Source organism: Anomaloglossus baeobatrachus, unplaced genomic scaffold (genome assembly GCF_048569485.1).
Source record: "Anomaloglossus baeobatrachus isolate aAnoBae1 unplaced genomic scaffold, aAnoBae1.hap1 Scaffold_452, whole genome shotgun sequence".
Lineage (NCBI taxonomy): Eukaryota > Metazoa > Chordata > Amphibia > Anura > Aromobatidae > Anomaloglossus > Anomaloglossus baeobatrachus.
This window is the reverse complement of record NW_027443859.1, coordinates 110,887-255,065: the sequence shown is the minus strand read 5'-3', so window position 1 is coordinate 255,065 and position 144,179 is coordinate 110,887. Positions and strand designations below refer to the sequence as shown.

Genomic DNA, 144,179 nt, shown 5'->3' with positions numbered 1-144,179 from the left:
CTCCTTTCTAAGGGGGCGGTCCGTGCGGCGTCACAGCGACGTCACGGAACGGCCGCCCAATAGCAGCGGAGGGGCGGAGATGAGCGGGACGTAACATCCCGCCCACCTCCTTCCTTCCGCATAGCGGCCGGGAGGCAGGTAAGGAGAGCTTCCTCGTTCCTGCGGCGTCACAAATAGCGATGTGTGCTGCCGCAGGAGCGACGAACTACATCGTTACTGCTGCAGTAACGATAATCGAGAATGGACCCCCATGTCACCGATGAGCGATTTTGCACGTTTTTGCAACGATGCAAAATCGCTCATCGGTGTCACACGCAGCAACATCGCTAATGCGGCCGGATGTGCGTCACAAATTCCGTGACCCCAACGACTCCGCATTAGCGATGTCGCAGCGTGTAAAGCCCGCTTAAGGGTGTTTTTGAGGTACAGTGCAATCTGAGATGGGAACTAGTGCCATACTGGATTTCAGAATTTGCTGAAATGGTTTGCGGGTGCCATGTCATATTAGCAGAGACCCTGAGGTGCAAGAACAGCAGAAATCCCCCTCAAGTGACCCCATTTTACTTACTGCACCCCTCAATGAATTCATCCAGGGGTGCAGTAAGCATATTATCACCACAGGTGTGTCATAAAATTTTACACTATTGGGCGGTGAAGAAAAAATAATTACATTTTTACCACTAAAATGTTGTTTGAGCTCCAGACTTCCAATTTTCACAAGGGAAGTATATTTAAAGAGGCACCATAATGTGTTACACAACTTCTTCTGAATGTGGCAATACCCCTTATGTGACTGTACAGTACTGTTTGGCCATACCGGAGGGCTCGGGAGGGAAGGAGCACCATTTGACTTTTGAGGAATAGATTTTCCTAGGATAGTTTGCGGAATCCATTTGCACAGTCCCGACCCTAATAATTAGAAAAGCAGCAACCCCCTAAAGTGACCACATTTTGGAAATAACACACCTTTGGGAAGTTATTCATGGGTCTAGTGACAATTTTGTATCTAGAAAACTCCCATTGAATCAAATGCAGTGAATGGTGCAGAATTAAAAATAGCAAATAAGCCCATGTAATGCACAGTACATTGTAGTGCCCGTACATTGTGCTCAGCTAGTGCTTCTGGAGACACACAACCCGTAAATTAAGCGGGCTCTCCTCACTACAACAATGCCAAACCTGTGTATGTCATCTTTAGGCACCCTGTGTTTTTCAGAAGGGGCATTTGAATTTGGGATCGCAGATTTTGCTGGATTTCTCTTTTGGGTGGTTGAGCCATAGCGGATTTCCAGAACCTTTGTGTTACCAGTAACTTTGAAGCCCCCTATATTTCCATTGTCAAATGACGCCCTTGAATGGGGACTTGTGTTTTTGTGAGGTTTTAATGGTATTGATTGCAATTTCAGTTATAACACATTTTTAATCAATTCTCATGTAGCCTGTGCTCTATGCTGAGCATTTGCATCAGGGTTCACATCTACACCTCCAAAATATGTGATTTAGGTGAAACCTCCAATGGATCAATTCACTAATGAGCCAGCAGAGTTACTTCGGACTCTGTCTGGCCTCTGTTCATCAGTGTCCATTTTTTTTCACAGGTACACAAAACTGTTGTTGACCGCACTTTTGTCCACACCTAAAAAGACACGTAAGGTTGGACACTGCCGGTTCATAGGCCAGACGGGAGTTCAAAGTGACTCCATCTGCCTCATTACAGTGAATTTTCCATTAGCAATTTTGTTTGAATCATGTTTTTCAAAGATTTACACGTAGTCCCTGGTGTAAGTGCTCAGCATAGAGCACAAGAGAAATGTGAGCTAAGCCTTAAGGCTGCTTTACACGCAGCAACATTGCTAGCGATGTCGCTTGTGAAAGCACCCGCCCCCGTCGTTTGCCTGTGGCACACAATATCGTTAGTCCCCGTCACACATACTTACCTGCCTAGCGACGTCGCTGCGGCTGTCGAACTGCCTCTTTTCTAAGGGGGCGGTTAATGCGGTGTCACAGCGACGGCAGGCGGCCAATAGAAGCAGAGGGGCGGAGAGCAGCCGAAGGAAAGACACGCCCACCTCGTTGCCGGAGGATGCAGGTACGGTGCGGTTCGTCATTCCTGGTGTGTCACATGTAGCGATGCGTGCTGCCTCAGGAACGACGAACAACCTGCGTCCTGCACCAGCAACAATATTTGGGATTTGAACGACGTGTCAACGATGAACGAATAGGTGAGTATTTTTGATCGTTAGCGGTCATTCGTATGTTTCACATGCAACGACGTCGCCAACGAGGCCAGATGTGCATCACGAATTCCGTGACCCCAACGGCATCTCGTTAGTGATGTTGTTGCGTGTAAAGCCCCCTTTACTGCGATGATTGGAAAGAAGAATGAACAACTCAACAGCAGTTGAAGAATTGGCATTGGCTTTATTTATTTATTTTTTATGCCTTTCAACTTGCGGAATAAGTGATAAGACAGCTTTATTCCTCATGTCAGTACGATTACAGTGATACCAGGTTTATGTAGTTTTTTTTTTTTTGTTTTGGCTGCTATCATACTAAAAAATACTTTTTTACAAAATAAAGGGGTTTTTTTTGCATCACTGAAAGCTGTATGTTTTTTTTCTGCCGAAAGAGTCATGTAAGGGCTTGTTTTTTGTGGGATGAGTTAGAGTTTTTATTGGTACAATTTTGGTTCACAGAATATTTTTTATCGCTTTCTATTCTGCTTTTTGTGAAGCAAAATTAATAAGAAACAGCAATTCAAGAATTGTTTTTTTTTGTACGCATTGCACAATGTCTTAACATTAATAAAATAGCGTTATTCTTTGGGTCAGTACGAATACAGTGATACCACATTTATATTTTTTATATTTTGCCACTTTTACACAATAAAAAATTTTATAGAAAAAAATGACATTTTCACCAATGGGTGAATGGGTTTTATTTACATATGATTTTTTTATTGCATTTTATTCCACTTTTTTGTCTTCTGTATGATGAAAAGACATAGTTTTCATTATGTTTTCAATTTATTTATTTATTTTTTACTCTGTTCTCTGAAGTGGTCAACCAGTGTTACACTTTTATGGATCAGGTTGTGCCGGACACGGTGATACCAAATATGTGATCTTTTTTGTTTATTTTTGGTTTTACAAAAATATATTTATTGGTATACTTTTATTTTTTACAGGTATTTTTTGTAGGTCTTTATTTTTACATTTTTTTTCACTTTTTTACTTAGTCTCTCTATGGGACATTATTAACCTGTGACCGCATGATTGCCATGACGTAATTTTGTGGGAACCCGTTCTCTACCATGATGTAAACCTATGTTAAATATTGTGAAGGGGTTAAAGAGGTTATCCAGTCTACACAAGTCTACAGTCCCTCTGTGTCACTGTATGTGACTGCAGACTTATGAATCCTCACAACATGCACACTCTGCACTGTGAGGTGTTGTGAATAAGTTTTCCAGTTTGGAATTCCCTTTTGTGGTCATTGCTGGCAGTGCAGTTGATGTGTGGAATGGAAACGACACACCTGCAGAGGACTGGCAATCAGGGTCAGATTGGGCTATTTAACTTAGGCCTGCGACACACATCCTTGCCGCCGACACGTGTTTGTCATTTTTGCACGTACTGGTGTAGGGGGTGGGCAGACCCCTTACAAAGGTAGCCCGGAATGTTGATGCTGTTTAATAAAAATGTTATTAATAAAAATGTTTTTATCATTGTTACTATAATGTGTTAGTGGGGCCCCCTAGTGGCCGGGTGGGACGGCTGTCGCCACAGTGGAGAGGAGGAGCCGGCAAAAACAAGGGGAGGGAGGAGAAAGTGTTGTGGAGGAAAGGCAGTTGGGTCCGGGACGTGAGAGGGTGAACAACAAGGGGCAGAGTGTGGGAGCTGAATCCATAGGGGACGCCGGAGAGAACAGGAGGAGACGGAAACCTCAGAGAGCGAAGCAGCCGGTGTGGGTCCGGTCTGTGGGTAGCCATAAGTGGGAGCCCGGCGAAGTAGAGTAACCGGTCACATCCCCACTGGAGGGTACGTCAGGGCAGGTTGTCCCCCAGCTCAAGAAAGGGTACCCAGCATCCAGAACTGCATTGTTTTGTGAAGAAGAAGTGTGAAAATAAAACATGTCGTTTATTTGCATTGAACCATGCCTGGAGCGTGTTTGTGCGCCGGACGACCATTGCACCACCGCACTCTGCCCCACCAAGTCATCTCCTGACATTAAAGTGATGGCGGAGCCAGGGGTAAGCCTGATAGCAAGTGCCACGACTACACGGCCGGAGGCACCCCTGGCACCCTGTTACATGTGGCGTAGTCGGCAGGATCCGGATCATATGCAAGGGGACCCTGACCGAGAAGATCAAGTGGTGCCTAGGACACAGGATCTGGACTTTCAGCGGAGATTTCCAGTCCCATGGTGGGAAGAAGAAGAAGTGCCTGAGGCGTTGGACCGGGCACAAGATGGCGGCAAGAGGGCCGTCGTCTGTGAAGATGCAGAAAGTGCGCGAAAAATTGGCGCCAAAAGAAGAGCCTGGGGCTGGCCGGTGCCGAAAAAGAAGTTCGGAGTACTCCGCCCAAAGAGGGGAGGTGTCGCTCCCAGGGCATCGAGGAAGACATGTAAAGTGGGCGGTTTTCTGAAGAAAAAGAAGTACCGCCGCGGAGGGGTCGTTCTGCGGTGTGAGACAGAGGGTGGAGTATACCCAAGAGCGGGAAAAGTAAGCCCGCCTCCACTTCCTCTAGCCTCTCCGCCGACCCTGACGCCCTTACTAGTGACTGGTGCTACAGGCAAAATGGAGAACCTCGAGGGACTACGTGATGCATTGGCTGCGCCTGGTCAGGAAGAGAGCTGCCAGAAGCAGATGGTGTCCGCGGAGGGATTTCCCGCTTACCTGCCAGCCGTACCCAGAGGACCGGGACGAGCCACAAAAGTGACTTGGGTCACCACGTGGGACGCGGTGACCGGGGCGACCAGCACAGAAGTCCGGGCGACCTACACCGCCCAACTACCGTCGGGGAGCCGGATGCTGGGAGCCCCATTCCCCCGCCCGGAGATACCCTCGCCAGCCGCGGTGGGAGCTGCGACCCCTGATCAAGCTCTGACTTCGGCGGAAATATACGCCCAGAAACTGGAGAGAGACGAGTGGGGCTTCTACTGGGACCCCGTACAGCCGTCTCCACTACCGACACGAAGGTCCCCGTCACCTGAGCCGGACCCAGTACAGGAGCGGCTGCTCGCTGAGACCGTCGCTCGGGAGATCATGGCGGGTTCCCACGGCGAAGAGTTTGAGTACCAGTACACCACCGGAGTGGTAGTCAAATTCAACCAGAGAGAGGGGTATGGCTTTATCCAGGACGGAGAAACCGGTGACGATTATTTCTATAATAGGGTCAACCTGGATACAGAAGGCCTCCTGCAGCGATTACACACCTTGTACCAAGGAGAGAAGGTACGGTTCCTGAGGGAAGTGGGTTGCCGGGGCCTGTTTGCGGTAGGGGTGCACCGAATGCCCACCGCACAAGAGGCTGACCAGTGGCAGCAAGAAGTGGAGTGGGAGGAGTACCAGAGCCGGAGACCAGCACAGCGGCGACCGGTATTAGGCGAAACCTCCCGTCCGCGAAATACCCTGGCTGTAGCTCCGGCAGTCATGCCTGGGCAGAGTACCGATCCGGAGAGGGGAACCCCGTCGGTGCTGACGATTAACCTGAACATCACTACCCATCCGGTTATCGTTATGGGCAGCCCGCCGCCGTCCCGCGCAGCGACCCCATCACTCCCGTCGGGGACTGTGGAGCCAAAGCCGGAGGCTGAAACAGCGGAGCAACCCAGCAGCTATGAGCCTTTCCGGAGGCTGCGCCGATTGCCCGGGCAGTCTCTGTCAGAATACGTCCAAGCTCAGAGGGCCGAATGGCAACGGGCCTACCACCCGGAATGAGTACCAAGACCGGAAGATGGCGGGCCTGTTTTGTTTGATGCCGGCGTGTTTTAAGCCGGAAGAAGTTGTACCGTTTGAGTTGCTGATTCCGGAGAGAGCCTGCTGCTGGACTGAGCCGGGGGCTCCTCCATGTGGTTAAGAAGAAAAGAAGCTGTTTGTTCTGCGTTCCTGCCGGTTAACATCCAAGACCGGGAGTGCTGCATTAGCCTCCGGGCACCTCTAAGACCGGGAGTGCTGCATTAGTCTCCGGGCACGACTAAGACCGGGAGCTTCCAGGAGGAACTCCGGGCACTGGACAGGTTCGCAGTTTTATTAACATGACTTGTGAAGTTTTAAAATGTGTTTTGGATTTGTGCCTTGCCGGGAGGCTCAGGCTTTAAGAGGGGAGGTATGTAGGGGGTGGGCAGACCCCTTACAAAGGTAGCCCGGAATGTTGATGCTGTTTAATAAAAATGTTATTAATAAAAATGTTTTTATCATTGTTACTATAATGTGTTAGTGGGGCCCCCTAGTGGCCGGGTGGGACGGCTGTCTCCACAGTGGAGAGGAGGAGCCGGCAAAAACAAGGGGAGGGAGGAGAAAGTGTTGTGGAGGAAAGGCAGTTGGGTCCGGGACGTGAGAGGGTGAACAACAAGGGGCAGAGTGTGGGAGCTGAATCCATAGGGGACGCCGGAGAGAACAGGAGGAGACGGAAACCTCAGAGAGCGAAGCAGCCGGTGTGGGTCCGGTCTGTGGGTAGCCATAAGTGGGAGCCCGGCGAAGTAGAGTAACCGGTCACATCCCCACTGGAGGGTACGTCAGGGCAGGTTGTCCCCCAGCTCAAGAAAGGGTACCCGGCATCCAGAACTGCATTGTTTTGTGAAGAAGAAGTGTGAAAATAAAACATGTCGTTTATTTGCATTGAACCATGCCTGGAGCGTGTTTGTGCGCCGGACGACCATTGCACCACCGCACTCTGCCCCACCAAGTCATCTCCCGACATTAAAGTGATGGCGGAGCCAGGGGTAAGCCTGATAGCAAGTGCCACGACTACACGGCCGGAGGCACCCCTGGCACCCCGTTACACTGGCGGCACGGAGACACGTTAAGCAATGTTACCCTATTGTAGCAGGCACACACACGTAAAACCACACGGAACGTGTGTCCGTGTGCGTTTGTACGTGTGTGTGTTTTTCTAAGCGCTGACATGTCAGTGTTTTCTCCGGCAGCACGGGTGTCACACGGCCCGTACCACACGGGGGTAGTGTGGTTGCGGTCCCGTGTGACACGCGCCGGAGAAAACACACGTGTCAGTTTAAAAAAAACAAAACATTTACTCACCTTCTCCAGCCCTCCTGTATCTGTCGCTGCTGCCTCTTACTGCAGACCGCCGCTCATTATTCTCATTTAATATTCACTTCACTGCCTGGCAGCAGCAGCAGCGGGGAGACAGCAGGGCTGGAGCCGAAGATCAGCACCACGGACAGCAGGAAGGACCAGGTGAGTATGTAAATTACCGGTTCTACGTGTGCTATCGCGGATAGCACACGTAGAACACACGTGGCCCGCACGTACCAGAGACACGTACTTACCTGCACGCAACAAGCAGGGGAAATACGTGTCTCTCGGCACGTGCGTGATTTTCACGTGAGTGTGGCAGAGGCCTTAGTAACTTTCTCTTGTTACTTGCCGGTGGTCAATTGCTCCTGTGTGTTAGTCCCCCTTCACACGCACGTGCCTCCGGTACGTGTTTGGCAGTTTTCTCACGTACCGGAGACACGTACACACGTAAACCTAGGTATTCCTATGGTGTCGGACACACGTAAGTATTTGCGAACGGAACGTGTGTCCGTTCCGTACTAACGTGTGTCCATGTGTTTCTCACGCCGACATGTCCGTTTTCTCTCCAGAATCACGGGTGTCACACGGAACGCAAATGTGTCACACGTAACACACACGGACCACACGGATGTGTTCCGTGTGACACGCACCGGAGAGAAGACATGTGCCTGTGAGAAAACAAAACATTACTCACCTTCTCCTGCCCTCCTGTCTCTGCCATTGCTGTCACTTGCTGCCGACCGCCGCTCATTATGCTAATTGAATATTCACTTCACTGTGGCCGGAAGCAGCAGCAGCGGGGAGTCAGCAGGGCTGGAGACCGAAGATCAGCACCGCGTACAGCAACGCCAGGGACATGTGAGTAGAAAGTTCCCGTTCTCTGTGTGTTATCACGGATAACACACAGAGAACACACGTAGCCCATAAACATGGGTCACGGAGAGGGCAAAATGCACCTCTGACATGTCTGTGAAAAATGTGCGTGGTTTTTCACGGACGTGTGAAGGGGCCTTAAGGACATTCTGCTACCAGCTCTGCTCACTTCCAGAACTTTCCTCAGATAAGTGGTCTTGTACCTCTGCTGTTTGTTTACCACAGGGGTCTCAAACTCGGCTGGGTGTATGGGCCGCACACAGGAAAAAAATTATTTGAGGGGTCGCATTCTTTTCAGGACAAAGTGACATTAGTAGTGGTACCATTTTTTCTTTCTATACACCCTTGGATCACTGTCTTTGAACATTTTTCATTTGTCTATTATAACAAATGTGTACTTTTTTCATATATATGTGTGTGTATATATATATGTATATATATATATATATATATATATATATATATATATACTTTTTTCTTTTTTTTCCCCTTTTTGTAAGTAATACAGTTTTACAATAAGCACCGCATAGTAATTTTGGCCAACATCTTGTAGTAATGTGCCCCATCCTGTTCCCCATTCTGTAAAAATGTGCGCATCGTTGTTCCCTTGTAGCAATGTGCCCCATGCAGGTCCTCTTCTTGTATTTAATGTTCCCCCTTGCAGCTCCCCTTCTTGTATTAATATGCCTCCATGCAGATCCCCTTCTGGTATTAATATGCCTCCATGCAGCTCCCCTTCTTGTAGTAATGTGCCCCATGCAGGACTCCTTCTTGTAGTAATGTGCCCATCCTGGTCCCACCTTGTAGCAATGTGCCCCATGCAGGACCCCTTCTTGTAGTAATGTGCCCTCATTCAGGTCCCCTTCTTATAATAATGTGCCCCATGCAGGTCCCCTTCTTGTGGTAATGTGCCCCATATGCAGGACCCCTTCTTGTGGTAATGTGCTTCATGCATGTCTTCTTCTTGTAGTAAACACACACACACACACACACACTCTATTGAGCCTCAGCTAGCAACACACACACTTTATTGAGCCTCAGCTAGCAACACACAAACTATTGAGCCTCAGCTAGCAACACACACACACACACACACCTTATGCAGCCTCAGCTAGCAAAACACACACACACACACACACACACACTTTTCAGCCTCAGCTAGCAACACACACACCCTGTGCAGCCTCAGCTAGCAACACACAAACACACACACACACACACTTACACACACCCTGTGCAACCTCAGCTAGCAACACACACACACACCCTGTGCAACCTCAGCTAACACACACACTCTGTTCAGCCTCAGCTAGCAACACACACACCCTGTACAGCCTCAGCTAACACACACACCCTGTTCAGCTTCTCATACACACACACCCTGTGCAGCCTCAGCTAGCAAGACACACACACACATCCTGTGCACTCTCAGCTAACACACACACACACACACACACACACACCCTGTGCATCCTCAGCTAACACACACACACACACACACACCCTGTGCAGCATCAGCCAGCAACAGAAACACACACACACACACACCACACACACACACAAAAGCATTCTGCTCACCTATCCTCCATCAGCGGCACGCAGGCACGTGGACCCGGTAATGATCACGGCTGCTGTCACCGCTGAACTTTCTGCCGGCCCGTACATAGCAGTTCTCACTGCACAACAGCCACTGGCCAATCACAGGCAAGCATCTGAGGTCATATGCGGAAGGTGCTTGCCTCTGATTGGCAGGCGGCTGTTATTGCGTTCTGCAGCGAGAACTTCACTGTGCGCGGCAGAGGCAAAACTGTAAGCTGAAATAAATAGCTGGTAGCTGCGGCCCCTGCACCGGTCGCCATCTTTACTGGGTCCACGGGCCTGCGGGCCGCAAGAAGCCGCGTGAAGGGCCGCATGTTTGAGAACCCTGGTTTACCACCTTTTGTTGTTGTTCTGCTTTGATACTATGCATGATTCCTAAATTGTCTGTGAGGAGTTCATGGTGGAATGGGATCATTCCCTACTGGGAGTGTCTCTATACTTAGCTCCATGATTCTGCAAGATTTGTGTTTTGTCATGCTTGGTGTTATTCAGTCCCTCATCTGTATTAGTGTTTTTTGGATACAAGTAACATCTGAGTGCTGGTACAGTGGGGGAGAGGTTTAGTAACCTCAGGATTTTTCCATATCAGTAGTGCTGGTATTTATTAGGGTTTTTATGGCTGCAGACAGTTGCTCTTTCCTATCCTTTCCTATAAAGATAGTTTGGGCCTCATCTTTGCTGAAATGTGTCCTTTCTGGCTTTGTATTGTGTTTTTCTATATCACCGTAGCCTTTACATGTGGGGGGCTATCTATCTATCTTTGGGGACTACTCTGAGGCAGACTAGCTTTCTTATATTTCTATCTGTAAAATTATTTAGTTCTCCGGCTTTGTCGAGGCGTCCAGGTCATCGTAGGCACGCCCCATGGCTACTGTTAAGGTCCAGTCACACTAAGCAACTTACCAGCGATCCCAACAACGATAGGGATCGCTGGTAAGTTGCTAGGAGGTTGCTGGTGAGATGTCACACTAGCGACGCTCCAGCGATCCCACCAGCAACCTGACCTGGCAGGGATCGCTGGAGCGTGGCTACACGAGTTGCTGGTGAGCTCACCAGCAACCAGTGACCAGCCCCCAGCGCCGCGTGGAAGATGCTGCGCTTGGTAACTAAGGTAAATATCGGGTAACCAACCCGATATTTACCTTGGTTACCAGCGCACGGAGCTACACGTGCAGAGAGCAGGGAGCAGCGCACACTGAGCGCTGGCTCCCTGCTCTCCTAGTTACAGCACACATCGGGTTAATTACCCGATGTGTGCTGCAGCTAAATGTGCACAGAGCAGGGAGCAGCGCACAATGCTTAGCGCTGGCTCCTTGCTCTCCTAGTTACAGCACACATCGGGTTAATTACCCGATGTGTGCTGCAGCTAAATGTGCACAGAGCAGGGAGCAGCGCACAATGCTTAGCACTGGCTCCTTGCTCTCCTAGTTACAGCACACATCGGGTTAATTACCCGATGTGTGCTGCAGCTAAATGTGCACAGAGCAGGGAGCAGCGCACAATGCTTAGCGCTGGCTCCTTGCTCTCCTAGCTACAGCACACATCGGGTTAATTAACCCGATGTGTCCTGCAGCTACATGTGCACAGAGCAGGAGCCGGCACTGACAGTGAGAGCGGCGGAGGCTGGTAACTAAGGTAAATATCGGGTAACCAAGGACAGGGCTTCTTGGTTACCCGATGTTTACTGTGGTTACCAGCCTCCGCAGAAGCCGGCTCCTGCTCCTGCACATTTAGTTGTTGCTGTCTCGCTGTCACACACAGCGATCTGTGCTTCACAGCGGGACAGCAACAACTAAAAAATGGCCCAGGACATTCAGCAACAACCAACGACCTCACAGCAGGGGCCAGGTTGTTGCTGGATGTCACACACAGCAACATCGCTAGCAACGTCACAAAAGTTGTTCGTTAGCAGCGATGTTGCTAGCGATGTTGCTTAGTGTGACGGGGCCTTTAGTTGTGTGTCAGGATTAGGTCTGCAGTCCCTTAAGTTTCCAGCCACTCTGCTACCTTTTTGGGATTTCGCATTATTTGATCCTCCCTGGTCCCTGAATCATAACAGTGAGGATTCGCTGGTGTCAGAGCCGGCAATGGCAGTCACTTGGCTATGAGTATGCGATATACATACTCCAGGCTATAATCCGACTATAGGGGTGCAACCTTGCTCAATACACCTACGTTGAGTGGGGTTGCTCTCATTTGGTCAGATTCTGGCCAGGAGTCTGTACATCGCATACTTGCGGCCACGTGACTGCTGTTCCCAGCTCTGACACCAGCGAATCCTCACAGTGCACAGTGTGTATGATTTGAGGATTCACAAGTCTGCAGTCACATTATTGCAATAATTTGATTGCAACAAAATTGCCAAAAGAATAGGAAGCTGCAGCTAGACATTACGTGGAGCTGATGTTTGCAGTTCCATGTGTTTCTATCTGGCCACTGCTAGAGTAATTGATAGCTGATCGCGGGGGTGCCACTGCTCGGACCCCCACTAATCTGATGTTGATGACCTATGTTACAGGAAGCTCATCAGTATTTTGTACCTGGACAAACATATTGGTATTACAGTTCTTAATACGGCCTGACAAAATGTTGTAGTTTCAGAACGTTGCATAATGCAGATCACTGCAGTCTTCTAATTCTTTTGCCAGAAAACCATTTTCTACAAAATAATAATATTTGTAAGTAGGCGTCAGGTACAGACAGACAAAGGTAACTGGTACTATTTAATAATTAACTAGTTGTTGCGCAAACACTCAAAGCAAACAAGACTAAAGGAATGATACTTATATTTAGGCTTATATTGTGAGAAAAGACAAAAACCTCTATCAGAGGAAGCATTCCTTCCAAGGATAACCTAATATAAGGGATAGCACTTAACAATTCACCTGACCATATTAGGCTGCTTTCACACCTCCGGTTTTTCCTGTGCGGCACAATCCGGCACTTTGCAGGAAAAACGCAACCGGTTTCTTTTGCTGCCGGTTGCGTTTTTCCTGCATAGACTTTAATTAGTGCTGCATTGTGCCGCATAGGCTTGCGTTCCGTCCAGTTTTTGCCGCATGCGGCAGATTTAGCCGATGCGGCGGCCGGATGGAACGTTGCCTGGCACGTTTTTTTGTGCGGCAAAAAAAATGCCGATGCGGCGCATTTTTCAATGCATGCCTATGGACACCAGATGCGGCAAAAAACGCATCCGGCCGCCGCATGCGATTTTTGCCACTGCGCATGCTCAGTAGCATGCCGCAAGCGGCAAAAACCGGACGGGCCGCATTTAAAAAACGTATGCAAAGGATGCGGCTTTTTCGCCGCATCCGTTGCATAGGTTTTAGAGCCGGACTGGCCGGCTCTGCACCTACCGGATGTGTGAAAGCAGCCATAGCAGATTTGTGCTTACTACATGCCTAAATCAGTCAGAAATCCTCTTTATTCGATTTTCAGGCATGATATGTGGCAAAATGTCTTTATCCAAATGGATAAAAGATACCATTCAGGAATATTACAACCTCAATTCTCCCCTTCACCTTAGAGCACATTCCACGTCGTCCACTGCTTCCCCATGGGCAGAAATAAGGCAAGCACCTTTCAAACAAATGTGAAGAGCTGCGATCTGGGACTTAAACTTGCCTGTTTAACCCCATCAACCCCTGGCGATTTTCCATCTTTCCAGGGTTTTTTATTTCCTTCCCTTTCTTCCGAGAGCTGTAACTTTTATTTTTCCGTCAATCTTGCCATATAAGAGCTTATTTTTTTGCGGGACAAGTTGTACTTTTGAATAAAATCATGAGTTTTACCATATAGTGTACTGGAAAATGGCAAAAAAAAATTCCAAGTGAGAAAAAAATAGCAAAAAAAGTGTGACTGCCTGATTGTTTTTGGGATATTTTATTCACCATGTTCACTAGATGGTAAAACTGATGTGTCTGTGTGATGCCTCAGGTCGGTACGAGTTCGTAGACACCAAAAATGTATAGGTTTACTTTTATAAAAGGGGTTAAAAAAAAATTCAGAAGTTTGTCCATAAAAATGGCACATTTTTTGTACCATTTTCTGTGATCCGTAGCATTCTCATTTTTTGGCTCAGTGACGGCTTATTTTTGCGTCTTGAGCTGACATTTTTAATGGTACCATTTTTGCTCTGATGCAACGTTTTGATCGTCTGTTATCGCATCTTGCACAAAATATACGACGACCAAAAAACGTAGTTTTGGCGTTTGGATTTTTTTTGCCGCTACACCGTTTACTGATCAGATTAGTTGATTTTATAATTTGATATATCGGGCATTTCTGAACGTGGCAATACCAAATATGTTTAATTTTCAATGGGGCAAATGAAGGTGATTTGAACTTTTTATTTTTTTAAATTTTTTAATTTTTACTTTTTTTTATGTTACTAGTCCCCCTAGCCTAGGGGACTATAATGATCTGCAGTCTGATCGCTCATTCTTTTCTTTATATCAGAGCAGCATTGCTCTGATTTGCAGAGAAGCTGCTCTTATCTCACACAGGGCCCTCTGTCGGCTCTGAGAGGAACTGACTCATCATAGCTACAGGAGTCATCACATGACCCTGTGCTACCATGACAACCATTGGAAATCAGGCACTAGTGGGTAGAGAATCCACTTGTGCCTGATAGCCGCACTTCAGCTGTTCAAATTAGCTGACATGCAGAGATAGCTGCCGGCTGCAAGTGGCAGCCGGTAGGGATTAACCTGACACGTTCTATGATGTACCCAGTACGTAATGTGTCGTGAAGAGGTTAAATCGGGTTTTTCTGTTAAATATATTTTTTAACATTTGGAGAAAAAAAATCCAATCATTACCATTTGAAAAAATAATAATTTTGCAGTTTTCACACTAACCACTAGATTTTTTTTTTTTTTACGCTCATGCTTCTTGTCTTTTCAGGAAGAGTTTTCAGCAGGCTCTTTATCATCACAGGCAGGATTACACTGACAGTTAACACCTTTATAATGCGCTGATAACACAGGATCCACCAATCACAATAAGTGATGTAACAGCAGAACCCTGGTCCCCCTCCCTTCAAAATGACCTTTGCACAGGCGTATTAGACCAACCAGTAAGTTAGGAATCTGACCATTGAGGCTATGTACATGTGTTGTTTCTCGCCAAAAAATAAAGTTAGTCTAAAAAAGCCGGTGTCCCAATACAGATTGTAAAAAGAAAAAAAAATGGCAAGAAAGTTACAAAAAAATATATTTAACACAAAAAACCTGATTTAAGTAAACACATCATTTTCTGACCATAGTTTCCTTTTATAGGAGTTGTCCAGGCTTGGGGCACAAGTCTGCAGTCACTCTGTGTCACATCTCACACACTACAGGAGTGTCCGGTTCCTGCGTCAGGAGTGTGTAATCACATGACCACAAGTATGTGATCTGCATACTTCCGGCCGGTGACCAGAAAAATGCCCACAGGAAAAATGCCCACAGGAAAATTGCCCACACAGAAAATTGCCAATTGCAGCATCACAAAGTTTCAGATTTATGATATTTGAGGTGCAAGGTGAGGATGTTCACATGATATGTGAAAAATGTCCACAGAAAATTGCCAACAGACATGAATGCCCACTAGGATTGGGGACCATGTAACCCAGGATGGGAACATATATACCAGCATTGGGACATATATACCAGTATGAGGACATATTCACCAGGATGATAGGCATATATACCAGGACGGGGGACATTACTACATAATGAAGGGGGAGGGGAGGCAGTTCATAAGTCTTGATAGAAGTTAGAATGCTACAAGGGCCCATACATGTGAAAAACATGTGTGAGTGGTGGGGGCAGGTCCAAATTTCACACTGGGGCACATTGGACTCTAGTTACACCACTGCAAAAACACAGGGCCGCCACTAGTAATTTCAGGGCCCCATACAGGCAAAATCTCTGGGCCCCCTTGAGACTCCGCATAGGCTGCACCCCAGCTCTGCCTCTACCCTTCAAACCTGCCCCACTCTCGACGCCATGCTTGGAAAAACGTGTGTGTGCATATATAAAGTATGTATATATATATATATATATATATATATATATATATATATATGTATATATATATACAGATATATATATTTATATCTCTAATACATAAAGCTGTATATATGTATGTGTGTATGTCTGCTAGGAATCCACACCGTCACATTTACAATCACGAAATTTTGCACAGATGCCTCATGGAACGTCAGACTATGTTTTGAGGAGGAAATTTAACCCCAAGCTTTAGTTTTTCACCAAAAATCCTGCCTCCATTAAAGTCAACAGAGCTGGGAGCTACAGGTCATTAATAGGAACTGTGATTGGATGTTATAGGAACAAAGGACATTCTTAGTATAAGAAGCTTATGTGTGAGATAATATGATATCGGTGGGGAGACGGAGAGAGAGACAGAGAGAGAAAGATAGAGACAGAGGGAGACAGAGAGAGACAGACAGTGAAAGAGACAAACAGAGAGAGGCAGACAGGGAGAGATACAGACAGGGAGAGATACAGACAGGGAGTGAGACAGACAGGGACAGGGAAAGAGGCAGACAGGGAAAGAGGCAGACGCACAGACAGAGACAGACAAAGAGACAGACAGAGACAGACAGACAGGGAAAGAGACAGACAGAGAGGGAGACAGAGTGAGGCTGGGAGAGAGTGACAGTGGGAGAGAGAGACAGCTACCATCCCAGGCAACTCTGGATATTACAGCTAGTGTGTGTGCATATATATATATATACACACACATATACATATATATATATATATACACACACAAACACACACGGCCAAAAGTGTTAGCACCCTTCAAGTTGTTCCAGAAAAAGAAGTATTTCTCTCAAACAATTACATTACAGACATCACTGGGGGGGGCGCACCAACATCACTAGGGGAGTGCACAGACATCACTAGGGGGGTACACAGACATCACTAGGGGGGCGCACAAACATCACTAGGGGGGTACACAGACATCTAGTGAAGGTACACAGACATCACTAGGTGGGGCACACAGACATCACCAGGGGGCACATAGACATCACTAGGGGGGTACACAGACATCACTAGGGGGCCACAGACATCCCTAGGGAGGCACATACATCCCTAGGTGGGCACAGAAATCTCTAGGTGGGAACGAACACCCCTAGGGGGGCACAGACATCACTAGGGGGGCACGGACATCACTGGGTGGCACGGTCAGCAATTGCAGAGTACAGACATCACTAGGGGGACAAACAGCACTGGGGGTGGTACACAGCATTGGAGGGAACACAACACTGGTGGTGATAAACAGCACTGGGGGGCGGCACAGAGCACTGGGGGGGTGGCACAGAGCACTGGAGGAGGCAGCACAGAACACTGGGGAGGCGGCACACAGCATGGGTGGGGCTGCACACAGCACTCGGGGACTGCACACAGCATTGGGGAGTTGCACACAGCACTAAGGGGCTGCACACAGCACTGGGGGGCTGCACACAGGACTGGAGGCTGCACACAGCATTGGGAGGCTGCACACAGCACTAAGGGGCTGCACAAGCATTGGGGTGGGTGACCTCACTGGAGAGCAGGCACACAACAGAGGGTGGACTCCAGGCATACAGCTAAACCCGCTCACACAGTAAGTCCCGACCACATTTGTATGTAAGCACCGCAGCACTGCGGCCCCCGGGAATCTGGCCAGGGGGCGCAGAAAAAGTCAGCTAAAGCAAGACAGGGGCGTTACCGCCCCCCGGCGGTGTTCAGCTCACAGAGCGCCTACCTTTCCCCGCCAGATGCCATGTCCTCGCCACCTACGCGTTGCCCGCAGCACTGTGATGAGGCGCAGAGTGATGACCTCATCATATTTGGCTGCGGGATGACACGCTGCCTCCCTGCTCTGCTCCACGTGCCTTGTTCCGGCCACATGGTTAATTTGCATGCGATGCCCTGGAAGGGCTTCGCCTGCAATTTAGCAGTGTGTGTGTGTGTGCAGTGACTGAAACGGCCGGGCCCCTTTGCTGCGGCAGTGACTGGGGCCCGGTGAAGAGGGGAGGCCTGGCCTGCCCGGGGCTTAACAAGGCTAAGTAATTACCCCAGGCGTATCTGGGCCCCCTCTCTTCACCGGGCCCCCTACACCAGTCACAGTAGTAATGCCCTGATGGCGGACCTGCAAAAACATATCATACATTCCCAGCACGAACGCAAGGTGGTACAAGCAACAGAGTCTCACCTTTCTGCTGTGCCTTTGGGGATTTCAGGACCAACTATCTCTGCCAGCAGCACCCTGCTTTTGGTGGGCTCCCACTGAGATGATAATGTATTAGATGTGACCTGCAGTCTCATGTAACTCAACAGATAATACAGTGATGCTTTTGTGAGTACAGATAGTAGTGATTGCTCCTCTGGATCACACTGCTGCTGGTTCTGCATGTGCTGCTGTTTTGGGCTGGTGGAAGGAGTACGGCAGAATCTGTGAGATTAGAGCAGACTGTATCTATCTATTGCTTATAATGACAGACTGCTAAAAACCACAGATCTTCAGCAGTTTTGCAGTTTTGCCCTAGGTCAACTGTAAATCACAAGTTGATCACCTATCTTGTGAACATCCTCAACTGTAAATCACAAGTTGATCACCTATCTTGTGAACATCCTCAACTTGCATCTCAAATATCATAGATCTGAAACTTTGTGATGCTGCAATTGGCAATTTTCTGTGTGGGCAATTTTTCCATGTGGGCAATTTTCCGTGTGGGCATTTTTCCTGTGGGCATTTTTCAGGGAACCCTTCCGGCGACATTCCAACTAGATGTGTCAGGTCTTGCTCAATGCATCTGTATTAAGTGAGGCCATGCACATCTAGTTGGCATGTGACTGCATGCAGAGTCAGTTTTAGACAAAGCGGGGCCCTAAATGCTCACACACCATCACACTCGAACATTTATTTTGCATTTACATTTGATAAGATTAGACTGGTAAATGATTGATAATATTCAAGTCCTTCTGTGCTTGTTGCCTGGCCTCATTGCACAGGCTTAGGAAGACTGGTGTGCACAGAAAAATCACTAATACATCAATCTGTCTGAATCCTATGGTGCCTTTTTCTGAGAATGAGGCTCCATAAGGTCCCTCCCACTCAGTGGCAGGCATGGAATTTCTTACTCTCGTGAGAAATTCCGTATCTGCCGTTGACCACGAGTGACCTATGGAGCCTCGTTCTCAAACTGTTCTCAGAATGAGGCTCCATAGGATTTAATGGCATTTGTGGGACATTACTCCATTGGATTACCTCAACATTTTGAGGATTTCTTCATATTTAATAATAAATTGGTGAATGAGGTAGTGTGGGGTCGTATTAATTCACCATTGGATTATGTCGGAACGTCTAGGATTTTTTTAAATTAATAAATTGGTGAACGAGGGTGTGTGGAGGAAACTTTATTTAAATAAACTATTTTTTCCATGTGTGTGTGTTTTTGTAACTCTATACCTGCCGGCATAGCAATTGCCAGTTCCCCAGAGTAATTGGGAAGAGCCAGGCAAAGTGCCAGAATTGGCACATCTAATGGATGTGACACTTCTGGGGCGGCTGCAGGCTGCTATTTTCAGTCTGGGAAGGGTCAAATAATTATGGGCCTTCCCAGCCTGATAATACCATCCAGCAGCTGTCTGCTTTACCTTGACTGGTTATCAAAAATAGGGGGGACTCAATGTATTTTTTTTATATTTTGTTCATAGCAGCTTACAGGTATCTTACTGTTAAAAATAACCTTTTTTTATTTATGAAAAAAGGGTCTGCAGTGAGGTACAGGAAGGAAAAAACTTGAGGATAAAATAAATGGGTTTATAAATATATAAATAATGAAATAGTTCTTTGCACAGGAAAATAATGTTTGTTAGTGAAAAACAAATAAAAAGTCAAAGTATTTTTGCAATCTTACAAAGCAGTTGCTCTCATGGAAGTTGTGAGTTTCTCCACTTTTCTAGGAGGATCCTTTAGGATGTTCCTCTGAGATGTTCCTCTAGGAGAATCCTCGGAAATTCTACTCCCACCTACTTTTAGCTGCCTTATATACTACATTTTCTGTTGACTAACATGAAAGATACATCTTGCTTGTACCCATACATGGTTATCACTGTAGTCTAAAAATGTTATGCTTAGCTTGTGTAACTGGACATATTATTGGAAACCAATACATATTATTGGTTGCCATAAAAATGTAGTTTTTAGCCTAACCTTCAATTCTTCCTTTGATCTCTGAAGCTATTTAAATCTCGAAGCTAACATTTGAGTCACTAACATGTCAGTTTGAGTCATTTGAAGACAGGTGTCCCAGCCTAGATTCCCAAAATACTTCCTTTGTACACTGAGTTTGTAGACTGTTTCTTAAAACCCATTGTAACTTAGGCCCCTTTCACATTTCGTTTTTACCTACGTTCACTGGTCTCGTCGGAGCTTCTGTCTGGACACCCCTCTCTGCAAAACGTGTTTCGGACGCATGCGCCGACGGGGCCATTGACCTTAATGGAGCAGACGGAGTCAGGGTGTGCTCTGTCTTGCAGCATTTTCGGGTGTATACACTTTCTGCCGGTGGACACCCAGACATAGTAGACTATATCTGGGTATCTGCCTGCAGAAAGCGTATACGCCTGAAAATGTTGCAAGACAGAGCACATGCTGACTCCGTCTGCTCCATTAAGGTCAATGGCCCCATTGGTGCATGGATCCTAAACACGTTTTGTGGGGGTGGTCAGACAGAAGCTCCGACAGGACCACTGAACATAGGTAAAAACGCAATGTGAAAGTAGCCTTACGTTACTGTGAGGCTTTCATATGAATAAAATTATTCATAAAAAAAAAATCACTATTTAACACTTATCCATGCTGAAAAGCTTGTTGATTGGTTGCGCTAAAGCCTTTCAACAAGCTTTATTCAGCATCCAAACAGCACCCTAACTCAGACTTCCATGAAAAGTCCGTGTTGGAGCCCCGAATACTCGGTGTCTGGTACGAACCCCGAACTTTACAGTTCAGGCTCGCTCACAATTGAATAGTTTTTGGTTCAAGTTACCACTGTGTCTACCTTCTCTGCACCGTTGCATCTGCGTACCTGTTTACACTAACGCTATTAACCTACAGATTGACCCTATATCTGCAGGTTAATGGCATTTGGGGTTATGAGAGGTTCTCTTTTCCACTCTGTTATTTTTTTATTTCACCCTGGCGTGGTATCACTAATATCTTTTCTATACTCATAATAAAATACTCATAAGCCGCTGTCTTCTGCTCTTCCCGTTCCGCCATCTTGTTATTTGAAATTCTGGAACAAGTATTGTGACTTTTCATGAGGACATATTTGGACCATATGTGTATAATACTTTGCATTTGTGTAAGTATTGTGACAATTTTTATACAATGCCTATGCATCATTCTGAGGGGTCAGTTTTATTCACTTGACAAAGTTATGGTCAAGAAACACACAACAGTCAAAAAACTGTAAAGAGTGTAAAGGCTCTATCCGATTTTTATCCTGCCTTGCAGACAACTTAATCTCCCAGCTGGTAGAAGAAAATACAAGGGGAACAGCCATCTTGGACCTAGTCCTAACAAACAACGAGGATATGGTTAAGGGACTAAGGTTAGCAGGGACATTGGGACTCAGCGATCATGCTTTCTTTGAATTTGGGGTTGGAAGAGGAGGAACACCTGAGAAGACACAGACTTCAAGGCTTGACTTTAGCAGAGCGGACTTCAAGGGCCTAAAGGCAAAGATTGGTAAAATTCCATGGCACCTAATTCTTAGGCACAAAACTGCAGACGAAGGATGGGAAACCTCTGTAAGGAAATCCTTAATGCACAAGAACTAACAATACCAAAAAGGAAGAAAAATGGGAAAGTCCTAAAGAAACCAGGTGGATGACCAAAAAATTACATCACCTGCTTAAAAAGAAAAAAGGAAACATACATCAAGTGGAATATGGGGGTTATACCTAGGGATGAATACATGGCAGTTTGCAGGCTGAAAAGTACTTGGGCATAATAGTAGATCCCAGATTCAACATGAGCCAACAATGCAGAGCTGGAGCTAAAAAGGCCAACAAAATTCTGGGATGTATCAAGACAAGCATTCAATCTAGATCAAGAGAGGTAATTATTCTCCTATATTCTGCCCTGGTCAGTCCCCTCCTGGAATACTGTGTACAGTTCTGGGCGTCCCAATTCAAAAAAGACCGATTAATTAGAGCAAGTCCAGAGAAGAGCAACCAAGATGGTAGAAGGTTTGCAAACCATGTTATATGAAGAACGGCTAAAAGAACTAGGAATGTTTAGTTTGAAAAAGAGAGGGCTGAGAGAAGACTTAATAGCGGTCTACAAATATCTGAAAGGTAGTCACAGTGCAGAGGGAACTACCATATTCTCATTAGCACAAGGAAGTACAAGAAGCAATGGGATGAAACTTAAAGGAAGGAGATTCAGATTATACATTAGGAAAAACGTTCTGACAGTGAGGGCAGTCAGGGAGTGGAACAAGCTACCACGGGAGGTGTTGAGCTTTTCCTCAATGGAAATCTTCAACTGGAATCTGGATAAATAGCTGGGATGATTTAGGAAAACCTGCACTTACAGGGGGTTGGACCCGAATGCCCTTGAGGTCCCTTCCAACTCTACCATTCTAAGATTCTATGAACTGTGGAAAAGACTAGAAGAAGAGAGTGGACCAAAATCACACCAGAGCAGTGTAAGAGACTAGTGATGTCCTGTGGCTGTAGATGTGCTGAAGTCATTCAAAGCAAAGGCCTGTACACATCCTACTGATTGTTGACTGTTGTTACCTTCAGAAAATGTACTTATAATCTTTTAATGTGCTACAGTCATTGCTGTTCTCTAATTATGATCATCACGTTTTGGGCAAAATAAAGGTTTTATGTTGGTAAGCTTTGGAACTTTTGTAAAACACTGTTCTAGTTGCATGGTGTACCCCGTACAAAAAAACCTTCGAATGTAAAAACCTTCAAATGTTGATCAATGTAGATTACATTAGTTTTGAAAAAAGCAAGTGATCATACATTGTTCTCTAAGCTTGATCTCCAGTGTATATCTGCAACTATGAGCTGCTTTTATTTGACATTAGAAGAACTTTGAACTTGTCAGAACGGGGAGGGAATATCTCTGGCAAGAAAACGTCTGAACCTAAAATGTGTGAAATATACCAGGTGCTCAGGTATCTAATATTTGCTTTTCTTTTTGGTCAAACAAGTTTCCACAGAAATTGTTTTTGTAAGCAAGTAGGACAAAAACCAAGAGCGCACATACAGAGATGGGGAAGGGGGTTATTTGGGCAGGCTGCTCATTTTGTATAAGGACTCAGTCAGACATTTGTTTTTTACATAGGTTTTATCTGTGTTTTTCACAGATAAGTCTTGCTGAGTATAAAGGTGGCTTTACACACTGCAACATCGCAAACGACATCGCTGTAACGTCACCGGTTTTGTGACGTTACAGCGACCTCCCCAGCGACATTGCAGTGTGTGAAACCTATCAGCGACCTGGCCCCTGCTGTGAAGTTGTGATCGCTACAAATCGTTCAGGACCATTCCTAGGTCCTTTGTTTCCCGCTGTCCAGCATGCATCGCTAGAAAGTTTCAGTGTGTAAAGGGGACTTTACAGCGACTTCCCTTTCAAATAGCAGCTTTGACACGTCCCCAACAACCAGCTAGGTCGCTTTGCAGGTTTGGATCGCTGTTGCGTTGTTGGCCAGGTTTGCCTGTTTGACAGCTCACCAGCGACTCAACAGAGACTTAGGGAGGTCGCTGTTACGTCACAAAACCGGTGACGTTACAGCGATGTCCTTTGCGATATTGCAGTGTGTAAACCCAGCTTAAGCGAGGAGGTTGGTCACATGTGGCTGACTTTATTACGCATAATCACGAAGACATGGCCGATGTTGATCTGAGTTGTACCAGATCAAAGTTGATTTACCTGGTAAAGACACAAAACCTCTTTAACCCCTTCACGACCGGCTGTTTTTGCGCTTTCAGTTTTGTTTTTTTTTGCCATTCTTCTTCCGAGAGACGTAATTTTTTTATTTTTCAGTCAATATGGTCATGTGAGAGCTCATTTTTGGTGGAATGAGCTGTACTTTTCAATGAAACCATGAGTTTTACCATATAGTGTACTGGAAAACGGCGAAAAAATTCGAAATGCAGTAAAATTGCAACTGCACTATTGTTTTTGAAATATTTTATTCACTGTGTTCCCTATATGATAAGTATAAGGCTATGTGCGCACTTGGCATTTTTCGTGGCGTTTTTGCGCGTTTTTCGGGTGCGTTTTTGTGCGTTTTTGGGCTCAAAAGTGCATGACTTTGCTTCCCCAGCAAAGTCTGAGTTTTCTTTTTTGCTGTCCGCACACATCTGTCTTTGTCTTCTGCGTTTTTGAGATGAAAAAAAATAATGGACATGTCAATTCTTTTCAGCGTTTTCCTGCGTTTTTACACCCATGCAATGTTATGGAAAAACGCAGGAAAACGCAGAGTGCAAAAACGCAGCAAAACGCACCTAAAAACGCTCAAAAACGCTCAAAAACGCCAGCGGCGTTTTTTCGGCACTGCAGCGTTTCTGTGCGTTTTTAGCGGCCAAAAACGCACAAAAACGCTGCGTCCAAAAGACGACCAGTGCGGACTTAGCCTTAAAGAAGTGAAGGCACTCACCGATCTTTGCTGTGCAGTGAAAGCTTTTAATCACGGGTGGAGGTGCCACAGCATGTAACTTCCACCTGTGATTAAAAGCTTTCACTGCACAGCAAAGATCGGTGAGTGCCTTCACTTCTTTTATACTTATTTCTTGGACTGTTGTGGATCTCTGAATGAGCACCATGATGCTGTTGCAGTAACTTTTCTGCCATATCACTCTGATTGCTGCAGATAAAAGCGCAATCATAACGCAGAGTGTGAATATTTGCCTTTGCAAAATACTTCTTATGTTGAGCAGTGTCCTGATTTTCCTTCTCAATTTTTTGGTTCCCTATATGATAAAACTGATGCGTGGGTATGATGCAAGAAGTTGGTGCGAGTTCGTAGACACCAAACGTGAATAGGTTTACTTATATCTAAGGGGTTTTAAAAAAAAATAAATCAGAAGTTTGTCCGAAAAAAGTGGCATACGTATGGTTCAGTGGCGGCTTATTTTTTGCGTCTCGAGCTATCGTTTCTAACGGTACAATTTTTGCTTAGATGCTACGCTTTGATCGCTTGTTTTTGCATTTAGCGCAAAATTTGTGGCGACCGAAAAAAACGTAATTTTGGCGTTTGGATTGTTTTTGCTGCTATGCTGCTCACCGATCAGATTAATTGATTTTACATTTTCATAGATCGTGAATTTCTGCACACGGCGATGCCAAATGTGCGTGTATTTTTTTTTAACCCTTTCATTTTCAATCGGGCGAAAGGGGGATGATTTGAAGTTTTAGGGTATTTTTTTTTTTAAAGTTTTACATTTTTTTTTTTTTTATTCCTCCAGGTCCCCTAGGGGACTATAACGATCAGCAGTCTGCTCGCTCATTCTATTCTTCCGATCAGAGCAGCACCGCTCAGGCCAGGAGAAATGGATCATCTCTTGTAACAAGCAGGTTGTTTCTTACAGGACCTGAGTCCTGTGAGCACAGGAGTAATCACATGACTCTGTGCTACCATGACAACCACCGGATCCACGTGATCGCGTCACGTGACTTCCAGTATCGGCCTGTGAATATGGCTCTACCGCTATTGCCGTTAATATGGCTCTGTCACATCTTGACAGCGCCATTTAAGGGGTTAAAAGGCACAGGCGGATAGCGATTCCGCTCGTGCCTAGCAGGCACACTTCAGCTGTATAAATCAGCTGAGATGTGCGCTGATCGCTTCTTGCAGCAGCCCGCATGGATTACCACAATCACCGCTAGGACGTAATATTACTGTCCGCGGTCGTTAAGGGGTTAATATGCAATTCTATAATAAAGTATTTTATTCCCATAATTTCATCCCTATTTGTGACCATACGACAAAAGCTTATAGGGCATATTTTTTCTCTAATTGGTTTTAATTTTTATGATATAAAAGAAAATTACAATCTTCCTTACGATTATGGGGTGTCATCTTGCCTGAGCGGCTAACTGCATTTACATTTAGAGTAGTCACTCGGACCATCAGACAACAACAGACAGGCTCAGACTCACTGACTCCTATAGGGGAGATATCTAAGCATACTCTCATCTGGGCAAAAGTCGTATCTGTCACCTACTATGAATGGAGTGATCCTTATGAATATACCTACAGTCAACTCACATTGAGACAAGGTATTCCTGGCAGGATTGTCTGTAAAGGCTGCTTTACACACAACGATATCGCTAGCGATCTCGTTAGCAATGTGACACGCCAGATCGTAGATACGATTTGCCAAGATCGCACATAGGTTGTTTTGTGACCGGCGCTACAAAAACGACCTATGTGCAATCTTGGCAAATTGTATGTACGATCTGGCGTGTCACATTGCTAACGAGATCGCTAGTGATATCGTTATGTGTAAAGCAGCCTTAAGACTCTCTAAGACATCTCTATTATTATACGTTGCCCTGTTTCTTTATTTCCTTTGCTTGAGAGAGTTTAACCCCTTCAGCCTCCAGCCTATTTTTTCCCTAAAGACCAGGCCACTTTTTGCAATTTTGACCAGTGTCACTTTATGAGGTTATAACTCTGGAACGCTTCAACGAATCCCGGTGATGCTGAGATTGGTTTTTCGTGACATATTGGGCTTCTTGTTAATGGTAAATTTAGGCCGATATTTTTTGCATTTCTTTGTGAAAAAAATGGAAATTTCGCGAAAATGTAGTAATTTTCAAACTTTGAATTTTTATGCTCTAAAACCAAAGAGACATATGACACAAACTAATTAATAAATAAGATTTCCCACATGTCTACTTTACATCAGCACAATTTTGGGAAAAAAAAATTAAGGAAGTTATAGGGGTTCAAAGTTTATGAGCAATTTCTCATTTATACAACAAAATTTACAAAGCCACTTTTTTTAGGGACCACATCACATTTGAAGCGATTTTGAAAGGTCTACATGACATAACACCCAAAAGTGACACCATTCCAAAAACGGCACCCCTCAGGCTACTCAAAACCACATTTAAGAAGGTTATTAACCCTTCAGGTGCTTCACAGTAACTAAAGCAATGTGGAAGGAAAAAATTGAACATTTTACTTTTTGCAACAAATATGTTAATTTAGCCTCAAATATTGCATTTTCACAAGGGTAGCAGGATTAAATGAACCCCCAAAATTTGTTGGGCAATTTCTTCTGAGCACGCAGATACCTCATATGTGGCGAAAAACCACTGTTTGGCCGCACAGCAGGGTTCTGAAGGGAAGGAGCGCCATTTGACTTTTTGAACAGAAAATTAGCTGGAATCGTTAGCCGCACCATGTTGCATTTGGAGAGCCCTGAGGTGCCGAAACAGTGGAGCTCCCCCACATGTGACCCCATTTTGGAAACGACCCCTCATGGAATTTATCTAGATATTTATTGAACACTTTAAACCCCTGGGGGCTTCACAAAAGTTAATAAAGTTGAGCCGTGAAAATAAAAAAAAAAAAAAAAAAAAAAAAAATTTACCACGAAATTGTTAGTTCAACCAAGTACGCAAAATTGTCTAGAATAATTAGCGTATTCCATGTTGTGTTTGGAGACCCCCTGAGGTGCTGAAAGAGTGGACCTCCACTGCATGTGACCCCATTTTGGAAACTAGACCCCCATGGCATAAAAAAAAAAAAAATCAGGGCGCACGCACGGATGTGCTGCAAAAAGGAGGGGGGGAGACTAGGTGGTATGGAAAAAAGAAGTCCTGTCTAAAGTAGAGTACGGCTGCAGGACGCTTGCTGATCAGGTACCTAATTGTTCAAGTTTTGTCTTTGTTTTTTTTTTTTATTTGAGGTGCACACAAAAAAAAGAAAAAAGCAAAAACTCGAGCAACAATTACGAACCTGATCAGCCAATCACGTAGCTGATCAGCAATTGGCGGCAAGCGGGGATGGGGGGGGTTTCGGTGGAGAGGGAGTGGGAGATGTGATTGGGGATAGTTAGAAAAGAGCTACGAACAATACTTACAGGATGGATCAGAACAGCAGCAGAATCACAGGAGAGATTGAGGCAGATGGGGGGGAAGCGGCAGATAAAGGGAGCATCGGTGGATGTAAGACGGCGGCGGCTGGGAGAGGGTGGCGGCGGATGTGAGAGGGCGCAGTGGATGCAGGAGCGGCGGAGGATGGGTGGGGAAGGGAGGAACAGGGGGCAAGGGGAGTGGGAGGTGAGATTGGGGATAGTTACCTTACAGGTTGGATCTAGGCAGCAGGATCACAGGAGATGAAGAAGGCAGCAGATCGGGGAGGGTGGGCAGCAGATCACAGGGGTGAGAGGTGGAGGGAGAGCGGACAGCAGATCACCGGGGTGAGAGGTGGGGGGAGAGCGTACAGCAGATCACGGGGGTGAGAGGTGAGGGAGCACAGATCACGGGGCTGAGAGGTGGGGGGAGAGCGGACAACAGATCACGGGGTTGAGAGGTGGGGGGGGAGTGGGCAGCAGATTACGGAGGTGAGGTGGAGAGGGCGGGCAGCAGATCACAGAGGTGAGAGGTGGGGGTGCGGGCAGGCGATCACGGAGGTCAGAGGTGGGGGTGCGGGCAGCAGATAACGGAGGTGAGGGGGCGGGCAGCCGATCACGGAGGTGAGGGGGCGGGCAGCAGATCACGGGGGTGAAAGGTGAGGGGGAGGGCAGCCGATCACAGAGGTGAGGGGACGGGCAGCCGATCACGGAGGTGAGGGGGCGGGCAGCAGATCACGGGGGTGAGAGGTGAGGGGGAGGGCAGCCGATCATGGGGGTGAGGGGGAGGGCAGCCGATCACGGGGGTGAGAGGTAAGGGGGAGGGCAGCCGATCACAGAGGTGAGGGGACGGGCAGCAGATCACGGAGGTGAGGGGGGGGCAGGCAGCAGATCACGGAGGTGAGGGGGCGGGCAGCAGATCACGGAGGTGAGAGGTGGGGGTGCAGGCAGCCAATCAGGGGGGTGAGGGCAGCAGGTCCGGGGAGAGCGGTGGCAGATGGAGGAAGGCAGCGGCGGTTCGGGAGGCTTTTCGCCGGTTTGATACAGTACAATGGCAGTGCGGCAACTTCCGGGTCCCATGCTCCGGTCTCATGACAGCATGGGACCGGAGCTTGTCGCCCTGCCATTGTACTGTATAAACTGTACTGGCATGCTCCAGGACCGACAAGTAAAGCTGAGAGGGGCGGTCACCGGCCCCAGGTCCACGGTGATTGGAGAGATCGGTCACAAGGCCGGTCTCTCCAATCAGAGCTGCTGGAGCTGGGGGAGGGTGATCCAGCTGAGGTCACCCAACTCCAGCCAATGATCAGTGCTATAGCTGCACTGATCATGGCTGGATTTCAATGTTTCAGCCATTTTCCATGGCTTAAACATTACAGTGGCTGTGATTGGCTGAGCAGCGTAAGTCAGCCAATCACAGTCTCTGTAGGTCCGGGAAGGAGGCACCACCCCTACTGAGGTCAGGCAGAGGTCCCCTCCTTCCTGAATCAGCGGTTTGTGTGAACCAATCACAGTCACCGGGGCCGCGATTTCGCCATGACGGATATATCAGTCATGGGTCTTTAAGTACCAGGGCACCATGACGGATGTATCCGTCAAAGGTCGTGAAGGGGTTAACAACCAAAACACAGGCCTATGTGATGTGCTATTATAAATGCTCTAAAGCCTCATACACAAAATGTCAGTTCCATAGAAAAAAAAAAAAAAAAAGTTGAAACAATGGATCTAGTTTTCAGATACTGTAATCTCAAAAATTGTACAGACTTAAAATTTATTGTATTTCACAATTTAAAAAAATAAAGATACCACATTAAGCGCATAAATTCATGAAATGCTGAAAACTATACATTTTGTATTGCCTTTTATATGTACAAACTGCTAGATAAATAATATGGCATACATATTCAATTCCCAAATCTAACAGTTCTGCAAATCGAAAAATATTCATGGTTATAGAAGAAAAAAAATATTTATTTTTATCGGATCTTGTATTATACTCAAAGAAGGAAATGAACGTCTTATAAACCTCTAATAAAGTAATACTACTCCAAATTGATTACAGCAGCTTATTACAACAGAAGTGAATCATTTTCTCAGGCTTCTAGATAGTAATCTGCAAAGTCCAGCACCACTGGCTGTAAATGGGGTCTTATTTCATTGGGTAGCTGCTCTCTTCTTCAATTTTGCCGATATCGAGCAGGGTGCAAACGTGTAAGTTAAAAGCTCTGTCCTCTTGTTGATTCCTTCTCAAATTCACAAATAACTCATTTATTCTGTCTTTCACAGATGGCTGTAGCGAGGAGGAGCGCACAATATGTTCTGGCTTGGTTGGAGAATACTTAGCGCCTCGTGTGGATGACTTCTGCAAGGCTGGAACGATAACTGAATTTTCTAAAGAATCCGACAGAGAAGGGATGGGTAGGTATAAAGGCAGGGAAAGAGATGCGTCTAGAGGTTCTTCCACAAGGAGCTGCTGCAGTTTTTCACTGAATCTGTAATTATAAATTTACACAAATAATTAAAATGATAATTAGGGTAAGGACACGTGGCGATTAAAACGGACCGAGTGGAATGCAATAAAAAAACATGTTACTCTATGGGGCCATTGCCATCTGCGATTATTTTCTCAGCCCTAATCGGACCGAGGAAACAGTCGCAGCATCCAATCCATATTCACTCGCACCCATATAAGTCTATGGGTGTGAGTGAAACATCGCACTGCACACAGATGACACCGGAGTGCAGTGCGATATATGCATCAGCTGGTAATCGAGGAGATGGAGAGACTAATCTCCCTCTTTCCTTCGCAGCTGTGATCCGATCAAAGAATCAGATCACAGTGGCATGACACTCGGCTTGCAGCACAGCAGGAGCTAGCTATTGCATCCGATGCACTCTCATCGGATGCCATACACTTGTGTGGCCTTAGCCTTATTCTACAACTATTTAGATAGTATAGTAAAAGAAAGCTGCTGACTGTTGTGTCGCTAGAATGAAGTGGCCATGGCACAAAAAAGCACCATGCTGCGTTATCTGACAGATTTCTCCGAAGGTCTTACTTGGTGTTGAGGATACAGCCATTAATGTGCCAACAAATGTCAGCATTTTGATTAGAGTTTAGGTCATCCTAAATTTCTTCTTAGAGATAATATTGATGTTCCCTATTTTTATATATGGTCTAGTTTTATAATTAATCGTGTGATCCATGCAGACTTGGTGATTCCTCTCCACTACACTCCCAAGGGTGAGCTGGCTCTCAACTTTGTTTGGTTAGTCTTAGAATTACTCCAATTGAGGGTTACGTCATGTGGATGTATTGTTCTCATTTTCCGTGTCCCTATATAACAATGTGATGAATAGAAGCTTTTGCTGTATTTTATATTTATTTTTAATACTTATTAAAAAAAAAAATAATTTTAAATATTTATTGACTCTGTCACTTTGTAATCTTCAGCCTTCATATTGGCTGATGGGTGTGATATTTGTTCAGCTTTGAAGTGCGGTCTTTATGACCTTCGAGCACATTATATTATACCGGTGACATGTTTTTCCAAAAGGGATTTTTTTGTGTGTGTATAAAAATTCAGAGGTGGTGTATAATCTAAGTGTAATAAATCACCTTCTATCCTCCTCTTTCTCAACTAAGATTGAGCGGTTTAGCAGGGACGGAAGAGACTTCAGATCAGAAATCTCGGGATTTCTAAAGACCATCTCCGTATCGTTTTCACTGCATACAAAGACTTTGTGTGGGGTTTGAGACGTCTGTAAGGAAGGCTTCCTTTTACAGGGAGAGCTGCAATGTAAGAAAACACAATGGAATAATGAAGTGTCAAACATTTCTGCCAGTATCATCAGGCTATTATACATAATGAAAAAAAAAATATAAAAAAAATCCATTACATGTTAGACTTTACTAGTACGTTCTGATGTGTGGAGAGACGGGCGCTTTCCCATGTGTCCGGATACGTAAAGTCTCTTAAGTCCTCCTCAAAGAAATAGACATAAAAATCCTCTTGGAAAACTGTAAAGAGATAAATAGTAATGGTCTACTTACTAAAGATGAGAAAATTACAAGGCCACAATAAAATTATATACACATTTGGAGTTAACAGCTCCTCAACATCTACATTTTGTAGCCAGCAGGTGTTAAAATTTAGAAGATTGATAAAATGCCTTTATTTTACGTTTCCACTTTGCAATTCATGGTCATACTGCCTCCTACTGACAGATCCAACAAGATTATTGAGAGCACAATTACATCCTGCTATACAGTATATGGACTGCAAAAATGTAATAGGACATTGATGACTTACCAACCCTTGTAACCAGTCATATCAAATATATTAGCTAAAGGGGGTTTTCCAAGAATGTAATAAAATGGTCCCCTGTCACATAATTCAAACAGCAGCCCATCATAGTCATATGTCAGGATGGGTTGTAGTTCGATGAAACACTGCTTCTGAGATCTGCATCTCAACTGACAGAAAATCAGTATCGTCTATACATATCGGGCTTAGAAAGCCTGTTACGGCGACAGAAATACATCATCTTGGGTGAATGAGCAGCCTCAGTGCTCTGGGCACAGCCAGCAGAAGAGATTTATTTCTTCTCCTGTCACAGCTCTTCTCTGGCAGCTAACAGAGGTTATGTGTGCTTACAATACAGCTTCTCTGTCAGTTGAGACACAGGCATCGGGAGCTGTGTTTCTTCAGACTGCTTCCCGTCCTGACACAAGACTCGGACAGGCTGCCATTTGTAATAAAACTGCCCTAATCATGTAATTCTTGCTTGGAGAACCTTGTTGATTAGCTATTCAAAGCTCAGTAACCACATTATCATTTTATTGAATGATTCCCAATGCATTACAGAAAAATGTGCAATCTCTGGAAACACCTATACACACTTCTATTTTCGAGCAGATCCGTTACCAGATTTCACAATTCAGACTGCATACATTATTAAGTAGAGCTCTTACGCCTAATGAGGCTGCTATACAATCATTAAAAATCCATCTCAGAGTTAATTGTATAATCCTAAAATTAAAATAAGAAAGTGTCCAGCTAAAAAATGAGAGAGTTCGAGTCCAAGTGTATTTTTTTTTTTAAACATCTTTTTTTATTTATATTTTTAAACATAACATAAAGGGAAGCAATAACTTGTTCAAAGAATTAAACTGTGTACATGAGATTGATATGCTCAACCTTCGTAGTTACAGCCAGGGGTGGGATTCAGCCGGTTCTGTCCAGTTCGGGCAAACCGGTTGTTAAAAGAGCAGCCGATTCCCCGAATCGGCAAGAAACGGCTCCTGCGATCCGGTTCCCTGTATTCACTTGTGTTAGTGTCTCTAAGACACTAGCACAAATGAACCGACGTACCTCCGCGCCACACTTCCGGGTTCAGTGAAGCCTGTCTGCTCCCTGACCTGGCGTGCAACGACATGCTGACACTGCAGAGTGGGGATGTAGCTCCTCCTATTGCCGTCTGTCAGCGTGCAGAGTACCACGGAGGACGGAAGACAGAGGAGAGGCTGCCGGTGCTTGGAGCAGGTAAGCGCTCAGTGAGCCGAAGATGCAGGGAGAGTGGCCGCATAAAGATGGAATCTATATGGGGAGAGGAGCCGCATAAAGATGGGATCTGGAGGGGAAAGGAGCCATATGGGACAGGATCTGCAGGGGAAAAGGAGCACATGGGATGAAATCTGCTGGGTAAAGAGGCCATAATGGGATGGGATCTGCAGGGGAAAGAGGCCATAATGGGATGGGATCTGCAGGGAAAAAAGGCCATAATGGGATGGGATCTGCAGGGGAAAGAGGCCACATGGGATGGGATCTTCCGGGGAAAGAGGCCATAATGGGATGGGATCTGCGGGAAAAGAGGCCACATGGGATGGAATCTTCATGGGAAAAAGGCCATAATGGGATGGGATCTGCAGGGGAAAGAGGCCATAATGGGATGGGAACTGCATGGGAAAGAGGCCATAACGGGATGGGAACTGCATGGGAAAGAGGCTATAATGGGATGGGACCTGCAAGGGAAAAAGGTCATGATGGGATGGGATCTGCAGGGGAAAGAGACCACATGGGATGGGATCTGCAGGGGAAAGAGACCACATGGGTTCAGATATGTAAGGGGAAAGGAGCCACATGGGGTGGGATCTGCACTGGAAAAGCAGCCACATGGGATGGGATCTGTATGGGGAAGGTAGTCTGTTCCAATTTTAGCAGGGCTCCTTTAGTAATAATTTTTAAAAATTGTAAAAAAAAGTTTAATAAAATATGACTGACAGTGACTGGAACAACTGGTGCTGGACAGGAGAGTGACGGTATAGGAGGGGAAGAAGGGGAAAGAGATTATACTTTAAATTACTTGTATTTTTTGGTTGAGGAACGTGTGTGAAGATGGGTGTGGCTAACAAAATGGGTGTGGTAACAGAATGGGTGTGATTTTCAAATGGGCGGGGTCATAGAGAACCTGTTAAAAATTTGAATCCCACCCCTGGTTACAGCCTTTTTAATTTAAGCTATTTAAAAAAAAAAAAAAAAAAAAAAGAGTATTAACACAAGAGAAAAAAAAAAGGGAAAGACATGTACACAAAGAAACAATGATCAATGAGTGAGAATGTGAATCCTTCCACAATTATGCCTCTGTGATGGTATCAGCCATAGATTCCATATAATGCACATTAAGTAATTGTTGATGTCCCTAATGCCCCAATGTTCCCCCCAGGTCTTCCAGACAGAACCATTCCGTATGGCGAAAAGGACTGACTATTTTCAGAATTTCCTGAGGACTATAGTGGAACCCTATAAACTGTTTCCACAGTGGAAAAAACTTTCCCTGCTGATTTTTCTTTGCTCCTTTCAGCTTCTATCAATTCTAGTCCTAATAATTGTTTCATTTAAGATATTATTGATCCCATTGATGGAATATTTGGTTTAAGCCACTCGCTATCCAAGTGTATTTTAAGAGTTATTGTCTTATCTCCTTAGACAAATATTATTGTATGGTGCTTGTAAAAAAAAGCTCTTTTGCAATTTACTATTAAAATCTCAAGGATAGCGACAAATTTTCACACTTTTTCTCTGTTTACACCTTGTCCTAGGAGACCAACCAGCAATGCTACCTAGCTTGTAAACTGGCAATGAATCTGGCCTGGATTAGGAAGTAATGGCACTCCAACAATCCTGGACAGCTTCAAAAAGATTTTGTGTACTCATCGTAAAATGTCTCTCTGAGCCTTCATTGGGGGGGACACAGGAAAACTATGGGTATATGCTACTGCCACTAGGATGCTAACACTACAAAAAGGTGGGCTCCTCCTCGGTAGGATACACCCACCAACTGGCACAAAGCTATTCAGTTAGTGGTCAAGGAGTAGGAGAAGCAAAAGACTTAACACCAGCTGTCAATAACACAAACTTGAAAGAAAGGGAGAGTACTGTGTCACCCGGAGATGGCTCCCAGAAAGATTTTACAGCGAGTACCCAAAATCTTCTATTCTCTATCGTTTCATTAGGGAACACAGGGAGACCAATGGACATACCAAAGCAGTACTAAGGGTAGGAAGAAGGTAAGGAAAGAAAGGCACATGAATACCGATGAACTTAGGGACAGCAGTTGAACAACTGCCGCTTGCAACACCCTTCTACCTAAACTGGCATAAAATGAGGCATAGGTATGAACCTAGTAAAACTTGGTGACTGTATGTACAAAAAAACAGGTAGCTGCCTTGCAAATGTGCAATGCATTGGACTGATGCCGAACTGCCCAGGAGGCCCCCACTGCCAAAGTGGAATGAGCCAACACCACAGAGGGAAGAGTCCTGTTCTTGGTCTGATACACCTCCGAAATTGGGAAGCAAATCCAAAGGACAATGTTAGCCTTGGAGGCCAGTAGTCTATTCTGGGAGCCTTCAGGAATAGTAAATAAGAAATCCATGCATGTAAAGTGAGTGGCCCTAGAAAGGCATATGCGATTGGCTCTATCCAACTTGTTTAGCGATTGCTCCAGAGGACCCAAAGGAGAGGGACAAAATGAAGGAAAATATTTTCCTTAAGGTGGAAGGCTGAAACCACCTTAGGAAGAAAGGAAGACACTAGCTGTAAGACTACCTTATTTTGATGAAGAATGAGGAAGGGGGAGCAGCACGAAAGGGCTGCCATCTCAGAAACTTGTCTAAAAGACGTAACGGCTACTAGGAAAGTAATCTTCCAAGATGGAAAGGACAAGGAGACCTGCCAGAGAGGTTCAAAGAGAGGACATAAGAGAGCATCCAAAACCAGACTCGGGTCCCATGGCATCGCTGGAGACTCGTAGAAAGAAACCAATTGAACCATGCCCTGAACAAAAGTCCAAATTTGAGGACAAGAGTCCTGACTTTTTTGCAACAAAATGGACAGAGCAGAGCTTTAACCCTTGCTGGAACTGAGGGCAAGACGAGACTCCAGACCTGACTGTAAGAAGGCAAGAAAGACATGGCAGCAATGTGATTACATTCACACCAACGAAAGAAACAATGAGCTGTAAACAAAAATGTTAAAAAAGAAAACAATAGCTGAAAAATGTAATTAACAGAGAATTGCAAAATGACTTGTTTACAAGCACAATCCCAACAATATTCATCTATGAAGATGGTAATAATGGTTTAAGCTCTGCCCCCAAAACCTGCCTGACAGCTGTAGCTTGTACTTAGCACTGGGACATCTCAGCAGTGGCAGGGAGGAAGTACACTGAGCAGCTGTCAGGTGGGTGGGCAGAGAATCATTTTAAACCTTCGAAAAGGATTCAGCAATAATCATGATGTCAATCAGTTAAAGTATACTGGTCTCATCAGTTCTTAGAGATCTACCTAATAACGCATGTAGTTTGCATTGTGAAATCTGTTGACAGATCGGCTTTAACCACTTCGCGACGTCGGCTGTACAGCAAAGTTGGAAGTGGGTGACATCAACTCCATACTCCACAGGTAATGTCAGTGTATTACAGTCAGGACCTGCCGCTAACAATCGCTCTGCCTGCGATTGCTAAACTGTTAAATCCCACTGTCAAACTGTGTCAGTGGGATTTAAAACACGTTGGCATGAGAACCCGCCAATTTAAACACCACAATCGTGGGTCAACGAGTTGCTATTGCAGCAGCTGGTCTGCTGAAGACTTCCGTGTGCTTGTAATAGCAGAGCTCTGTTGAAACCCTGGCTGTGGAAGGACATTTTCTTGAAGTTCATCACATCAACTGCCGGCAGATCAATGGAGTCTGCAGCACGCTGACAGATCAATGCCGTCCGCCGCGATACCCCTGAGCCCACAGTATCACTGACCCTCCTGACCTTTGACACTCCCTCCAAGCTAGTAGCATCACCGACCCTCTATCCACTGACTCTCCTGAGCCACGACACCCCCTCCTCCAAGTCTGCAGCATTGCCGACTCTCTGTCCACTGAGCCTCCAGAGCCGCGACACCCCCTCCTCTGAGCTCTCAACATCGCCGACCCTCCGTCAACTGACCCTCCTGAGCCGCGACATCCCCTCCTCTGAGCCCGCAGCAACGCAGACCATGCCTCCTGTGACCCTCCTGAGCTGCTCCTCCACCGCCACTCCCCCCTGGCGACCTATTATAAGACACACTAGGATTTTAAAATTTACATTTTTTTTTTCTTATTTTCCTCCTCTAAGTTTGGTGTGTGTCTTATAATCCAGTGCGTCTTATAAAACGAAAAGTATGGTAATTAAAGATCTTTAAGATTATTAAATATTTTGTATAATGCAAAGTATTACTTTTATGTAGAACATGGCGAGATTACCTTTAGATTCGGATATTAAGGGTGGGTCCCAGGCTCTCAGTTTGTGGTTGATGCAGAGAGAAATTAGCTCATCCCATGGAACATCTTGCACAGATGCGTCGCCGGTAATGCATTCCTTTGCAAACCAGTGTTTCTTTAGGTTTCCAAGGAGAAACTGAACTTCAGAGATCAACACCGGAAGTCCAGTTGGTAAGCGAGTGATCTGTGACACGTAGTCCATAATCATGGAGCAAACTGGAACCCAAGGAGCTGTCAGTATGATATTATTGTCATTTTTCATGGATAAAATTAAATTGCACAAATTATACAAGCAAAAACAAGCTACAAATGTTATATTAAATCAGACCTATATGTCAACCCTTTTCTGCTTTAAACCCCAGTCACCCCATTTCTATCTTTTTGCTAACTATGTATACACTTGCTCACCTCCTTGTGGCGGCTTGTCAATTTGTGGAAGCTGAAAAGAAAGTACAGCCTTCTTTAGCCAGGCAAGATGGTTGGGACTGTTCCAATCTGTAGGCGGCATTAAAGAGCTGCCGCTAGAAGATGTGAACTCTGTTACAGGCCAGGACAGATCGGTGAGTTTCTCTGAAGAAACTGTCTCTGCTAGAAATGCAATGGCACCATTGTACAAGTCAATGATGGCAGCAGGATCTTGTGAAGGGAGTCCACATTTCTTCCTTTCCATCTGATCAAGATAAAAGGTATTGCTGAATGCACTGCAAACACCGTCGTCTATGTATTGTCGGAAAGGGAGGCTGCGGAGTTCCAAGGGGCATGGGCAACAAGACAGCAAAAACTGTACAGCAGAGGAGACCTGAGAAAAGGAAAAAGTTAAACAAAGTATTGTGACATCTACCAAGGCATGAGCGTTGAAGCCAATGATTTGGAGAAGGTGGAGACAGACTTGCCGTAGGGCCTTGCTGCAAAGATAGCCCGATGGCATTGTTCGATTCAGTTGCAATATGTCTGATATGCTATAGATGAAATTTGTTGAAACACTTTAATACTAATCTTACCATGTTTGTTCCTTTCATGTCATTTACACCATCAGGTATGGAGAAAACTTTATAATCTGATATTAGTCCGCATGACACCAAGTCTGAAATATGAAGTTCTGAAATAAAAGAAAGATTTTACTGTAATAAAAGAGAAAAACAAAAGTTCTAGAAATTTCTGTTTATTTGTGTGTGTACATTGCTAATAACACTATTTGAGGCCACTATATGACTTGCACTTTTTACCAGTGTTTGCTTTATGTGCAGTTTCTCTCTATATTTCAGTTGCCTCTTAGCTAGTGAGGAGAGACGAGCTGCCATGCTGTGTTGCATACACAGTACATAGAGGCATGATAGGTTCCTGCTTTCCTTTTTCTCTGTAGCATGCAGACAAAGTATCATCAGCATGGAAGAGTGTGTAATCCTAGCTCTGGGTGCAGTAAACACTTAGAAGATTATTAGATCAGTTTTTCAGACTGTATGAGGAGTCCAGGAGGTGCGGAGGAGCACTGTCTCAAAAACGGAGAGAGAAGCATAATTTTCTGCAAAGGTATATTAAGAAAAAACAAATATTTGCATGACCCTAGTCCAATGATCCTATTAGTGGTCCGTTGTCCTTGCACCAAATAACTTGAAAATGGAATAAAAAATGCATAAGAATTGGAAGTGAATGCCGATCTCTCTACAGTGGAACCTCGCTTAACGAGTAACCCACTTAACGAGAATTTCGCTTAACAAGCAAAGCTTTCTGTAAATTTGTAACCCGCTTTACGAGAAAGCTTTGCTGTGCGAGCAAAATCCTCACCTCAGACACTTCTGGTTCCGTACATCCACCGCGCTCTAACCCGCACGCAGTCCACACAAACACACACATGTACGCACAAACACACACATGTACGCACAAACACACACACACAGTATTAGGCTCACCTTACCTTCCATTCCACCGCCGGCCTCATGGTTCTTGTAGTTCCCGGGTACATAGCGACGTGCTCGCGGCGAACTACAAGTACCATGAGGCCGGCGGTGGAACGGAAGGTAAGGTGAGCATATAATATGTGTACCTTCCGTTTCATCGCCGGCCTCCTGGGTCCTGTAGTGCGCCGCTCCGCTCCACTCCAGGCATCTGCATCCGTAGTGACGAAGCAGGAACTTCCTGGTTCCTGTCACCGCTACTCAAAGGCAGCGCGCTGGCCAATCAGAGGCAAGCGGCTCTGCCTTTGACGTCAGCGCTCTGGTAGGAAGTTCCTCCCTCGTCGTTATGGTAACCCAATACACGGCCGGCACCGGAGAACAGCAAGTCCCAGGAGACCGGCGATGGAACAGAAGGTAAGGTGAGCATATAATATGTGCGTTTGCGTGCGTGCTTGTGAGTTTGTGTGTGTTTGTGCATGTGTGGAATGACAGAATAGGGGACAGGATGGGACATTTAACTAGTTGTGGAACGAATCCTCTGCATTGCAATGATTTCCTATGGGAAATCTTGCTCTGCTGAATGAGTAACTTGGTTAACAAGCACAGTCCCAGAACGGATTGTTCTCGTTAAGCAAGGTTCCACTGTATATTGATTCATTGTTGAGTCCATCCTTGGATTCGAGCATGATGGACGGAACAGAGAAGTGTGCCCGCCTGTTTTTCCTATTACATTTGCACCAAATAACTGATCTTACAACGACCTGCAACAACCCTGGTGCCTCTTCTGATTAGTATGTTGCCCCAAGGTCATGTGTGCGGCAGTATAATGATGTTGCATAGGCCTGAAAATGAAAAAGGGTGACGGGGATGTTGCAGGAAAAAGGAGACTGTAATGGTCTGGTTTAAAGGCCTCAAATTATACATGTGGCCACTATAGCAGGATCCTGCAAATCTGTTTGCTCAACACTAACTGCAAAGTTTCTTAAATCCACCTGCAATAGAGAGAGAAGCAAAATTTGTTGAAAGTGACTATTCAAACTGCAGACTCACCTCTCTCTAGAACGGTCTCTGGATCTGTGTAAGTTGAAGGAACCAGGACAGCAAGAGTCGGGGGTGGTTTAAAAGGTTTAGCTTGAAGTAGCTGCTTCAGCTGCAGTAGTGCTGCGATCCAATACACATCTGTATCTGACTGCACAGGTAACAGGAGGAAAATACCACTCGTTCCCAGAAACTGCTTTTGTAGTTCAGCTTGCTCCAAATCATAATCAGTCAGAGGGCCATGTACCACCTTCACAAGAAAAATAGATCAAAAGATGCACAGATTAAAAAAAAGAAAGCCAAGAAAAAATATTTGGGAAACTATGGTAAAGATATTACAGTCAAAAAAAGAATGAAAAAAAAGGAGAAAGAAAGGAAGGAAGAGGATGAGATTATGAATACATTCCTAAATACTGTACATTTAATTAGCAAATCACACATTTGTTGTCTATGGAGCATCTATCGTGCATTAAAAATAACTTAGCTGGTTATACTGACAGAAACCTGTTCTACAAGATCAATAGGACAGATGCCTGTCAGGATATGGAGTAAGAAGCTCTGTCTTGCTTCATGTGCAAGAAGATGCACTCACAGTGGATATTTGATACGAGGAGTGCTGAAGTAAGATGCTGATCACACTGCTGTACACCCCAAATACTGGAGATGTTAAGAGTGCTGAGGTAAGAAGAGGCTGCTCACACTGCTGTCCACCATGTCTATCTGATCTCATATTGGAGATATCGGGAGTGCTGAGGAAAAAGAGGCTGCTCACACTACTGTCCACCAGGTCTATCTGATCTAATACTGGTGGTACCAAAGGTACGGAGGTAAGAAGAGGCTGCTCATACTGCCGTCCACCCTGTCTATCTGATCTAATATTGGAGATATCGGGAGTGCTGAGGAAAAATAAACTATGCTGTTATGATTCAGGGACCGAGGAGGATCAAAAATGCGGAATCCCAAATGGTAATAGAGTGGCTGGAACCTTAACGGATTGCAGACCTAATCCTGACACAACTAAAAGTAGCCGTGGGACGAGCCTACGATGACCTAGTCGTTTCGACACAGCGGGAGAACTAAATATTCTCACAGATAGAGATATAAGAAAGCTAATCTGCCTCAGAGCAGTCCCCAAAGATAGATAGATAGCCCCCCACACGTAAAGGCTACGGTGATATAGAAAAACACAATACAAAGCTAGAAAGGACAGATTCAGCAAAGATGAGGCCCAAACTATCTTTATAGGAAAGGATAGGAAGGAGCAACTGTCTGCAACCGTAAAAAACCCTAATATATACCAGCACTTCTGATATGGAAAAATCCTGAGGTCATACAATCTCTCCCCCACTGTATCAGCACTCTGATGATACTGGGATCCAAAAACAGTAATACAGATGAGGGACTGAATTAATGCCAAGCATGACAAACACAATACCTTGCAGAATCATGGCGCTAAGTATACAGACACTTCTTGGTGGAATGGGATCATTCCCTGCTGGAACTCAACACAGACAAAATAGGAATCAAGCGTTAGTATCAAAGCAGAAAAAAACAACAAGAAAATGGAAATCTGACCCTGATTGCCAGTCTTTCACAGGTGTGTGGCTTTCATTCCACAAATCAACTGCTCCGCCAGCACGGACCACAAGAGGGAGCCCCAAACTGGAAAATGTATTTACAAACACTATGCACACTTCTGACAACCAGGTCTTTCTGATCGAATAGTGGTGGTACCAGGGCTACACAGGTTAAAAAAATAAAAAAAAAAAAAGGCTGCTCACACCGCTGTCCAACATGTCTATCTGATCTAATACTGGTGGTACCAAGGGTACGGAGGTAAAAAAAGGCTACTCACACTGCTCTCCACACTGTCTGTACTGATATTGGAGATATCAGGAGTGCTGAGGAAAAAGAGACTGATCACACTGCTGTCTACCAGGTCTATCTGCTCTATTATTGTTGGTACCATGGGTGCTGAAGTAAGAAGATGCTGCTCACACTACTGTCCAACATGTATATCTGATATAATACTGGTGGTAGCAGAAGCACTGAGATAAGAAGAAGCTGCTCACACTGCTGTCCACCAGGTTTATCCGATCGAATACTGGTGATACTAAGGATACTGAGGTAAGAAGAGGCTTCTCACACTGCTGTACACCATCTTTCCCTCCTATCTCCAGTATTCGGTAAGAATATCCAAGGTAAGCACCTCCTCCTACATATGAAGAGATGGGCAGAGCTTCCTACTGCACATGCTCAGACACCAGTACTATTACGATTTTAGCACTGGTTTTACTGACTATAACATTATGGCAGATATTTTAATGTACTGTAGTGATTGCCTCAACGACAGACAACAAAAGTGAGAATTGCTATATATGAGTGTTTAAGAATAGCTACATAGATAAAAAGAACCTGCAGACAAAAAAGCGCAATAGGGTCTTACCCTGACAGACAGGGGGTGATAAAGCAGATGATCCTACTCACCAAAGATGGTTGTGAAAGGCACAACTCCTGTAACAGCATAAATCCGGATCAAAGGCAGCAGTACACCAGGTGGCTGATAACAGAGAGAAATTGTGGAATGGGGCTTTGTAAACCACGCCAAAGATCACTGATGAAATCTTGGATTAATGTAAACTTTTTATTCTTGCACAGGTTTACGCGTTTCAGGAGACTCTGCTCCCACAATTTCTCTCTGTTATAAGAATAGCTACATAACATTTTTTATTTTTTTAATTCATAGAGAACCTTTGTAAGTAATAATTCCATTTATTGTCCTAATTTTTTTTTCTTTCAGTTTTCTTGACACAAGTTTAAATATATAGCTGATATCCATCTGACGGCCTCACCTTTACACAAACATTCACTCGAACTGGGCGTCCTCCTTGAGACTCGGAGGAGCTGTACTGGGCAAGTGTCTGAACTTGCTGCTTGGGTTCATCCTCCGGCCTGACACCAGCCCAACTGAACTTGGCCTTTAACCACTTAGAAAGAGAACTGCAAAACAGAGCATAAACTGTGTTAAAGGGTGTTCTGTCACTTGTGTTCTACATCAAACAACAGCCATTTACTTACTTTGTGGGATCATCATCATCATTAATTTCAGGGAGGGCAAGAACTACTTTCCAAAAGATGCATTGCTTCCATGAGGGAAGGTGCTTGACAATCAGAGATGGAAGGTCCAGGGGTGTCCACGCAGCATCACTGTATGGCAAGAACATTTAAAAATGTAAAAAACTGATAAATTCCCTTTAAATAAATTCTGTCACCAGGTTTTTGCTACCTCATCTGAAAGCAGCATAAGGTAGGAAAAGACACCCAGAATCCAGCGATGTATCACTTAGTTTACTGGGTTCAATGGCAAGTAAAAAAAGTAAATAGTAGTAGTACATGGAAATAATAAAAGCATACTTGGTTAACATTATTTGATCAAAAAGCATAAAAGCCATCCCACTGAGACAAAGTGTACCCAGTGTACTCTGAGTTTTGTCTGTGAAATGGCTAGTGTAAACATGCTAGTCTATATGTCGACTCATTTTTGGGGGAGGGTTTATTTTGGGTGCAGCAGTAGTGATACAATCAGAATTTTTAGACATAGCATGTAGCAGTTGGACCAGGAGACCTAGTCAAGGCAGTGATAATCTCCTGTTGATAAAACACTTTTTTTCCTTGCTTTTTACAATAATTTATTTTTCAATTAGTTCACACACCATGGTTACCATAAGGTCTTAACCCCTTAATGCTTGATAATGTACTATTACATCATGGAGCATGTCATGGTGTTTGGAAAGGGCTCATGAGCGGAGCTCACTTCACACAATGCAGATTACGGCTATATTCCAGAGCTGGCATCTGTCTTTAACTACAGTAATCAGCATTAATGCAGATCACTGCCATTAACCTCTTAAAATGCCCAGCCATTTGTTTGGGGTGCTCATCAGTTCCCCTTTGAGGTCTAAAGGTCTGTTTAGATGGAACGGTTATGAAAAATGACCACGGCACTTGTTTGTGGTGCCCAAGTAGGATCCAATTCCTTGGTATATACTATATATCAAGGGTATATGGTTCACTTTGTAAGGATTTCAAATATAAAATCACAGCTTTTCTTCAGCAATCTGAGTGCCAAGTCTCTCTTTCATACCATGTTTACATGGAACAACTGTTGGCACTAAACAACCACTATTTAGTAACCATTTACCAATGGGCGGCGCGTAATAGCCTATTCACATAGGTAAACCGCGGTTAACAATGAGCATTAAACAAATTGGTAATAGATCGAATTGCTTCATTTTTTTACGGGAACTTTTTTCTAACTAAAAAGAACTGGGTTAATCAATCAATCTAGGGCTAAGTTCACACTTCCGTTGTTTTCAATCCGTCAGGTCCGTCAGCAACGGATCAGTTGTTTTTTAGATGTCAACTGATGCAACTGATGTGTTTTTCACAGGATTCCTTTCACAGGAATCCTGTGAAAAAACGGATCCGTTGCGTCAGTTACATCCGCTGTGCGTCCGTTTTTTGATGGATCAGTCATGATCCGTTTGTGTTTGGGACAGCCCAGTGGGCGTGCCAAACATGCTGGGCATGCTCAGTAGAGCATGACGGAACCCAGCGCTGGATTCCGTCGTAAGACGGATTACGACGGAATCCAGCACCATAGACATACATTGCAAATGTGACGGATGGCGACGGATTCCTGCGTGGTGCGTAGTTTTCGACGGCCCGAAAAACGTTACATTCTGCGTTGCTCCCTGCCCGGCGGTCAGTCAAAAAACGACGGACCGCGACGCAGCGGACGCAACGCAGGGTCATCAGTCGCAATCCGCCACTAATGCAAGTCTATGGGACACAACGGAATCCGCTAAACGGATTCCGTTGTTTACCATAGCGGCGGATTTCAACTGATACATTTTAGCGGAAATGTGAACTTAGCCTAATGTGCATGGGGACATTATAGATTTTTTTAATTTTATTTTAAACTAAGCGTCTGCCTTTTAATGGCAGCAGATATTCCTAAGGCCCTCATCAGTCTCCCACAATGACAAGAGGAGCGCTACCTAGAAGCATCAGCAGTGTCTGACTGCAGGCCTCAGCAGCGGCCCTTTTCCCAGTCTACAGGTTTATTTCTAAAGCCTCCGTCACATTTAACGACTTACCAGCGATCCCGAAAACAATGCGACCTGATAAGGATCGCTGGTAAGAGCGCTGGGAGGTCGCAGGTGAGATGTCACACAGTCAGATCTTACCAACGATGCATTAACGATCAGCGATCTGTTGCTGCGTCACAGAAACGGTGAGGAACAACGATCTCATTAGCGATCTCGTTGTGTGTGACGGGGCCTTAAGGGATCAGATAATCTGTCACATCTGTCTTTTCTCAAGACTAATTTTATCAGTTATTTCACAGTGAGTGATCAACGCTGGAGGCAGGGGTAACAATGAGAAGGATCTGATAAGTGGACAAAAAAAAAAAAAAAGTATTTTTTCTGTTAATCAGATGCCTTACAAAGATTATCACATGGTGTACAATTCTGCTAATTCATACTACAGCTACTCAGTCAACTTAATATACAAACCATAGTAGCTCTTGGAAATAGTGCTGAACCTTCATCTGATGAAATAGCTGTTCCCTGACTTGCTGACACCTGGAGAAGAGGGGACAAAGTCAGTAATTAGATCAAGATATACTGATCATCTATGAGCTATCTGTATATACTGTGGTTAAAGAGAATCTGTCACCAGGTTTTTGCTCTCGCATCTGAGAGCAGCATAACGTAGAGACAGAGACCCTGATTCCAGCGATGTGTCACTTACTGAGCTGTTTGCTATCATTATGATATAATCAATGTTTTCTCTGCTGCAGATCTAGCAGTTATACAGACCTCATGGATGTGCTGGACTACCTGAAGCATGCCAAGTAGACCTCTAATGATAAAATCACTGTTTAATCAGCAGTAGATTATCAAAACTGCACTAAACAGCTCAGTAAGTGACATCGCTGGAATCAGGATCTCTGTCTCTACATTATGCTGCTCTCAGATTAGGTGGCAAAAAAGAGAATTTTGTTTACTTACCGTAAATTCTTTTTCTTATAGTTCCGTCTTGGGAGACCCAGACCTTGGGTGTATAGCTTCTGCCTCCGGAGGACACACAAAGTACTACACCTAAAAGGTGTATCTCCTCCCTCTGAGCCTATACACCCCCTGGTGAACCAGTCACAACCAGTTTAGTGCAAAAGCTGAAGGAGAATAGCCACCCACAAGTAGAACAGAGCAAGAGCCGGAACAACCGGAGACTCTGTTCACGACAACAGCCGGTGAAAACACACGGAACAAGGAAATTGCCAACAGGCAACAGGGAGGGTGCTGGGTCTCCCAAGACGGAACTATAAGAAAAAGAATTTACGTTAAGTAAACAAAATTCTCTTTTTCTTTAACGTTCCTTTGGGAGACCCAAACCATGGGACGTTCCAAAGCAGTCCCTGGGTGGGAAATAAACAAAAAAACTAAGAAGTAGGCAGAAACCTAACTTCACAAATGGGCGACAGCCGCCTGAAGGATGCGTCTGCCCAAGCTCGCATCTGCCGAAGCATGAGCATGCACTTGGTAGTGCTTCGAGAAGGTATGCAGGCTAGCCCAAGTGGCAGCCTGACAGACTTGCTGAGCCGTAGCCTGGTGCCGAAAAGCCCAAGAGGCACCGACAGCCCTGGTAGAGTGCGCTTTGAACCCCGGCGGGGGAGTAGCCTGCGAACTTTGGTAGGCGTCCGAAATGGTCGACCTAATCAAACGGGCTAAGGTCGGCTTAGAAGCAGGGAGGCCCTTGCGCCGGACAGAAGGAAGGTAAGGTAATGTCCTGGTTAAGGTGGAAGGGAGAAACCACCTTAGGAAGAAAGTCCGGAGTCGGACGGAGAACCACCTTGTCTTGATGAAAGACTAAAAAGGGTGATTCCGAGGAGAGCGCAGCCAAATCAGAAACTCTCCTGAGAGAAGTTATAGCAACCAGAAAGGCCACTTTCTGTGAGAGACGATACAAAGAAACCTCCCTAAGGGGCTCAAAGGGGGGTTTCTGCAAGACCGTGAGAATCAAGTTAAGGTCCCAGGGGTCCAAGGGCCGCCGGTAAGGCGGGATGATGTGAGACGCGCCCTGCATGAAGGTGCGGACCTGAGCCAGCCGAGCGAGGCGCCGCTGAAACAGGATTGACAGGGCCGAAACCTGTCCCTTGAGAGAGTTGAGGGACAGACCTAGCTGCAGACCGGACTGTAGAAAAAACAGAAGGGTCGGCAAGGAGAATGGCCAAGGAGAATGGCCGGTAGAGCGACACCAGGACAGGAAAATTTTCCAAGTCCTGTGATAGACCTTAGCGGACGAAGACTTACGGGCCCGAGTCAGTGGAGATGACTTCAGGGGGAATACCAGAAGCCGTCAAAATCCAGGACTCAAAAGCCACGCCGTCAATTTGAGGACCGCAGAATTCGGGCGGAAGAACGGACCTTGCGAGAGTAGGTCTGGACGGTCCGGGAGAGGACACGGCATCTCTACGGACAGTTGGGGCAGGTCCAGATACCAAGCTCGCCTGGGCCAGTCCGGTGCAATGAGGATGACTCGACGACCCTCCATTCTGATCTTGCGCAGGACTCTGGGCAAGAGAGCTAGAGGGGGAAACACGTAGGACAGACGAAACTGGGACAAGTCCTGAACCAGAGCGTCCGCGGCGAAGGCCTGAGGATCGTGGGAGCGAGCCACGTAGACAGGAACTTTGTTGTTGTGACGGGATGCCATTAGGTCCACGTCCGGAGTGCCCCATTTGCGGCAGATCGACTGAAATACTGCCGGGTGCAGGGACCACTCGCCACCGTCCACGCTTTGACGGCTGAGATACTCTGCCTCCCAGTTGTCCACGCCTGGGATGTGGACTGCAGATATGGTGGACCTGGAGTCCTCCGCCCATTGAAGAATGCGTTGTACCTCCATCATTGCCAGGCGGCTGCGTGTCCCGCCTTGATGGTTGATGTAGGCAACCGCTGTCGCGTTGTCTGACTGGACTCGAATGTGCCTGCCCGACAGCAGATGGTGAAATGCTAGGAGAGCTAGAAGTACGGCTCTGATTTCCAGCACATTGATTGAAAGGGCTGACTTGGACGGAGTCCAAGTGCCCTGTGCTCTGTGGTGGAGACATACCGCTCCCCAGCCGGATAGACTGGCATCCGTGGTGAGAATCACCCAGGACGGGGCCAGGAAGGAGTGCCCTTGGGACAGGGAGAGGGGCCGAGGCCACCACTGAAGAGAGCTCTTGGTCCGTGGCGATAGAGCCACTGACTTGTGTAGCCACTGACTTGTGTAAGGAGGAAGGCCGCTTGTCCCAACAGCGGAGAATGTCCAGCTGCAGGGGACGCAGATGGAACTGGGCAAAGGGAACAGCCTCCATGGACGCCACCATTTGACCCAGCACCTGCATCAGACGCCTGAGGGTATAACGGCGGGACCTCAGGAGAGAGCGCACCGCCAACTGGAGTGACAGCTGTTTGACTAAGGGCAACTTCACAAGTACCAGCAGAGTCTCGAACTGCATCCCTAGGTACGTGAGACTCTGGGTCGGAGTCAGAGTGGATTTGGGAAGATTGACAAGCCACCCGAATTGGGCTAGAGTGCTGAGAGTGAGCGAGACACTCCGCTGACAGTCTGCGCTGGATGGCGCTTTGACTAGAAGGTCGTCCACGTAGGGGAGCACTGCCAACCCCTGAAGGTGCAGAACCGCAATCACGGCTGCCATGACCTTGGTGAAAACCCGAGGGGCCGTGGCTAACCCGAAGGGGAGAGCCACGAATTGGAAATGATCGTCTCCTATTGCAAAGCGTAGCCAACGCTGGTGTGAAACCGCAATGGGCACATGTAGATAGGCATCTCTGATGTCGATGGACGCCAGGAAATACCCTTGGGTCATTGAGGCAATAACTGATCGCAGGGACTCCATGCGAAAGTGCCGCACCCGAACATGCTTGTTGAGAAGCTTGAGATCCAGGATGGGCCTGAAGTTACTGTTCTTTTTGGGAACTAGGAAGAGGTTTGAGTAGAAACCTCTGAACCGTTCCCGGGCGGGAACTGGTATAACTACTCCGTTGGCCTGCAAGGCTGCCACGGCCTGTGAAAAGGCGGCGGCCCTGGAGCAGGGGGGAGTTGAGAGAAAAAATCTGTTTGGCGGGCTGGAAGAAAATTCTATCCTGTAGCCGTGGGAGATGATATCTCTCATCCACAGATCGGAGACTTGTTGAAACCAAGCGTCGCCAAAGTGGGAGAGCATGCCACCGACTAAGGACGTGGCTGGATCGGACAGAGTCACGAGGAGGCTGCCTTAGTGGCAGGACCTCCTGCGGTCTTCTGCGGACGCGCTCTGGAGCGCCAGTTGGATTTCTGGTCCTTGGCTGAGTTAGCGGACGAGGCGGAGGGCTTAGAGGACGACCAGTTGGAGGAACGAAAGGAGCGAAACCTCGACTGAATCCTACCCTGGGCAGGTTTCCTGGTCTTGGTTTGTGGCATGGAAGTACTCTTCCCGCCAGTAGCCTCTTTAATAATTTCATCCAGCTGTTCACCGAACAGCCGGGAACCAGCAAAAGGGAGCCCAGCAAGGTACTTCTTTGAAGAAGCATCTGCCTTCCACTCTCGAAGCCACAAGGTCCTGCGGATAACGAGGGAATTAGCCGAAGCCACCGCAGGGCGGTGAGAAGCCTCCAGCATGCCAGACATGGCATAAGAAGAAAAAGCTGAAGCTTGAGAAGTTAAGGCAACCATCTCGGGCATAGATTCCCTGGTGAGGGAATGCATCTCCTCCAGACTAGCAGAGATGGCTTTGAGGGCCCACACTGCTGCAAAAGTTGGAGAAAACGCGACCCCCACCGCTTCATACACAGATTTGGCCAGAAGGTCAATCTGACGGTCAGTGGCATCCTTAAGGGAAGTGCCATCAGCCACCGACACAACGGTCCGGGCTGAGAGCCTAGACACCGGAGGGTCTACCTTTGGGGAGTGAGCCCACTCCTTGACCACCTCAGGTGGAAAGGGAAAACGGTCATCAGAACCACGCTTTGGGAAGCGTTTGTCAGGATTGGCCCTGGGTTTGGTCACAGCGGCCTGAAAACTGGAGTGGTTAAAGAACACACTCTTTACTCTCTTAGGCGAGGTAAACTGGTGCTTTTCTGCCAGAGAGGGTTGCTCCTCTGATACTGGCGGATTGAGATCCAGTACAGAATTAATGGAAGCAATCAAGTCACTAAGTTCTGAGTCACCCTCAGAAAGATCAATGGGGCACATGGAGTTAGCCTCCGAGCCCCCTGTATAGGCATCCTCCTCATCCTGCGAGTCCTCAGCCCTTGAATCAGAGCCACGGGATGAGGAGGGAGAGGGAACCCTGCGGAGCCTCTTAGACGGACGGGGTCCGTGCCCTGATGATGAATCCTCTGTGAGCTCCAGTCCTAAAGGCCCCTTAGCAAGAGCAGTAGAGGCACCCTGTGAAGGGGGCTGATGCATATTCATCAAAGTCCTGAACAGAAGTCCCATGGACTCAGCAAATTACTGGGAGATAGACCTAGAAAAGGACTCTACCCAGGCCGGGGGTTCAGCCACATGTGCAGGAGCAGCCTGAGAGACCACTGGGGCCAAGACCCCAGGCCGTGGCACCTCCAAGTTAGAGCAGACCTCACAATGTGGATAGGTGCTCGCTTCAGGCAGCGGAAGCTTACATGCAGCACATACAGTATAAAGCTTTGGAGCCTTGCTCCTTGTGTGAGACATGCTGCCTGAGTGGGGGGAAACAGCTTCTATAAAGGGAATGAATCCCAGGGAGAATATAGCAGAGGTCCACAACCGGAGACCGGCTGTGGCTTACCAGACCGCTGGAAGCGGTGTTGTGTGCCCTCCAGATCCCGAAGCCCGGACCCCCAATGCACAGCACCTCAGCAGGGATGCAGAGTGCAGGACGGGCCAGAACAGAGTGAAACCTGCCCAAGAAAATGGCCGCCGGAGCGAAGAGAGGGGGCGGAACCTTGGGCGTCCCTGTAGGAAGGGCGGAATCTGGAGGGCCATAGAGGCCTGCAGGGGGGGAGTCGCACACAAGCAGTGAGGAGGGTCCCTCCCCTGTGCAGGACGGCCACCGGGAGGGGCCATGCCTGTCCCTCAGCATGAGTGACATGTGAGGGCAGGTAACAGAAACTAGGCCTCCGGCGAAGCCGGGGCCTAAATTTAAGCAGCGAGGCCGACTCGCAGGCACCATCGACGCGGTTCTCGAGCGAAAAGCCAGAGGACCGGCCGGAAATGCTAAAAAACACACAGTAAACACACTCTCCCCCCACAATAAATGACAGGGACCCCCAACATATGAACGTCTCAAGATACTTAGCTGCTGAGACGCAGGGCCAGGTCCCTGGGGGTGAGTGCTCTGGTCCAGCAGGGTCCTCAAGGGGCTGTGGCCGGAGACCGGTCTCCTGCCAGGCATGGAGACCGTGCTGGCTCCCACTTCAATCCAGAGCCCAGGAGGGATGGTGAAGGAGCATGGCATGTAAGGCTCCAGCCTTGGAAATCAACCTTACAACACCACCGACAAAGTGGGGTGAGAAGGGACATGCCGGGAGTCCAGACGAGGACCCGCATTTCTTCAATCTTCTTCCAAAAGAAGGAAAAAAAGGAAAAAATCATATGAGAACGCATGTGTTGATACACAAAGCGAAAAACTGGTTGTGACTGGTTCACCAGGGGGTGTATAGGCTCAGAGGGAGGAGCTACACCTTTTAGGTGTAGTACTTTGTGTGTCCTCCGGAGGCAGAAGCTATACACCCAAGGTCTGGGTCTCCCAAAGGAACGTTAAAGAAAACCTGGTGACAGATTTCCCTTAAGTTAAATCTATAATAAGATGGGAGTTTTCTACTATTTCTCTAAGCAGTAATATTCTATTAGTTATGTCAACATGTTTTGTTTTTTTGTTTTTTTTGCATTAAAAGACCAATGAGCCTACCTGGTAAAGGAAACGCTTAATTTTCCAGCATGACCCAGGTTAACAATTCCTTTAGACAAATTCTGTATATCGTGGGTATCCGCACTGGGAAGCAAAGCTTTTAGTGTACCACCACGTCCTACAGAACCAGGTGCTGCTGGAAACGCACGCATTTGTCGTCTCAATTTCTTACGTGCAGCTAAAACTTCCCGCCATCTGAAAACAAAAGATAACATTAGTAATGAGATATTACAGGAAAAATATGCAAATTACGTTTGCAAATGAAAAAGACCCAACGAACCTCTGGATATATTTGCTGCAACATTGCATCTCATAAAGAGTTTCTCTAGCTATATGGAATATCTCCTCATCCACGAATTGCTTAACATGCTCGTTACAGACAATCTGAGAGCAGCGTAATATGTGGTTATTGTGGTCAAGCTGCACGGCTTTCCTGAAACAAAAAAATCATGAAATAAAGAGGGAAGAAGAAGTATTAGATTGTTCTGTTCAGCCGATAAAGGGGAATCCGCTAACTAATAATAATAATAATTTTATTCATTTATATAGCGCCATTAATTCCATAGCACTTTACATACATTGGCAACACTGTCCCCATTGGGGCTCACAATCTAGAGTCCCTATCTGTATGTCTTTAGAATGTGGGAGGAAACCGGAGTACCCGGAGGAAACCCACGCAAACACGGGGAGAACATACAAACTCCTTGCAGATGGTGCCCTTGGTGGGATTTGAACCCAGGACCCCAGCGCTGCAAGACTGCAGTGCTAGCCACTGAGCCACCGTGCCGCCCTAACTATAATGCACATGGAGCCTAATTATTTGCACTCATTTAGTCTAGGCATCTATAAATAGGGAATAATAGAGAACACATTTTGCCTTGGGGGGAAGGGGGTCACACATAGTTCTTAGGGTAAGTTCACACAGTGCGTTTTCCACTGCGTTTTTCAGGTGCGTTTTTGGCCTCAAAACTGCATGACTTTGCTTCCCCAGCAAAGTCTATGAGTTTTCATTTTTGCTGTTCGCACACAACTTTTTTTTTAAGCTGCGTTTTTGAGCTTAAAAAAAAACAAACAAAAAACGGACATGTCAATTCTTTCCTGCGTTTTTCTGCGTTTTCCCCCCATGCAATGCATTGGAAAAACGCAGGGATCAAAAATGCAGCAAAACGCAGCCAAAAACGCACCAAATCGCGGTAAAAACGCATGCGTTTTTTTGCTGCGGGTGCGTTTTTGTGCGTTTTTAGCGGCCAAAAACGCATAAAAACACAGCGTCAAAAAAACACAGCGTGTGCACATAGCCTAAAAAATGCTGCTGGCACAGAGATATCTGAAAACACTCACTGGAGCTCTTTCTTGCATATTTTCTGGATATTCTCTTGAACAACATCATTTATGAGGTTAACACATTGAGATTGGGCCTCCAGAGAAAGAAGTCGCTCTCTTTCTTGAATCCTCCTGTTGTAAAATTCAAGAAATAATAATAATAATAATAGAGGATATTGTCATAACTAACATGCTAAAATAAAGTACAAAGAATGTAAAAATGCCGCATCTTACCTTTCTTCTTCTGCCTTCCTTCGTTTTTCCTCTTTCACTCTTCCAATCTCTGCCTTTATTTCTTCTTCTGCGACATTTCTTGAAAGATTCAGTACGAGATCTGCAAGCAGCTGATCAGCAACTATAGATGACTCACTTAAAGGAACACAGGAAAATGATGAGAATTATTTATTTGAGCATGACAAATATTCAATTAATTAGAACCAACTTTGAATACATTCACTGTAATACGATCTGACGTTAAATAGGACCGAAATAGTTGCCATAAATATTTTTTTTAACCTGGTGTAAATGCCGCTGTTCTCCTTAATATGGCGATGTTTATATTTTGCAACTGCATCTGACCTCCCCAGATACATAGTCCCTTCTTCACTGTATGTAAATCAATTCTAGTTAGCCAAATGGGAGTGGTCATCTCTTCTGTATGGCAATCTTAAGATGACCATGCCCAGTTGGCTAAGCGGGCAAGCAGAGACCAAATATCAGGAACAGAAAGGCGCATGAGCAAAAATTAAACAATGCCAGACTCAGGAGAGCAACGGCATTTACAACAGGTGTAAAAAAAAAAAAAAATAAATCTAGATCTATTTATTTTTTTTTTTTACCTGGTGTAAACGCCGTTGATCTCCTGAATCTGGCACTGTTTAATGTTTGCTCATGTGCCTCTCTGTTCCTGATATTTGGTCCTGAGATATGTGTGTAGTAATATATACATACATACATACACAGCTCTGTCAAAAATTAAGAGACCACTGCAAAATTGTCAGTTTTTCTGATAATTCTCTTTATAGGTATATTTTTGAGTAAAGAAGGGAATTTTGTTTACTTACCGTAAATTCCTTTTCTTCTAGCTCCTATTGGGAGACCCAGACAATTGGGTGTATAGCTTCTGCCTCCGGAGGACACACAAAGTATTACACTTAAAAGTGTAACCCCTCCCTCTGCCTATACACCCTCCCGTGCATCACGGGCTCCTCAGTTTTGGTGCAAAAGCAGGAAGGAGGAAACATAAATTGGTCTAAGGCAAATTCAATCCGAAGGATGTTCGGAGAACTGAAGACCATGAACCAAAAGAACAATTCAACATGAACAACATGTGTACCACAAAAGAACAACCAGCCCGAAGGGTACAGGGGCGGGTGCTGGGTCTCCCAATAGGAGCTAGAAGAAAAGGAATTTACGGTAAGTAAACAAAATTCCCTTCTTCTTTGTCGCTCCATTGGGAGACCCAGACAATTGGGACGTCCAAAAGCAGTCCCTGGGTGGGTAAAAGAATACCTCGATAAAAAGAGCCGACACGACTCCCTCTTACAGGTGGGCAACCGCCGCCTGAAGGACTCGCCTACCTAGACTGGCGTCTGCCGAAGTATAGGTATGCACTTGATACTGCTTCGTGAAAGTGTGCAGACTAGACCACGTAGCTGCCTGACACGCCTGCTGAGCCGTCGCCCGGTGCCGCAATGCCCAGGACGCACCCACGGCTCTGGTAGAATGGGCTTTCAGCCCCAAAGGAAGCGGAAGCCCCGAAGAACGGTAAGCTTCAAGAATCGGTTCCTTGATCCACCGAGCCAAGGTTGACTTGGAAGCCTGCGAACCCTTACGCTGGCCAGCGACAAGGACAAAGAGCGCCTCTGAACGGCGCAGGGGCGCTGTGCGAGACACGTAGAACCGGAGTGCTCTCACTAGATCTAATGAGTGCAAATCCTTTTCACATTGGTGAATTGGATTAGGGCAAAATGAAGGTAAGGAGATATCCTGATTGAGATGAAAAGGAGATACAGCCTTAGGGAGAAATTCCGGAACAGGACGCAGAACCACCTTATCCTGGTGAAAAACCAGGAAGGGGGCTTTGCATGACAGCGCTGCAAGCTCCGACACTCTTCGGAGTGATGTAACTGCCACTAGAAATGACACCTTCTGCGAAAGACGTGATAAAGAGACATCCCGCAGCGGCTCGAAAGGTGGTTTCTGAAGAGCCGTTAGCACCCTGTTAAGGTCCCAGGGTTCCAGCGGGCGCTTGTAAGGTGGGACTATGTGGCAAACTCCCTGCAGGAACGTGCGGACCTGCGGAAGCCTGGCCAGGCGCTTTTGAAAAAATACGGAGAGCGCCGATACTTGTCCCTTGAGAGAGCCAAGTGACAAACCCTTGTCCATTCCGGATTGAAGGAAGGAAAGAAAAATGGGTAAGGCAAAAGGCCAGGGAGTAAAACCATTATCAGAGCACCAGGACAGGAAAATCCGCCAAGACCTGTAATAGATCTTGGCGGACGTCGGTTTCCTGGCCTGTCTCATAGTGGCAATGACATCCTGAGATAACCCTGAAGACGCTAGGAGCCAGGACTCAATGGCCACACAGTCAGGTTGAGGGCCGCAGAATTCAGATGGAAAAACGGCCCTTGTGACAGCAAGTCTGGGCGGTCTGGAAGCGCCCACGGCTGACCCACCGTGAGATGCCACAGATCCGGGTACCACGACCGCCTCGGCCAGTCTGGAGCGACGAGAATGGCGCGGCGGCAGTCGGACCTGATCTTGCGTAGTACTCTGGGCAGCATCGCCAGAGGAGGAAATACATAAGGCAGTCGAAACTGTGACCAATCCTGAACTAATGCGTCCGCCGCCAGAGCTCTGTGATCTTGAGACCGTGCCATGAATGCCGGGACTTTGTTGTTGTGCCGTGACGCCATGAGATCGACGTCCGGCGTTCCCCAGCGGCGACAGATCTCTCGAAACACTTCTGGGTGCAGAGACCATTCCCCCGCATCCATGCCCTGACGACTGAGAAAATCTGCTTCCCAGTTTTCTACGCCCGGTATGTGAACTGCGGAGATGGTGGAGGCTGTGGCTTCCACCCACTGCAGAATTCGCCGGACTTCCTGGAAGGCTTGACGACTGCGAGTGCCGCCTTGGTGGTTGATGTATGCGACGGCAGTGGCGTTGTCCGACTGGATACGGATCTGCCTGCCCTCCAGCCACTGATGGAAAGCCAATAGGGCTAGATACACTGCCCTTATCTCCAGAACATTGATCTGAAGGGAAGACTCTAACGGAGTCCAGGTTCCCTGAGCCCTGTGGTGGAGGAACACCGCTCCCCACCCTGACAGGCTCGCGTCCGTGGTGACCACAGCCCAGGTTGGGGGCTCCTTCCACACAAAGCATAAAACTGAGGAGCCCGTGATGCACGGGAGGGTGTATAGGCAGAGGGAGGGGTTACACTTTTAAGTGTAATACTTTGTGTGTCCTCCGGAGGCAGAAGCTATACACCCAATTGTCTGGGTCTCCCAATGGAGCGACAAAGAAATGTAAATTGCTCTTTTAATCTATAAACTACTGACAACGTCTCCGAATTTCCAAGCAATAAATTTTATATTTATTTTCTGAAAATGAGAAGTGTTCAAAATAATAAAATAATGCACATTGCTTTCAGACCTCAAATAATGCAAAGAAAACAAGTTCATAATCATATAGAAACAACAATACTAATGTTTTAACTCAGGAAGAGTTTAGAAATCAATATTTTGTGGAATAACTGATTTTTTAATCACAGCTTTCATGCGTCTTGGCTGCTTTCCACCAGTCTTTCACAATGCTTTTGGGTGACCTTATGCCACTCCTGGTGAAAAATGTATGCAGTTTTTCTTTGTTTGATGGATTGCGACTATCCATCTTCCTCTTGATTACATTCCAGAGGTTTTCAATGGGGTTCCGGTCTGGAGATTTGGCTGGCCATGACAGGGTTTTGATGTGGTGTTCCTTCATCCCCACATTGACTGACCTAGCTGTGTGGCATGACGCATTGTCCTGCTGGAAAAAACAGTCCTCAGTGTTGGGGAACATTACCTGAGCAGAAAGAAGCAACTGGTTTTCCAGGATAATCTTGGTGCGGCTTGATTCACACGTCCTTCGCAAAGTTTATGCTGCCCAATCCCAGCCTTGCTGAAGCATCCCCAGATCATCTCTGATCCTCCACTAAACTTCACAGTGAGTGCAAGACACTGTGGCTTGTACGCCTCTCCAGGTCTCCGTCTAACCATTAGACTACCAGGTGTTGGGCAAAGCTGAAAACTAGACTCATCAAAGAAGATTACCTTACTCCAGGACACTATGCTCCAATTGGTCAGAATAAACTTTGCGAAGGACGTATGAATCAAGCCGCATACAAGGTTACCCTCTAAAAACAGTTGCTTCCTTCTGCTCAGCCGATGTTCCCCAACTCTGAGGACTGTTTTTTCAGCAGGACAATGTGCCATGCCACACAGCTAGGACAATCAATGTGTGGATGAAGGAGCACCACATTAAAACCCTGTCATGGCCAGCCCAATCTCCAGACCTGAACCCCATTGAAAACCTCTGGAATGTAATCAAGAGGAAGATGGATAGTCACAAGCCATCAAACAAAGAAGAACTGCTTACATTTTTGCACCAGGAGTGGCATGAGGTCACCCAAAAACAGTGTGGAAGACAGGTGGAAAGCATGCCAAGACGCATGGAAGCTGTGATTAAAAATCATGGTTATTCCACAAAATATTAATTTCTGAACTCTTCCTGAGTTAAAACATTAGTATTGTTGTTTCTAAATGATTATAAACTTGTTTTCTTTGCATTATTTGATGTCTGAAAAGCAATGCATTTTTTGTTATTTTGATTATTTCTCATTTTCAGAAAATAAATATAAAAGTTATTGCTTGGAAATTCGGAGACATGTCAGTAGCTTATAGAATAAAAAATCAATTTACATTTTACTCAAAAATATACCTATAATGAAAAAAATCTGAAAAACTGAAATTTTGTAGTGGTCTCTTAATTTTTTTGCTAGAGCTGTATATTTACATACACATATACACACACTGACCCAAATTGTCAGCCTTAATTAGAGACACTACTTGCAATGCTAAGCCAATAAGGGTACTTACAACTAGAGGTACCCTAAATCAAACTATTAAAACTTAACGTTTAATCTATACTTAATTATAATCGTGACCGTAGTTTAAAACATTGCTGAAAGAGGGATCTTACTGACATTCCTATCTCATGTGAGGTAACAGGGCGCGGACCTGTGACTCCTATTTGCTTACTGGTGACTCCCTAAATTGGTTGTTAAGCAGGTTGTTAAAGGTTTCAGCTACTAGCTTCCCAAACATGTTTCACCATGTCTGGCTTTATCAGGGGGCTAAACCGAAAAAAACGCGCCACTTTTTTTTAAAGGTTTGGTAGTGATGTCATATTAGAATCGTCCAATCATTACATAGTACTCAGGGCGAATAGTAAGCAAGCTCATTATTATAATTAAGTATAGATTAAACATTAAGTTTTAATGGTTTGATTTAGGGTACCTCTAGTTGCTTTGACAAATTGTGTTTATTGTAATTTAACCCTTTACTACCTTGGTAACAATGGGGGGTTTTTTTGTTTTAATAAGGGTACTTACACACACCAATTATTTGCATTGCTGGATACTGCTGGAGTATAACTCATTGCTTATATACACTATTGGAACAACAATTTAAGAAAATATTCTATGAAAAATAACGCTTTGAAACTGAAGAATGCCCTTAAGCTTCGTGTCCACGATCAGTGTTCACAGCGTTTTGGATGCGGCGACCAAAACACTGCAACGTACAGCACAAGTACAGTGTATGGGATTTCTAGGAATCTCATGCCCACGGTGTGTACAGCCCATAGCGTAACCTGACCTGCGATGTAGCTCTCCAAGCCGCAAGCATGTTACGTCTTTGCTGTGGAGTCGCAAGCGTTCTCCACAGAGAAAACAGAAGAGAGAGACCGCAGCGCCCCAAACCCTGATCGTGAGCACAACCAGCTACAGTCTCCTGCGGAGGAAACTCGCAGCCCCGCAGGTCAGGACCTGCCACGTCCAGGATGCAGCAGGTCCCGATCGTGTTCACATACCCTAATAGTCATTTGTCAAAAATTTTCCTCAATACTTGAATGTGGCAAAACAGTAACACAGTTTAGGAAGAATAAATACAAAAAAGGAATACTAGGAAGAATTTGCTAAAACTATTTCTATAAAAAAAAGCTTGCAGACTCAGAAAATGCTTCCATATTATCTCCATGTTTGACAGTGATCTATCTGATAAGTGCAGGTCAGCTGAACCTCACCACCATTAAAGTTAAATGTGATCTTCACTCCTGCAGGTTACATAAAAAGAGAATTTTGTTACTTACCGTAAATTCTTTTTCTTATAGTTCCGTATTGGGAGACCCAGACCATGGGTGTTTAGCTTCTGCCTCCGGAGGACAAACAAAGTACTACACTTAAAAGTGTAGCTCCTCCCTCTGAGCTTATACACCCCCTGGTAGCCAGTCCTAGCCAGTTTAGTGCAAAAGCTGAAGGAGAATAGCCACCCACAAGTAGAACCGAGTAAGAACCGGAACAACCGGAGACCCTGTCCACGACAACAGCCAGTGATAACACATGGAACAAGAAAATTGCCAACAGGCAACAGGGAGGGAGCTGGGTCTCCCAATACGGAACTATAAGAAAAAGAATTTACGGTAAGTAACAAAATTCTCTTTTTCTTTATCGTTCCTTTGGGAGACCCAGACCATGGGACGTTCCAAAGCTGTCCCTGGGTGGGAATAAACAGAAAAAACTAAGAAGTAGGCGGAGCCTAACTTCACAAGTGGGCGACAGCCGCCTGAAGGATGCGTCTGCCCAAGCTCGCATCTGCCGAAGCATGAGCATGCACTTGGTAGTGCTTCGAAAAGGTATGCAGGCTAGTCCAAGTGGCAGCCTGACAGACTTGTTGAGCCGTAGCCTGGTGCCTAAAAGCCCAAGAGGCACCGACAGCTCTGGTCGAGTGTGCTTTGATCCCCGGAGGGGGAGGCACCTGAGTGCTCTGGTAGGCGTCCGAAATGGTCGATCTAATCCAACGGGCCAAGGTCGGCTTAGAAGCAGAGAGACCCTTGCGCCGCCCTGTGGTTAGCACAAAAAGAGAGGTGCACCGCCTAAGCGCAGCGGTGCGAGACACATAGATCCGGAGAGCACGCACCAGATCTAGAGTATGCAGCGCTTTCTCAAAGCGATGAACAGGGGCCGGACAGAAGGAAGGCAAGGAAATATCCTGGTTAAGGTGGAAGGGAGAGACCACCTTAGGAAGAAAGTCCAGGGTCGGACGGAGAACTACCTTGTCTTGGTGAAAAACCAAAAAAGGTGACTCCGAGGAGAGCGCAGCCAAATCAGAGACTCTCCTGAGAGAAGTTATGGCAACTAGAAAGGCCACCTTTTGAGAAAGACGATACAAAGAAACCTCCCTAAGGGGCTCGAAAGGGGGTTTCTGCAATACCGTGAGGACCAAGTTAAGGTCCCAGGGATCCAAGGGCCGCCGATAAGGCGGAATGATGTGAGACGCACCTTGCATGAAGGTGCGGACCTGAGCCAGCCGGGCGAGACGCCGCTGGAACAGCACTGATAGAGCTGAGACTTGTCCCTTGAGAGAGTTGAGGGACAGTCCTAGCTGCAGACCGGACTGTAAAAAAGACAGAAGGGTCGGCAACGAGAATGGCCGGAAGAGCGACACCAGGACAGGAAAATTTTCCAAGTCCTGTGATAGATCTTGACGGAGGAAGACTTACGGGCCCGAGTCATAGTGGAGATGACTTCAGGAAGAATACCAGAAGCCGTCAAAATCCAGGACTCAAGAGCCACGCCGTCAATTTGAGTGCCGCAGAAGTCGGGCGGAAAAACGGACCTTGCGAGAGAAGGTCTGGACGGTCCGGAAGATGCCACGGCATCTCCACGGACAGTTGGAGCAGGTCCGGATACCAAGCTCGCCTGGGCCAGTCCGGTGCAATGAGGATGACTCGACGGCCCTCCATTCTGATCTTGCGCAGGACTCTGGGCAAGAGAGCTAGAGGGGGAAACACGTAGGACAGACGAAACTGGGACCAGTCTTGAACCAGAGCGTCCGCGGCGAAGGCCTGAGGATCGTGGGAGCGAGCCACGTAAACCGGAACCTTGTTGTTGTGACGGAATGCCATTAGGTCCACGTCCGGAGTGCCCCACTTGCGGCAGATTGACTGAAACACTGCCGGGTGCAGAGACTACTCGCCACCGTTCACGGATTGACGGCTGAGATAATCTGCCTCCCAGTTTTCTACGCCAGGGATGTGGACTGCGGATATGGTGGACTTTGAGTCCTCCGCCCATTGAAGAATGCGTTGGACCTCCAACATTGCCAGGCGGCTGTGGTGGAGACATACCGCTCCCCAGCCGGATAGACTGGCATCCGTGGTGAGAATCACCCAGGACGGGGCCAGGAAGGAGCGCCCTTGGGACAGGGAGAGGGGCCGAAGCCACCACTGAAGAGAGCTCCTGGTCCGTGGCGACAGAGCCACTAACCTGTGTAAGGAGGAAGGCCGCTTGTCCCAACAGCGGAGAATGTCCAGCTGCAGAGGACGCAGATGGAACTGGGCAAAGGGAACCGCCTCCATGGAGGCCACCATTTGACCCAGCACCTGCATCAGACGCCTGAGGGTATAACGGCGGGGCCTCAGGAGAGAGCGCACCGCTAGCCGGAGAGACTGCTGTTTGTCTAAGGGCAACTTCACAAGTGCCGGCAAAGTCTCGAACTGCATCCCTAGGTACGGGAGACTCTGGGTCGGAGTCAGAGTGGATTTGGGAAGATTGACAATCCACCCGAATTGGGCTAGGGTGGCGAGAGTGAGCGAAACACTCCGCTGACAGTCTGCGCTGGATGCACCCTTGACCAGAAGGTCGTCCAGATAAGGAAGCACTGCTAACCCCTGGAGGTGCAGGACCGCAATCACTGCCGCCATGACCTTGGTGAATACCCGAGGGGCCGTGGCTAACCCGAAGGGGAGAGCCACGAATTGGAAATGATCCTCTCCTATCGCAAAACGTAACCAACGCTGATGTGACACTGCGATTGACACATGTAGATAGGCATCTCTGATGTCGATGGACGCCAGGAACTCCCCTTGGGTCATAGAGGCAATGACTGATTGCAGAGACTCCATGCGAAAATGCCGCACCCGGACATGCTTGTTGAGAAGCTTGAGATCCAGGATGGGCCGGAAGGTACCGTCCTTTTTCGGAACTAGGAAGAGATTTGAGTAAAAACCTCTGAACCGTTCCTGAGCGGGAACTGGGACAATCACTCCGTTTGCCTGCAAGGACGCCACGGCCTGCGAGAAGGCGGCGGCCTTGGAGCAGGGGGGAGTTGAGAGAAAAAATCTGTTTGGAGGGCTGGAAGAGAATTCTATCCTGTAGCCGTGAGATATGATGTCTCTCACCCACTGATCGGAGACTTGCTTTAACCAAGCGTCGCCAAAGTGGGCGAGCCTGCCACCGACTAAGGACGTGGCTGGAGCGGGCCGAGAGTCATGAGGAAGCTGCCTTAGTGGCAGAACCTCCTGCGTATGCGCTTTTGGGCGCCAGTTGGATTTCTGATCCTTGGCTGAGTTAGCGGACGAGGCGGAAGGCTTAGAGGATGACCAGTTGGAGGAACGAAAGGAACGAAACCTCGATTGATTCCTACCCTGGGCGGGTTTCCTGGTCTTGGTTTGTGGCATGGAAGTACTCTTCCCGCCAGTAGCTTCTTTAATGATTTCATCCAGCTGTTCACCAAACAGCCGTGAACCAGCAAAAGGGAGCCCAGCAAGAAACTTCTTGGAAGAAGCATCTGCCTTCCACTCTTGAAGCCACAAAATCCTGCAGATAACAAGAGAATTAGCTGAAGCCACCGCAGTGCGGTAAGCAGCCTCTAGCATGGCAGACATGGCATAGGACGAAAAAGCTGAAGCCTGAGCAGTTAAGGTAACCATCTCAGGCATAGATTCCTTGGTGAGGGAATGCATCTCCTCTAGAGAAGCAGAGATGGCTTTGAGAGCCCACACTGCTGCAAAAGTCAGGGAAAACGCGGCCCCCGCAGCTTCATACACAGATTTGGCCAGAAGGTCAATCTGACGGTCAGTGGAATCCTTAAGTGAGGTGCCGTCAGCCACCGACACAACGGTCCGGGCTGAGAGCCTAGACACTGGAGGGTCTACCTTTGGGGAGTGAGACCACTCCTTGACCATCTCAGGTGGAAATGGAAACCGGTCATCAGAACCACGCTTTGGAAAGCGTTTGTCAGGGCAGGCCCTGGGTTTGGTCACAGCGGTCTGAAAACTGGAGTGGTTAAAGAACACACTCTTCACTCTCTTAGGCGAGGTAAACTGATGTTTTTCTGCCAAAGAGAGTTGCTCCTCTGATACTGGCGGATTGAGATCCAGCACAGAATTAATAGAAGCAATCAAATCACTAAGATCTGAGTCACCCTCAGAGAAATTGATGAGATACATAGCCTCCGAGCCCCCAGTGAGGGCATCCTCCTCATCTAGAGAGTCAGCTCTTGAGACAGAGCCGTGGGATGGGGAGGGGGAGGAAACCCTGCGCCTTCTCTTAGAAGGACGGGGTCTGGGATCAGATGATGAATCCTCCGTGAGCTCCGATGGACGGAGGTCAGAGGATAGGAGTCCTCTGTCAAGAGTATTAGAGGCATATTCATCAAAGTCCTGGACAAAAGCCCCATGGACTCAGCAAATGATTGGGATATGGACCTAGAAAAGGACTCTACCCAGGCCGGGGGTTCAATCACAGGTGCAGCAGCAGCCTGAGAGACCACTGGGGGTGAGACTCCAGGCTGTGGCACCGCCAAGTTAGAGCAGACATCACAATGTGGATAGGTGCTCAGCTCAGGCAGCAGGAGCTTACATGCAGTGCATGCAGAATAAGGCTTTGGAGCTTTGCTCCTTGTGTGAGACATGCTGCTGGAGTGGGGGCTTTGCAGAAAATGAACCCCAGGGAGAATATACAGAGGTCCACAACCGGAGACCGGCTGTGGCTTACCAGACCGCTGAGCGCGGTGTTGTGTGCCCTCCAGATCCCGAAGCCCGGTCCCCCAGTCGTAGCAGCTCAGCAGAGATGCAGAATGCAGGATGTCCCAGAGCAGAGTGAACTCTGCCTGAGAAGAGGGCGTTCCTATAAAAGAGCGGGAACTGGAGGGCTATAGAGACCTGCAGGGAAGTAGGGACGCCCCAGCAGTGGGGAGTGTCCCTCCCCTGTGTAGAATGGCCGCCGGGAGGAGCCGAACCTGTCCCTCTGCATGAGTGACATGCGAGGGTAGGAAAATGAAACTAGGCCTCCGGCGAAGCCAGGGCCTAAATTTAAGCGGCGAGGCCGACAAGCAGGCACCATCGGCGCGGTTCTCAGGCAAAAGCTAGAGAACCCGCCGGAAAAGTTAAAACAATCACATACAGCATACTCTCCCCTTACAATAAAGAACCGGGACCCCCAACATAAACGTCTCAGGTACTTAGCTGCTGAGACGCAGGGCCATGTCCCTGGGGATGAGTGCTCCGGTCCAACAGAATCCTCAAGGGGCTGTGGATGGAGACCGGACTCCTGCCAGGCATGTAGACCGTGCTGGCTCCCACTTCAAGCCAGAGCCCAGAAGGGATGGTGAAGGAGCGCGGCATGTAAGGCTGCAGCCTTGTAAATCAACCTTAACAACACCGCCGACACAGTAGGGTGAGAAGGGACATGCCGGGAGTCCAGACATGGACCCGCTTTTCTTCAAACTCTTTCCAAAAGTCAAACAAATCAGATGAGAATGCATGTGTGGATGTATGCCTCCTGACACAAAGCAATAAACTGGCTAGGACTGGCTACCAGGGAATGTATAAGCTCAGAGGGAGGAGCTACACTTTTGAGTGTAGTACTTTGTGTGTCCTCCGGAGGCAGAAGCTAAACACCCATGGTCTGGGTCTCGCAAAGGAACGATAAAGAAATAAACAGTACAAAAATTCACACTGGAGGTGAAGGATCTTACAAGGATATCAGTCACGTGGTAAGTCTGGCGGAAAAAGGAAAGTATGGGGAATAAAAAGACTTTATACCTTGCAATAAATTACTTATTAGGAAAATCAGTTTAAGATGCATGTAGTAGAGGTGTGTATTCAGCAGAGGTGTGTGTATGCAGCAGAGGTGTGCGTGTGTGTATGTGTGTGTGTATGCAGCAGAGGTGTGTGTGTATATATGCAGCAGAGCTGTGTGTGGTGTATATGCAGCAGATGTGTGTCTATGCAGCAGAGGTGTGTATGTGTGTGTATGCAGCAGAGGTGTGTGTGTATAATATATATATATATATGCAGCAGAGCTGTGTGTATGCAGCAGAGGTGTGTGTGTGTGTATGCAGCAGATGTGTGTGTGTATGCAGCAGATGTGTGTGTGTATGCAGCAGATGTGTGTGTGTATGCAGCAGAGGTGTGTGTGTGTGTATGCAGCAGATGTGTGTGTGTGTATGTAGCAGAGGTGTGTGTGTGTGTGTTTGTTTATTCAGCAGAGGTGTGTGTGTGTGTGTATGTAGCAGAGGTGTGTGTGTATTACTGGAGTGCTATTTATAGTAAGGTGCTTCCTATAATCTGAAAAGAAAGATTGTGTACTCACCGTAAAATCTTTTTCTCTGAGCCTTCATTGGGGGACACAGGACCATGGGTGTATGCTGCTGTTGCCAGGAGGTTGATATTAGGCAAACTAAAGAAAAAAAGTTAGCTCCTCCTCAGTGTACATCCTGTGACTGACCGGGAACTAAGACAGTTTAGTGTAAAAGTAAAAAGTAGGAGGAGGAGCTGTAGCTGTAGATTACGTAAGGGATGAGAAAAATTCTAATCCAAACAGGATGGGTGCTGTCCCCCCCAATGAAGGCTCAGAGAAAAAGATTTTATGGTGAAAACACAAAAATCTTCCTTTCTCTCTCGCCTTATTGGGGGACACAGGACCATGGGATGTCCAAAAGCAGTCCCTGGGTGGGAACAAAACCATTAACAACTGGTAAGGTCAGACAAACCAACTGACCATTAACTATAAAAGGTAGTAATTGAAAACAGGGGTCCCTCCGAGTCAGAGGTGAGTCACTGCCACCTGCAAAACCGGTCTCCCCAGGCCAGCATCCATAGACGCCTGCATATGTACTCTGTAGAACCTGTTGAACGTGTGGACGCTGGACCAGATAGTGGCTTGGCAAAGTTGAGCCGCCGAAGCTTGATGGCGAACAGCCCAAGAAGCTCCCACCACTCGGGTGGAATGAGCCTTCACCCCTCCCGGGAGGCTGACGCCTTTGACCCTGTACGCCTCTCGGATAGCTGATCTAATCCAACGGCCAATCGTGGATTTCGAGGCTGAAGCACCCTTCTTGTGCCCCTCTGAAAGTACAAAGCGTGCGTCTGATTTGCGAAACGGCGCGATCCGAGAGATATAGATACTCAGAGCTCTGACAAGATCAAGATTATGCAGGGACTTCTCAAATGAATGAACCGGAGCAGGGCAGAATGAAGGCAGGACGATTTCTTCAATTAGATGATTTGGAGAAACAACCTTTGGGAGGAAGGACGGTGAGGGCCGGAGAACAACCTTGTCCTGGTAAGAAAACAGGTGGGGAACCCGACAGGAGAGGGTCGCCAATTCCGAAACGCGCCTCACTGACGTGATAGCCACTAAAAACGCAACTTTACAGGAAAGTGAAGAGAGCGAGATTTCTCGCAGTGGTTCAAAAGGCTGGAGGACTCCTAAAACCAGATTAAGGTCCCATGGATGCAGAGGCTGACGATAGGGGGGGAACCAGATGGGCTACCCCCTGAAGAAAGGTATGAATCTGCAATCGAGCAGCTAGCTGCTTCGGGAAAAAAAACGAAAGGGCGGAGACCTGTCCCTTGAGGGTACTGAGGGCTAGGCCCGAATCAAGTCACACCTGCAAAAAGGTCAGGGTATTGGACAAGAAAAAGGTAAGCGGCGACATTCCATGTTGTTCGAATCACGAAAGAAATGATCTCTAGGTTCTATAATAAATGCGAGTCAAGGAGGGCTTTCTAGGATTTATTGTAGTGGAAATGACCTGGTTGAATCCAGGATTCAAGAGCCACGCCGTCAAACGCAGCCGTGCAGAATTCTGGTGGCAAATCAGCCCCTGCGACAGAAGATCTGGGCGGTTGGGAAGCCGCCAGGGAGTGTCACCTAGTTAATGTACGCATTACGAGTACCAGGTCCTCCTGGGCCAATCTGGAGCTACTAGTATCACAGAGACTCCCAACGCCTTGATCTTCTTGATCAGTCTTGGAATGAGGGGGAGCGGAGGGAATATGTAAGGGAGACGAAACAGCGACCACAGCAGGACCAGGGCGTCAGAGCCTATTGCGTATGGGTCGCGGGATCGGGCCATGAATGGGAAGACCTTGGCGTTCGAGAGATATCATGAGGTCCACGTCCAGAGGACCCCACCTGTGACAGGTCTGATGGAACACTTTGTCGTGGAGGGACCATTCTCCCGCAGCCAAACCTTGTCGGCTTAGGAAGTCTACTGCCCAGTTCGCTACTCCTGGGATGTGAACCTTGGAGATAGCAGAGGTGTGATTCTCTGCCCAACGAAGGATCTTGGTGACTTCCTTAATAATTGCTAAGATGCTGGTCCCTGCTTCATGATTTATGTATGCCACTGCAGTGGCGTTGTTGGATTGAATCCGAACAGGGAAACCCGACCAGAGAGAAAAATGACCCTTAACTCCAGAACTTTGATCGGGAGAGTGCGTTCTGCGAGAGACCAGCGACCCTGAACCATTTGTTGATGGAACATGGCTCCCCAATCTATCAAGCTGGCCTCTGTCGTGACTACTTTCCAGTGAATCAGGAGGAAGGATCTCCCTTGGGAGAGCGAAGAGTGATGGGTCCACCAGAGTAGGGAGTGAATCACCCTCTGGGAAAGACAAACTGGGCGATCCAGGGATGCTAGTTTCCTGTCCACGCCGAAAGGAGAGCCAGCTGAAGAGGACGAAGGTGAAACTGAGCAAACGGGACGCCGCCACCATCTTCCCTAAAATTCTCATCCAGAACCACAAAGGTAGGCGGCACTTGCGCCGGAGGGCCTGAGTGCCCTGTCTCAGGGAAGTCCATTTCTCTACTGGTAGAAACATCCGGGCTCGAGAAGTGTCTAGGACCATGCCCAAAAAGACAAGATGTTGAGATGGAACTAGAGAGGACTTTTGGTGGTTGACGAGCCAGCCCAACCTCGAGAGAGTGTCCAAGCAGATTTGCACACTCTCTGAGCAGGCAAGAAATGACTGTCCCTTTATGAGGAAGTCGTCCAGATACGGAATGACTACAATACCTCTGGGACGAAGCACGGTCATGACAGCTGCCATGACCTTGGTAAAAGACTTGAGGTGCCGTGGCTAGGCCAAAGGGGAGAGCCGTAAATTGGAAGTGCTCCTCCCCAATTGCGAACCGAAGGAACCTCTGGTGAGCTTTGCAGATTGGAATGTGCAAGTAGGCATATTGTATATCGATGGAGGCCAGGAATTCTCCCGGTTCCATGGATGCAACCACAGATCTTAGGGATTCCATGCGGAAGGGGTGAGTCTGCACTGCCCTGTTTAGCCTCTTGAGGTCTAAAATAGGACGGGCCGAGCCGTCCGTTTTGGGAACCACGAAAAAAGTTCAAGTACAAACCTGTGTAACGTTGTTCGGTGGGAACTGGTACGATGACACCAGCGTAGCCAAGTACCGCGATAGCCTGAGACAAGGCCCGATTCTGGGCTGCGGATTTGGGAATGCGTGATTGCAGGATACGTCTCTTAGAGAGAAAGGTTAACTCGATTTTGTACCCGGTAGATACGCGTTCTCGCACCCAAGCATCATCTATGTAGGAAAGCCAGACGTCCTGGAAGAGGAGCATTCGACCTCCTACGGTGGTCGGGGGATGACTGGCGTCATGCTGAGAAGGAATGGTGAGACCGGACCTGGGCTGCCTAGGATGGGAGCGCCAGGTCATGTTAGTCTTGGAGGGTCCAGGCTTTTGCTCGCTGCGCCAGGAGGATCGTTCAGATTTTGCGAGTGGCTGACAGGTAAAGTTCCGAAAGGGCCGAAAACGCCAGGGGAATCTTTTGCGAGGTTCGCGCTTTGGGCGCTGTTGTGGTTGAGAGGTGCACTTACATCCTGTTGCATCAGCAATTATTCTCTCAAGTGTTTCGCCGAAAAGGCGAAACCCCTGAAAGGGTAACCCAGTTACCCGGTCATTATCTGCACACCAGGCTGCAAGCCAGAGAATCCGACAGATTACCACCGAATTGCTGGCCGCCATGGCGGCATAATTTGCAGAGTCTAGTGAAGCGTATATAAAGTATTTGGCAGCCATGGATATTTGGTTGGTCAGCTCAACCAATTCGGCAGGCAGATCCTCTGCACGGAGGACTCTCCGTAAACTCTTACTCCAGACGGCAAGAGCCTTGGCAACCCACACTGCGGCAAATGAGGGGCAGAGGGAGGAACCTGCCGTCTCAAAAATAGACTGAGCTATAGCCTCAATGGTGCGGTCGGTGGGTTCTTTGAGAGAGGCACTGTCAGGCAGTTAGGACATTCCACAGTCTGACTGCTCTACCACAAGAGGTAGTAATGGCAGATAGTATAACAGCTTTTAAAAAAGGGCTGGATGATTTCCTCAGTACACACAACATTGTTGGTTATAAGTGACTTGGGGACAAAATGTAGAATTGGTGGAGGAAGGTTGAACTAGATGGACCTTTTTTCAACCTATGTAACTCTAACTATGAATGGAGAGTACCATGTGCTTGGCCAGTCGAGACACAGGATGATCGACAGCAGGGGACTCTGCCCAATCCTTCACTATTTCCAGAGAGAACGGATAGAAAAAAGAATTTTGTTACTTACCGTAAATTCTTTTTCTTATAGTTCCGTATTGGGAGACCCAGACCATGGGTGTTTAGCTTCTGCCTCCGGAGGACACACAAAGTACTACACTAAAAAGTGTAGCTCCTCCCTCTGAGCTTATACACCCCCTGGTAGCCAGTCCTAGCCAGTTTAGTGCAAAAGCTGAAGGAGAATAGCCACCCACAAGTAGAACCGAGTAAGAACCGGAACAACCGGAGACTCTGTCCACGACAACAGCCGGTGATAACACATGGAACAAGAAAATTGCCAACAGGCAACAGGGAGGGAGCTGGGTCTCCCAATACGGAACTATAAGAAAAAGAATTTACGGTAAGTAACAAAATTCTCTTTTTCTTTATCGTTCCTTTGGGAGACCCAGACCATGGGGTGTTCCAAAGCTGTCCCTGGGTGGGAATAAACAGAAAAAACTAAGAAGTAGGCGGAGCCTAACTTCACAAGTGGGCGACAGCCGCCTGAAGGATGCGTCTGCCCAAGCTCGCATCTGCCGAAGCATGAGCATGCACTTGGTAGTGCTTCGAAAAGGTATGCAGGCTAGTCCAAGTGGCAGCCTGACAGACTTGTTGAGCCGTAGCCTGGTGCCTAAAAGCCCAAGAGGCACCGACAGCTCTGGTCGAGTGTGCTTTGATCCCCGGCGGGGGAGGCACCTGAGTACTCTGGTAGGCGTCCGAAATGGTCGATCTAATCCAACGGGCCAAGGTCGGCTTAGAAGCAGAGAGACCCTTGCGCCGCCCTGTGGTTAGCACAAAAGAAGGGAATTTTGTTTACTTACCGTAAATTCCTTTTCTTCTAGCTCCTATTGGGAGACCCAGACAATTGGGTGTATAGCTTCTGCCTCCGGAGGCCACACAATGTATTACACTTTAAAAAGTGTAACCCCTCCCCTCTGCCTATACACCCTCCCGTGGATCACGGGCTCCTCAGTTTTGGTGCAAAAGCAGGAAGGAGAAAACTTATAAATTGGTCTAGGGTAAATTCAATCCGAAGGATGTTCGGAAAACTGAAAACCATGAACCAAAAGAACAATTCAACATGAAACAACATGTGTACACAAAAGAACAACCAGCCCGAAGGGTACAGGGGCGGGTGCTGAGTCTCCCAATAGGAGCTAGAAGAAAAGGAATTTACGGTAAGTAAACAAAATTCCCTTCTTTGTCGCTCCATTGGGAGACCCAGACAATTGGGACGTCCAAAAGCAGTCCCTGGGTGGGTAAAAGAATACCTCAATAAAAAGAGCCGAAACGGCCCCCTCTTACAGGTGGGCAACCGCCGCCTGAAGGACTCGCCTACCTAGACTGGCGGCTGCCGAAGCATAGGTATGCACTTGATAGTGCTTCGTGAAAGTGTGCAGACTAGACCACGTAGCTGCCTGACACACCTGCTGAGCCGTCGCCCGGTGCCGCAATGCCCAGGACGCACCCACGGCTCTGGTAGAGTGGACTTTCAGCCCTGAAGGAAGCGGAAGCCCAGAAGAACGGTAGGCTTCGAGAATCGGTTCCTTGATCCACCGAGCCAAGGTTGACTTGGAAGCCTGCGAACCCTTGCGCTGGCCAGCGACAAGGACAAAGAGCGCATCTGAACGACGCAGGGGCGCCGTGCGAGACACGTAGAGTCGGAGTGCTCTCACCAGATCCAAAGAGTGCAAATCCTTTTCACATTGGTGAATTGGATTAGGGCAAAATGAAGGCAAGGAGATATCCTGATTGAGATGAAAAGGAGATACCACCTTAGGGAGAAAATCCGGGACCGGACGCAGAACCACCTTATCCTGGTGAAACACCAGGAAGGGGGCTTTGCATGACAGCGCTGCCAGTTCAGACACTCTCCGGAGTGATGTAACTGCCACTAGAAAGGCCACCTTCTGCGAAAGACGTGATAAAAATACATCCCGCAGCGGCTCGAAAGGTGGTTTCTGAAGAGCCGTTAGTACCCTGTTAAGATCCCAGGGTTCCAGTGGGCGCTTGTAAGGTGGGACTATGTGGCAAACTCCCTGCAGGAACGTGCGGACCTGCGGAAGCCTGGCTAGGCGCTTTTGAAAAAATACGGAGAGCGCCGATACTTGGCCCTTGAGAGAGCCGAGTGACAAACCCTTGTCCATTCCGGATTGAAGGAAGGAAAGAAAAGTGGGTAAGGCAAACGGCCATGGAAGAAAACCGTTATCAGAGCACCAGGATAAGAAGATTTGCCAAGACCTGTAATAGATCTTGGCGGACGTTGACTTCCTGGCCTGTCTCATGGTGGCAATGACATCCTGAGATAACCCCGAAGACGCTAGGAGCCAGGACTCAATGGCCACACAGTCAGGTTGAGGGCCACGGAATTCAGATGGAAAAACGGGCCTTGAGACAACAAGTCTGGGCGGTCTGGAAGCGCCCACGGTTGACCCACCGTGAGATGCCACAGATCCGGGTACCACGACCGCCTCGGCCAGTCTGGAGCGACGAGAATGGCGCGACGGCAGTCGGACCTGATCTTGCGTAACACTCTGGGCAGCATCGCCAGAGGAGGAAACACATAAGGCAGTCGAAACTGCGACCAATCCTGAACTAACGCGTCCGCCGCCAGAGCTCTGTGATCCTGAGACCGTGCCATGAATGCCGGGACTTTGTTGTTGTGCCGTGACGCCATGAGATCGACGTCCGGCGTTCCCCAGCGGTGACAGATCTCTCGAAACACTTCTGGGTGCAGAGACCATTCCCCCGCATCCATGCCCTGACGACTGAGAAAATCTGCTTCCCAGTTTTCTACGCCCGGGATGTGAACTGCGGAGATGGTGGAGGCTGTGGCTTCCACCCACTGCAGAATCCGCCGGACTTCCTGGAAGGCTTGACGACTGCGAGTGCCGCCTTGGTGGTTGATGTATGCGACGGCAGTGGCGTTGTCCGACTGGATACGGATCTGCCTGCCCTCCAGCCACTGATGGAAAGCCAATAGGGCTAGATACACTGCCCTTATCTCCAGAACATTGATCTGAAGGGAAGACTCGATCGGAGTCCAGGTTCCCTGAGCCCTGTGGTGGAGAAAAACCGCTCCCCACCCTGACAGGCTCGCGTCCGTGGTGACCACAGCCCAAGTTGGGGGTAGGAAGGATTTTCCCTGCGATAGAGAATTGGGAAGGAGCCACCACTGAAGTGACGTCTTGGTTGCAAGGGAAAGAGAGACGTTCCTGTCGAGGGAAGCCGACCTCCTGTCCCATTTGCGGAGAATGTCCCATTGGAGTGGCCGCAGATGGAATTGCGCAAACGGCACTGCCTCCATTGCTGCCACCATCTTCCCCAGGAAGTGCATGAGGCGCCTTAAGGGGTGTGACTGACCCCGAAGAAGTGATTGAACCCCTGCCTGCAGAGAAAGCTGTTTGTCCCGCGGTAGCTTGATTACCGCTGACTGTGTATGAAACTCCATCCCGAGGTAAGTCAGTGATTGGGTCGGTGTCAACTTGGATTTCGGGAAGTTGATGATCCACCCGAACTGCTGGAGAGTCGCCAGAGCGACGGTAAGGCTGTGTTGACACGCCACCCGAGAAGGGGCCCTGACTAGGAGATCGTCTAAGTAGGGAATCACCGAGTGGCCCTGAGAGTGTAGGACCGCCACAACGGATGCCATGACTTTGGTGAAAACCCGTGGGGCTGTTGCCAAGCCGAAAGGCAATGCCACGAACTGAAGGTGTTCGTCCCCGATGGCAAAACGCAAGAAGCGTTGATGTTCGGGAGCGATCGGCACGTGGAGATAAGCATCCTTGATGTCGATCGATGCTAGGAAGTCTCCTTGTGACATCGAGGCAATGACCGAGCGGAGAGATTCCATCTGAAACCGTCTGGTTCTCACATATCTGTTGAGTAGCTTGAGGTCCAGAACGGGACGGAATGATCCGTCCTTTTTTGGCACCACGAACAAGTTGGAGTAAAAGCCGCGACCACGTTCCTGAAGGGGAACGGGGATCACAACTCCTTCTGTCTTCAGAGCGTCCACTGCCTGAAAAAGCGCATCGGCCTGGGAGGGGGGCGGGGAGGTTCTGAAGAAACGAGCCGCAGGACGAGAGCTGAACTCTATCCTGTAACCGTGAGACAGAATGTCTCTCACCCATCGGTCTTGAACATGTGGCCACCAGGCGTCTCCAAAGTGGGAGAGCCTGCCACCGACCGAGGATGCGGCTAGGGGAGGCCGAGAGTCATGAGGAGGCCGTCTTGGAGGCAGTGCCTCCTGCGGCCTTTTGGGGGCGTGACTTGGACCGCCACGCATAGGAGTTCCTCTGGCCTTTTTCCGGCCTGCTGGACGAAGAGGATTGGGGCTTGGCGGAGGGCCGAAAGGACCGAAACCTCGATTGTATTTTCCGTTGCTGAGGTCTCTTAGGTTTGGACTGGGGTAAGGAGGAGTCCTTTCCCTTGGATTCTTTAATAATCTCATCCAATCGTTCGCCAAACAAGCGGTCGCCAGAAAACGGCAAACCGGTTAAGAACCTCTTGGAGGCAGAGTCTGCCTTCCATTCGCGCAGCCACATGGCCCTACGGACTGCCACAGAGTTAGCGGATGCCACAGCTGTACGGCTAGCAGAGTCTAGGACTGCGTTCATGGCGTAGGAAGAAAAAGCTGACGCTTGAGAAGTCAAAGACGCAACTTGCGGAGCAGAATTGCGTGTGACAGCATTAATCTCAGCCAGACAAGCTGAGATAGCTTGGAGTGCCCACACGGCTGCAAAGGCCGGGGCAAAAGACGCGCCCGTGGCCTCATAGATGGACTTCACCAGGAGCTCTGCCTGTCCGTGGCATCTTTTAGCGATGAGCCATCTGCCACCGATACCACGGATCTAGCCGCCAATCTAGAGACTGGAGGATCCACCTTGGGACATTGAGCCCAACCCTTAATGACTTCCGAGGGGAAGGGGTAATGCGTGTCAGTGAGGCGCTTAGTAAAGCGCTTGTCCGGAACCGCTCTGGGCTTCTGGACAGCGTCTCTGAAGTTAGAGTGATCGAAAAACGCACTACGTGTACGTTTGGGAAACCTAAACTGGTGTTTCTCCTGCTGAGACGCCGACTCCTCTACAGGAGGAGGCGGGGGAGAGAGATCCAACACCTGGTTGATGGACGAGATAAGATCATTCACTAAGGCGTCCCCTTCAGGTGTATCAAGGTTAAGGGCGACGTCAGGGTCAGAGCCCTGAGCTGCGACGTCCGCCTCGTCCTCCAGAGAGTCCTCGAGCTGGGAACCCGAGCAGCGTGAAGAAGTCGGGGAAGATTCCCAGCGAGCTTGTTTAGCCTGTCTAGGACTGTGGTCCGGGCAGGAGTCCTCCACGTGAGACCTAGGGCCCAACCTGGGAGCGCGCTGCGGGGCGGACCGAGAGGGGCCCGGAGGCGCCGATCCAACAGGGGCCGGGGCCTGTGTAAGGACCGGTCTGGACTGCAAAGCTTCTAGCAGCTTGGCAGACCATTTGTCCTTAGACTGAGCCATGGATTGTGTCAGAGACTCAGAGAGTTTCTCAGCAAAAGAGGCGAACTCTGTCCCTGCCGCCTGGCCAGGGGGAGCAGGGGGGTCTACCTGAGAAGAGGGGCCCACTAGTGACCGAGGCTCCGGCTGAGCAAGCGAAACAGGGGTCGAGCATTGCTCACAGTGAGGGTAGGTGGCACCCGCAGGTAACATAGCCCCACAAGAGGTACAGGCCGCAAAAAAAACCCTGTGCCTTAACAGCTTTGCTCCTTGTGGACGACATGCTGTTATCTCCTATGAGAATGATCACTGAGGGTATATGGGCAATAAAGGGTAAACAGCCCGACCGAACAGAAATATATATATATATAAATACGTATCTATTCCGGCACCCTAGGGGAACCAGCACCGGGTGACCGGTGTGGCTTACCGACCGCTAACAAGCGGAGTGTGTGTGTCCTCCAGATTCCCTGCCTTAGGTCCCCCGGAGCTGCAGAGTTCTTCACAGAGAATCCTCCACCGGCAGAATGCCAAAAAATGGCTGCCGGAGCTCTCAGGGGAGGAGTGGAGCCGTGGGCGGCGCCAGGAAAGTGCGGAAATCTGGGGTCCCAACAGTGATCAGTGAGGGGGGAGGAAACATGCAGGATGCTCCAGCCCTCACATCCGACGTCAGGTCGGCAGTCCCGCCCTTACCCCTGACAGGCAGGCCCGGGGGCGGGATTTTTGCGACTAGGCCGCGATGAAGCCGGGGACTAAATTTGAGACCGCGCCCGACAAGCAGGCACGGTCGGCGCGGAAGTCCTCCGGCCTTCACAATTCAGCAGCTGCCGCAGCGTCCGGGAAGAAGGTGCGCTCCTGCACAGTCCCCTATGGGGATACAGAGTACCTTTGAGATGCAGGGCCCGGTCCCTGAGGTTGACTAGACTCCGGTCCGGCAGATTCCCACAGGGGCTGCGGAGGGAGCACGGTCCCAGTAAATGGATGACCGCTCAGGATCCCACTTCTCCCAGAGCCGCTAAGGGATGGTGAAGGAGACGGCATGAGGCTCCGTTCTTTGTACCCGCAATGGGTACCTCAACCTTAACAACACCGCCGACGTAGTGGGGTGAGAAGGGAACATGCCGGGGGCCCCGTGGGGGCCCTCTTTTCTTCCAACCGACATAACTAATATGAGAATGCATGAGTGGATGTGTGCCTCCTTCCACACAAAGCATAAAACTGAGGAGCCCGTGATCCACGGGAGGGTGTATAGGCAGAGGGGAGGGGTTACACTTTTTAAAGTGTAATACTTTGTGTGGCCTCCGGAGGCAGAAGCTATACACCCAATTGTCTGGGTCTCCCAATGGAGCGACAAAGAAAGAGAGGTGCACCGCCTAAGCGCAGCGGTGCGAGCCACATAAATCCGGAGAGCACGCACCAGATCCAGAGTATGCAGCGCTTTCTCAAAGCGATGAACAGGGGCCGGACAGAAGGAAGGCAAGGAAATATCCTGGTTAAGGTGGAAGGGAGAGACCACCTTAGGAAGAAAGTCCGGGGTCGGACGGAGAACTACCTTGTCTTGGTGAAAAACCAAAAAAGGTGACTCCGAGGAGAGTGCAGCCAAATCAGAGACTCTCCTGAGAGAAGTTATGGCAACTAGAAAGGCCACCTTTTGAGAAAGACGATACAAAGAAACCTCCCTAAGAGGCTCAAAGGGGGTTTCTGCAATACCGTGAGGACCAAGTTAAGGTCCCAGGGATCCAAGGGCCGCCGATAAGGCGGAATGATGTGAGACGCACCTTGCATGAAGGTGCGGATCTGAGCCAGCCGGGCGAGACGCCGCTGGAACAGCACTGATAGAGCTGAGACTTGTCCCTTGAGAGAGTTGAGGGACAGTCCTAGCTGCAGACCGGACTGTAAAAAAGACAGAAGGGTCGGCAACGAAAATGGCCAAGGAGAATGGCCGGAAGAGCGATACCAGGACAGGAAAATTTTCCAAGTCCTGTGATAGATCTTGACGGAGGAAGACTTACGGGCCCGAGTCATAGTGGAGATGACTTCAGGAGGAATACCAGAAGCCGTCAAAATCCAGGACTCAAAAGCCACGCCGTCAATTTGAGTGCCGCAGAATTTGGGCGGAAAAACGGACCTTGCGAGAGCAGGTCTGGACGGTCCGGAAGATGCCACGGCATCTCCACGGACAGTTGGAGCAGGTCCGGATACCAAGCTCGCCTGGGCCAGTCCGGTGCAATGAGGATGACTCGACGGCCCTCCATTCTGATCTTGCGCAGGACTCTGGGCAAGAGAGCTAGAGGGGGAAACACATAGGACAGACGAAACTGGGACCAGTCTTGAACCAGAGCGTCCGCGGCGAAGGCCTGAGGATCGTGGGAGCGAGCCACGTAAACCGGAACCTTGTTGTTGTGACGGGATGCCATTAGGTCCACGTCCGGAGTGCCCCACTTGCGGCAGATTGACTGAAACACTGCGGGTGCAGAGACCACTCGCCACCGTTCACGGATTGACGGCTGAGATAATCTGCCTCCCAGTTTTCTATGCCAGGGATGTGGACTGCGGATATGGTGGACTTGGAGCCCTCCGCCCATTGAAGAATGCGTTGGACCTCCAACATTGCCAGGCGGCTGAGTGTCCCGCCTTGGTGATTGATGTAGGCAACCGCTGTCGCGTTGTCTGACTGGACTCGAATGTGCCTGCCCGCCAACAGGTGGTGAAAGGCTAGGAGAGCTAGAAGCACAGCTCTGGTTTCCAGCACATTGATTGAAAGGGCTGACTCGGACAGAGTCCAAGTGCCCTGAGCTCTGTGGTGGAGATGTACCGCTCCCCAGCCGGATAGGCTGGCATCCGTGGTGAGAATCACCCAGGACGGAGCCAGGAAGGAGCGCCCTTGAGACAGGGAGAGGGGTCGAAGCCACCACTGAAGAGAGCTCCTGGTCCGTGGCGACAGAGCCAGTAACCTCTGTAAGGAGGAAGGCCGCTTGTCCCAACAGCGGAGAATGTCCAGCTGCAGAGGACGCAGATGGAACTGGGCAAAGGGAACCGCCTCCATGGAAGCCACCATTTGACCCAGCACCTGCATCAGGCGCCTGAGGGAATAACGGCGGGGCCTCAGGAGAGAGCGCACCGCTAGCCGGAGAGACTGCTGTTTGATTAAGGGCAATTTCACAAGTGCCGGCAAAGTCTGGAACTGCATCCCTAGGTACGTGAGACTCTGGGTCGGAGTCAGAGTGGATTTGGGATGATTGACAATCCACCCGAATTGGGCTAGGGTGGCGAGAGTGAGCGAAACACTCCGCTGACAGTCTGCGCTGGATGGACCCTTGACCAGAAGGTTGTCCAGATAAGGAAGCACTGCTAACCCCTGGAGGTTCAGGACCGCAATCACTGCCGCCATGACCTTGGTGAATACCCGAGGGGCCGTGGCTAACCCGAAGTGGAGAGCCACGAATTGGAAATGATCCTCTCCTATCGCAAAACGTAACCAACGCTGATGTGACACTGCGATTGGCACATGTAGATAGGCATCTCTGATGTCGATGGACGCCAGGAACTCCCCTTGGGTCATAGAGGCAATGACTGATCGCAGAGACTCCATGCGAAAATGCCGCACCCGGACAAGCTTGTTGAGAAGCTTGAGATCCAGGATGGGCCGGAAGGTACCGTCCTTTTTTGGAACTAGGAAGAGATTTGAGTAAAAACCTCTGAACCGTCCCTGAGCGGGAACTGGGACAATCACTCCGTTTGCCTGCAAGGACGCCACGGCCGGCGAGAAGGCGGCGGCCTTGGAGCAGGGGGGAGTTGAGAGAAAAAATCTGTTTGGAGGGCTGGAAGAGAATTCTATCCTGTAGCCGTGAGATATGATGTCTCTCATCCACTGATCGGAGACCTGCTTTAACCAAGCGTCGCCAAAGTGGGTGAGCCTGCCACCGACTAAGGACGTGGCTGGAGCGGGCCGAGAGTCATGAGGAAGCTGCCTTAGTGGCAGAACCTCCTGCGGTCTTCTGCGGACGCGCTTTTGGGCGCCAGTTGGATTTCTGATCCTTGGCTGAGTTAGCGGACGAGGCGGAAGGCTTAGAGGATGACCAGTTGGAGGAACGAAAGGAACGAAACCTCGATTGATTCCTACCCTGGGCAAGTTTCCTGGTCTTAGTTTGTGGCATGGAAGTACTCCTCCCGCCAGTAGCTTCTTTAATGATTTCATCCAGCTGTTCACCAAACAGCCGTGAACCAGCAAAAGGGAGCCCAGCAAGAAACTTCTTGGACGAAGCATCTGCCTTCCACTCTCGAAGCCACAAAATCCTGCGGATAAGAGAATTAGCTGAAGCCACCGCAGTGCGGTGAGCAGCCTCTAGCATGGCAGACATGGCATAAGATGAAAAGGCTGAAGCCTGAGCAGTTAAGGTAACCATCTCAGGCATAGATTCCCTGGTGAGGGAATGCATCTCCTCTAGAGAAGCAGAGATGGCTTTGAGAGCCCACACTGCTGCAAAAATCGGGGAAAACACGGCCCCCGCAGCTTCGTACACAGATTTGGCCAGAAGGTCAATCTGACGGTCAGTGGAATCCTTAAGTGAGGTGCCGTCAGCCACCGACACAACGGTCCGGGCTGATAGCCTAGACACCGGAGGGTCTACCTTTGGGGAGTGAGACCACTCCTTGACCACCTCAGGTGGAAATGGAAACCGGTCATGAGAACCACGCTTTGGAAAGCGTTTGTCAGGGCAGGCCCTGGGTTTGGTCACAGCGGTCTGAAAACTGGAGTGGTTAAAGAACACACTCTTCACTCTCTTAGGCGAGGTAAACTGATGTTTTTCTGCCAAAGAGAGTTGCTCCTCTGATACTGGCGGATTGAGATCCAGCACAGAATTAATAGAAGCAATCAAATCACTAAGATCTGAGTCACCCTCAGAGAAATCGATGGGATACATAGCCTCCGAGCCCCCAGTGAGAGCATCCTCCTCATCTTGAGAGTCAGCGCTTGAGACAGAGCCGTGGGATGGGGAGGGGGAGGAAACCCTGCGCCTTCTCTTAGAAGGACAAGGTCTGGGATCAGATGATGAATCCTCCGTGAGCTCTGATGGACGGAGGTCAGAGGATAGGAGTCCTCTGTCAAGAGTATTAGAGGCACCCTGAGAGGGGGCCTGATGCATATTCATCAAAGTCCTGGACAAAAGTCCCATGGACTCAGCAAATGACTGGGATATGGACCTAGAAAAGGACTCTACCCAGGCCGGGGGTTCAATCACAGGTGCAGCAGCAGCCTGAGAGACCACAGGGGGTGAGACTCCAGGCTGTGGCACCAAGTTAGAGCAACCATCACAGTGTCGATAAATGCTCGGCTCAGGCAGCAGGAGCTTACATGCAGTGCATGCAGAATAAAGCTTCGGAGCCTTGCTCCTTGTGTGAGACATGCTGCTGGAGTGGGGGCTTTGCAGAGAATGAACTCCAGGGAGAATATACAGAGGTCCACAACCGGAGACCGGCTGTGGCTTACAAGACCGCTGAGCGCGGTGTTGTGTGCCCTCCAGATCCCGAAACCCGGTCCCCCAGAGCGCAGCACCTCAGCAGAGATGCAGAATGCAGGATGTCCCAGAGCAGAGTGAACTCTGCCTGAGAAATGGAGGGGGCGGGACTAGGGGCGTTCCTATAAAAGAGCGGGAACTGGAGGGCTATAGAGACCTGCCGGGAAGGAGGGACGCCCCAGCAGTGGGGAGTGTTCCTCCCCTGTGTAGAACGGCCGCCGGGAGGAGCCGAACCTGTCCCTCTGCATGAGTGACATGCGAGGGCAGGAAAACTAAACTAGGCCTCCGGCGAAGCCGGGGCCTAAATTTAAGCGGCGAGGCCGACAAGCAGGCACCATCGGCGCGGTTCTCAGGCAAAAGCTGGAGAACCCGCCGGAAAAGTTAAAAACAATCACATACAGCATACTCTCCCCTTACAATAAAGAACCGGGACCCCCAACATAAACGTCTCAGGTACTTAGCTGCTGAGACGCAGGGCCATGTCCCTGGGGATGAGTGGTTCGGTCCAACAGAATCCTCAAGGGGCTGTGGATGGAGACCTGACTCCTGCCAGGCATGGAGACCGTGCTGGCTCCCACTTCAAGCCAGAGCCCAGAAGGGATGGTGAAGGAGCGCGGCATGTAAGGCTTCAGCCTTGTAAATCAACCTTAACAACACCGCCGACACAGTGGGGTGAGAAGGGACATGCCGGGAGTCCAGACATGGACCCGCTTTTCTTCAAACTCTTTCCAAAAGTCAAACAATCAGATGAGAATGCATGTGTGGATGTATGACCTCCTGAACACAAAGCGATAAACTGGCTAGGACTGGCTACCAGGGGGTGTATAAGCTCAGAGGGAGGAGCTACACTTTTAAGTGTAGTACTTTGTGTGTCCTCCGGAGGCAGAAGCTAAACACCCATGGTCTGGGTCTCCCAAAGGAACGATAAAGAAAGGGAGAGACGTCATTTTCCAGAAAATCGTTTTTTCTGGGTGAGCTCTCTGCTTGACCAGAATGGCGGTAAAGTTAGAATTATTAGAAAAATATCTTGGGACTCACTTAGGATTTTTAAGCAAACTGTTTTTGAAACCGCCGCAGGCGTATCTTCTTCTACCGATAGAGTCTGGTGAACATCCGAGACTAAACTGTCAACCATCTCCCGGATATCGGATGCCTGCTCCGCGTCCAGGTCCAAGTCGGAGTTCGACTCTGGAGACATATCATTGTAGGCAGACTCTGACGCAGAATCGGACTCGGGAGTCATCGTGTGATGTGGATGGGCTGCATGTGTAGACCCGTTTAGAGGATTTCTTCTGGATCCTGGTGGGGACCCTATCCTGAGCCTGGGGTGCAGGGTCGTTCTGGTCCTCCGAGGTAGCCTGAGGAGCAGGGTCGTCCTGGTTCCCCGAGGGAGGTTGGAGAGCTGGTAGGTGCTGTAAGAACGAAACCAGGGACTGGGAGACTTTGGTTAGGTCAGCTACCGATTGTGAGAGAAAGGAAGCCCACTTGTGGGGGACGCAAGAGTCCTCATCCACGGGGGAATCCTGGGATGTCACCACGACTGGGGCATCGCAGTCCTGACACAGGTGGGGGGATGGGGGATTCTGATTGCAGGACGTGCAACCTAAGTAACGCACTATAAGGGGAGTGTGGGTCTCCCGGGCTTTTGAATTAGACATAATGCAAAGCGATGCAGTAATCTGCTAGCTCTCTTTAACTTCTATGGAAGTTATAGAGTCTCCTAGTGCGGACAAGGGCTACCCTTCAGTATTATTCCAGTAAATAGTTCGAACCCGCAGCACCAAGCCTCCTGAGCAAGTAGAGCTTACCCAGTCCAGACCCTGAAGCAGAAAGCTGCTGGCTGTGTCCCCCGGGCAGAATGTCGCTTCCCCTAGGATGGCGCTACTGTCGTGGGCGTATCAGCAGCCTGAGGGTTTCAGAGCCGGAAAACAGCCTGTGCTGATATCCTCCTGCAGAGCTGTGAGGAGCAGATAGAGCCCTCACCTTTGTGGGGGCGGGATATCTGCCTGTATGCACGAGGCTCCCAGCGTTATGCAGAGATGGAGCGGCCCCCACCTTGCGGGGGCGGGGCTTCATACAGAGCAGCTGAAGCAGAGAGACCCTCTCCCCGCCGCTCCAAGCTGAACAGGACTTGCCTGGAGATGATGTTCCCTACCTTCGTCCAGAGCATCCGTTGGAAGCCGCGCCAGCTGGGTAAGAACCTGGAGGTACGCAGACTTCAGCTCAGCTGCATCGCATCATGCAGCAAATAGGCAGACGGCAGGCTTGATCCGGGTCTTGGAACTGCCGAATGTCGCCACTCTCGGTGCCGCTTGTCTAGAATCGTGACAAGGGGGAGCCTGGGAGGACGTAAATATGGGGGGCTCTGAGCACCAGGGTAACGCAGAGAGTCATCGTCCGGTAATTTAGGAAGAGGGGAGACCTGGCGGCGGAGCCACCCTGTGACCCTCTTTAGTGGGAGAGCAGGAGTGTGGCACACCCTGTCGCCCATCTGTGAGAATAGAACAGAAAAGAGGTTAGTGGGCTAAAAAACGCGCCCGAACTGGGAAAAAAACGTAAAAGTCAAAAGGGCCTGAAAAGAGGCCCATGTCCACCTCCTAGGACACTAAGCAAAAAACTGGCTTACTTCCTGGTCAGTCACAGGGTATATACTGCGGAGGAGGAGCTAACTTTTTTTCTTAAGTTTGCCTAGTGTCAACCTCCTGGTATCAGCAGCATATACCCATGGTCCTGTGTCCCCCAATAAGGTGAGAGAGAAATAAGGGTTGCATCCTGATTGTAAAAGACAACCAATCAGACTTTTAAGGCATTTTTATACTCTATTTAGAATGTATTTGACAATATCATCTAGTAAACAAAATGTGCTAATGTTCCTTTGCGTGCTCCTGAGAGATACCCTATAAAGCATTAAGGAGAAGAAATAGATATACCCAAGTGCAGCTGAGATGTATTCTGACACACTTTGGATGACAGGAGCACTCAATTCTTTCATGGCATCCTCCAAAACATCGTCCAGGACATAAGCCACATCCTGCATAAAACAAAAGAATCTCTGTTTAGGTGTATAAGCACATAGTCAAAATGAATATTTATTGGTTCCAAGCAAATGGAGCTGCACACGGATGCAGTAATGTCGGTAATTGGTGGTTGCGAAAGGCCCAAGAAATCTCAGATTTGTGTGAATGTGGTGTTAAATAAATATTTGGAGCCATCAAATTTCTTTTGAAAGAAGGGTTGCCTATACAAGACCACATTTTTCTGACTTCCTAATCCGCCATGTTACAAATGTGAAATTATCTTAACACCAGTATAGGATGGTATTTTGTAGTACCTCTTCACTGAATTTTGGCTTGGGAGGAGATGGTGGTGGCTCAGGGGGCAGGATGGGCTGAAACACAGCTTGAGCAGGCACAGAACTGGACTCCTTGGCATCAGGCATTGGAAGTACAGCAGGACGTTTCGTTTCTTCAAGAGCAGGTTTTTCTGTTGATATACAAGCAAGTTAATGAAGATCGAAACTAAAATCAGGAGTCACGGAAAATCTACATATAAAAATCCAATTAATTTGTATGTTATTAGATGTGCCATAAAGTCCCTTTCTAGAGGAGACTGCACCAATAGGCACTACCACTAGGAGGTCAACACTAGGTAGAAAAAAGCTTTGGCCTTTGCCTGGAGGGCTATGCCCTCTCCTCAGGCACAAGGCAGCCAAAAGCAATAAGAAATGAAAGAAAAAAAATAAACAAATCTAAACAACCAGGAACCAGAACTCAGGAAAGAGAACAATGCCCATAGGCAACTAGAACGGACAATGGAAAAGTGGAAATAAAAATAGTGTGGGATCTGTGTCCTGCAATGTAAGTAACAAGAAAATCATTTACAAAAACTGGATTTTCTCGCTAATAGCACTGGAGGATACCGCACCATGGGGCATCATAGATCAAATGTCCCAGAAAGTGAGTATTACCAAAAAACTTGACCGTGCAGATCACCAAGGGCATGGTGGCTCGCAACACTGGGTGATCACTAACACTTAAAGGGAACCTGTCATCAGAAATTTAGCTTGAAACCTAAAAGCTTCCCCCTCTGCAGCTCCTGGGCTGCATTCTAGCAAGGTTCCTGTTGTTTATGTGCCCCCTTTCTGACCAAAATAAAGACTTTATAAAGTGGTACCTTTTTGTATTCAAATCGTGATAATGGTACACGGGGGAGGGCTCTCTGGTGGCCATTAGTCTGCCTCAAAGTCGCTTTAGGCCGTCCTCATCGCTCCATTCCATACTTCAGGACGCCGCCCACTGCGCCCGAGGTGCCGCGCATGCGAGGACCGCTGGTGACGTGTGCGCAGGCACGAGGTTATGGGCGGCGCTGTGATTGCATTGCAAGTGCCCACCCATTATCTCGTGGCCACGCTCTCCCCTCTGCCTCCAGCGTTCTGCGCAAGCGCTGGCCAGATGACCCGACGTTGGAAAGTTCTGCGCAGAACGCTGGAGGCAGAGGGGAAAGGGCGGGCACCCTGAAGTATGGAATGGAGCGATGGGGACGGCCTAAACCGACAGGAGGCAGACTAACGGCCACCAGAGAGCCCGCCCCCGTGTACCATTATCAAGATTTGAATACAAAAAGGTACCACTTTATAAAGTCTTTATTTTGGTCAGAAAGGGGGCACATAAACAACAGGAACATTGCAAGAATGCAGCCCAGGAGCTGCAGAGGGGGAAACTTTTAGGTTTCAAGCTAAATTTCTGATGACAGGTTCCCTTTAAGCAATAGAATGAACAAGTGTGAGAGCTAAAAAAAAATATAATAAAGGGAGCTCCCAGTTCCGGGAGACCGAGAGGTGTGATGGGAGAACAATGCTCCACAAACGGAGAGACTATTTTTGGAGGTTAGCCCCTATCAATGATAAAAAGACTAGCCTTGAAGCAAAGCTGGGTAAATCAACAATGGAGATCTCTGGAAAATAGGACAAGTCTAAAGGTACCGTCACACTAAGCAACTTACCAGCGATCCCAACAACGATAGGGATCGCTGGTAAGTTGCTAGGAGGTTGCTGGTGAGATGTCACACTGCGACGCTCCAGCGATCCCACCAGCAACCTGACCTGGCAGGGATCGCTGGAGCGTGGCTACACGAGTTGCTGGTGAGCTCACCAGTGACCAGCCCCCAGCGCCGCGTGGAAGATGCTGCGCTTGGTAACTAAGGTAAATATCGGGTAACCAACCCGATATTTACCTTGGTTACCACCGCACGGAGCTACACGTGCAGAGAGCAGGGAGCAGCGCACACTGAGCGCTGGCTCCCTGCTCTCCTAGTTACAGCACACATCGGGTTAATTACCCGATGTGTGCTGCAGCTACAGGTGCACAGAGCAGGGAGCAGCGCACAATGCTTAGCGCTGGCTCCCTGCTCTCCTAGTTACAGCACACATGGGGTTAATTACCCGATGTGTGCTGCATCTAAATGTGCACAGAGCAGGGAGCAGCACACAATGCTTAGTGCTGGCTCCCTGCTCTCCTAGTTACAGCACACATGGGGTTAATTACCCGATGTGTGCTGCATCTAAATGTGCACAGAGCAGGGAGCAGCACACAATGCTTAGTGCTGGCTCCCTGCTCTCCTAGTTACAGCACACATGGGGTTAATTACCCGATGTGTGCTGCAGCTAAATGTGCACAGAGCAGGAGCCGGCACTGACAGTGAGAGCGGTGGAGGCTGGTATCGAAGGTAAATATCGGGTAACCAAGGACAGGGCTTCTTGGTTACCCGATGTTTACTGTGGTTACCAGCCTCCGCAGAAGCCGGCTCCTGCTCCTGCACATTTAGTTGTTGCTGTCTCGCTGTCACACACAGCGATCTGTGCTTCACAGCAGGACAGCAACAACTAAAAAATGGCCCAGGACATTCAGCAACAACCAACGACCTCACAGCAGGGGCCAGGTTGTTGCTGGATGTCACACACAGCGACATCGCTAGCAACATCACAAAAGTTGTTCGTTACCAGCGATGTTGCTAGCGATGTTGCTTAGTGTGACGGGGCCTTAACATCCAGATTAATTCACAAAGGTGGATTGATGGGAGCAAAGATCATGAGGGTTCACCAAGAGAAGAGGAAAGTCTCCTAGTCATTCTCTGAGTATTGCCAAGAGCTAAAGTTAGAGTTTGCATTAGAAGTGGTAATTTGAAAAAAGCAGTTCCCATGAAAGAGACACGATGTAGAGTCTCACCTACTGGCTTAAATGAGACGGCGAGCTTCAAGCCCCATTTATAAATATGAAAAAATTTGTAATCCTTTTTAATCTACTTTTTCATTTATATAATTTAATCCTGTGTGCACCACAATATGTTTATATTTGCAACATAGTAGTCTAATTTTTGTTCCATCTAATTCTAGCTCCTATGATTTGCATGAAGCAGCACTTTAAAATCTTCATTTGCTGATATACCTGATCAGTATGGCTGAATATTATATCCATATTACATCTAAAGGCCCCGTTACACGCAACGACATTACTAACGAGAGGTCGTTGGGGTCACGGAATTCGTGACGCGCATCCAGACTCGTTAGCGACGTTGTTGTGTGTGACACATACGAGTGACCGCTAACGATGCAAAATACTTACCAAATCGTTGATTGTTGACACATCGTCCATTTCCCAAATATCGTTGCTGGTGCTGGACGCAGGTTGTTCGTCGTTCCTGAGGCAGCACACATCGCTACGTGTGACACCCCAGGAACGACGAACACCACCGTACCTGCGTCCTCCGGCAATGAGGTGGGCGTGACTTTCATGCGGCTGCTCTCCGCCCTTCCGCTTCGATTGGACGCCTGCCGTGAGACGTCGCTGTGACGCCGCACGAACCGCCCCCTTAGAAAAGGGGCTGTTCGCCGGCCACAGCAACGTCGCTAGGAAGGTAAGTATGTGTGACGGGTACTAGCGATTTTGTATGCCACGGGAAGCGATTTGCCAGTGACGCACAAACGACGGGGGCGGGTGCTTTCACGAGTGACATCGCTAGCGATGTCGCTGTGTGTAAAGACCCCTTAAGGCATTGACATCTGATACAAGAAAAGAAGATGAGGGAAAAGAACCCACTGATTTACTATATCATAATGTCTTTAAAATTCTATCGAGTGATGTATTTATATATTTCCTTGTGTCTTCATTATATCTATACATTCTATTTACTATTGTGATTTTTACGGCGGTTTCCATACAGTCATTTGGATATGCTGTATATATTTTGAACAGGTGGTGGCACATATTGGGCATGCGCTGTAGTGCCGTAATTGAAAAGTGCCCCTAAGCTCGTCTTGGCTGGATACATGTGACCGTGTGGTCATATGAGTGGAGACACACACATGTTCCTTCGTTGCCCAGGTCCCTGATGATGCCGGGATGCGGGTCTTCCATCATGTCGTGTCATCATAACGATGTTGTGCCCACACACCACCTGACCTATCGCGACTGACACACCGCATTTTATGCTAACATGCCCCTTTCGGCCATCTTTTTCTAATACATCTCTAGTTGCTCTATACAACCTGCATTGTGTACCAGGTGTAATGCTCACATGCACCTTAGTAATTATTTTACAGGAGATATATATATATATAACACTTACTCTATACACTTATCTCCTGATGAAACTAGTATAGCGGTGAACCGCACATTGGGTTCATCTGTGCCTATCTGCATGTCACAAGGTATTTATAGGAGGCTGTACATATGGATCCTTACAACACATCATAAAATACTAATCATGTATAATCTATGCAGTATTTTTTTGACAAAAATCCTATTAAGCAGAGCTGTCATTCCATGTCTTATTCTCTGTGCATGTTGTTTTCCTAATACACTAATTGTTATTGTAGTTCTTTTACAATCATATGCGCACTGATCATTCTCCGCTAATTCATATATTATGGACATTGGCAGATAGACCTTTGTTTACCGTGTCATTGTTGCTGCACCTATTTTGGGTACTGTGCTCCTCCTCACCTATAATATTTGATAGTATGACAATCATGATCTGTACTTAACTATATAGTTCCTATTTTTCTAATCTAATTAGCAACTACAGAAAAAATAAAATCTACTGTGGTTCTCGGTTATATCGATAAGTTTGCATATTTGTGGTTTTGAGAAAATAGTAATTTAAATATTTCAGTAATTAGTTTTTATTTTAGGTTTTTAACTTGGTTATAAGAAGAAAAAAAAAGAAAACACTTTCCCGGTGGCATCCTTTTTACTTACCTGTTGGTATTGCAGGTTCATAACTGCTGATACTTCCAGTATATTTATTCTGGGCATCAAAGCTGCAAACCGGCATATGCAAAAAAAACTGTGGGAGTGGAGCTCCATTCACAATTTCCCCTATAGACATTTGCCGCTTAGAACTGATATAGGAGCTCCTCTTTGGCTGCAAAGGAACCAAAGGCTCAACAAATGCAGCACGATTCAGCTCTACAAAACTTTCAAGAAAAAAAGAAAACAAACATTAATTATCAAAGACAATTAAGACTGTATATTCCAGAGATTTCCAATCTTAAGACACACTTACCCTTCACTAACACTTAAGCCATAGGATGCAAGAAAATCTATAGCTTCCTCAGTATCATGGAAAGAGAGGAGACGAACCATGTTTTCTAGAGGAAATAGTGTGGGTCTCTGATAACTGGCTGTGTACGCTACATTCAAGGCACGCAATGCATCTCTTCGTATCTGGGAGAGACACAGATAAAGCATTAAATTGCACCCAGAAACAAATTAAAAAGTTTAAGCTTTGACCAGAGTAATCTATTACCTGGGGGAAATAACAATGTAATATGCAGCTGTTAAGGTAAGATGCAGAACGGACAAGCTTGAAGAATCGGACAAAGTTAGTGCTATTTAGCGCTGCGAACACTTGGACGGCATACTTCACTTCTTCTGCGTTGCGAACAGACTCTGGAAACTGTTGCACTTCTCTGAAGAAAAAAGAAAAAATGTATTCAATTTAGGCAATTTCAAAAAGAAGATTTTTGTGTACTCACCGTAAAATATTTTTCTCTGAACCTTCATTGGGGGACACAGGACCATGGGTGTATGCTGCTGTTGCCAGGAGGTTGACACTAGACACCATGCAAACTAATAAGAAAAAAAAGTTAGCTCCTCCTCCGCAGTGTACACCCTGTGACTGACCAGGAACCAAGCCAGTTTAGTGCATAAGCAGTAGGAGAAGCTGTAGCTATAGTTATTCAAGAAATAAGAAATTACCATTCCAAAACAAGGCAAGTGCTGTGTTCCCCAATGAAGGCTCAGAGAAAAAGATTTTACGGTGAGTACACAAAAATCTTCCTTCCTTTCTCTCTTGACTTATTGAGAGACACAGGACCATGGGACTTCACAAAGCAGTCCCTGGGAGGGAAAAAACCCTTAACAACTGGTAAAGTCAGAACAACAGACTGACCGTTAACTATAAAAGGTAGTAAAGAACTGAGACGATTCCTTCCAAGTCAGAGGTGAGTCACCGCCGCTTGCAGAACCTGTCTTCCCCAGGGCAGCATCCGCAGAGGCCTGCGTATGCACCCTGTAGAACCTGGTAAACGTGTGGACGCTGGACCAGGTAGCGGCTTTGGAAAGTTGAACAGCCGAGGCTTGATGGCGAAAAGCCAAGGAAGCTCCCACCACTCGGGTGGAATGAGCCTTCACCCTTCCCGGGAGGTTGGCGCCCCTGACCCTGTAGGCCTCTTGGATAGCTGATCTAATCCAAAGGCCAATTGTGGATTTTGAGGCTGAGGCACCTTTCCTCTGCCCCTCCACTGAGGACAAAGAGTGTCTGATTTGCAAAACAGCGCAGTCCGAGAAACAAATCCTCAGAGCCCTGACAAGATCCAAGTTATGCAGAGCCTTTTCAAATGAATGGACCAGAGCCGGACAGAATGAGGGCAGGGCGATTTCTTCATTAAGGTGAAAGGGAGAAACTACCTTTGAGAGGAAAACAGTGAAGGCTGGAGTACTAGCTTGTCCTGGTGGGAAACCAGGTAGGGAGCCTGATGTGACAGGGCTCCCAATTCCGAAACTCGCCTGACAGACGTGATAGCCATTAGAAACACAACTTTCCAGGAGAGTAATAGGAGAGAGATTTCGAGCAGAGGTTCAAAAGGCGATTGCTGGAGGATCCCTAAAACCAAATTAAGGTCCCACGGATGCAGAGGCTGATGATCGGGAGGAACTAGATGGGCTACACCCCCTTTAAGTTGTAAGCGGCGACTTTCCACTTTGTTCACACCATGAAAGAAAAGATCTTCAGGTTCTATGATAAATGCGAGCCGAGGAGAGCTTTCTGAGATTTATCATAGTGGAAAAGACCTTGGGGGAGTAGACCAGCTCTGGCTAGAATCCAGGATTCAAGAGCCACGTCGTCTAACGCAGCCTTGCGGAGTTCTGGTGGCAAATCGGCTCCTGTGACAGAAGATCTGGGCAGTCAGGAAGCCGTCAGAGTGTCGCCTGGTAATTGGACGAGCTCCGAGTACAAGGCCCTCCTGGGCCAATCTGGTGCCACCAATATCACAGAGACTCCCTCCGCCTTGACCTTCTTGATCACCCTCGGAATGAGGGGAAGCGGAGGGAATATGTAAGGGAGACGAAACTGCGACCACGGCAGGACCAGGGCGTCGGAGTGCATTGCGTGTGGGTTGCGAGATCGGGCTAGGAAGGGGAGGACCTTGGTGTTTTGGCGAGATGCCATGAGGTCCACGTCTGAAGGACCCCACCTGTGACAGATCTGTTGGAACACCTCGTCGTGGAGGGACCACTCTTCCGCTGCTAGACCTTGTCAGCTTAGGAAGTCCGCGGCCCAGTTCTCTACTCCTGGGATGTGAACCGTGGAGATGGCAGAGGCATGAGTCTCTGCCCAACGAAGGATCTTTTGAATTCTTCATCGCTGCTAAGCTGCGGGTCCCTCCTTGATAACTTATGTATGCTACAGCAGTGGCATTGTCGGATTGAATCCGAACAGGGAGACCCGAGAGGAACCCTGAAGGGCCAGAAGGATGGTCCTTGACTGTAAAATGTTGATCGGTAGGGTGCGTTCCAGGAGAGACCAGCGACCCTGAACCGTGTGATGATGGAATATAGCTCCCCAATCTATCAGGCTGGCCTCTGTCGTGACTACTTGCCAGTGAATCGGGAGGAAGTATCTCCCTTGGGAGAGCGAAGAGTGATGGTCCCACCAGAGTAGGGGGTGAATCAGCCTCTGGGAAAGAATAACAGGTCGGTCTAGGGAAGCCAGTTTCCTGTCCCACGCTGAAGGGAGAACCAGCTGAAGAGGACGAAGGTGAAACTGAGCGAACGGGATGGCTTCCATCTCCGCCACCATCTTCCCCAAAGTTCTCATCCAGAACTGCAGAGGTAGCCTGCGATTGCGCCGGAGGAACTGAATGCCCTGCCTCAGAGAGGTCCGTTTCTCTACTGGTAGAAACACCCAAGCTCGAGAAGTGTCTAGGACCATGTCCAAAAAGACGAGACGTTGAGATGGGACTAAAGACTACTTTTGGCGGTTGACGAGCCAGCCCAACCTCGAGAGAGTGTCCAAGCAGATTTGCACACTCTCTGAGAAGGCAGGAAATGACTGTTTGTTTATGAGGAGGTCATCCAGATACGGGATGACTACAATGCCTCTGGGGCGAAGCACGGTCATGACAGCGAACAAGTAGGTGTCTTGTATATCAATGGAGGCCAGGAATTCTCCCGGTTCCATGGACACAATCACAGACCTTAGTGACTCCATGTGAAAGAGTCGAGTCCACACTGCCCTGTTTACCCTCCTCTTGAGACTTAAAATAGGACAGGCTGAGCTGTTCTATTTGGGGAACCAGGAAAAGGTTCGGGTAAAAGCCTGTGTAAAGTTGTTTGGTGGGAACTGGTATGATGACGCCTGCATCGCGAAGTGCTGCGATTGCCTGAGACAAGGCTCGATTTTGGGCCATGAATTTGGGAATGCATGATTGCAGGAAACGTCTCAGAGAAAGGTGAACTCGATTTTGTAACCGGTGGATACCAGTTCTCGCACCCAGGCGTCGTCTATGTAGGAAAGCCAGGCGTCCTGAAACAGGGAAATCTCTTGCGAGGTGTGCGCTTTGGGCGCTGTTGTGGAAGAGAGGTGCTCTTACCCCCTGTTGCACCATGCATGATCCTATCGAGTGTTTTGCCGAAAAGGCGAAACCATGAAAGGGTAATCCCGTCATGCACTCCACCCTTTTAGCCAGGGAGTCCGACGAATCACCACTGAGTTGCTGGCCACCGTGGCGGCATAATTTGCCGAGTCTAGGGTAGCGTATATAAAGGTATTTGGCGGCCATGGATATTTGGTCAATTAGCTCAATCAACTCGGAAGGCAAACCTTCTGCATGGAGGCCTCTCTGTAAACTTTTGCTCCAGACCGCAAGAGCTTTAGTAGCCCCCACTGAGGCAAATGAGGGACAGAGGGAGGAACCTGCCGCCTTAATAGACCGAGCCAGAGCCTCAACGGTGAGGTCGGTGGGTTCTTTGAGAGAGGCACTGTCTGAAATAGAGAGTACAGTGTGCTTGGCCAGTCGAGACACAGGAAGGTCAACAGGGAACTCTGCCCAATCCTTCACTAGCTCCGGTGAGAACGGATAGAGAAGGGAGAGGCACCGTTGCAAGGAAACGTTTTTTTCTGGGTGAGCTCTCTGCTTGACCAGAATGGCGGTAAAGTCAGGATTATTAGAAAAATATCTCAAGGCTTGCTGAGGTTTTTTCAAAGAAACCGTTTTTGAAGCCGTAGGCGGATCTTCCTCCACCGACAGAGTTTGGTTAACAGCCGAGATACGATTAAACCGTCGATCATCTGCCGGATATTGGACGCCTGCTCCGCGTCCAATTCCAGGTCGGAGTCCAACTCTGGAGACATACCGTAGGCCAACCCTGACGCAGAGTCAGACTCTGAGTCATCTTGGGATGAGGTTGGGTAGTGTGGAACCGTTTGGAGGATTTCTTCTAGATCCTAGTGGGGACCCTATCCTGAGCCTGAGATGCCGGGTTGTTCTGGTTATCAGAAGGCGCCTGGGGAGCAGGGTCGTCCTTGTTCTCCGAGGGATGTTATAGCTGGTAGGTGCTGTAAGACCGAAACCAGAGACTGGGAGACTTGGTTAGGTCAGCTACCGATTAGGAGAGGGAGGCAGCCCACTCAGCGGGAGTGCGAGAGTCCTCATCTGCAGTGGCGGGGGGATCCTGGGATGACACTGTGACTGGGGCATCGTGGTCCTGACACAGGGGGGGATGACTGGCCTGAGGAGAATTTCTGATTGCAGGACGTGCAAGCTGAGTAACGCACTATAAGGGGAGTCTGTGTCTTCCGCACTTTTGGATTAGATATAAAGTAAAGCAATGTAGTAATCTGCTCGCTTCCCTTAACTTCTATGAAAGTTATAGGGTCCCCTAGTACAGAGAAAGTCTAAACTTTTCAGTAAATAGCTGAAGCCCCGCAGCACCGAGCCTCCTGAGCAAGGAGAGCTTACCCCGTTCAGGCCCTGGCGCAGAAGTTGCTGGCTGTGTCCCCCGAGACCGAGAGAATAGCCGATTTCCCAAGATGGCGCTGCTGTCGTGGGCATATCTGCAGCCTGAGGGTGCCAAGCGGGAAAACAGCGGATGGAGCCCCCACCATTGTGGAGGATCTATTATCGGCCTGTATTCCCAGCGTTGTGGGAGAGAGGCAGCGGCCGCCACCTTTGTGGAGGAAGGATTAACGCTCTGTATTATCAGCCTGTATTCCCAGTGTTGTGGGAGAAAGGCAGCGGCCCCCACCTTTGTTGAGGAGGAATTATCGCCCTGTATTATCAGCCTGTATTCCCAGCGTTGTGGGAGAGAGGCAGCGGCCCCCACCATTGCGGGATGGATCTTTCTGCAGCGCGAGAACGACAGAGGAAGGGGGGGGGGGCATGGCCCATGCCCGAGCAGGCCGTAGCCGGGAGCTAAATTAGCGCCTGGCCTGCGATACGCCAGGGATAGCGCAACACTGCAGCGCAGCGGGCGCTGAAGCAGGGAGACCTTCTCCCCCGCCGCTCCAACGCTGATCTGGACCTGCCTAGAGACGATAACGCTCCCTACCTGAGTTCAGGTGGTCTGTTGGAAGCCGCGCCGGCTGGGTAAGAACCTGGAGGGAAGAAGACTTCGGGTCAGCTGCTCCACGCAGCAGGTAGGCGGACGGCAGACTTGCATCCCAAGTTCTGAAACTGCCGAACGTTACCACTCTCGGCGCCGCTTGCCTAGAAGTGTGTTGAGGGGGAGCCTGGTCAGGAAATAGAAACGGGGGGCTCTGAGCACCAGGGTGACGCAGAGCATAGATCGTACGGCCACTTAGGAAGAGAAGAGACCTGGCGGTGAAGCCACCCTGTGTCCCTCTTCCCCCATACGGGGAGAGCAGGAGTGTAGAACACCCTGTCGCCCATCTGAGAATAGAACAGATAAAGGTTAGTGGGCTAAAAAATGCGCCCGAACCGGGAGAAAAAACGGAAGGGAACGGCATCAAAACAGGCCCATGTCCACCTCCTAGGAGATTAAGCAAAATCTGGCTTGGTTTCTGGTCAGTCACAGGGTGTACACTGTGGAGGAGGAGCCAACTTTCTTTCTTAATAGTTTGCATAGTGTGAACCTCCTGGCAACAGCAGCATACACCCATGGTCCTGTGTACCCCAATAAGGCAAGAGAGAAATATTTCTAAACAAGATGTGTAGCACAAGGAAGAATAAAAAAACAAATCCTAGATAAAATTAGGTAATCATTTATGGAACACTCACAATACAGCAATCAGAGGCAGTTTTACCTCTACACCATACACCAGTGAAGTGCAAGGGAACCAAAGACGTCTGGGTCCAGCAATCCAGGTAATGTCAAACCATTGATTACAAGCTCTATGGAAAGAGCTTATAAGCACCATATTCTTTGCCTAGGAAACCGTCCATCTGACAGGCTGCATCGGTGGTCGGTAATCTAGGCAACAAGCTTTACACAACAGAATTAAAAATCTCTCTTTGTTCTTGGGAATGGATGGGATTTTTAATAAGAAGCAAAATAGCAAAGGTTGTGGTTTTTACAAGCACTTTCCAAGTTTAACCATTGAAGATGTTGAGAGAAGCCTTTGTGTGGACTCTAATGGGATCTTTACACTAATTCAAAAAAGTCGCACTAGATATATTACAGCAGGGTTGAAAAACAATAATCCTCCTTTTTAGCCAAGGAAGAGTATGTGGCTGTTTTGCTTCACACAGAATTAATGATTTGAATGAAACAGTGAAGTTGTAGTAGAAAGGTCTGTAATAAAAATTACATTTATCGATCCGCTCTGTGCGTTCCAGTGAGCTTCAACTTTTCTGCAGACCCATCTACAGATCCACCATCCAGTACATTTTAATGTAAATGATATTGTTCAGTTTTGCACATCACAATGAGCCTTCACACCAGACTGAGTGGCCCTAAGGGCTATGCTCTACCTACTGCATTCCTATGGCTTACAGCAACCAGAATGATGACAGCAAATCCGCAATCCCCGTACATTCGGCTGATAGATCAGGTCCAGAGACCTGGCAGTTGTGCCGGTATTGTGATCCAAACATGGTGCGTGTTTGATAGATGTGTGTAATCCTACTAATAGTGACCGCTGAAACCCTTTGGAAATTCCCCAAATCCATCAATAACAGCGGCAGACTCCTGCAACTCCCCAATAAGAACAGTACTGGCAGCCCACCCTTACACCCCCTATATTTCTATAACAAAGACAGTTGCAGACTCCTGAAAACACCCCCTGCCCAATATTTTCATAATAGCAGTGAAACACCTCGGTTACTTACCGGTAGCCGGTTTTTCCAGAACCCATGACAGCACCACGTGAGAGAGGGATCCGCCCAGCGAGGACAGGAAACCATTCTGAATAAAAGGGCGGTACCTCTCCCCTTCGTCAGTTGATTACCGAGAATGAGAGGACCTCCAACAATCGTTAGAACTTACTCCATCACCACTAAACACACATAAGCACCCCCAGAAGTGCACACCAAGGATGAGAAAGGGAGGGATTATATGGGTGCTGTCATGGGTTCTGGAAAAAACGGCTACCGGTAAGTAACCGTGGTGTTTTCCCCTCACCCTTGACAGCACCACATAAGAGATTTCCAGAGAAAACCTAATTAGGGAGGGACCACCGTATCAAGCACCCGTCTACCAAACGAAAGAGCAGCCGAGGAGGATAGGTCCAACCGATAGTGCCGGAAAAAAGTAGACTGTTAGGACCAGGTAGCAGCCCTACAAATTTGTTCAATAGATACCTGCGCACGTTCAGCCTAGGCCGCCGGTTTTCAGAATGGGGGTCCCCCATCAAGGACAGGAAACCAACTGACGAAGGGGAGAGGTACCGCCCTTTTATTCAGAATGGTTTCCTGTCCTCGCTGGGCGGATCCCTCTCTCACGTGGTGCTGTCATGGGTGAGTGAAAAATTGTTCTCTGTATAAAGGCAGCAAAGGAAAGCTTTCCTCATGCTGAAATAGACGGTAGATGAAATAACTCCTATTTCAAATTCCAGCCCGGCCGCTGCTTTACAGGTTGGGTGGTAACCCACACTCCAGTCAGTTGCACACGTCTTGTGTATAGTAATACGCATGTGGCTTTTTTTTTTTTTTTTGAAGGGTTTGTCCATATAATATATATTCTTATATATATATATTCTTATATATATATATATATATATATATATATATAAAAAATCATATGGCCTTTATAAACATCCATTTTAAGCCCTAACACTTTCATAATTTGCTGTATTGTAAAATTCTCTTCCGTTCTCTTTATCCGGTCTTTTTTTTTTTTTTCTTTACTTCCAGTGATGTTCCATTTAAGGAGAATCTCAAAAGGACGCCACAGAAGGATGGCCCTGCGGTAACTTCCCCACAGCTTCTCTCCCACCCAAGATAGGACATCATAAGGAGGAGGTGATGCTGCCATCAGTTACCATCACTTCTGTCAGTCTTCCCCTGATGATGTCCAATTCTGATGATGCAGAAGTGACAACAGTTTCAGTAGCCACCACACTTCTATCCCGGTCACCCTCATCTTCATTCATCGGAACCACAATCCCTGCTTCTAACACTGCAGTTTCTTTCCATAAACTAAGACGCCATCATAGGGCAGTGATAGAAGAAAGATGAGTGACAGCAGTGCCGTCCCACAGCTTTTATTACTGCCCTAAAACGAATAGTCATCATGAGGGATTTGCTTATGTCACTCACCCTGCTTCTATCAACACCCCTTCATGCCTCATTTCAGGGAAAAAGTTAGTGTCAAAAGCAGGGTGTCACGATGTGACTCTAGGAAAACGAGTCACACTAGGCTATCCCTAACTTTAGGATTACCCCTAATGGTGAAGCTGACCAAGTGTCGTGCCTGGCTATGCTCCTGACCCGAACTAATCTGATTTCCCCCCTCCCACCAGGGAAGGAAGGGGCAAGAGGCAGATAAAACACATACAAAAGGCAGACAGGGGAAAACCAAAAAACTCTGACATACTGAAAATTCAAGGAACAAACAAACAATAAGAGACTCAGGAGAAAAGCAAGCGCAGGAAGGTAGCAACAAAAAGAAGACAAGGGATACCTTCACAACTGCACTCAGAAACAAATACTACAGCCACCAGTTAGTCTGGATCACAAAACCTCCCCAGACCAGCTTAGAGAAACTACAGTGGGCATAAATGGTAAGATCTAGCCAGCATATATAGGAGGGGAGCAGATGTGATAGTTTCCTTTGATCACATGTTGTGTGGGAGCCAAACAAACAGACCAGCTGAGATTAACTCTTGCTAGCCTGCCTATGAACTACCAATCTGTTGGTCGAAGCCAGAGTCACCCTGCACTCATCAAAGACATCAGAGAAGTTATCAGGCGGAGTGTCAGAATCTGTAGTCTGAACAGATCCCGCCGCCATGATGGTTGGTGATGTATGTAAAAACCTCCATGTCACACAGGGCCTGAGGAGGTGGCGAGCAAAGATGGCGGGGGCAGAAGTGTGGTGTTGGCCACTGAAAATGCGGGAAGCAGCAGTTAAAAACTAAGGTCACGTTTTCCATCACCCCTCCTAAAACAGACCATCATCAGGAAGCGGCAATGATAGTAGCTGTAGTAAGAGACCTCAGCGCTGCCTCTAAATGACGTCCTTTTCCAGGAGGGGTGATAGAAGCTGCAGAGAAGTGACTTCAGGGCCAGCCTCCTATAGCGTCCTATTTGAGACATCAGGACAATGACCCAAAGCACACCTACAAATTATGCATGAACTATTTAGGGAAGAAGCAGGCAGCTGGTATTCTATCTGTAATGGAGTGGCCAGCCCAGATCTCAACCCTATTGAGCTGTTGTGGGTGCAGCTTGAAGGTATGGTGTGCAAAAAGTGCCCATCAAGCCAATCCAACTTGTGGAAGCGGCTTCTGGAAGCATGGGGTGAAATATTTCCAGATTACCTCCGCAAATTAACAGCTAGAATGCCAAAGGTCTGCAAAGCTGGAATTGCTGCAAAGGAGCATTCTGTGACGAAAGCAAAGTTTGAAGGAGAAAATTATTATTTCAAGTAAAAATCATTATTTCTAACCTCGTCAATGTCTGGACTATATTTTGTATTCATTATGCAACTCATTTGATAAATAAAAGTATGATTTTTCATGAGAAAAGACAAAATTGTCTTGGTGACCCCAAACCTTTGAACTGTAGTGTGTACATATATAGTACAGGCACCATTGACACTTCTATGGGCATTATTGTGACTTGTATGTACTTTTTCTATCGCTTTGGGAAACACAGGAGACCACGTGTGTATGCTGCTGACACTCGGAAAAAAAAGTTGACTCCTTTTCAGCATAGTTACCCACCAACCGGAGCCAAGGTGGTCAGGTTTGGCTTCCTGAAAGTAGGAGGTGGACATGGCGTCTGGGTTCCGACCCGTCTCTACCTTCAATCTTTCCAATTTTTCTTTCAGATTCTGCTTGTGAGGCAAACAGTGTAATTACCCACTTATCCCATCTAAAGTCTAAGAGAACAGGGTGAAACCTGTCACACAGTACCCTTTCTGGTTTGCAGGGCAAGACTCCAACCTCCAACACAGAAGAGGTGAGCAGGCAGACAGTCCTTGCCCCTTCCCCTCCAGCGCGATTGTCCACCACAGCGAGATGGTGCCAGGAGCAGACGGTCCACACTCCCAGGACCTCTATCCAGTCACTCAATGCATGAAAAGAAAGCAAGATTTTACCTGAGAATATCTCCCTTGTTGAGGTTGAGTAAAACACTGTAGCCCCTAAACTCAGGTTCACAAGGACAGGTCTCGCCATGATTTTGTAGGTCCTGGTACATTTCCTTTAGGCTCTGCAAACACTTTGTCAAATTCTCATTATTTATTTTGGGATCAAATGAGGACATCGGCTCCTCACAAAGCTCATATGCACAGTGAATGTGAAACCGCATACACTTCTCCATCAAAGACACAGTAAATTTATCACACAAGTGCTGCTGTGTAATATCCTAAAAAGAAAAGAAAAATAAGAAAAATTCTACACACCTAATATAAAACATGAGTCATTGCTAACCCTCGTTGCCCTGCTTTACCGTCCCATATCCTCCCCTTTAAGACTGGAGGGGAAAATAACATTTTTCACCTTTTTGCCTCAATCTGTCATTCCTTGTACAATTTCTCTGTATTTATATACTTCTCTATATTTTTACTTTCTTAAGGTCATTAATTAATTCATCTGCTTCTGGCACTTCACTGACTACCCACTTCTTAAAGGGATTGTCCAGATTTGAGATGAAAGTCTGCAGTCACTCTGGAGTTCTGAATCTTAACAGAGCATGAACCGTAAATCGGTCAGGATTCCCCGATGCCAATAGCAAAAGTGGGTGGTCACATGACCACAAATATAAGATTTACATACTTACGGCCACACTCAGACTAGACATGAGCGGCCTTGCTCAATACAAGTGAATTGAGTGAGGTCGAGTAAGTCTAGTCGGCACGTGAATGCATGTATGCAAACTGAATACTAGTGGTCATATAAATACTTGCTCTCATCACCGGAGAATCCGGAGCGTGCATGCACTGTAAGGACTCAGAAGTTTAGTCACTAAAAGTGACTGCAGGCTTTCATCTAAAACCGTGACAAACCCTTTAACAAACTGAAGCCTTGCTTGAATAATGGTGGTGTCACACACAGCGACGACGACAACGACATCGCTGCTAAGTCGCCATTTTCTGTGACGTAGCAACAACTTCAACAGCGACGTCGCTGTGTGTGACACATTACAACGATCAGACCCCTGCTGCGAGATCGCTGCTCGCTCTTGAATATTTCAGGTCATTTTTTGATCGATTCTATCCCGCTGCGCCAAATGCATCCTTGTGTTTAACACAGCAGCAGCGACGGTCGCGACGACTTTGAAGGCAGTGACGTAGGACTGAAGGCAGGACACGGGCGTGTTTTTGCGGTGTATTTTACAACGCCCCCACGACTCCGATTGGTGGTCATAACAGCGTTCCGATTGGGTAACTTGCCGAAGGCGTTACAGTGATTTCATTTTTTAAGTTCCATTCTTTGTTCCACGTAGTAGAGTCTCTGTCTGGTGTTGCTAGTGTGTCGTTCTTTGTGTCTTCCTTTGTTTGGCATGGTCACCCAATCAGGCGCCGCTGTAGTGATCACCAATCGGAACAGAGGGGCGTGAAAAAGGCAACGCAAAAGCGCTGTAGCGATCACCAATCGGAACAGAGGGGCGTGAAAAGAGGCAACGCAAAACATGTCTAGGAGTAAACACCCCGCCTCTATCAAGGTCTGAGTCGTCGCACAGCGACGCGTGTGACACGTTCCAACGACCGTCGAGGTCGCTATGATCGCTGCTCCGTCTCTGCTGAAAATTACATGTCTGACAGCTAACTAGCGATCATGTAAGGTCGCTGTTACGTCACAGGAAATGGTGACGTAACAGCGACGTTGTTGTCGTTGTGTATGAACCCAGCTTAAGGGATCTATTAACACCATTTCTTTTTCTCTTTGTTTTCTCTAATCCAGTTATCACAAAAAAATAACAATTCTAGCAGCAAAGGGATCACATTATTCTGATTTATTTTTTTATTCCTAAACTACAGTAATATCTCTAAAATTAAACTTAGTTAACAATTTGACATTAGTCTGGTTAAAAAGTCATCCGGATTAGCCAAGAAAAACTATTTGATAAATACATAGCTTTCAGTAAAGCTTCTCACCTTCCGTATTCCACGTGTTCGGTTCCAAACAAAATCATACCAATCTCGGTAATTATCCTCTCCCTGATCCATGATATTGGTCACCATATAATCCATAGTCATACACAGCACTGGTAACGGGCGCAATTCATGTGCTAGGGGCTCCTCTTGATCTGCAGAAGATCGACTGTATTCTTTTATGGCAGCCGCATGGTCCAACTTTGAAAGGAAGGAATTATGCAAGTTATTTTCCATCCATAATGTAGACCATTAATAGTAAACAGAACATTAAAAATTATACCAATAACTGACCTTTTTTGGGTGATAAACATGACATGCTCAAAACATTTGGAGGAAGGAAGAGGAAGGATACAGTTGTAAAAGTGCTGTAGAATATGTTGGCGCTACTGAAGTAAAAGTTAATTTAATAATTACCTTGTCTGTTCCTGGAAGGAACTCATAGATGCTAAGTTGATTGCGAGTATCCCGCATGTATCTCTCCTTTTCAGGGCACATGTCAGGACAGGTTCCCACAAAAACTTTGGCTTGATCTAACCCAGTTCGTTTAACTCGAGCTACAAAAATAGGAGAAACGTGATTAGAAAATGTGCATTTCTTTTATGGTTACAAAAAAAAACTTCTTTAGTTACTCAAATAATTGCAAAACTTTCACAGATCCTTTCAATACCTTGTCTCAATATCTTGTCCCTCTGGTCTAGGAGACGATATTTCTCCTCGGAGGTCTCTGCTGCCATTCCCACAAGATGCAGAAGTGAAGGAGGCAAAGACACCGCAGAGTCAGAAGGTGGTGATGGGATATCAGTATTTTGAACACTAAACTGAAGATTCTTGGGAAATGTAGCCTTTTTAAGAGAAGATCTGAAATACAGCCAAAAAATAGTTTAAAATAAGGGTGAAAAAAAAGGTTGTAATTGTATGATTCTGAGTGTTTTAGAATTACCCCTTTAGTCCTTGGAGAAGAGGTTTGCATACAGGCGAAACGGCTGGAATACCTTTTTGCTCACTTTGTCTGACTTCTCTCTCCACCGTTTGAGCCCCTTTTTTCTTTGCAGGACCTAAAAAGAAGGGAATTTTGTTTACTTACCGTAAATTCCTTTTCTTCTAGCTCCTATTGGGAGACCCAGACAATTGGGTGTATAGCTTCTGCCTCCGGAGGCCACACAAAGTATCACACTTGAAAAAGTGTAACCCCTTCCCTCTGCCTATACACCCTCCCGTGGATCACGGGCTCCTCAGTTTTGGTGCAAAAGCAGGAAGGAGGAAACTTATAAATTGGTCTAGGGTAAATTCAATCCGAAGGATGTTCGGAGAACTGAAGACCATAACCCAAAAAAATAACCAGCCCAAAGGGCACAGGGGTGGGTGCTGGGTCTCCCAATAGGAGCTAGAAGAAAAGGAATTTACGGTAAGTAAACAAAATTCCCTTCTTCTTTGTCGCTCCATTGGGAGACCCAGACAATTGGGACGTCCAAGAGCAGTCCCTGGGTGGGTAAAAGAATACCTCAATAGAAAGAGCCGAAAAAGGCCCCCTCTTACCGGTGGGCAACCGCCGCCTGGAGGACTCGCCTACCGAGACTGGCGTCTGCCGAAGCATAGGTATGCACTTGATAGTGCTTCGTGAAAGTGTGCAGACTAGACCACGTAGCTGCCTGACACACCTGCTGAACCGTTGCCCGGTGCCGCAATGCCCAGGACGCACCTACAGCTCTGGTAGAATGGCCTTTCAGGCCTGAAGGGAGCGGAAGGCCCGAAGAACGGTAGGCCTCGAGAATCGGTTCCTTGATCCACCGAGCCAAGGTCGACTTGGAGGCCTGAGAGTCCATACGCTGGCCAGCGACAAGGACAAAAAGCGCATCTGAACGGCGCAGGGGGTGCCGTGCGAGACACGTAGAACCGGAGTGCTCTCACTAGGCCCAAAGAGTGCAAAACCTTTTCAAACTGGTGAATTGGATTAGGGCAACAGGAAGGCAAGGAGATATCCTGATTTAGATGAAAAGGAGATACCACCTTAGAGAGAAATTCCGGGACAGAACGAAGAACCACCTTATCCTGGTGGAAAAACCAGGAAAGGAGCCTTGCATGACCGTGCTGCAAGGTCAGACACTCTCTGAAGAGATGTGACTGTCCCCAGGAAGGCCACTTTCTGTGAAAGACGGGAGAGAGAGACATCCCGCAGCAGCTCAAAAGGCGGCTTTTGAAGAGCCGTCAGGACTCTGCTAAGATACCAGGGTTCCAACGGACGTTTGTAAGGTGGAACTATGTGGCAGACCCCCTGCAGGAACGTGCGGACCTGCGGAAGCCTGGCTAGACGCTTTTGAAAGAAAAAAACACGGAGAGCGTGGATACTTGGCCCTAGAGAGAGAGTCGAGGGACAAACCCTTGTCCATTCCAAATTGTAGGAATGAAAGGAATGTGGGTAAGGTAAACGGCCATGGAGGAAAGCCGTTATCAGCGTACCAGGATAGAAAGACTTGCCAAGACCTGTAATAGATCTTGGCGGACGTTGGCTTCCTGGCTTGTCTCGTGGTGGCAATGACATCCTGAAATAACCCTGAAGACTCTAGGAGTCAGGGGCCAATGGCCCCTAGTCAAGTTGAGGGCCACAGAATTTCAGATGGAAAAAACGGGCCTTGTGACAGCAAGTCTGGGCGGTCTGGAAGTGCCCACGGTTGACCCACCGTAAGATGCCCCAGATCCGGATACCACGACCGTCTCGGCCAGTCTGGGCGACGAGAATGGCGCGACGGCAGTCGGACCTGATCCTGCGTAGTACCCTGGGCAGCATCGCCAGAGGGGGAAACACATAAGGCAGTCGAAACTGCGACCAATCCTGGACAAAAGCGTCCGCTGCCAGAGGTCTGTGATCCTGAGACCGTGCCATGAAGGCCGGGACCTTGAGAGATCGACGTCCTGCGTTCCTCAGGGGCGATGGATCTCTTGAAGCACTTCTGGGTGCAGAGACCATTCCCACGCGTCCATGTCTGATGACTGAAAAACGACTGCTTCCCAGTTTTCTACGCCCGGGATGTGAACTGCGGAGATGGTGGAGCCTGTGGTTTCCACCCACTGCAGAATCCGCCGGACTTCCTGGAAGGCTTGACGACTGCGAGTGCCGCCTTGGTTCGTGAACGGCACTGCCTCCATAGCTGCAACCATCTTCCCCAGGAAGTGCATGAGGTGCCTTAAGGGGTGTGACTGACTCCGAAGAAGTGATTGCACCCCCGCCTGCAGGGAAAGCTGTTTGTCCATGGAGAGTCCCAGAGCAACGTGTTGACACGCCACCTGAGCAGGGGCCCAGAGGTTCTGAAGAAACGAGCCGCAGGACGAGAACTGAACTCTATCCTGTAACCATGAGACAGAATGTTTCTCACCCATCGGTCTTGAACTTGTGGCCACCAGGCGCCGCCAAAGCGGGAGAGCCTGCCACCGACCGGGGATGCGGCTAGGGTAGACCGAGAGCCATGAGGAGGCCGATTTGGAGGCAGTGCCCCCTGCGGCCTATTGGGGTCGTGACGTGGGCCGCCACGCATATGAGTTCCTCTGGCCTTTCTCCGGCCTGTTGGACGAAGAAGAATGTGGCTTGGCGGAGGGACGAAAGGACCGAAACCTCGATGGGATTTTTCTTTGCTGAGGTCTCTTAGGTTTGGACTGGGGTAAGGAGGAGACCTTTCCCTTGGATTCCTTAATAATAACATCCCATCGTTCGCCAAATAAACGGTCGCCAGAAAAAAGGTAAACCAGTTAAGAACCTTTTTGAAGCCGAGTCTGGTTCCCATTCGCGCAGCCACATGGCCCTGCGAACTGCCACGGAGTTAGCATATGCTACAGCCGTGCGGCTAGTGGAGTCCCGGACGGCGTTCATGTCGCAGGACGAAAAGGCTGATGCCCGAGAGTCAAAGACGGAACATGCGGAGCAAAATTCCATGTGACAGCATTAAACTCCTTCAGACAAGCCTAGATTGCTTGGAGAGCCCACACGGCTGTGAAGGCCGGGGCGAAAGACGTGCCCGTGGCCTCATAGATGGACTTCGCCAAGAGCTCTATCTGTCTGTCAGTGGCATCCTTCAGGGATGAGCCATTTGCAGACACCACGGACCTAGCAGCCAATTTGGAGACTGGAGGATCCATTTTGGGAGAATGAGCCCAACTCTTACCGACGTCAGATGGAAAGGGGTAACGCGTGTCAGTGTGACGTTTAACCCATCCCTGAAGTTAGAGTGATCAAAAAACGTATTGTACGTTTGGGGAACCAAAACTGGTGTTTCTCCTGCTGAGAAGCCGACTCCTCTACAGGAGGAGGCGGAGGAGAGCGAACCAGCACCTGGATGATGGATCGAAATAAGATCATTTACTAAGGCGTCCCCCTCAGGAGTATCAAGGTTAAGGGTGAAGTCAGGGCCAGAGCCCTGAGCTCCCCCGTCCGCCTCGTCTTCCTAAGAGTCCTCAAGCTGGGATCCTAGCAGCGTGAGGAAGTCGGGGAAGAGTCCCAGCGAGACCGCTTAGCCGGCCTTGGACTGCGGTCCGGGCAGGAGTCCTCCGCCTGAGACCTAGGGCTCAACCTGGGAGCGCGCTGCGGCGCTAACCAAGCGGGGCCTGAATGAAACAAGCTAACCGGGCCAGGGCCTGTGAAAGGTCCGGTCTGGACTGCAATGCCTCAAGGAGCTTAGAAGACCATTTGATCATATGAAAATGACTGAGGGCCAACACCGGTGACTCTGTCCCTGCAGGGGGGTCTACATGAGCCGAGGGGCCCACCAGTGCCCGAGGCTCCGGCTGAGCAAGCGAGGCAGGAGTCCAGCATTGCTCACAGTGAGGGTAGGTGGATCCCGCAGGTAACATAACCCCACAAGAGGTACAGACCGCGAGAAAAACCTGTGCCTGTTGTCTCCTAGGAGAGAGACCACTGAAGGTAAATGTGCTTGCACCCCTGAACAAAGGGTATACAGTCTGTCCGAACAGAAATATATATAATATATACATATGTATCCGGCACCCTAGGGGGACCAGCACTGAGTGCTGCGTTCACCCTGAGCTCCCCTGAGAAGCACCCACTGGCAGAATGCCAGAAAATGGCCGCCGGAGCTCTCAGGGGAGGAGTGGGGCCGAGGGCGGCACCAGCAAAGAGCGGGAGTCTGAGTTCCCCACAGTGGTCAGTGAGGGGGGAGGAAGACATGCAGGATGTTCTAGCCCTCACATCCGACGTCATGTCGGTAATCCCGCCCTTACCCCTGACAGCAGGCCCGGGGGCGGGATTTTCGCGACTAGGCCGCGGTGAAGCCAGGGACTAAATTTGAGGCCGCGCCCGACCAGCAGGCCCGGTCGGCGCGGAAGTCCACCTGCCTCCTCAGTTTTACAACTACCGCAGCTTCCGGGAAGAAGGTGCGCTCCCTGTACAGTCCCCAATGGGGACACAGAGTACCTTTAAGTAGCAGGGCCCGGTCCCTGGGGTTGAAGAGGCTCCGGTCCGGCAGGTAGCACCAGGGGCTGCGGATGGAGCACGGTCCCATTCAATGGATGACCGCTCAGGTCCCACTTCTCCCAGCCGCATAAGGGATGGTGAAGGAAACGGCCTGTGACTCCAGCCTCCGTACCCGCAATGGGTACCGTCTGGGGTCCCCACAGTGGCCAGTGAGGGGGGAGGAAGACATGCAGGATGCTCCAGCCGTCACATCCGACATCATGTCGGCAATCCCGGCCTTACCCCTGACAGGCAGGCCCAGGGGCGGGATTTTCGCGACTAGGCCGCTTTGAAGCCGGGGACTAAATTTGAGGCCGCGCCCGACAAGCAGGCCCGGTCGGCGCGGAAGTCCACCTGTCTCCTCAGTGTTACGACTACCGCGGCTTCCGGGAAGAAGGTGCGCTCCCTGTACAGTCCCCGAAGGGGACACAGAGTACCTTTAAGTAGCAGGGCCCGATCCCTAGGGTTGAAAAGGCTCCGGTCCGGCAGGTTCCACCAGGGGCTGCGGATAGAGCACGGTCCCAGCAAATGGATGACCGCTCAGGATCCCACTTCTCCCAGAGCCGCATAAGGGATGGTGAAGGAAAACGGCATGTGGCTCCAGCCTTTGTACCCGCAATGGGTACCTCAACCTTAACAACACCGCCGACATAGTGGGGTGAGAAGGGAGCATGCCGGGGACCCCGTGGGGGTCCACTTTTCTTCCAACCGACAACTAAGTTATGAGAATGCATGAGTGGATGTGTGCCTCCTTCCACACAAAGCATAAAACTGAGGAGCCCGTGATCCACGGGGGGGTGTATAGGCAGAGGGGAGGGGTTACACTTTTTAAAGTGTAATACTTTGTGTGGCCTCCGGAGGCAGAAGCTATACACCCAATTGTCTGGGTCTCCCAATGGAGCGACAAAGAAATATGAAGTATTAGGCTAGGTTCACAGGTCCTGCAACCATCCGTTATCATGGATTTATTAGCAAAAAAATTCTGCAAAAACAACTTTTTTGTCTGTTAAATAACGGATGTCGGCCGGATCAGTTTTTAACATGTGGAGTCTACGGGGGATGGTTGTAAAAGGATAAGGCACAGCCAATATAGTGGAGGTATATCGAGGTGCACTTGTTGGTTTCCAAACCGTAAGTCAATCAAACAGGTTCAAGGCACTCTCAAGGGTTAATTTTCATATAATTTATTCCAAAATAGTTTTAAACATGTGACGTTTCAGCCACTAGATGGCCTTCATCAGACAACTGGTATCATAAACTGGCCAAAATTGGAGTGTCAAGGCAACGGTGTCCACCGCTATGCTGCGTCCACAGCATAGCGGTGGACACCGTTGCCTTGACAGTCCAATTTTGGACAGTTTATGATACCAGTTGTCTGATGAAGGCCACCTAGTGGCTGAAACGTCACACGTTTAAAACTATTTTGGAATAAATTATATGAAAATTAACCCTTGAGAGTGCCTTGTACCTGTTTGATTGACTTATGCGGGATGGATCCGTTAATGGATTACTATTTATCGTCCATTTGTAATGGATCCGTTAAGAAAACAACAGACCCGTTACAAATGCAAGTACAACGGATGTCTAAATAGCAATCCATTAATGGATATGTTGTCCATAGACTCCCATGACAAAAAAAAAAACCACAACGGATCCAGCAGAAATCAGTTTCCCAACCAGATGACTACAGGACACATGAACTTAGCCTTACAGAGATTAAGAGCCCAGGCACATCATGGCTCTAACACTAGAACTGTAATATGTCACCTGTATGTCTGTATATCAATCATGTCTGCTCCATTCCACGCCATTTGATTGAGATTCTTCAATAAAAGTGTTGTTTCTCTTGCATACTAACTTAATAATTAGATTCTATACAGTGGCGCCACATGGCGGTACATACATCTAACACATAAATGAGGCGATTTAAACACTCACTAGTTTTTTTCCGTTGCCAAAAACCAACAGCGTCTTTGTATAGTTCTTTTACTGATTTCTTGGCCACAGCTGCAGAGTTCTGTAAAGACATAGACAACATCCCAAATGTGATTCTATTTTTCCCAAAAAAATCATTAAATAAGTTAATTTTTTTTCAAGCAAGTGAAAACTTCAAGTTTTTCATGCAGATACCACTTCAGGAATAAACAGATTTTTTTTTTGTTTTCAAATCCTGAAGAATTTGGTTACCATTTTGTTAATGTTACCTGAAGCAACTTTTTAACGTTTCTTGTTGCTACTCTATATAAATGTTTTGGAGGGGGTGTTTTTTTTACTTTATAAACAATAAAACATGCATTTTTTTCTGCAAAAAAAAATGCTAAAACAAGAAAAATCTCCAGGCATTTTCCAACCATTTTCAAAGGGAACCGGTCACCAGTTTTTCAGCCTATAAGCTGAGGCCACCACCACCGGTGCTCTTATATACAGTATTCTAACATATAAGAACGCAGGCCGCTGTGTAGAACATAAACACTTTATAATACTCACCTAATGGTCACGCTGCGGTGGATTTGGGTCAGATGGGTATCTCCGTTGTCCGGTGCCTCCTCTTTCGGCCATCTTTGTTGTCCTTTTTCTGTCGCCGGGGAGCATGACGCGTCATACGTCATCCACACTTGCCGGCATTGAGGTCCTGCACAGGCGCACTTTGATCTGCCCTGAGCAGGGCAGATCAAAGTATTGCAGTGCGCCTGCGCGGGACCGGCGAGTGTGTATTACGTAGGATGCGTCATGCACAGAAGCTTCAGAAGGAGGACGAAGATGGCCGAAAGAGGAGGCGCCGGCACAAGACAACAGAGACGCCCATCTGACCCAAATACACCGTAGCGCGACTGTTAGGTGAGTATTCTAAAGTGTTTTTTATGTTCTACACAGCGGCCTGGGCTCTTATATACAGCATGTTAGAATGCTGTATATAACAGCCCGGTGTTGGTGGCCATAGTTTATAGGCCGAAAAACTGGTGACAGGTTCCCTTTAAGCCTTCTTATTGACTTGTATTGTAACATTTGGAGCGTCTTCCTAGCAGAAAAAGCCCGAAGAATGGTCTGCTCACTTCTTTTACCCACTTTTTTTGAAAAAAGTTAAAAGACCCTCAAAAGCCTGAACTTATGAAAAGCAAGTCACTTTTACATCAAAAAGAATAGGAAGATTGGAGGGGTTTTTTAAGGCAATTTTCTGAGATAATCTGATCAAAACAAGGTTTAAAAAAAAAAAAAAAGAAAAAAGCCATGTTAACATACCCTTATGTATACAGATTTACAAATACATATGTTTTACCTGCCTAAGAGGACTAAACCACTAAGGTTTGGTTAGTAAGTGTACTAATAGGGCCCGATTCTCAAATTTTTCATGCCTACTGGTGTAAAGTTTTAAAAAGTTGTCATGTTTTGGCAAAAAATTTTGCAGCTTTTGGTGTTGTCATCTCACACTATTTTTCTTCAGCTAGAAACAAAGTGAATAGAGCCGGGGCATGACAACAAGCCGTGGAGTTTGCTACACCACAAAACTAACGCTAGCAGGGAGTGGGGTAGGATTTAGGGCAAGGCGTACACAAAGGTTCGCGCCACTTCTCTGACTGAACTGATCCAGGAAGAGGCATGCCCCTCAACAAGATAGGGGTGAACAATGCTGGTCTAGTGGTCTTGATAAATGAGGAGAGTCTGACTCCAGTACAGCCCCTCAGCAAGACCGGGGTGAATAGCGCTGGTCTATTGCTCTTGAATCAGGCCTATAGTTCCTAATCAAACTACAATTCTGCAAGAATGATTCTAGGAAAGCTGCAGAGCAAACAAAAGGGTCTTATCTAAGGAGACAGGGGAGAATAAACAGGATTCGCTCTCCTTGTGAGGTTGTGAAGACGCAACACTGATGAGATCTGGATGGTGTGGCAGCTGTTGCAAGGACCATTTGGTTAGGGCAAGTTCACACACTGCATTTTTTTGACGCTGCGTTTTTTGCCGCAAAAAACGCACAAAAATGCACCCGTGGCAAAAAAACGCAGCAAAAAAAAGCATGTGTTTTTAATGCGTTTCTGTGCATTTTTTGCTGCGGTTTTACTCACTGCATTTTTATGTTGTTTTTTTTTTTATGAGTGAACAATGCCATTAAAGATTGTTGAAAAAAAAATGTCTGATGTCATTTCCTTCTTCAATATGTTCTTCATTCTCCACTAGTGTATGCAGGAGAGCAGACAGCTGCAGAACTACAAGGCTCAACATGCTCCATCCAGGACCGTATGCAGGAACGAGAGGCAGGAGGAGCAGAACTACAAGGCTCAGCATACTCCATCCACCAGTGTATGCAGGAGAGCAGACAGCAGCTGCAGAACTACAAGGCTCAGCATGCTTCATCCAGGACTGCATTCTGGAGGGAGAGGCAGGGGGAGCAGAACTACAAGGCTCAGCATGCTCCATCCACTAGTGTATGCAGGAGAGCAGACAGCAGCTGCAGAACTACAAGGCTCAGCATCCTCCATCCAATACTGTATGCAGGAGTTTTTTGCCTTAAAAAAAAAATAGCGTGTGCTTCGCCATATTTTTGTATGCTAGCCAGGTACCGCAGGCAGGTACGGGCTGCCCCCAACTCCCAGCTGCCTATTTGTACCCGGCTGGGAACCAAAAATATAGGGAAGCCTTTTTTTTTTTCAATTATTTTATGAAATAATTAAACAAAAAAAAAATGACGTGGGCTTCGCCCAATTTTTGAGTCCAGCCAGGTACAACTAGGCAGCTGGGGATTGGAATCTGCAGTACAGGGTGCCCAAGTTTTCTGGGCACCCCCGGTGCGAATTGCAGTCTGCAGCCGCCCCAGAAAATGGCGCTTTCATATAAGCGCCATCTTCTGGCACTGTATCCAACTCTTCCAGCTGCCCTGATGCCGGGTGGCTTGCTGGGTAATAATGGGGTTAGGGCTAGCTGTATATTATCAACTGGCCCTAAGCCAGAAATTCATAGTGTCACGCCAATATTAGACAGGGCCACCATGAATTTCTAGTAACGATAAAAAAAACACGACAGAAAAATATTTTTATTAGAAATAAAACACAACACAATTAGTGACTCCCATCTTTATTGATATAAAGAAGACCCCCCTCCGCAGTAATCCTGGGTCAGGGTCCCGCGATATCCAATCCAGATCCAATATCATCTGATCAGTTTGCTGGAAGGCAAAGCGATCAGATGATGTGTCAGGTTCAAGGATGTGAATCACATCACACATCAGCTGATTGTATAAACGGCGTTTATACAATCAGCTGATGCATCAGTAGGAAAAAAAAACAAAAAACTACACATCTCTGTGCTGACTCCCGTCCGATCGCTGCAGGACCCTGCGGTAATCAGCTGATGAAGTCTCCTGACCGCATCAGCTGTTTAAAAGCCGGCCGGGTGGTAAAAAGCTGGCCTCACCGCGAGACTTATACGATCAGCTGATGCGTCAGGTGACCGCATCCGCTGATCATCGCCAGGTCCTGCAGCTATCGGACGTGCCCGGGAGTCTGCACACAGCCGGAGCAAGGGTGGCAGTACCGGGAGAGGAGCTGGGAGCAGACATGTCGGGAGTCTGCAGACAGGTGAATATGACATTTTCTTTTTCTATCATTCACTTCTGATTTCGCAGCTCCTTCCACCTCCGGTGGCAGTACCGGGAGAATTCACGCTTCTGTGTTTACCAACAGAAGGAATCCTCTTCCTGTACATGTCACTGTACTACCCACCCCTTGCGTTTATAGCTGCGTTTTTAGTCATAGAAACGCACTAAAACGCAGCTATATTTGCGTTTTTCATTGCGTTTTTCAACATCTCATTGAATTCAATGGGAGGAAAACGCAGTGAAAAGCGCAAACAAAATTGACATGCTGCATTTTTGTGGGCACCACAAAAACGTAGCTAAAAAAAACTCAGACTTTGCTAGTGAAGCAAAGTCATGCAGTGTTCTGAACAAAAACGCACTCGAAAAACGGGCAAAAACGCCGAGAAAAATGCACTGTGTGCACATAGCCTTACATGGTGAAATCCTGATGAAGAAGTTGGATTACTTTCAAAAGCGTCGAATAAACGGCCCATAAACTGCATCTGTGTACTTGGATCCCTTCCTGCAGGAGCGCAGATTAAACTACTTTTTTTCCTCAATATCCTTTAATTGTGAAAGAATCACGGGGATGAATCTGTAGAATTTAAATGAATAAAACAGGTGCACGATACCCATCACTAACGCTTGGAAGCTGGGAGATATGTAAAAACGTGATGTCACCAACCTCACTCAGATCCCAATACAAAACCAAATTACCTCTTTAACCAATGACGCTGCAATCAATGGTATAAGCATATTATTATTTTTTTTTTTACTCACATGGTTATTAAATTGGATAGATGCCATTTTTTGCTTTATCCTGCAGTTTATACGCAGAATCTTCCCATATTTCTTAAAGAAATCCTCCATGATGTTTTTTTTATTAAATTTATTAGGCACATTCCTAATAAAAAAAGTGGTCATCTCACTGGGGGAGACTGGAACAGTGTGTTGAGCACCAGCAGAACGTTCTCCTTTGCTAGCCACAGAGCTTGAGGGGATAGCTGTTAAAAAAAAACCAAGACTTTACAAAAGAAGGAGACATATATAATGACACAGACAAATAAGGGTTTTCCCATTCTAAAATGGTGTGTGTATAGGTTTACTCTAGGAGAAAAATAAGATTAAAGTTAGTAACCCTCCGCAGGTGCAGCTTTCTGATGCTTTCCCCACTCTGCGGTAGTGACATCACAGGGCTCAGTGGTGATGCTCATGAAGACACAAGACACTGAGCCGAAGGATTGACTGCAGCCATCATGTCTGTTGTAATTGTGACGTCACCACTGCAGCCCATCAACAAAGACTGGCTGGAAAAGTGGAGGGTCAGTAACAGATTTTTATCTGAGCACTGTGTAGCCTCCAAGACAATATCAGACAACGCTACAGTTCAGGATTTATTTTTTTATAATATAATTGGTTACGGACATAATATAACAGAAAATGTACTTTTGGAAAAAAAAGCTCTCACCTTGAATTTCAGGCAGCAGCTCACCTTCTTCCAGTAAGGGTCGAATTCTTCCAGGTATCAACTCACTAGGACCAGGTGAAGAATAGTCTCTGGGAGATCCTTGCTGGTTTGGCCGCAAAAAGGAAACCATTCTGGTAGATGTTGTATGACCTGTACCTTGCAAATGGGACTTATTAAAAGTCACTTGACTTGATAAACTCGCTGGGCTAGTTTTAACAGGTTCAGTTTGATTGGGAGCAGAAATTGGTCTTACAATTGGTTGAGTTTTTGATGGAGAATCGGCATCGGTCACCTTGACCTGAGGAGTAACGTTATCTGATTTTTTAATTTCTTTTCCCCGATGAGTTTTCATTTGACTTTTTACAACATCAAACAAGCTCCTGACATAGATGTTAGCGCCTCCTTTTAAATCCCGGTTCAATCGACCAGCCCTCTTGACAGGTGGATGTTCGCTATGGGGATGGCAGGAAGGCTCGTTACATTGTCGTGGGACGCTCTGGTGTTCGCCCCTTTAATCATGTGTAAGTTATGGGTATTTAGGGTCCTCTTTATGTGTCTGGCTTTGTATTGGTGACCCCTGTACTGTAAAACGGACTTATGCCGATTTGACTATTTAACCTTATGTGTCCAGTCAGGGTGGTCTTGATCAGTCTTACTTTTGGTATATCTGTGTCCTACTCCATAGATCTATGCTGATTGAGCTATATAGAATCATGGTCATTACTAGGACAGAGATACCATAGTCACTAGCTAGCCACTCATAAATTATTTATGACCCTTTGCCTCCTTATATTTACTTGGGGTGTTATCACTCTTGCTCTCCCACTAATGTGTGGTAACTCACCTTTTCCTCTATGAAGCACCGTATATGCACTTTTCCATAATGATTGTAACCATTTTTATATGAATTTTGTACAATAAAAACTTTGATATTTTTACAATATTGGCCCTTCAAGCTCCATTTCTTTTTCTTAACTTTATGTGCCATATGGAGTGGCGTTGATTCTTGATACGAGATGTGCTTTGGTTCAATTTTCTTTTGTCTTAGTTTTAACAGATTCAGTTTGATTGGGAGTAGAAATTGGTCTTACAATTGGTTGAGTTTTTGATGGAGAATCGGCATCGGTCACCTTGGCCTGTGGAGTAACGTTATCTGTTTTTTTAATTTCTTTTCCCCGATGAGTTTTCATTTGACTTTTTACAACATCAAACAAGCTCCTGACATAGATGTTTGCTCCTCCTTTTAAATCCCGGTTCAATCGACCAGCCCTCTTGACAGGTGGATGTTCGCTATGGGGATCTGAAGAAGCTTCACCTGAGATGGCGACATAATTTCTATGTGGTGAACGATCATACTCCGGTTTTCTTTTTACTCCTTTTTGTCCCTCCTCTCTTCTTGGCTCTTCAACAAAACTAGTAAAACTACTATTGGCACTTGCAAATGAAGGTCTGGGTGTTCCTGCTTCACTTTTGTTTTTCTTCTCTGAAGACATAGAGAAGAAGTTGATGTTCCCAGATGTCGATGACGTTGTAGGAGCTCCAAATAGGGGTGGATCTTTTGACTCGTTTTTACTTGACATGCTAAAAGATGATGCCGATGTTTCATCTAATTTATTTGCTCCCGGTAGGATTGGTTTGAAAGTTGTATGAGCGGGAGGTTTGAAACTGTGCTCTGAATTGGAGGCTACCTGTGTAAAAGTGGAGTCCGCAGCACTAGAACTGGTACTTATTTGTGTCGTGGTACCAAATACACTTCCAGTCTGCACAGTGGAAATATTTGAGGACTGACCAAAAATTTACATTTTCTCAGTGGCTGCTGTCTTGCTAACTTGTGCAGATTCTGCAATTCCAAATGCAGAAGATGGTTGTGCACTGATAGAACCAGATTCTTGCTTACTAAATGGAGGTTGGAAGCCAGGAGACTGACCAAAAATATTACTTTGTCCACTGTTTACCTGTCCAAATGCAGACACTTGGCTACTACTATTTGGCCCAGATTGCGTAGAACCTGCCTGACTAAAACTTTGTCCAGTCACATTGTGCGCAAACATAGGTGTCTGGGTCGGGTTGGAGGGTGTCTGGCCAAACAAAAATCTATTACTAGCGGATTGTTGTCCAAATTGTGGACCTTGATTTGAGCCATCCTCAGACTGTCTAGATGCTGCTGATGACTCAGATGTTGCCTGGGAAAATATAGAAGTATTGCTTCCAAAGGGGGAGGCTGACTGGCTAGTTGTAGGCTGTGTAAAGAAAGATGCAGATTGGTTAGTAGTCGCTTGGGCAAAGAGAGATGTAGATTGACTAGATGGTACTTGGGCAAAAGGAGATGCAGATTTACTGGGAGTAATTTGTCCAAATATAGATGATTGATTGTTACTGCTTTGTCCAAACGATGGCGCAGGTGGCCCCGTAGAAGTCTGCCCAAATGCAGGTAGTGTTTGAGTATTGGTTGTCTGTCCAAAGAGGGAAGATGACTGTCCGGTAGTTGCCAGCCCAAACACAGGACCAGTTTGTCCCAAAGGCTGTTGTGCAAAAGTAGTAGAAGCCTGATTATTAGCAGTCTGTCCAAAGGTAAAGCCAGACTGTCCTGTTGTAACCTGTCCAAAGGCTGGTGCAGATGGAGCAGAAGAAACCTGGCCAAATGCAGGAGCGGTTAGACCAGATGTTGTCTGTCCAAACACAGGTGGTGACTGACTAGGGGTGCTCTGCCCAAATATTGGCGTAAACTGTGCAGACGTGCCCTGCCCAAACGCAGGTGCCGACTGATTAGTGGATTGTCCAAATGAAGGAGCAGACTGCCCTGAGCTGGACTGTCCGAACAGCGGAGCTGTCTGTCCAGATGTTGCTAGTCCAAACACTGATGTATTAGCTGTGTGCCCAAAGGTAGGAGCAGACTGCCCAGCGGTGGCCTGCCCAAATATAGAATTAGACTGGCCAGAAGGAGCCTGACCAAACAGTGTCCCTGAAGAAGAACCCTGGCCAAATGTAGGGGCCGACAGTCCACCACTTGCCTGGCCAAATGCTGGAGTAGTTTGAACAGAATTAGTCTGTCCAAAGATAGAAGAAGATTGGCTTAAAGTATTCTGACCAAAAACAGACTGGTTGTTACCGAGCTGTCCAAACATAGGGGCTGACTGGCCAGTAGATGGCTGTCCAAATGCAGGGGCAGGCTGTACAGTTGCATTTTGGCCAAATAATGTTGTCTGCCCAAACATAGCTGCATTCTGATTTTGTGTATTGGGGTTTGTGGTTTGTTGTCCACCGAACACATTGCTATTGTTCATGGTTTGTGAGGAAAGAAAACTTGCGCCTTGTACACCTAAGAAACATATAGAAATGTAAGATTAAAATCTCAAGAAAGGTTGATCCTATCTAGACAGTATTGTACTGTGACAGTTCTCAATTCAGCAACATTAAAGGGAACTTATTTCTTACAAAAATACAATTTACACCAGTGCATAGAGTGGTAATCAGCAGGTAAATAGCATTGAAATCCTATCTGCCAGGTTTAGTGGGAGTGATTAAGTTCAAATGCTTTTTAGCTAAAAATTCATGCATTTAAAAATCATAAATTCCCATCTTCAAGATCCTATCCCAATATGTAGATGTAATAAAAATAATAACATTAGCAGATACCTTCAATTAGAAATGTAATATAGTTCGCCTACTATAGCTATGTCTCTTACCTCATGTGTGGGGGTGTGGGTGTCACGTTAAACTTAAGCTGGGTTTACACACTGCAACATCTCAAACGACATCGCTGTAACGTCACCGGTTTGGTGACGCAATAGCGATGTTGTTTGCGATGTTGCAGTGTGTGAAACCTATCAGCGACCCGGCCCCTGCTGTGAAGTTGCTGGAAGTTGCTGATCGCTACAAATCGTTCAGGACCATTCCTAGGTCCTTTGTTTCCAGCTGTGCAGCATGCATCGCTGGAAAGTTTCAGTGTGTGAAAGACTTTGCAGAGGCTTTGTTAGCAACTTCCCTTTCAAAAGGCTGCTTATCAACGCCCCCAACAACCAGCTAGGTCGCTCTGCAGGTCCGGATCGCTGTTGAGTTGTTGGCCAGGTTTGCCTGTTTGAACAGCTCACCAGAGACTTAGCAGAGACTTAGGGAGGTCGCTGTTACGTCACAAAACCGGTGACGTTACAGCGATGTCCTTTGCGATGTTGCAGTGTGTAAACCCAGCTTTAGGAACCAGTACTCCACTAACTACCTGGTAAATATTTCACTACCATGTGTATCTCTGTGTCGATTCTGACACTTTAGATCTGAAAATAAGGAGCGCTGATAGTGTAACACCAAAGTGATCAGTGGGGTACACCTGGAAAATATACACTCACCTGGATCAGTTGTGACAGTCACAACCACTAGTGCGCATGAGATAATGGCGTCTGCTGCAGCCCCACGTGGATAAGCATACAAGATAAGGCAGAAAAGGGGTTAATGCTGCGCATCAGCCAAATGAAGACGTATAATGTTGATGAAGATGAGTATTCTTTTATTTCATAGGTCTACGCGTTTCAAGGTGACAACCTCTTCCTCAGGACCAATGCATCAACAACAAGTCGACTTGTTGTTGATGCATTGGTCCTGAGGAAGAGGTTGTCACCTTGAAACGCGTAGACCTATGAAATAAAAGAATACTCATCTTCATCAACATTATACGTCTTCATTTGGCTGATGCGCAGCATTAACCCCTTTTCTGCCTTATCTTGTATGCTAGATTCTGACACTGACTGTTTTGTCGTTATATAGAACTGGTTCCCTCTATGACTTTCACGTGTAATCTGACGTCTGGGTAAACTACTCTGGTTATAATGGCTGCTTTGGTGGCAACAGGCGCTGGACTTTTTGTGGCATGACCTCTGGCCACACTTTCTCTAGTGCTTGATGTTCTTACATACAATTACATTTAAACAACCTTCCTTAACCCTTGCACTTTACCCATATCTTTGTATGTTTAAACATACATTTATCTTCGTGACGCCCTTTTCTTCCAGCTAATGGTTGTGTTTTTTAAAAAGTATATGCATAAAATGTTTAATTGTTTTTAAATTAATATTAATAAAGAAAATGTGTTTTTATGACCATTTGTTCAGTTTCCTTTTTTGGGGAATATATATATATATATATATATATATATATATATATACATATATATATATATATATATATAAATCCGAATGGTCCTATTGGTCCAATATACCCCCACACTGATTATTATAATCTTATGATTGCTATACAATATTATTAGTGGTTTTCATATATTTATTGGTGTGGTATGGGTATTGTTCTCTAACAAGTGGTGTTTCTCTTACCTCATGTGCAGGGCATTGCAGCTTCGGCATCCATGGTTACATCCACTCATGTAGCGACAATTAGTAAGTTGCCATGAATACCTAAGCTGCAATGCCCTGCACATGAGGTAAGAAACATGGCTATATATCAGGAGAACTATACTACATTTGTAATTGTATGAAAAACAGGAGGAAAGGAAGTACAATGTGCAAATATTTTTATTATCAAAATAAGGGGGGGGGTGGGAGAAGGGGCTCTGGTGAATACACATAAAAATTGGGTGCTTAATAACATAACAGAGGGAGGGACTTGAAATGGGCATACAATACATGATATACACATGGTCAAACTCATAAATCTATAAGGGGTACAGTCACATCAGAATTGCATATATACAGACAAGATCTTACATTAAAGTGACTAGTGCATATAAATCAACATGTCTCCAAAAAGAAGATTTCTGGGTACTAATTGTAAAATCTCTTTCTCCGAGTCTTCATTTGAGGACACATGAAACCATAGGGTATATGCTGCTGCCACTAGGAGGTGACACTAGGCAAAAAAGTAGATTTTGGCTAATCACCTTAAAATCTCTTTCTTGGAGCCTTCATTGGGGGACACAAGACCATGAGTTGTATGCTGCTGCCACTAGGAGGCGACACTATGCAAAAAAGGTTAACTCCTCCTATGCAGTATACACCCACCAACTGGCAATTGTACCTCAGTTAGTGAGAAAGCAGTAGGAGAAAATAATACGAAATAACAAACAATTTTACAGAAAGTCAACAGTATTATCAACCGTCAACAGTAACAGGTAACCAACACAAGGGCGGGTGCTGTATCCCCCCAATGAAGGCTCCAAGAAAGATTTTACGGTGAGTACCCAAAATCTATTTTTATTTATCGCTTCATTGGGGGACACAGAAGACCATGGGACGTCCTAAAGCAGTCCCATGGGTGGGTATATTATCACTCTCAGGGCTGACCTCGAGCCACTGCAGCCTGCAGAACCCATCCACCGAGGGCTCGCATCTGAGTAGGCATAGGTGTGAACCCTGTAGAACTTAGTGAAGGTGTGAAGTGAAGACCAGGTTGCTGCCTTGCAAAGCTGCAACGCTGGGGCCTGGTGGCAGGCCGAATGGGCCGTAATCCTGAGTGGGAGTGCTCTGCCTGTTACCCGGTAGACTTCCAAGACGGCAGAGCGGATCCATCAAGTAATAGAGGACTTGGAAGCGGGAAGACTCTCCGTGGACCAGATGGAAGCTCGAACAGAGAATCTGAGTTTCTGAAGCGAGACGTACTGGAAATTTACAGCCGGAGGGCCCTAACAAAGTCCAGCTTGTGGAGAAGAATCTCACGAGGGTAAGAAGGGTTCGGGCAGAAAGAGGGAAGGACAATGTCTTCATTGAGGTGGAAAGAGGAGACCACCTTAGGAAGAAAGGACGGGACTGGCCGAAGAACTACCTTATCCTGGTGGAAGACGAGATAGGGAGAATGGCAGGAAAGTGCCGCAAGTTCAGAAACACGATTGACGTGATGGCTACTAAGAAGGCGACCTTCCAGGAGAGGAAAGATAGAGACACCTCTTATACGGGTTCAAAGGGGGAATGCTGGAGAACAGACACGACCAAGGTAAGGTCCCAAGGCTTTACTGGAGGCTGGTGGGGGGGGGGGGGACAGAATGGGCGGCCCCCTAAAAGGAAAGTGTGAACCTGTGAGTGAAAGGCCATCTTCTTCTGGAAGAGGATGGAAAGCGCTGACAATTGACCCTTAAGGGAGCTGAGAGCCAGACCCGCATCAAGACCGGACTACAGAAAAGACAGCAGAACAGGTAAGGAGAAGGTCATGGTCACAATCTGATTAGATTCGCACCAGCGGAAATAGGACTTCAACGTACGGTGGTAGATGCGGGAGGAAGAGGGTTTCCGTGCTCTGATCATTATTTGGACAACTCGGTCAGAGTGTCCCGAGGAAGTTACTACTGCTGTTGATAATAGCCATAAGATGAAATACTTAATTAACCTCTGGACATAGAGCACTGTGAGAAGTGTGTTCAATTAAATCAATTCTCTATACATAAGCCAGTCACTCTTAAGAGCAAGCCAAGATGGCCACCGATGACATCACAGACCAAACCATCAGCATGGATCCACCAGATGACGTCCCTCCCATCACCATGGTATCATCCACTGAAGTCAGACCCGCCCATCAACAGCAACACGGATCTCCCCATTGGCTAGCCCATGAACTGTCCCACTAAATGGGTATATCTGAACTTGTGTACGCCCCTAGCCTATATCAAGAGGACGCATGCTCTGTACTCGCTCTGTTCGGTGCCATTTTTACTGTGACCAAGAAGAGATTTCATATCCGACTGTGTCTGGTGTGAATTCTTTATGCATGCACTTGGTATATACCAATTAGGCCAGGCAGTAGGCAACTAGTGATCTCTGATTAAGAGTTCACCTCAACACTGCGGCTTCAACAGCCATGCCGTTAAATTGAGCGACTGTGAATTCTGGTGGAAGATTGGTCCTTGAGCGAGAAGGTCCTGAATGTCTGGGAGTCTCCACGGGACGTAGGCAAGAAGGTGCACAAGTTGTGAATACTAAGGCCGACGGGGCCGATCCGAGGCCACGAGAATTACCGGAACTCCTTCTGACTTGATCTTCTTGATTAGTCTGGGGATGAGCGGAAGCGGGGGAAAGAGATACGGAAGGGAGAATAGTGACCAAGGGATCGCTAGGGCATCCATTGCGACCGCCAGTGGATCTCTTGCCCTGGAAACAAACCGGGTTCCACCTTGTGGTTCCACCTGGATGCCAAGTGGTCCACATCGGGGGTCCCCCACCTGAGGCAAATTTGCTCGAAGATGGTGGGATTGAGGGACCATTCTCCCGCTGAGAAAGTCGGCGGCCCTATTGTCCATTCCTGAAATGTAGACGGCTGAAATCGCTGGGACGTGTTGCTCGGCCCAGCTGAGAATGAGACACCACCTCCATCGCTGCTCGGCTTCGGGTTCCTCCTTGGTGGTTAATGTAGACCACCGTCGTCGCGTTGTCGGACTGAACTCGAATTGGATGTCCGAAGAGCAGGGTCTCCCAGTGTGAGAGGGTCAGTCGGACCGCCTTGAGCTCCAGAATGTTTATAGGAATTGTCGAATCCGGCGCAGTCCAGCAACCCTGGACTGTGAGGTTCTGAAATGTGGCTCCCCAGCCTAAGAGGCTGGCATCTGTCATAATGACCTTCCATCGACGGGGAAGAAATGATCTCCCGTGCAAGATGAGGGGGGAACGTTTCCACCATTCCACCGACTCACTGACTCATAGAGGGAGCACAACTGGGCGATCCAGCGACTGAAGAGACCTGTCCCACCTTGATAGGAAGAAACCCTGGAGAGGACGAGAATGGAAGTGGGCGAAGGACACCGCTTCTATTGACGCCACCATCTTCCCGAGAATGCTCATGCAATACCGGAGAGAGCAAGGAGGAGGGCGTTGGCGGTTCCGAATTCCCTTGAGAATAGCTGAGTGTTTGACTTCGGGTAGGAGAACTTTTGCCTGTGCAGTGTCGAACACCATCCCGAGAAACTAGATGTGTTGTGCCGGCATAAGAGATGAATTTGGTTTGTTGATCAACCAGCCAAGACGGGCTAGAGTATCTAGGGTGATCCTGAGGCTTTCGCGACACTCCGCCGCCGAGGCAGCCTTGACCAAAATGTTGTTCAGATAAGGGATGGCTAGGATTCCCCGGGTCCGAAGAATAGCCATGACGGTTGCCATTATCTTGGTGAAAACTCTGGGCGCTGTTGAAAGGAGAGCTGTGAATTGAAAATGGTGATCCTGAACCGCGAAGCGTAAGAATCTCTAATGAGCTGGGAAAATCAGAATGTGAAGGTGGGCATCTTGGATGTCCACCGAACAGAGGAACTCCCCGGATTCCATGGATGCTATAACTGAGCGAAGAGACTCCATGCGGAAATGGCGGAGACTGACACGACTGTTGAACCACTTCATATCCAGAATGGGGCGGATGGTGCCGTTCTTTTTTGGAACTACAAAAAGGTTTGAATAAAAACCCTGAAACCGGTCTTGCGTGGGGACGAGGGTGATAACCTCGGAATTTCGCATGGACTGGATGGCCGCAAAGAATCCCCTGGTGAGGGAGGGATCCTTGGAAGGATGAGACTCGACGAAGCGTGGACGTGGGACTGAAGAAAATTCTATCTTGTAGCCATAACAGACGACGTCTCGGACCCAAGCGTTGTCTATCAGGGAAAGCCACACGCTTCTGAACATCCGGAGGCGACCGCTGACCCTGGCGGAGAATCCGGGAATGGGAGCCCAGTCATGCGGAGGAGAATCTATTGGATCTGGGAGTTGGAAGGCTTGGACTGCTGACCGCAGGAATGCCAAGAACACCAAGAGAAAATAGAAAAAAACTGTGGAAAAAAGAAGCGCAATAGGGTCTTACCCCGGTAGATTGGGGGGGTATCAAGAGGAATAGTGGTACTCACCTATAGGGGTTGTGACAGTCACAACACCTATAATCGCATGTATGTAACTCCACAGTCACGGCAGAGGTCCCCGGGTATGGCAGATAAAAGAGAGTAGTAGAATCGGGTATCCTAGCCGCGCCAAATGACCAATCGATCATGGAAGTAGGAGATAATTGTAACTTTAATTGAGCAAAAAAAAAAAATCCTGACCCAGTAGTCCCAGTAGACCAAGATAGCAAAAGTACAACAAATCTGCTGTAGAGAGTAGTCAAAAGATCCAGATCCACTGATCTAAATATACACAATCCCTGTAATGATAACTCCTTGCCCCTGATGAAGCTGCTCTAAGCGACACGCGTTGGGCCAGGTCTTCCTTATTATAAGCTAAGTATTTATCATTACATTGTGTATATTTAGATCAGTGGATCTGGATCTTTTGACTACTGGGTCAGGATTTTTTTTTTTTTTTTGCTGCCTCAAACTGGGGTCCAGTCAAGGACTTATAGGTACTAGTATCAGTGTACTATATTATCCTCTGATGATTAGGTTATTAAGTCTGTACTGTATTGTTTGAATTCCAGTGCTTTTTGATATGAAGTAAACGGCTTGATATTCAAATTTTTATATAGATCCAATCCCTGTGAACCTTATGGAAAATTCACTATAAATAATTTTATAGGAAGACCAACTGGGTATTGCTTGTTGTCTTTGGTGCTTTATCACACTTTGTGCACTTTGTCATGTTTGTTATTGTTGGTTTTAATATTTTGTACACAAATAAAATTGTTTTTTAACCCTTTATATACCTTGTGGAGTGAGTGCCTTTATGGTCAAGCTTCTTGTTTCTCCTGGCCAAAATGTGTTTTGCTTGACGTGTGCACCCCCATTTCATGGTCATTATCTGAATTCCTTGGCTGTGCATTCTAAAGTTGTTGTTTTGCCTAGTGCATTAGATGCCACTGTGAGGGAGTTGTGTGTGCCGGATACCAAACAGAGACTTTATTGTTGTTTCTGGATATGATTAGGTCAACATCTGGCTTGTTCCAATATTGGCTTATCTGATTAAAAACTGTGGAGTGTAGTGACTATTTTCCTGATGTCAGGCCTTCATGGCTTAGGTAATCTGCCGCCCAAATCTCTACTCCTGGGCTGTGACCTGCTGAACTTTGTTACGTGGTTCTCTGCCCAGGTTAGTATCCTTGATATTTTTACCATGACTCTCAGGCTTCTGGTGTCCTTGGTGAATTACATACTGTACAGCTTATGGCTTTGTCCCATAGTATACAGATTGTTCAATTTGATAGTGACTGCAAACGATAATGATCCCGAGCGAGGCTTCGTAAATCTCCCGACATTGAAGAATGAAGTTTTCAGGAAAACTGCTTCCCAACCTGCGAGGCTGGTGTGATCACTACCTAGTGAACAGGAAGGAATGAATGACTGTGTAGAAAAAAGTGGTGACTGTAGCCACCACCTTAGGGACTGATGAACCTGTGACTACGTTGACTTGTTTCACATATAAATAAATGCTAATTGTAAAGGCCCTGTCACACACAGAGATAAATCTTTGGCAGATCTGTGGTTGCAGTGAAATCATGGACATATTGTTCCATTTGTACACAGCCACAAACCTGGCACTGATTGTCCACAATTTCACTGCAACCACAGATCTGCCGCAGATTTATCTCTTTAAGGTTCTGCTGTTAAATTGGCTGAACTAAAGCGTGTAGGAGTCAGCCACCATCTTCCTAGATATTTACATGTCAGTTCAGACAGGAACAGATCTGTACTGTATGGGTAATCGACTATCTTGTAGTAATGCTTACGTCTTCTATTCTGTAAGGAACAGTGTAGCTTGAACCCTGTAGATAGCACACTCAGCAATATTAGACGCTGTTTGGGAATCATGGACGATTTTGTTGTGTTGATTATCCACACGTCTAAACTAGGCTTTCTGTGGTGATATCCAGACTTTGAAGACCTGATTGATGAGATGGACCTTTGATGAGTATGTCGTCTAGATAAGTATAACTATGATTCTTCTGGCTCTGAGGATGGCCTATGTTGCTGATACTTGTGTGACGACTCCGAGAGCACTTGTTAGACCGAAGATTAGTGCAATAAATTTAAATGTGTCTGGTCTTCAGCAAAGCGCAAGAATCTTTGATGTCTGTGGTAGATGGTATGTGTAAGCACTCATCTCAGATCTCTATTGAGCCCATAAATTCTTAAGGATCCATCTGTGAGATCACTGCTTGAAGAGGCTCCATCTTGAAGTGGAGTATGCGATAAATTGAATTTACGCAGTGGGATCCAGAATAGGGCGTACTGTTCTCTTTCTTTGGTACAACTAAATCTTAAAAGGATTATCCCACCTGGAAGGTGGAACAATATGAATAACAGATACCAGATTGACAGGATGACCAACAGGACCAAGGCGAGGGGGTTTTGTTTAGGCAAAAGATATTAATAACCCTGGTAGGGGGCTACAATGCATGCGAGTGCAAATGATATGCAAATACTGGAAAGACAATCGTATAATATGCACTGATGGGCAATAGGGGACAATACTGGGAATAGTTTAGGCAGAAGTAATCCAGAAAAAGCCTTATTGAGGCGCTACAATACAAGCAAGTGCAAGTGGTATACAGACACTGGAATGACAGACCTATAATATGCACTAATAGGCATTAATGGGAATAGTTAAGGCAAAAGTACTGCTAAGGAGCTACAATGCCTGCAGGTGGAGGATGTGTAGTGACACTGAAATAACAGTCGTCTGATATACACTGAGTAGCAATGGGGGACAATGCTGGGAATGATAGGAGCAAAGATTATCCAGAAACATATTGTAACCACATGTTAGAACGAAATCAAAATGTCAGCGGAGGAGCTGGGCAAAGTTGCCCATGTGGGGAACATAATTACCTGAGTCCGGTGGTGAAGAAAGGCGCGACGTACGTTTCGTGGTTAGCAGCACGTTGCTTACCGCTTCATCATGGGGGGGAAGAGTAGTAGGTGATGCACGTGTCCGGTTGTGCAACTCCTAAATACCTCCGCGGTAAGTGAAACCGCGAATAGGATTCACAGTTCCTGGAGGCAGTCGGCGCATGCGTGGGCCAGCCACAACGCCCCCCTTTGCGCAACCCCGGCAGTCAAGCAGTCAGGCGCATGCGCAGGGGTCCGAGCATTAAATGCCCGAGCCACTGCGCACGCGCGGACTCCATAGAGACGCCGGAGCGCGGCCAGGGGATGGAGAGAAGTGTCCATTTAATATGCCCGCCCTACACTACTTCCGCCGGCGTCATCCTCTGTAGTGACGCATGCGCAGTTGCTTGCCACAACACCGCGGGCGGGAAAAGCCGTCAGACAGACACGGCGCATGCGCAGGAACAGAGACTCGTCATTCTGTTCCCACGTACGTGCCGCCGCCACATAGACAGCAATCCGCCAGCGGTGAGGCAGAGACCAACAGCGCATGTGTGCAAGAGGTGATTTTCACAGTGAATATAGATAATATCAGACAGGTGTTGCCATTCCATATATCATATCATAAGTTAGAACAACAATACAGTAGTGTTAATGTAGCACCCCACTGGGCCTTAAGCGGGCGTCACCCAAGCGATCGTACCCGCCCCCGTCATTTGTGCATCACGGGCAAATCGCTGCCTGTGTCACACAAAGTCGTTAAACCGCCGTCACACGTACTTACCTGCTGAGCGACCTCGCTGTGGGCGGCGAACATAGTCTTCCTGAAGGGGGAGGGACGTTCGGCATCACAGCGTCACACAGCCGCCGGCCAATAGAAGCGGAGGGGCAAAGTTGAGCGGGACGAAAACATCCCGCCCACCTCCTTCCTTCCGCATAGCCGGCGGGTGCCGCGGGACGCAGGTAAGCTGTGTTCATCGTTCCCGGGGTGTCACACACTGCGATGTGTGCTGCCCCGGGTACTATGAACAACCGGCGCAAAGAAAAATAAACGATTTTTTAAACATAAGAGACGAGTACACGACTCATGATTCAGCGTCGCTCGGAGGTGTCACAAGAAAAGACGTCGCAAACTATGCCGGATGTGCGCATATACACATACATATACATATATATATTGTGAGACTGTGACCGGGGTTATCTATGACGGCCGGTATGTCTCGCCCCGGTTGTGCTCACTCCATGATAGAAAGTAAATCCACTCTAGAGTTAATGCTGTTTCCCTACAGGCTGAAGGAAGGGTTAAATGGAAAGAGGAATGAGGGCAGGTGTGCCGGGTGTGGGGGAGTGAACAGAACTCCCTGAGTTATCTGCTGGAGAGGCACATGTATATTGTGGTGGACTTTTGTTTGGACATTAAACCGTGTGCTGTGAACCTTAATGCCTGGATCCCGTGTCTTCTGCTGCGCAGCTGACCGCGCTACCTCACATATGGTGGAGAATCGGCGGGCATGCCAGCCCGGTGAGGTGTAGCTTCCATTTCTGGGGACCCGGTAGCACATGTCCTGGATTCGAGCGGCTATACTACAGCCCAAACCCGGTGACGCCATGGAGGACATACTAAAGCAGCTGGCTCAGGCTAATGCACAGCAACAACAGGCTAATGCACAGCAGCAACAGACCAATGCACACCTGCTCCGGGCGTTGGAACGTCAGCAGCAATCCTTGCAAGGGCAGGACACAAGGCACCAAGAACAGCTGGTTCAGGCCAATGCACGTCAGCAGCAAGCCTTGCAGTTGCAGGAACAAAGACATCAAGAACAGATGGTTCTCCTGGCCAAGTCGATCCGGGCCGGACCGGCAGCAACAACCCCGGGACCGGGTGACGACGGCAGCGTCCGGAAAGCGGTGAGACAAGCGTTGCAAAAGATGACCCCGGGGGATGATGTGGAAGCGTTCCTGGCGGTGTTTGAGCGGGTGGCCGAGCGGCAAAAGCTGCCGACCCCCCAGTGGGCTGAGGTATTGTCACCCTATCTGACGGGGGAACCCCAAAAAGCGTACCTGGACCTCTGTACCGAGGACGCCATTGACTATGTGACCCTGAAAGCCGAAATACTGGCTCGGTTGGGGGTGAATACCTATGTACGGGCTCAGCGGGTAAATCAGTGGTTCTATGAGGAAGCCAAACCCGTACGCTCCCAGGCCTATGACTTGTTGCATCTTGTAAAAAAGTGGTTGCAGCCTGACACTCTGAGCCCGGCGCAAATGGTGGAAAGGGTAGTAGTGGATCGTTTTGTGCGCACTTTACCCGTCACCGTTCAACGGTGGGTAGGACAGGGTGACCCGAGTACCCTCGACCAATTAGTGTCCCTGGTAGAGTGGCATGTGGCTACGCAGGACTTGATACGGGACACTGAGACTTTGCGTACCGCCCGTCGGTCCGGCCCCTCCAAGCCTAGGGCCAAGGACCCACCGCCGACACCGGTGCAGGAGTCCGCTACTGTCCCGTCGGAGGCCACGCCCGCCGTCCCTGAGGTCCGGAAGATCCAGTACCCTAAACGACAACTCGTCAAGGGGGTTTCCTTCCCTATTAGATGTTGGCGGTGCCAGCGGGTGGGACATATGGAAGCCCAGTGTCCACTCACCACGGAGCCCATGGACTGTGGGGTCACCCGGCGGGGTTCAATGTATGCTCAGGTGGTGTGTACCGCTGACCTGGTCCCCCCAGAGACTGAGCCCCACTTGTGCCAAATACAGGTGAATGGATGTCCGGTTACAGGCTTGTTGGATTCCGGAAGCTTAGTGACCCTTGTGCGATCAACCCTAAGGGCTAAAGTAAAGGCCACAGGACGTACCGTGGGGGTGGTTTGCATACATGGGGACCGCCGAGACTATCCCACGGGGACTGTCACCATCACAGCACCTTGCGGTCAGGTGCAACATGAGGTGGGACTTATTGACACTCTTCCCTATGACGTGATCCTAGGAAGGGATCTGCCCTATTTTTGGACTTTATGGAAGGGACCTCCTAAGTCCCCTCCGATATTGGTCAGTCCGGGACCTGAGCCCTACAATCCTGAATCCGGGACGCCTGCCGTAGGGGTCCCCATGATAGGGACAGAGTGTGAACCCGATAGGTCGCCCCTAGAGGTATTGGCAGGAGAGGCTGAGACGGTCGAGCCCATCCCGGAGTTGGAGGCATCCCCGGATACGTTTGGGACAGCCCAACTCCAGGACCCTACATTAATACATGCCCGGAATCGGGTGATAGTAATTGACGGGGTGGCACAGCCGCCCGGTGCCCAGGTAAGGTACCCCCATTTCGCTCTTAAGCAGGATTTACTCTACCGGGTAGATGAAATACGGGGCGTGGGGGTAGAGCAGTTGGTGGTGCCCCAGCCGTATCGCCGACGGGTCCTAGACTTGGCTCATAAACACCTGATGAGTGGCCACTTAGGGGTCAAGAAAACGCAGGAGCGAATATTGCAAAGGTTCTATTGGCCCGGGGTTTTTGGGGAGGTAAAACGGTTCTGCGAAACCTGCCCGGAGTGTCAGCTTACCGCACCCCTGGTCCACTTTCGCAGTCCGTTGGTGCCGTTACCCATTATAGAGGTCCCTTTTGAACGGATAGGGATGGATCTGGTGGGGCCCCTCGTAAAGTCTGCTCGAGGGCACCAACACATCCTAGTGATCGTAGACTATGCCACCCGGTATCCAGAGGCGATACCTCTCAGACATACTGCGGCGAAGCTTATAGCTCGGGAGTTGTTTGCTGTGTTCTGCCGGGTGGGGTTGCCCAAGGAGATCCTTACGGATCAGGGGACCCCATTCATGTCTAAAGTGACCAAAGAACTATGCCGGCTACTCCAGATCAAGCAGTTGCGTACGTCTGTGTATCATCCTCAGACGGATGGGTTAGTAGAACGATTCAATAAAACCCTGAAAACCATGCTAAAAAGGGTGATCTCCAGAGACGGAAAAGACTGGGATATGATGCTTCCCTATTTGATGTTTGCCATACGAGAGGTGCCACAGGCATCCACGGGGTTTTCGCCTTTTGAATTGTTATACGGGTGACATCCCCGGGGATTGTTGGACCTGGCAAAGGAAACATGGGAGCAAGAGCCCACCCCCCATAAAAGTGTGATTGAACACATTTTGGGTATGCAGAACCGCATAAGCGCGGTCATGCCAATTGTGAAGGAGCATTTACAGGAGGCTCAGGCCGCGCAAAGCGGCCGCTACAATAGACAAGCCACCGTGCGGACCTTTAAACCCGGGGATCGGGTGTTGGTATTAATCCCCACGGCGGAGAGTAAATTCCTGGCTCAGTGGCAAGGCCCCTACGAGATAAAGGAAAGAGTCGGGGTGGTTAACTATAAAGTATTGCAGCCCGGTAGGCAGAAACCTGAACAAATATACCATGTCAACCTATTAAAACCTTGGCAGGAACGGGAAAGCCTGATGGCTGTTTTTTCCCCATCTCCCTCCTCTTCGGGTCGTTCACCTCCGGCTCCAGCGACCTCCGGAGAGGACGAACCGGAAGTAAGGATTGGAGAAGCCCTCACCAAGACTCAGAGGCGAGAGGCCAGACGGTTGGTTCAGCAGAACCCCGATGTCTTCTCCGAGCTGCCCGGTAGGACCAGTCTGATACGACATGATATTGTTACCGAGCCCAACCTGAAGGTACGCCTGAAGTCATACCGGGTACCGGAGGCTCGACGACAAGCCATATCGGAGGAAGTAAAGACAATGTTACACCTGGGGGTCATCGAAAAATCCCGGAGTGAATGGGCTAGTCCGATTGTCCTAATACCAAAACCCGATGGCTCCTTAAGGTTCTGCAATGACTTTAGGAGATTGAACGAAATATCCAAGTTCGATCTCTACCCCATGCCCAGGGTGGATGAGCTGATTGATAGGCTGGGACAGGCGCGGTATTTTACCACGCTCGACCTGACCAAGGGGTACTGGCAGGTGCCACTGACGGAGTCCGCCAAGGAGAAAACCGCTTTTGTTACACCGGAGGGTCTCTTCCACTATGTTGTCTTGCCTTTTGGGTTACATGGCGCTCCGGCCACGTTCCAGAGGTTGATGGACTTAGTGCTGGAACCCCACCAGGCGTATGCATCAGCGTACCTTGATGACATCATTATTTACAGCTCCGATTGGCAGACCCACTTGGAACAGGTACAAGCGGTGGTGGACGCGCTTCGAACAGCCGGATTGACAGCCAATCCCAAGAAATGTGCGTTGGGACTCACGGAGGCCCGCTACTTGGGCTACGTGATAGGCCAAGGAGTGATTAAGCCCCAAATTAACAAGGTTGAGGCGATCCAGAAGTGGCCTAGACCCCTGACCACGAAGCAGGTTAGGGCCTTCCTGGGTATCGTGGGGTACTACAGGAGGTTTGTAAAGGATTTTGCGGGACTATCAGCCCCCTTGACGGACCTTCTCAAAGGCAAGAAGTCCGTCATGGTGCGCTGGACTCCGCAGGCCGAAGACTCCTTCCGGGCCCTGAAGGGGGTCCTGTGCGGACAGCCCGTTCTCGTACACCCTGATTTCCGGAAGGAGTTCATAGTACAGACTGACGCCTCAGAGGTCGGCCTGGGGGCAGTATTGTCTCAGGTGGTTCAGGGGGAGGAACACCCCGTCACCTTCTTAAGTAGGAAGCTCACCCCTCCTGAGCGGAATTATAGCGTAGTGGAGAAGGAGTGCCTGGCGATCAAGTGGGCCTTGGAGTCCCTACGCTATTACCTGCTGGGACGGCAGTTTCGCTTGGTGACGGATCACTCTCCACTGGTCTGGATGAGGTCCGCCAAGGAACGAAATGCCCGGGTTACCCGGTGGTTCCTTTCTCTGCAGAACTTCCGGTTTACGGTTGAACATAGGGCCGGTGGGTTGCAGGGCAACGCCGATGCCTTGTCCCGCGGCCCGTGTTTGATGGCGGGAGTTCAACCCCGCACGCTTGAACTGAGGGGGGGGGTATGTGAGACTGTGACCGGGGTTATCTATGACGGCCGGTATGTCTCGCCCCGGTTGTGCTCACTCCATGATAGAAAGTAAATCCACTCTAGGGTTAATGCTGTTTCCCTACAGGCTGAAGGAAGGGTTAAATGGAAAGAGGAATGAGGGCAGGTGTGCCGGGTGTGGGGGAGTGAACAGAACTCCCTGAGTTATCTGCTGGAGAGGCACATGTATATTGTGGTGGACTTTTGTTTGGACATTAAACCGTGTGCTGTGAACCTTAATGCCTGGATCCCGTGTCTTCTGCTGCGCAGCTGACCGCGCTACCTCACAATATATATATATATATATATATATATATATATATATATACATACACACACACACCACCAGACTTACCAGACTTGTCGTGAACGACTTCAGGAAGATCTCCACAAGAAGGAAGTCGGATAACCTTACTTATAGACAACGGCAAGCTCTGGAAGAATTAAAATCATATAAAGTTGTCGTCATCAAGGCGACGGACAAGGTGGGCTACATGGTGATCTGGGCTATTGAAAAATATGAGGAAGAGGCCTTGAAACAGCTGAGGGACAGGGACACTTATACTAAGCTTTCACATAGTCCTTTGTCTACTTTCACCAAAGAGCTGGCACAAATACTGGAGGCGGCGCTTGAGAAAGGTATTATTACCAAAAAGATGATGGAGGGCCTCCTTAATACATTCTTAAAACTACCTACAGTATATTTTCTACCCAAAATCCACAAAGATGGTGTCAATTCTCCGGGGCATCCGATTGTGTCTGGCATAGAGGGGTTATGAGAACCAATTTGTAAATTAATTAATCATTATTTAAAACCTATTGTTGAGACACTGCCCTCTTTTATCAAGGACACCACGGACGTCCTGAAAAGGATTGATGGCATTTTTGTGGAGGAGGATGTCCTCATAGTCACAGCAGATATCGAGAGTTTATACGCCAGTATTGGACATGAGGATGGTCTGGCACCGGTCCGCTTTTTTCTCGGAATGGACAGTCGGTGTGGCAGGATGGGGGATTTAATTCCTGAGTTGCTCCACTTTGCCCTTACTCAAAATTGATCTTTGAACAGAAATAAATTATCTTTAGAGGCGGGGCGCTGCGATAGGCGCAACCTGTGCGCCTTCGTACGCCAACCTCTTCCTGGGTTTCTTGGAGAGGTTGGTATTTGGTGACGGGGGCTCCAGGGCTAGCGCCCATGTGCAGTGCTGGCTAAGATATAGTGATGACGTTTTAATTTTTTGGCAGGGCACTATGGAGCAACTTGAGTCTTTTATTGGGCAGCTTAACTGTAATGACCTTAATATCAAGCTCACTTACAAGCATAGCAGCAGTTGCATTGACTTTTTAGATATCAGGATTGAGGTGGGCATGGATCGCCTTATTCAAACTGATGTTTTCCTTAAGGACACCTCTGTCAACGCTCTACTGCATCCATCATCTGCTCATACTCCCTCTACTATCCGACCCATAAAGACTGAACAATTTCTGAGGATGAAGCGGATTTGCTCGTCAGACCAAAAGTTTGAGGCTCAATCTCGTGATCTCAGACGTCGCTTCCATATTCTTGGCTACAGCACTAGAGACATTAAAAGGGGCTATGTGAGAGCTAAGAGGACACCTAGACCTCAGCTCCTCTCTTATACCTCCAAAAAGGAACCCCTGGAGCCTGAACTTAGGTTCATCGGGACATTTAATCATGAGTGGGGTGCCATGAGGGACGTCTTGAAGAACCATTGGCCTATATTATTATCTGATCCTATTTTGTCAGGCGTTCTGACTAACACCCCACTCATGATGGCACAACGTTCCTGGAACCTGAAAGACATTCTGGTGAACAGTCACTACGTCCCTCCTGTCCAGAATCCATTTAATACTGGTGCCCCTTTGACAGGTTATTACAAATGTGGACATTGTTTAGCCTGTAAAAATATAATCCGGACCAAGACCTTCTCTTCTTCGGATGGAATGAGACGCTTTGGAATAAGGAGGTATATCACGTGTGGTACTAGACATGTGGTATATTATGCCACGTGTCCATGCTTCTTGATCTATATCTCTGTTGGGCTCACTTCCCGTGCATGATATCGAGGTAGCTAGGTCTGCAGAAGATAACACCTTTTTAAAGACCATTCCTCAACATTTCAAGCGTCTCATTCCTGCGATTCCACTAAATTGGAGATAAGGGGCATCGATGTGATAAGTGGTGGATCCAGAGGCGGTGACCTCAAGAAGAAGTTGGCTCAATGCGAGGCCCGATGGATCCTACGATACATTGGTCCCTAGGGACTGAAAGAAACTATTAGTTTTGTACCGTTTTTGTGAGAGCTGCCTATCATCACCAATATTCCATTTTATATATATATATATATATATATATATTATATATATATAAAGTAAAAATAACATTAAAAACGATAGAGAGATATAAATATATATATATATATATATATCTCTATCTATCATTTTTGATGTAAATTTAACTTTCCCTCTTTGTGTTTCTCCTCGTTGACATATGCGTATTCTTGCTGACTGCACTAAAATTGATATATCTTCTTTGTACCCCTGTTTCATCATATTTAGACTTGGATTGTATACTATTCCTTCTGCCACAGACTCTGTGTTCTGGAAATAATCCACTGGATGACCCCATTATTTATATCAAGATGAAAAAATATCCATCTTATGCTCGCGTTTTTGTTGAGTGATAATGAATTATTTCTGTATACATCTTGCTGTATTTCTTAAAATATATATTGAGTGGTATGTTTCCATTAGACTGCAAGTTAACACTATTGTTGTTCCACGTATGATATATGATATACGGAATGGCAACACCTGTCTATTTGATGTTATTATCTATATTCTCTGTGAATATCATCTCTTGCACACATGAGCTGTTGGTCCCCGCTTCACTGCTGGTGGATTGCCATCTATGTTGCGACAGCGCGTGCACAGAATGACGCGTATCTGTTCCTGCGCATGCGCCGTGTCTGTCTGACGGCTTCTACCACCCGCGGTGTTGTGGCAAGCAACTGCGCATGCATCACTACAGAGAATGACGCAGGCGGAAGTAGTGTAGGGCGGGCATATTAAATGGACGCTTTCTATGAGGAGGACACATGTTCTCTCCCTCCCTGATGGAGCTGCAAACGGGACGCGCTGGTCTCCCAATGGCGAAACATGTGTTGACGGGCTGGGAGGAAGCTTCTGCTCTGGGACGGGGCTTTTTGGGTCTTTTCTGCTGGCATCTGAACTTTATGGTGGGTACATGTTCTCATCTGTACTAACAATGTTCTACTTTGTGTGTTATTTATGCACTTGGCACGTTTGAGACAGACTAGGAAATGGGATATAGGCAGCCCATTGTCTGCGTTTTGGAGACATGTTGATTTATATGCACTAGCCACTTTAATGTAAGATCTTTTCTGCCCTTTTTTTTTTTTATCTTGTCTGTATATAAGCAATTCTGATGTGACTGTACCCATTATACATTTATATGAGTTTGATCATGTGTATATCATGTATTGTATGCCCATTTCAAGTCCCTCCCTCTGTTACGTGTTTTTAAACACACAATTTTTATGTTTATTCACCAGAGCCCCTTTTTTCCCCCTTATTTTGATAAAAATATTTGCACATTGAACTCCCTTTCCTCCTGTTTTTCATGCATTGATATGGAGTTTGTGCGTGCGGTAATGTGACCTTGGGGTGGCACTGTAACTGCAATTATGGTCATAAAGGTTATATGGTTAATTGGACGAATTTGATAATATTATTACACCTATTACCTATTGGGATGGGATCTTGGAATAAACCTTTAAGTAAAAATGAAATAAATTGGCCTTAATGATAGATAAACTTTAATTCTTGGACAAACCCTTGAACTGGGTCCCTATGTCACTGGCTTCAAAAGTGACATCAGTAAAATCAATACACTGCTCCTCCTGAGACTGCGCCATACAGCTCTCCATAAGAAAAACATCCCAACCAGAAAGGGACATCCAACCAGAACTCCATACAACAGCCGCTTATATTATACCACAGAAGAGGATCAGTCATGTGACCAGGGGAACCACAAGCTTCAGCATTCTCCGAGAGCGAAAACCAGAAGACTCGTGGAGACACAACACGCGGTAACTACGAGCCAGAGGTGACACGTCACACAGCGGGAGGAGGGGGACGGCGGCTCACACCGCTACTCACACATTCGCTTGCAGTGCCGGCCGCTGCACCTCTTCTAAGAGAAAAATAACCGAAATAAAAAAAAAACCCATCAACTTCCGGTCTAAACAGCCTTACTTCCGGTGTGTTCTCGGTCCATCAGAAGTATGGTTCCCCCCTGTCTCGCAGTGAAAGTTCCGCTTTCGTGCAGAGTCCAGGAGCACAAGCCCGTACATAACGTAAGTGATTGGACGCGGTGCGCTCGGCTCTCGTCACGTGATTTTTTTTTTTGAACTCCATACAGTCCGTGGATGGCAGGACATGGTGTGTTTGTCCCTCCAGTCCAGTGTGCATTGTCCAGCCTGATTTCATATCGCACAGCAGTTACTTTAAAGGAAACTGTCAGGTGCAATATGCACCCAGAACCACGAGCAGTTCTGGGTATATATTGCTAATCCCTGCCTAACTGTCCCTGTATACACTAGGATAGATAAAGAGATCTTTAGAAAAAGTATTTCTAAAGATCTATTACCGTATGCTAATGAGCGAGGGGACTAGTCCCAAAAGGTTGTTAGTTCCCCGGCCAGTCAGCCCCATTAGCATGTTAGTGGGTCTGCTAACATGCTAATGAATGTATGGCACCAGAAGATGATCTGTCACCTCTCCTCAGTCATCGTGTCCTCTGGGGGATTTCGGCTCTTTGCGCATGACCCCGGAGTTTGGGTCATGCGCACTACTTCAGTTTGAAGCCGGGACGCGTACACACGGCTACATAGTGCGCATGACTGAAAGTCCGGGGTCATGCGCACTGAGTCGAAATCTCACAGAGGACGCGATGGCGGCGGATTGGTGAGTGAGATCATCCTCTGACGCTGCACATTCATTAGCATGTTAGCACGCCCACAGGGACATACTAACATGCTAATGAGGGGCGACTGGCCGGGGAACTAACGCCCAGGGGACTAGTCCCTGCGCTCATTAGCATATGGTAATAGATCTTTAGAAATACTTTTTCTAAAGATCTCTTTATCTATGCTAGTGTATACAGGGACGGTTAGGCAGGGATTAGCAATATACACCCAGAACTGCTCGTGATACTGCGTGCATATTGGACCTGACAGGTTCACTTTAAGGCTATGTGCCCACGTTGCGTTCTGTCCCTGTAGAAATTTCTGCAGCGATTAAACAGCACACGTGTGCTTCAAATCACTGCAGAAACACTGCATACTGAAAAGCTGATTTCATGCGCTCTGGATGCAGCCCCCACCACAGACAGAGGGGGGGCTGCATCCAAAGCGCACGAAAGAAGTGACATGTTGCTTTTTAGAACGCAGTGATTTGGCAGCATGCAAATCGCTTCATTCTAAAACGCAACGTGCGCATGGATTATCCACAATCTTCATAGATTGTGCTGGAGACGCAGGATGCATGCAGTTACGCTGCAGTGGAGAACGCAGCGTAACTGCATGCAAATACGCAACGTGGGCACAGAGCCTAAAGGGGTTTTCCTACTAACAAAGATCATTATAATCAGTAGATCTTTGAATAATAATTTCCACAATTGGATGTGTTTAAAAAAACTTGTCCCTATGCTGTGATAAATTATATATATATATATATATATATAAATATATATAGAAATATATATATATATATATATATACTAGAAGGTGGCCCGATTCTACGCATCGGGTATTCTAGAATTTACAAATTGTGTAGTTCATGTATGATTTTTGTTATATATATATATAGATGTTGTTGTGTGTACTTACCAAGTGTTTGTGTAGGGCGCTGTACATGTTCTGGGTGTGGCGGGGGGTGAGAGCGGTGTTGTATGTGTGTTGCGTGTGTTGCATTGTTTGTGGAGCGCTGTGTGTCTGTAGCGTTGTGTGTGTGTGTGTTGCGCGGTTTGTGTGGGTGTGGGGTGCGTGTGTGTGTTTTGGGGGAGGTATGTTTTGTGCAATGTGTGTGTTGTGCGGTATGTGCGTATATTTATGTATGCCGCGGTGTTTGTGTGTTAGGTGTTGTGTGTGTGCGGCGTTGTCTGTGTGTGTGGGTGTCTGTGTAGGGCGGTGTTTGTGTTTCCCAGTGTGTGTGTGTTGTGCAGTGTGTGTGTGTGTGTGCGTGTGTGTGTGTTGGGGGGAGGTGTGCACCTCCCATCGTGCTCCATCCCTCATGCTGCGCACCTCCCATCGTGCTCCATCCCCCATGCTGCGCACCCTCCATCGTGCTCCATCCCCCAAGCTGCGCACCCCCCATCGTGCTCCATCCGCCATGCTGCGCACCCCCCAACGTGCTCCATCCCCCATGCTGCGCACCCCCATCGTGCTCCATCCCCCATGCTGCGCATTCCCCATCGTGCTCCATCCCCTATGCTTCGCATTCCCCATCGTGCACCATCTCCCATGCTGCGCACTCCCAAACGTGCGCCATCCGCCATGCTGCGCACTCCCAAACGTGCTCCATCCGCCATGCTGCGCACTCCCAAACGTGCTCCATCCGCCATGCTGCGCACTCCCAAACGTGCTCCATCCCCTATGCTGCGCACTCCCCAGCGTGCTCCATCCGCCATGCTGCGCACTCCCAAACGTGCTCCATCCGCCATGCTGCGCACTCCCAAACGTGCTCCATCCGCCATGCTGCGCACTCCCAAACGTGCTCCATCCGACATGCTGCGCACTCCCAAACGTGGTCCATCCGCCATGCTGCGCATTCCCCATCGTGCTCCATCCCCTATGCTGCACATTCCCCATCGTGCTCCATCTCCCATGCTGCGCACTCCCAAACGTGCTCCATCCGCCATGCTGCGCACTCCCAAACGTGCGCCATCCGCCATGCTGCGCACTCCCAAACGTGCTCCATCCGCCATGCTGTGCACTCCCAAACGTGCTCCATCCGCCATGCTGCGCACTCCCAAACGTGCTCCATCCGCCATGCTGCGCACTCCCAAACGTGCTCCATCCCCTATGCTGCGCACTCCCCATCGTGCTCCATCCGCCATGCTGCGCACTCCCAAACGTGCTCCATCCGCTATGCTGCGCACTCCCCATCGTGCTCCATCCCCCATGCTGCGCATCCCCCATAGTGCTCCATCCCCCATGCTGCCCCCAGCATCAGCCTCTGTGCCCGCAGCATCAGCCTCTGTGCCCGCAGCATCAGCCTCTGTGCCCGCAGCATCAGCCTCTCTGCCCGCAGCATCAGCCTCTGTGCCCGCAGCATCAGCCTCTCTGCCCGCAGCATCAGCCTCTCTGCCCGCAGCATCAGCCTCTCTGCCCGCAGCATCAGCCTCTCTGCCCGCAGCATCAGCCTTTTCTGTCCCCAGCATCAGCCTTTTCTGTCCCCAGCATCAGCCTCTCTCCTCCCAGCCTACCCCAGCCTCAGCCTCCCCCAACATCAGCCTCTCTTCTCTCAGCCTCCCCCAGCATCAGCCTCCCCCAGCATCAGCCTACACCCTCCCAGCCTCCTCCAACATCAGCCTCCCTGTCCCAGCCTTCGACAGGATCAGCCTCTCTCCTCCCAGCCTCCCCCAGCATCAGCCTGCCCCAGCATCAGCCTACACCCTCCCAGCCTCCTCCAACATCAGCCTCCCTGTCCCAGCCTTCGCCAGGATCAGCCTCTCTCCTCCCAGCCTCCTCCAGCACGCCGTGCTTCTCTGCCGACACTCACAGATCCGATCGTATACACTCACACACACACACACACACCCACCCGATCGCATACACTCACACCCACCCGATCGCATACACTCACACCCACCCACCCGATCGCATACACTCACACCCACCCACCCGATCGCATACACTCACACACACCCGATCGCATACACTCACGCACACACACATTGACGATATTGCACATACGCGCTCACAGTCACAACATCCGGAGATACCACATGCTTCTGGCCATGTGATCTTCCGGCAGGTCCTGAAAGCTCACAGCACAGTATCGCGGCCGAGAAGCAAGCGATATCCCAGGATGTTGTGAGTGTGGATGCGATGTGTGTGTGAGGTGTGTGTGAGAGTGAGTGTGATCTGATGTGTGTGTGTGTACTCACCTGAGAGTCGGAGGTCCGTGTCAGTTGGGCCAGAGCGAGCGTGCATTGCGTGAGGGGGGCGGGGCCTGCAGAGAGCCGGGGCGAGAGGCCAATCCGTGTGGGGGGGCGGGGCCATGGCGAGCCCAGCGGCCAATCAGCTTTGTGTCACTGTAAGGACACAATGTCACCGGAAGGACACAATTTTGGAGCATGACAGACAGACAGACAGACAGAATAAGGCAATTATATATATAGATATATATATATAATGTCCCTGCTATGTACTGTGTAATGGCCGTCTCTGACCGTACAGGGACATTGTCTGATCATACCACAGATCCTGAACAGGGGGGGGGATGCAAAAGTTTATAGACATTACGTCACAGGATCACAGATGATTCATTCTGTGAGGTAAATAATTTTTCTGCCTGTTTTAAAAAAAATGTTCCTTTGCTGAGATAATCTTATATATGTGTCCCCGCTATGTACTGTGTAATGGCTGTGTCTGACCGTACAGGGACATGGTCTGATCATACCACAATTCCTGGGCCAGGGAGGAAGTAATAAAGTATACAAACATTATAGCATGGTATCACAAATTATTCCTTCTTTGAGGTAAAACATTTTTTTAAAAAACAGGCAGGAAAATGTTTTACCCACAGAAAGAATCAGCTGTGATCAGTGCTGTAATGTCTGTATACTGACATCCTCCTCTGCCCAGGAGATGTGGTATGATCAAACCATGTACCTGTACGGTCAGTCACGGCCATTACACAGTATGTAGCAGGGACACATATATAAGATTATCTCCGCACAGGAACATTTTTTTTGTTTTTTTTATACACATACAATGGTGAAATGTATTATTCCAAGATCTATTGATAAAAATCAACTTCCAAATGACCTTTTGTTCATGGGAAAAGAAAACCCCTTTAAGGCCATGTGCACACATTGAGTATTTGGTGAGTTTTTTACCTCAGTATTTGTAGCCAAATCCAGGAGTGGAACAATCAGAGGAAAAGTATAATAGAAACACGGGCACCACTCCTGTATTTATCACCCACCCCTGGTTTTAGCTACAAATACTGTATTGAAGTAAAAAAAAAATCACCAAAAACTCAACGTGTGTACGTGGCCCGACGCTGTGTGCCCACAATGAGTTTTCAATGTTGCAAAATTTCGGCAGCTATATGTATATTAGGCTAATTATTTTCTTTTACATACGTTCTTAACACTTGTTTAAACGCATGCGTTTTTTGACGCGTTTTTTCGACGTGGGTGCGTTTTTAGCGGCCAAAAACGCAGCATCAAAAAAACGGTGTGTGAACTTAGCCTTATGCTGTTTTTTGCCTTTTGTTGGTATGTCATAGCTTAAATAAAGCTGCTTTGTATTTGATACATCCTGGTATTTGGCTTTGACAAAACCTTATTGATTTACTTATAACTTTTTTGCCAACAAATTGCTGCAGGATCTGTTCTGACGAATGATTACTAGACATGTGAACTCAGCCAGTAACCGTTTGTGGCAGGTTTCAGCTGAATGGCTGGCGAGCTGTGTGTCGGACAACCACCGATCTCCTAAAGCGGGCTTTATACACTGCGATATCGGTCCCGA

At 47.8% G+C, this 144,179-nt stretch overlaps 1 protein-coding gene and 1 pseudogene across 1 annotated transcript in view; one reads left to right on the top strand and one right to left on the bottom strand.

The window, feature by feature from the left end:
- Positions 1-29,598: 29,598 nt before the first annotated feature.
- LOC142280475 (germinal-center associated nuclear protein-like) lies at positions 29,599-118,916 on the bottom strand (annotated as a pseudogene).
- Positions 118,917-138,733: 19,817 nt separating this feature from the next.
- Positions 138,734-144,179, top strand: part of LOC142280476 (endoribonuclease YbeY-like) — a 22,636-nt gene continuing 17,190 nt past the window's right edge. Inside the window, exon 1 of the mRNA XM_075332737.1 lies at positions 138,734-138,770. The gene's annotated coding sequence lies outside the window, so the exon portion shown is untranslated. The remainder of the gene's footprint in view (positions 138,771-144,179) is intronic.